Here is a 141,458-nt window from a genome sequence, read left to right as displayed (position 1 = left end):
AGAGTGTCAGGTCTGGCTTTTGATTACATTTGCTGTTCTGGCTGTTTGCATCAGCTTATTTTTAATTGCTGGTTGCTGTGTTACTGCGGCTTCAATGTGATTTCCCACAAACCAGGATTTCACCTAAAAGGCTTTTTAGCCAGGTGAAGGAGAAGGAATGGAACTACACAATTTTAAGGAAATATGCTTTCAGTAATTAAAGACAAATTAGGTATAATTTGTGTGTATGTAAAGGAGATGTTAAATAATATAAATCTAAACCGTCTGAACCCATGTGTATAATAAGAAAGGCAGAGAGCAAGGCTTTAGAGTGCTGGGAACTGCAGATAGACATGATACACATGTATATATACGAAATATACAAGATAACACATGTATATATACCAAATGTATTTGAGCACATACATGATGGCACTTCAGAAATCTCTGCTACTTTTTATTCTTTTATGTTGCCTTAAATGCAGCTTCACGTTGTAACTGTGCACAGAGTGGGTCATATTGAAATATTGATAAATAAGACTAGAACATTGAGAATATTGCTTTGAATCCCTGTTGCTTGTGATGGCTTTTAAAACCTGTCTAAAGACAGCAAAACAAAAAATTCTCCATTGCATCAGTATGTCTGCTTATATTCTCTCCAGCAGAGTTTTCAGGAGTGACAGGAATTACAGCAGCAATTGTCAGAAAGGTAAAAACAATACTCAGATCCCAGGCAGTCACAAGAATGATGCAAACCCAGGAAACCACTTTTGTTCAGCTTCTAGTTTTCATCTATCTATCTTTTGATTTTCAAAATCCACCCCCTCACCCTTCCAAGTTTTGCATCCCATTTCATATTGTCAGCCCCCCAGGAGATTTTTTTCATGCCATTTCCTATTGTTGGCCCCCCAGGAAATGCGGAGGGAGGCCAATGTTATTCTGCAGGTGTTTCACACCTCTGCCTGCTTCTGGATCTCCAGATCAGTCCCAGCTCTGCCTTTTCCCAGCGAATCAGGTCTGCTGTGTCCCTTCCCACGCACAGCTTTCTGTCCTTTGGGTGCATTACTCCCTCCACAGCAAGGGCTGCAATGAGGAGGAACATGAAAAGTGACCCCAGACAATGTCAGGAGCAGGGAAGGGCAGGAGTGACCTGGCCCTAGGTTCTGTTTTCCTCTCCTCTTTTTGTAGGAAAGTTCCCAGCTGGGATGCTCCCAAAGGAATGCCTGCCTCTCACCAAGCTGAGTTTACCCCCAGGTAGGTCTGATCCATTCCAGAGGGCAAAAGCTTCTCACATGGCAAGCCCTGACTAGGCCACTCACAAAACAAGGCAGTAAATCATCAGCATTTACAGCAGGGCTGTCATCCCTGGGCAAGGACGCCGTGGATCACAAACCGCCCTGCTGGAATCACAAAGCACCGTTTGAATCCAGGGACTGAGCAAGCACAGCAACCTCCGAAATGTCAGTATCGCTGTTTCTACCAGCAGAAATAAGAAATGCTTACAAGAACAAAAGCTAAATAAGGGATGTTAAAAATAATTGAATTGACTGAAGAATGCAGCCAGATGAGGAATGAAGACACAGCACACATGACTCAAAGCTGATGGAAACAAATTAGTCAAAGGAATACTTGCCAGTGGTATTCACCCAGCTCTTGGCCAGCTAGCTCAGGATTTTGTTCTGTTTGGCAAGATTGGAGTGTTTCTGTAAACGTGATCCCTCAGAAGTGTCCAGCTGGTTCCTGGACACGAGCTGCTCTCACAGCTCAGATCCATCCTGCACCAGGTCTGTCCAAGGGTGATGAGCACAGCAGGGCACAGCTGCTCCCGCCAGGATGGGGCACGTTCTGCCCATCTCAGCCATCTCACAAGCCAGACCAAGCTCCTTGGTCACACACATGGCCACAGAGGGCTGGATTGGCCTCTGCCACCCCATAAATGTAGAAACCAACAGAAACCCTCCTGTTTCCTATAAGAAATCCAGTCTTCATGAAGGCAAGGGAATACTGGGAGTCAGTTTATAAACTCCAGTCACAGAAGGTAAAGAACAAAACCCCATAATTGCCATCACTGAAATATCTTAAGGCTTTGAACCCAAGCAAAATGTGATGAAGCAGGCCCTTCCATTGGGAATAGGGGCTGGCTGCCCACATTTCAGCCCTGCCTTGGCTGCAGCACTGTGGGCAAGAGCAAGTCCTGACACACGTCTCATTCCCGCGGCTGTTTTGCTCTCCTGCTGCCAGCAGGTCCAGGCATGGGTTGTTGCTTTGTGTACACAGGGTGGTATTGATGGAAACAAACACTCAAGCCTTGTGGGACGAGTTCTTCGGGTGGCTTATGGGAAGGTGCTTGGGATTTTCCCTGTTCCTCTTCCTGCTCGTTGTTGGAGCTGACTCTCGGTGTCCTCAGCAGGATTCACCCGAGTGTCACTGCATCCCAGAAACACTGGGACAGTGCCTGCTGCAGCCCAGGGGCGCCTTGTGACACTCACTGTTGTTTATCCAGACATGGCTGATTTAGCAACTTAAACCAGATGCCCAAGAAACACGGCTTTCTCTTTCATCCTCTCAGGATTCCTCTCACTGTAATTCTTCTCTCTGGAATTTCCGCAGATTTAATTTTTCCTTCCCCAAATGCAACCTTTTGCATAATGACATTAAATAATTACATTATTTGTACCTTTAAATTGTTTTGCTATAAATTCCAGCCCCTAGTTTTAGTAGTTTACGCTGACATGGCTCAAAGACAGAGGGACACCCAGGGACATCAGGGGACACCCAGGGACACCAAAGGGTACCAAGGGACACCCAGGGGTACCAAGGGGCACCCAGGGACACCCAGGGGTACCCAGGGATACCCAGGGACACCCAGGGGTACCAAGGGGCACCCAGGGACACCCAGGGACACCCAGGGACATCAGGGGACACCCAGGGACACCAAAGGGTACCCAGGGGTACCAAGGGGCACCCAGGGACACCCAGGGACACCCAGGGGTACCCAGGGACACCCAGGGATACCAAAGGGTACCAAGGGACACCCAGGGGTACCAAGGGGCACCCAGGGACACCCAGGGGTACCCAGGGGTACACAGGGACTCCACAAGCTGGATGATATTTGATATGCCAATAGAATATTTTTTTTCAAATAGAGCCCTTAGAGAATACACAGACTGAAACACTTCAAATGGCTTTTTAAATGTTCCTACAGGGTCTTCCATATCTCCTGCACTGCAGTCATTTTCAGTTATTAAATTATTCCTAATCATATACACACAGTTCTTTGCTGATAATATTTGTTCACTGGGAGTTACTTTGGAGTCCTGGTATGACATCATATATTACAGTTTAAGAGACAATAGACCATGCTTTTTTCCTTTCTATTTTTTTAATGTGGACAAGAGATGTCTAAGGTCAGGTCCTCTAAGGAGAATTTGGCCTTTAATGTTTTTGTTTCAGACTCTGACTCCAATTATAGTTGTAGTTCCACCCAACTTGAGTATTTTTGTGTTTAAAAAAAGTTATGGGCTAAATTAATTTCTGGTTTAAATCAGTGTACATGCATTGGGATAAATTTGGTTCAGTGAAATAATGATGGCAAAGCAACAGAACCACATGATTTACTACGCTAAATACAAAGGCTGGATCTAACTGTTTCTCCCAATCCTTCTTTCTGGACATGTGAAAGTAAGGAAATAAACAGAGACCTGCCTGGCAGAAGAAATAGAGCTCTAACAGAGATGTCACATGCTAACTGCCAGGTGATTTTCACAGCCCTCGTCTCTGTTTTTTCTATTTGAAATGCATGTAAAGTATGGTTGTCTCTGCCTTAATCCCCAGCAGATTATGTTAAATTATCCATATTTCTAATAAGCAATATAAATAATTAGGCAACAGTACATGACAAGAAAATTACATTTTGAGCTACTGCTGACATGCCTTTGGTGGTGTTGGCAGAAGCACATTGTTGTGAAATGGGAGCAAGGCTGGAAAAGCCCAGTGAGAAGCACTGAGGGAGCACAGCAGGTTCAGGGCCAGGTGCTGCTGCTGCCAGGGTGCATCTCTGGGAGCCAGCCTGCCCCAAAACCCAGTGTGTATCTCATGCCCCAAAACCCAGTGTGCCTCTCTGGGAACCTGTCCCAAAACCCAGTGTGCATCTCCTGGGATCCTGTCCCAAAATCCAGTGTGCATCTCCTGGGATCCTGTCCCAAAATCCAGTGTGCATCTCATGGGAACCTGTCCCAAATCCAGTGTGCATCTCTGGGATCCTGTCCCAAACCCAGTGTGCATCTCATGGGAACCTGTCCCAAATCCAGTGTGCATCTCTGGGATCCTGTCCCAAATCCAGTGTGCATCTCCTGGGATCCTGTCCCAAAATCCAGTGTGCATCTCCTGCCCCAAAATCCAGTGTGCCTCTCTGGGAACCTGTCCCAAAATCCAGTGTGCATCTCTGGGATCCTGTCCCAAAACCCAGTGTGCATCTCATGGGAACCTGTCCCAAATCCAGTGTGCATCTCCTGGGATCCTGTCCCAAACCCAGTGTGCATCTCTGGGATCCTGTCCCAAAGCCGGTCCCATCAGAGCTGCCCTGGTGGCACAGGGGACAGGCAGGACACAGCCACTCCTGTCACTGTCATTGCCCACTGCAGTGAGGTGGGGTGTAAATCCTGCAGGCTGCAGAGAACAATGGAGATGGGACAGGAGAGAGAGGTGTTTTCCTCTATCCTGGTTCTGCCTCAGAGTGCTAGAGCTGTGCCCTGTCCAGGGCTCCTGGAGTGGGCATCCACACACACAGTGCCTGCCCCAGAGAGCTCAACACTCTGCAGAGGGCATGGAATCTGAGACAGAAATGTAGAGCAAGCATTTGTTTCAGAAAGTTCTGTTCTGTTTTAAGCCACAAGGCCACATTGTGAATAAATAGTGAGGACAAGCCAAGGCCATCATTACATGAGTAAAAGTGTATAGAACTGGGTCCTTCTACTCGTGACCTTACGTAACATCACCACCTCCCCAAAAAAGCCTAAATTCCCAAACAAACAAAAAGAAAAAAATCAAAACCTAAAAGAAAAGTCGTAAGGAATATGAGCTCAAACGCTGCAGCTGCCAGTCAGCAGGGCAGGGGACATCACCCACGGATGGAGTCCTGCTTTCCATCCCCAGCAGCCCTGTGAGGGCTGGCTGCAGTGCTGCTCCATCCCCAGACTGTCACGGATGCTGTGACCCAAGCGTGGCCAGCAAACGTCCCAGCCCTCCCTGCCCCAGGCCCAGAGGGGATGCTGCAGCACAGAGGGTGTCTGAGAGATGGGACGTGGCATTTCGTGCTTCCCTCTGCCAGGAAAACATCTCTCTGAGGCTTTCAGAGCAGCAGCAAAGGCTTCACTCATCTTTTCGTGCACTGGTGTGTAAACCAGGCCAGAGGGACCAGCCGGGGCTGCCAGAGGGGCAGGATGCTCTGTCCTGGTGCCCGGGGAGGGGGAGCAGCCCCAGGGCCCCCCAGACCCTGGGGAGCAGCAGCACAGCCTGAGGCAGGGCTGGGCTCGTGTCCCTGCACATCTGCGTGCCCCAGACAGCGTCACAGCACACTCACAAACTGTGTCAGTGGTTTTGGGGAAAAACAAAAGCAAACCCTCCCCCGTGGAAGTGTTGGGGTGAACTGGCTGACACTCAAGGTCTCTTCCAACCCAAACTATTCTGTTTCTATGGAATTGCCTCATGCTAAGTGAAAGAACAGCTCAGGAACTGCAGTCCTGCCTGCAGCTGAGTATTTCACAAGCAAGCCCCTCTGACAGACACCTTCAGGCATCCAGGACTTGCCAGCTTGGTACTTTTGTCTGTTCCAAATAATCTCTTCCACTGAATGTGCCAAAACATATTCATCCCACAGCGATTAAAGAAGGCAGCAAAGACTTCAGGAGAACAGATTTGTTCCCTTTTCATCATTATCTGCTTCAAGACAGACCAAACAGACCAAGAATAAGATTGGCACGGAGGAAAGGGGTTCATAACACCAATTGTAAGTCCCTGGCTGCACTGGAGAAAAAGCTGAGGTGCTGTTGTTTCACAAAGGCAGAGCCAGTCACTGGCTCACCAAACACATGGACAGCCTCAGCCCCTGGTGGCAGGCTCTGGCTCCTGAGGAGACAGGTCCAAAAACCGCCCAGCAAAGAGCTGAATGGGAAGCTTTCCCATTTACCCTCCTCCTGAGAGGGGGTGAGAGCCAGGCCCGTCCCAGGGGCTCACCAACCATTCACCATCACTGCACCACACTATTCCCTGGCAGATCTCACTTTGCCCCCACCTCTTCCCACCTCCAACAAATTTCCTCTTCACAGAGAACACGGTAACACGCGTTTCCAGGAATTAATGATTTGTGTTAAACAAACAAGAGCATGCCACCGAAAATCTTATCAGAAGACCTGAAAAACGCCGTGCACATGTCAGACTGCTGCAGAGATCTGCCTGGATGTGCTGTGCTTTGGCACCAAGGGTGACCTTAGCAGTGGTGTGTGACACAGCCCTCTGGAACACTGCAAGCCTTGACTTTTGGCACACTGCTCACCTGAGTAGCCCTTGCCCAGCTTAAGGAGGGGCTGAGGGAGTGCACTTCATTCTGTTACAGCCAGCTGATTACTAAATCTTATTTCCCAAACCAAATAAAAACAAAAAGTTTCGTTTTCAAATCATTACCACAAGTGTCATGGCTTTCAAGCAAATTTCACTGAGCTTTTACTCTGATCATTGTGATTAGTGCTAAAGACCTTGACAGCCAGCCTGCAGCTGAGCTTGGGGAGAATCTAATCTAAACCCAGGATCTAGATCCTCACAGGCTTCGGTGATGTTCCACTACACTCAGGTGTATGTGAGGTTTCAATCTGTTTTTATGAACGCTCTCTGTGAACAACAGGTGGATTCAAACTGCGTTCCACAGTTCCTACCTTCATCCCGTTTTGGAAGGCGAGACATCTGTCAAACACCTTCATAAAGTCACTGTCAGTTTGAGGGTTTGTTTTTTGTTTAATCTGAGTCTGTGGTGAGGCTCAGGTCCAATGAATCCACAGCTTCCTCTGGCACTATCGAGCGCCTGTCAGCCCACAGCGCTCACAAATGGCATTTATTTACCTAGGAGGTGGCCCCAGAGGTTACATCAACACATGTTGTGCACACACGGCATAGATTGTGTGAACCTACGTCTCTGTGGTTATCTCTGGTGGAAGCTGACTCCTGGTATCACAAGCTGACACTGCCCCTCTCTAGTACAAGGTTCCTGTGTTGATACTGATGCTTTCAGATTTTATCCCACATAAACATTTAGATTCTGAACAGATGCCACCTCGAGATTTACAATTTGCATCAAAACAATACAAATGTGAAAGGTTTATCTATTGGTTTTCCAAAGCTTCACTCTTTAGTTTTATTTTTTTCAGGTTTTTGTAATGAATCCTTATGACCAGAGTATGAAAACACAGCCACATAAACAGCTGGAACTCAGTATTAGCTGTCACTAATTAAGTAAACAGAAATATTTGTAAACACAAGTGAGCAGTCTTGAAAAGCCAGCTCAGACCATCTGCTTATCTCATGTATCAGTCTCTCCTGGATAACGAAATCAACACTTTACTAAGTCAGTTAGCAAACCTACCAAGGACCTCCCAAACAAAACCCCACGAAAGGCAGCTGAAAGGCAGTTTTAATGGGACAGGAATAGCAGTCCAGCTCAGTTGCTTGCCTTTCCTGGTGGAGCCAGTCCTGAAGTACTTGCAAATGAGCTTTTGCCATTGAGCCTCCAAACCCAAAGATACCCATCCCTGAACGTTATTGAATCAATTTCTATTTTATTCATTTGTAGCATCTGAAGCATTTGTGCTTTCCCAGACTGGGCACCCTGGTTCACGTGCTGCCCTTGCCTGGCAGGGTGAGTGCACACAGGGTTCCTGGAGCTGACCAGCTCCTAAAGAGAATGTACACAATTGTCTCATTCTGGCCCTACAAGAGCTGTTCAATTAAGATTAATTTGGGCAATAACTGCCTGTTGGAGTAAAATTGATAAGTTACATACAAAAATGCTGTCCAGTCCATTATCAGGACTACTGAGCCAGTTGTACCCCAGCAGAAATCCTATGTTTACTCTGTGAAAATATTTTTCCTTTTAAAACTTCCATTGGAAAATATTTATTTGTGAACTGAAACAACTGAAACTGGAATAGACAAGGTTCCAAGCTGACCATAAAACTGTCTTTAATTAAGAAATTGGTTGAACTCCAAATCCAGGGCATGCTCTTTGCATCTGAGACAAGCAAGAGAAACAGTTTTAAAGCCACACGCCTCTTGTGACAGATAAGCATTTCACTAGAAAGAGCTAAGTGCTTCCTTCCTTTGTTCTAATTTCAAACCAGAGCAACACTAAAGAAACGACCTGATCAGTAGCTGCTGCACTGAGGTCATGATGAGAGGCTGTGCCTCCTTTCTGACCTGAAAAGATGTCACACATGTACCCTGCAGAGAGCAGGAAACTGCGTGAGTGCTTCCTGTGGCTTTGAGCCTCACATCGCATCGTGGCAATGGAGCCAAGTTGTCTTTGCATTATTTGGGGTTTTTTCCAGTCAGTGGCCTATTTTCTGTAACAGGGCACCTGAGCAGCTCTACGGAGCTCCTGCCCTGCAGGCAGAGGCACCATTACCAGTGCAGGGAGTGGCAGCAGGGGGACAGCAGAGGCCTGGAATTGAGTGTCACTGTCCCTGGCGTCCCCCGTGTCCCCGGGTGCTCAGACAGCCCTGGAAAGCTGATGCTGCCGTTCCACCACTGCTGCTGCTCCAAGGCAGCTCACCCAAGCCCGGGCATGCTCTGGGTTGGTGTAGACATACCCCCAGGGCTTGTTTGAACTGGGATCCCAGCCATGATTACAGCTGATAAAGTCCAAGCGCTCGCACGGATGTGCCCTGAAATGCTGCTGTGCTGGCTCCGGGGGCTGCAGAGCCCTGGCACACTCTGCCTGTGGGTACCCCCGGGGCCAGGCCAGGGCACACTCTGGGGCTGCTGGAGCCAGCTGGGCACAGACCGGGGCTGAACACGAGGGCTACAGTGGGAGCTCATTCTGAACAACCACCAACAAACAGTGCTCACAAACTGCTCGGATGCTTTCACTGGAAATAACCAAGTCATATCCTTGGCAAGGTCTGCTACGCTGCATTTTCTCATGTTCAGAATAAAATTGGAGAAGAACATCTCCATCTCATCCTTCCCTCTTTGCTCATAATTCAGTGAAAGAACACTCAAGATTCCACTCTCATATTATCCTTTGTTGCTACCTCCCTAAGCCCCCCATTCCCACCTCTCCAATTCTGTATTCCTTGTGTCTGAAGACAATTCCTACCTCACAGAGAAAGCAGGAATTCTCAGGCTGTGAATCCCACATCCCATCTAAGGATCATAATGTCCATTTAGTCAGTAAGTCCCTGAATGGAGGTGAACTCTCCCCTCCCTGCCAGCTACAAATTCAGCCCCTTTTCCCCTGTGCTGGCTCCCACACGTGGCCACTGCCAGCTGTGGGTTCAGGAGAAGAGCTGGAGGACTCTGTAGAAAATTCTCTGTAGAGGATTCTGTGTAGGAATCACATAACCCAAAAAGAATGTGATTTTACAATTTTATTTTTTTTTTTTTACCAGTGGGGGAAGAATTTACTGGCATCAAGATTTGAACCCAGATGTTTTCATCAGGCACAATTTTGTTTTCCTTTGCATTCAGTCATGACACTGAGTACAGCCTACAGTTGTGTTAGATTAATGCACTTGCAAACAGGCAGCATTCCTTACACATTTTCATTTAGTCTGCAATATGCATTTACTTAGTTCCAGCAACACAACAATTCGCTCTGGCACCAGCTCAGCTCAACGCTTCAAAAAGACTCAACTTTAGCTGATGGGGGATTTACAGCACAGCAATTTCTCCTGCCTTTCCCTTTATGCCAGCCCCACTGGTGACCACATACAGAGGCATACAGATGTGCTTACACATTCAAAGGTTTCTAAACTGGTTGGGTATTTAAAACCCAATAAAAATGAATCCTTGTTCCAAAATCCAGCAGCTGGCCAGACTTAAGAAGATCTGATACACCAGAAAAAGAGGCAGGCAGGAGGATTACCCTACAAAGCTAAACACAAACTCTCTCAGTCCTGAGAGAATAGACTTCAAATTCAATTTCCAAATGCACTCAGACTAATACATTCCCATAGAAAATCTTCTCAGGAACCCTTACTGAATAAGCATAAACCAACCAACTGAAAGACATTTAATGGCCAAACCCACTTAATTCACAAGTGTTGGGGAAAATATGTGCAAATACTTCATAGTTTTGCTTCAGCTAATAGAAAGTCAGGAAAAAATCTAAATAATTAAATATGTAAATAATTTTTTTCTTTTTTTTTTCCGCATAGAACAGCAGAAAATTGTATAGAATTCAAGGTGCCTGTAAGAAACATAAACCAGTGAAGGTAGCCAAGTGCAGGAAGCTGCTGCAGCTCCTGGAGAAAGCAAAGTTTACCCTCCCAAAGCTGTAAGCACAAGGTCACAGTGGATGTTGGGCCTTCTGCTGCAGTTTTCCTGCACTGTGTGAAACATTAAACAGGCCCCCAGAGAGGGATCAACAGAAAAACGGTTTTTATTGAGGAGCATGAAGATGAGTGGAGTTGATCATCACCCGTTTCTCTGTCTCCCACTGGGTCTGTATTGCGAGCAGCGAGTCAATTAGCGGGGTAATTAACAAAACCATTGGTGCAGAGCTCACCCTGCCAGTGTCAGGAGTGTCCTTGGAAGGATGAGATGGACAATAAAGCAAAAGCAATCCTCGTTTCAGACAGCTGGGAACTTGTCCACCCTTAGCCTGAATTACGCAGCTGGACTTTGCACATGGCACAATCCCAATTTTCCATCAGCTCTGCAGGAGGATGCTCCAGAGCAGGGACTGCTGCACCAGGACTCCCTGCAACTCCGGGGAGGATGGACCAGCTCTGGGTGCAGCACTGCTTGCGCTGCACCTTCGTGTCTCCAAGATCCCAGCGATGTGTGAACTGCTCTCGTGGCTTCCTCTAACTAGTTCCAACTAGTCTTTCATGAGAGAAAAAAATAGGCCTTAATAAATCTAGTGTTTGGGCAGAAAATAACTTCCCTCTTATTCAAGTTGTGCCCTGGCTGATTCCAGAACTGGTCTGTGCTTGTGCTAAATGCACTGAGAGCTAATAAAAACTGCCTTGGATTAGAAATAGGACTCTTTATTCAGCATTCCAAATGGAAACACTGAGATGGCTGAAGAGTTCATTTAGCATTTTGATGTTATTCAGAGGCATTATTTCCATTGCAGGCATTCATGAACTGGCAAAAGCCTCCATCCCAGGATCCTACTATAGTGTTTTCACTGCTGTTTCATCCATCCCAGCAAAAGTGATCTCTTCAATGCAAATACCCACAATGTATAGTGGAAATGGAAGTGTCACCATTTGGGGTGTGCTCAGCTGGATCATGGCCTGCTCCCCACCACGCTGGAACACCTGAAGTATTCCATGCCATGGGTAGAGAGTCAAGGGAGTTTCCTTGAATTTAGTCTAGAACTATTCTTTCATTTTCCATAAATGCAGATTTTTAGCACTATTTTTTCATTTTTTTAATGCTTATTGTAGCACCACCTCTGCCTGCAGACACTGAACACACCTGTAGACAATCTCAACATTTCATGGTAAATTTTCCAAGCAATCAAAGCAGCCCATTTCTCCTCTCATTTATAGTGTTGTAAATGGGGGTGGCTTCAAAGTAGCAGCTGAAGCAAGACATGTAGAAAGGCAGCAGAAGGGGCTGGAAAGCAATTCCTCACAATTTGTAACTGCTTGTAAACTAAGGACTTCTCAATTTATATGGTTTAGAGTGGAAATCTTTGTCTCAACTGAGAGCTCTGTCTCAAGTGACAGAAGCACGGCTTACAATTCCCCCATGGCAAAAAGCAACATAGAAATGGTGCTTTACCCCAGGGAATTTTATCAGTCAGAATGGATTTGTATTCACATAAATTAGAGCTCTGGTCCCACCCAGCTCTGTCAAACAGCTCCAATTTTCAGCTGTACACAGTGCAGTGTACACGGTGCAGTGACCCAGCTCGCCCTGCTTCAAGCAAAACTTTGAACAAGTTTTCAGTAAAGGCCCCCTCCAACCAGTATCTCTGTTAGTCTCCTAGATAAACAGCACACTGACATCTTGAAGAAAGCCCCAAATGCTCCTGTGTCAATAGAAAGAAATATTCATGTGTCAATACGCCACCCCCAAATCAGGTGGGCAGTGGGCGTGAAGCCTGATTTCAGTAAAACCTGTACAGTCTAAAAGCACGTGCTCTAAACTACTGGCATCTCCCATCTGTTCTGGGAGGCAGCTGCATTTTTCCCTCTCTCAAGGCTAGCTATGTTGTAAGTCCCATTACTTGCACTTTGCATAGGCAAAAGTCCCTATTACTACAATATTCCACAATTACCATAATGATATATGTGGGTATTTGAGCACTGTGAGCTCACTTTGCAGCAAACCTCAAAGCACGCAGCTGCTCTGCTCTGCACTGCGAGCGCTTGCTGTGTTTTCCAAAATCACTTGGGGCTCAGTCAAATCTGCCCAGCACAGCCCTGTGCTCATTATCTCATTATCATCCTACTTCTCAAACATGCCCTCCCTCCCAGCCCGGCCCTGCGCTATCTTCCCACACGGACACACCTCGCAGTGCCAGACAGAGCAGCCAAGCAAACAGTCATGCTGCCGAGCCCGGGCCCAGGGTACAGCGTGTGCAGCTCGGGCTGACAGCTGGCAGCCTCACTCGGACACGGCTGCTGGTAAGGATGAATGGTTTGTGCATTTCCTCAAAAACGCCGCGTCCCGTGAATCAGCACCTGAGAGGAACCGGTCTGGCAGCGATCCTGACACTGACTCCTCTCCTCGGCTTCTCCAGGAACATAATCCAGAGAGCTGTGGGGTTTTGCCATCAAGATCACAGGAATGCTCTGCTTGGGTACCTGTGGTGCTGATCTAACACAGAGTTCAGCTTTTCATTCTGCAGCATCAGAAGGGGTTGGGAGGTTGTAACACAGTTCAGGTGTCTGGTCTAATCTATAAAGGTCTCATGAATAAAATTAGTTCACAATTTTAACCACTGCAGAGCTCCAAAGCCAGAAGACTGGGTTTTTTTCATTCATAATTAAAATAATCAGTGCAGTCCTTGATAAAGCAAGTTCACAAGCATTTACCTTTCAGCGTTCATTTTTCTCAGGACAAACCTCAATATGCAGAGTTCACCTCAGTTCTACACAGCAGGAGGAGGTATAAGACAGGAATTGTTCCCTATCTCATTCATCACCTCATTATCAATGATATTTACATTTTTCAGTGGAGGTTGTTAAAGCAGGACATGTTAAATGCTTGGGCCTTTTGCAGGACCTGCCCAGCTAATTTTTGCATTTTGTTTGAGCACATAGGTATGTGAGGTTCATGTGGTGATAAGAAATGAATGTTACACTGAATGATCAAGGAAGGAAAGAATTCACCTTTGCGTGAGAGGAGGTGAAGCCGGGACACAGTGACAGAACCCAGGGTGGGGAAGCTGAATTCTCTGCTGGGTGTCCCAGAGAAGCTGAATTGCTCAGCTGGGTGTCCCAGAGAAGCTGAATTGCCCTGCTGGGTGTCCCAGAGAAGCTGAATTGCTCAGCTGGGTGTCCCAGAGAAGCTGAATTGCCCTGCTGGGTGTCCCTGGAGAAGCTGAATTCTCTGCTGGGTGTCCCAGAGAAGCTGAATTGCCCTGCTGGGTGTCCCAGAGAAGCTGAATTCTCTGCTGGGTGTCCCAGAGAAGCTGAATGGCTCAGCTGGGTGTCCCTGGAGAAGCTGAATTCTCTGCTGGGTGTCCCTGGAGAAGCTGAATTGCCCTGCTGGGTGTCCCTGGAGAAGCTGAATTCTCTGCTGGGTGTCCCTGGGCTCTGACTGGGTCCCTGCAGGACATGGGCACACTGGGATCCTTGGCTGCTCTGCTGGACAATGCCAGGCCCCACAGAGACTCTAGGACATTCTATCCAATCCTGATGTGAAGGTGTCCGAAGCTTCTGGCAGAAGGCACATCCAGAGCAATTTACCAGTCAGAACAGCCCAAGCTGTGTCTCCTCAGCCTGAGCCCCCCTTACATCGTTTCATTTCTGCAGCACCACCCTGGGGTGGTACAAAGTGGTTGTTCCTCCTTACCCTGCAGTGCCACAGGGAGGGAATGCTCCTGCACATGTACCTCAGGCAGCTCAGCCCCTCTGCAGTGAGGGGCAGGTGAGGTTTTGTACCTGTCCCTGCAGGAGGATTCTCTAGAGCTGATTTCCTGGGCTGTTGCACTACTCAGGACTCAATCTGCAAACCGCAGAGCGCTCACCAAGCAGCCATCAGTGCACACTGACACAGACTCTCATTCTGAACCTGGCAGCCTCGGTTTCATGGGGATTTTGCTAAATTTGTAAGAAAGGCATTTCAAAAACAGAAATAATGGTACAAATACTCATAAGGACTGTCCCACTGGCAGTGAGCAGCAAAAGGATAAATAATAACATGAGTATCTTTTACAAATACAAATAATGAGACAATGTAGAGTTAATGAATTCTCAGTCAGCTATCTCTCTTAAAACATGTTGCAAACACTTGAATTTCTTCTTTTCCCAGCTCTGCATTCTCTGAAGAATTTTATAATTTATTGTGCCAAGCCATATTTGGTATTTAGTGCCTCAAGAAGCTCGTGAAAAAAGATCTGTTTGTTACATGAAAATGAAAACATGTTGTGGTTTCACCTCAATTTCTTTCCTTCTCCCCTACTTCTAAAGAGAAGAGACAATTTTAAGAAGCAGGAAAAGTAAACAACTCGGATATAAAAAATATACAAACACAAATACAAACAAAAACAACTCATGAATTAGGAAAAAACTGGAACTTGTGCCTGGGGTAAAGCATGTAAAAAGTGGTGATTTATTCAAGGGCAGAATTTTGGCATTTTCTTTAGCTTCAAGTAAATAAATAAGACAAAGCAAAGTCTTTTCATCTGATTGTTTTACAGTGCCTGGGGCTATGTACGTTGGACACTGCAACTGTTTTCATTTAGGGATGAGTGAAGTGGTTCAATTAAAGCATGAGCAGCTCTGAACCTTTGCTATGAATAAATCAGAATATTTCTCGGAAGGTTCAAGGAAGTCCAGTTAATTGTCATTATTTAGCTCTTTGTAGTCATGTGTTGTGGCACTGCCTGGATTTAAAAGTGCCACCAAGTAGTCCAGCCCTATTATCAGCTGACCAAACCAGACTGAATTGGTTGGGCCAGCAGCATGGAAATTTGGGGGAACTAACCCAAATAAAACACAAAGTTTTGAGGCCCACCCATTACAGAATTCCCACATCCCCTACTGCTCCCTTCACTTCTGTGGGAAGAAGGAGCTGTGGAGCCTGTGAGGAGAGGGGCCCTGGAGCATTAAAGCCAGGGGCTGGGGCTGCAGCAGGGCCTCTGTGGAGGTGAGAGGTGGGAACAGGGGCATGAGGAGAGCTTGGAGGAGCCCCTAAGGGAGAAGCATGAATCCTTTCAAAGAAACATGTAAATACCTCCAAGAATACAGGCATTTTTCTGCAACGGGGCATTGTGCATCTCCTGGATGCCAAAATAGTTATAATTGTTATATCGCCTCCTACGGAGTGGAAGATTTAGAAGTGCACCTTTATATTCGTTGAAGAGTAGCAGCAATCAGCAAAATTAATTTAGAAGTGTGAATTCTTTCTCAGTCTGGATTACAGTGTCTTTAAATTATGGAACAGTAAAACATTTATTGCAATCGTCAGAGTGCACAGATGTGTTCAATGCTGTTCTTTACTGTGTGCCATGAAGAACTCTGAGTACCACAGACAGCCCGAAATTCATCAGTTCCTGGTTTTGCACATCAGAAGGGCCCAGCTGGCATGTTATGCCCCAGCATCCATCCGTGTAGCTTCCATATGTGAATTCCCTTCTCCCTTATAAATTCAAGGCTGTGCTCTGTTCTCCTGCCAAACCTAGGCAGTAGCTAACTTCTGAGGATGCTCTAAACGTTCCATTTACTGTTTCTGTGCAAACAGCTGCTGAAGAGCTCCAGATACTGAAACTGAAGGCAAGCAGGTACAGTATTGTCACAGGAAGATTATTTCTTCCATGCAAGGGTGGGCATTGGAGAGGACATGGAACCTGACTGCAATGACTAAAACTGCATACAGACAATGGTGGTGAATCCTGACTGGAATTTTGATAATTTCGATCCCTCGATTTTGCAAATGTACAGGTAACAGAAGTGTATTGTCATGCAGAGATAAGGAGGTTATTTTAAAAAGAAATGCATTGTTACTAGGTTAGCTCACAGGAATGTTTACAATTTGGAATGGGTGCTCTGTTTCAGTTTCTGAGCACTGGACAGTAACTATTCCAGGCTCAGGCTTCTTCCACTTACTATATTTAGAATTTAGCAGAATTCACTTTGCACTGAATCACATTTTTCTTCCTTGATGCTTCTCCTGACTATTCCCAGTCCTGAACCTGAAGTCTATGACATTTTTCCCGAATTGCTGTCCGTGCTGTGAGTCCCCACTGAAGCTCCTGGCAGTGCTGTTAAGCAGCACTGATAAATGTCCATTACCCAGCTGACTGAGCACCGCAGAGGATTCCTGGCTCCGAAAGAGGCAGCTCCAGTGTGAGCTCAAAACTCCATTCATTCACTGCCTCCTTCCCAGCAGCATTCCTTGGCCTGCAGCCAGATGCCATTTGACGTCACGGCTCTAACCAGGAACATAATGTGCTGGCGCTGGGACAGCAGCTCCACCATGGAAAAAAACAGCAGCAAGTAGAAACTTATCACCCTGCCTGGGAAGAGGGAGTTTACAGAACGAGGCTGAGGGCAAATCAGCAGAAAATTCAATGAACTATGTCAGGTCCAATATTTGGCTTTTGCTTTTCCGCACAGCACCTTCTTAGGTTACTACTCCAAAGCACCAATCTTATTAACACAGACAGCACACAGCAAAAAGATGTCATAAAATACTTTATACTTTCCATTCTGCTCTTTGCAGCACTTGCTGAAGTGCTCCAAAAGGTCTGTTCATTCTTGCTTTTTATTTCAAATTATTTGAAACACAATGATCCAAAGATTTATTTTTTGGTCTGCGATTGATTTGTGTTTTAAAAAAATCTCTGTTCTGTTTATTTGAGTTAAATATTAAACAGGTCTTTAAGTAGAGACTTTGTAGTGTTAGTACACAAAACTCAGAAGGTGGTTTAAGGACAGAAAAACAATCTTGAGAGTCTCTTCATAACCATAATTGAGGTGCTGGGTAAAAAACAAAGACCACCAAGCTTCCAAACTAACTACTAAGCACAGAAATAAAATCATAATAAATATTAAAAGGACTAGGAAGTATTTGAATAGCAACAAGTGCAATAGGTATTGCTGATATGAATTTGGAATGCCTGATTGACAACCACCAGAGTTCCATCCCCAATACCCACAGCTGTAGCATTGCAGCCACTGACTTACAGAAGTTTATAGGAGAAATTTCTGAACTGTCTATGAATGTTAGATAGTCTATCATGGAATTAATTTTGGAAACAAATGTATATGTCAGTAATTTAGAATGTAATTCCCAATAAAATCTTCTGCAGATGTCCATCACCTTCCTGACTGTTGGAGTTCTTGGGCTCTTCACAGAAAATGCTGAGTTTCAACCACTCTGGAGTTTGAGGCTGCTCAGCAATTGCCACCAGACAGCTCTCTGCACCCCAGTGCCTCTTCAAGGAGGCAGGCAGGAAGGACAGCTTGGGAAATGAGCTGGGCGCTTCCTGCCTCAGTGTGAGCCTGAACGAGACTCAAGAATATCTCATTACATTCCAGAAGCCAATTTCAGCAATTCCTTCTGGCCCAGGTCATCAGACTCACAGCCTCAGTAAGTGGAGTGTCCAAACCCCGTTTCAGCTGAATATACCCAGTCATCAGGGACATATGAAGAGAAAAGAGTTCACAAACATTACGTTTCACTGAAATCTGGAACTACTTAAGCTGAAATGAGACAAATCTGGACAATAGCATCCCCACTCTTCACAGAAAAATGCCCTGCCCTGCTCCATGGAGAGCTTAACTGGGGTGCCCATGTCTATAAACCTCTCATGCCTTGCTTATCTCACTATCCCACTACCTGCTAATCAGCAGCAGCAATGCAGGCACAGTTAATAATGACAACTGATAAACCTGAGCACTCTGAAATACCACGGGCAGTGTCCATAGTGAACTGCAAGCTACACCTACCCACATCTGTACACGGATTAATGAAAGGGAATTTTTGTCAAGTCACATTATCATTGAAAGATAATCTTGGCTTCATGTTCATTTGAGTTAAAACCCCGACATGGAGAAAATATTACCTATCCATTTGACATTATTTCATAATGACTAAATTAGAAGTTATTTTCCTTTTCTAATCTCATAATATTTAAACCATAATTGTAACATTATTTTTTCATCCCTTTTGTGAATTGTTCTTATTGAACAACTGCTCTTAGTTTGAGCAATAAAGAATATTTTCAAAGTAGCCACAGATTTATCTCTTAATTTGTAATGGATGCTCTGCTAGCTTCACATCTCACTGAGCCACTTCTCTTTGACCAAAGCTTCATTACTGAGCATTTACCACTCTTTGGTCAACATCAACTGCCCTCAGGCTCATACATTCATCCTTCTCCTATGCCTGGCTTTGCATCGATAAAAGCTGCTTCACAAAAGTGAAAAAAAAATCATTTAAAAAAATCTGACAATTATTCAATTCAACATTTTCCATACTTTTAAGCTCTAATGCAAAATTTTGATCTCATCTCAGCTGGATTTTGCCTGCCAACAGTTTGGATTTTCTCTAATCCCTAAAAAACTGCTGTATTGCAAAAACAATTAGTTGGATGCCTCTTGTGAAATCATTAATTTGACAAGTTCTGTGATATTTTTTGAATAACTTATTTAATGGATTTCCTCCTCTTCATTATTTCCTTGGGATCAATGGCTTATGTGCAGAATGTGCAAGCCTAAACACAAACAAGCTCCAACTGTCTTATTGTCCCCGCACAGAGCTTTGGTTTTGGGTGTGCAGAGCCCCACCTATTCCAGGCAGGGACAGGGTGCCAGGGCTGCGGGCCACGAGGTGGATCGTGCGCCCCGTGGCTCTGCTCATCTGGGCAGCACATGCAGGACAGCAGGGCACAAACACTCCCCACAGAGGAGGAGTGAAACCAAAATGCACAGCGAGACTGGAAAAGGCTGGGAGCCACTGGGTGCAGCCACTGCCAGAACCACCCGAGGCTGGACAGGAACAAACACCTGAGAAATATCCTCAGGTATCAAAATCTGGCTGTGTCCCAAACTGCAACAACTAAAGATCTTCCAAATCTTTTCCAGGAGGAGAACACGAGCACGTAACCCTTGTAAAGGCAGACAAACCTCAGAGAGCCAATTCTCTGAGACACTTCTGGGAGGCACAAGGCAAAGCTGGGGCCGCCAGCACTGACCACTGCACCTCTCTCACGTTCTCTTCCTTTGGCTACAAATTCCATCTGAGGCTCAGATGTCTTTTGCAAAAAGCACACAGCCACAAGTGTTTTCTCTCCCAGAAACAGCACTTTTAGACAAAGGATGCTTTGCTAAAACATTCCCAAGCAGTGCTCAATCCCTGCTCTTCCAAGCTCAGCTACATATTTCTATTTCAGACAAGGAATGTAAACCTTGAACCCCAGACTATTGTGATTCACTGAAGTGTTACATGGTGGAATGAGTTTCAGAGATGCTGCTTCACTGAAAAATGGCAATTTCCTGTGGAGACACCGCCTTTTCCTGCACTTCAAACTATGCTCTGGCAGCAGAGATTTTTCACTTCATAAAACAAGATGTTCTAATTGAAAACATTGAAAATGCTTTGCTGTAGCAGAAATGAAGTCCCTTGTTTCAAAGTCTTTGTGGGAAAAAATCCCAAACTACTACAACAACTAAAAAGCTAAAATTTCCCTGAAACCAACTGTAAAATAGTATAGAAATTATCCTGTTGGGAACAGATCCTCTGTGGATAAAAGTGGTTTCTGTTTTTTTAAGGACCTTAGTCCTTAAAATACATATTAGTTTTGGTTGCCACACACACCTGCTCCCTGAGAGGTCACTGTGACCCGCTCATATTGATCTACATGCAGATAGGAGTGAAATGTTGATATTTTGTAAGTGTTCCATGTTTTCACTGACAACATTTTTCATAGGAACCAGAATAAATCGGTTTGGTTAAATTTTTCTCCTATTTTATCAGCTACAAAAGAGAGAGTCATTCCTGTTGGAAGGGTTTTCTTTATAAAGAAAATCTTGTGATTCAATTCTTGATCGGGAGCACTCAGAGAGGATTCATATGTGGTGTGCCTGATGCCACAGACAGAGAAAGGAACTGATCTTTAAGGACACTAAACTGGCACAATCATTCTTGGTGTTTCCCTTGGAACAGAGCAGCTCTGAAAGCCACTGGTGACAGGTTAGCAGAGAACACAAGCCCTTACATTCAATAGACAAGGTGTTAATAGGCTGCAAGAGAAATTACAGGTGAAATACAACCATCTCCATTTCCATTCAGAGTTAAGGTAGCTGGATGTCTGGGCTGAGAACACCTGATCCAGGTGGGAGGGTAGCAGAGAGCAGATAACTCATCTCAACCATCAGTGCACACTGAGAAGGGGTTTGGTTTGGGGTTTTTTAGTACTTTAAAATATTAACAAAGACCTGAAAACTCTGTTTCTGTTTCACACGTTTCAGAAGGCATTTCCAGGCTGTGCAGAACCAGATAACTGTCACTGAATAATGACACAGTTGTTTTCTAATTTATACTGACAATTGCTTCACCTACCGGGCAGGTCAGAGAGAGCACCAGCAGCTCTCCACCACCACAATTATGGATTGTGCAATTTCGTTTTCATTTGAGAAAACAACGGACAGCCCCAAGAGGATTTCAGGAGAGCCAACGTGGGTTAAACCATCCCCTCCCCAGCCCCACCACCCTGCCCATTCTCCACCCCAACGCCTCCTCCTGCACACGCACAGCTTCTCCCTTCTGTTTATTTTTTGTTTAAAACACTCTGAGCAGAAATTGACTTTGGCTGCTTCTGCTGAACTCTGAAGTGTTTGAGCAGATAAGATTCAGATAACCCATCAGCAGAAAGTTTCATAGGCCCCTCTTTGGGCAGGTGGTCACCAGGGCCAGCCGTGCACTGAAGTTTCTTTGCCCTGCAGAAGGACTTTTCTGTCCCATTTACTTTTCAAACTGGGCCAGACTTTTTTACTGTATCTCACTTGTACAAAATGTTTCAGCTGAAAGATACTTGTTTATGTACAGTGCAGGGGGAATACAATGTGTAAATCTCCCTGCTGCCATCCCAAATGTGGTGGCAGTTTCACAAGCAGTTTTACTGAGCCCCTCGGACCCAGCAAAAGGGAGTTGATCTGAGCTCCCCTTCCATTATGGGAAATAAATAAGGAGTGACAAAACTCTCACTGTAAAAGCACTAAGATGTGCCTCCAGAAATAACTGCTCTTTAGAGGACAGTATAAAAATAGTCACACTTGCTTCGAGGAAGTATTGGTTAAAATGGATAAGATTTTTTTTCCTATCACTGTTTTTCCAAAAGACTTACCTGAAATGAGAAGGCTTTTGTTCTCCTCCTAGACAAAAAGGAATTCAGGCTGTTCTTTCCACACAAGATATTTGTTGTAACTACACTCTTACTTATGGATGGCATGGATAATAATAATAATAATAATAATAATAATAATAATAATAATAATAATAATAATAATAATAATTATTATTATTATTATTATTATTATTATTATTATTATTATTATTATTATTATTATTATTATTATTATTACAAATAACAACATTTTATAACACTAGAAATATTGTTTATGTGCCATGTGGTTTACTGTACTAGAGACCTCATCTAGCTTAAAACTAATCCAGAAGAAAACTCTTTTTTTTTTTTTTTTTGTGGGGTGTGGTTTTTGGTGGTGGTGTTTTTTGGGGGAGTTTGGTATTTTTTAAAGTAGCATTGTTCCCACCTCCATTCCCCAGTGCAGCTGCATAAACCCTGGGGCTGGCAGAGCTGCAGGGCTGGGATACCACAGAAACCAGCAGCAGGTGGCAGAGGAGGTGAGGCTCGGTCAGCCTTGCTGCCACACTCTTTGCCTTGGGTACCCAGCCTCAAAGCAGCCAGCAAATCACAAATAGAGCTCACTTTGCTCCAAGCCAAGGCTGCTGGCAGCCAGGGATTGGGAGCAGACTGCAAACCCTGCAGGAATCCCAGGTAAAGCCGCAGCAGCTGCTTGCCCTGCCTGCCATGCTGCGCTCACAGTGCCACCAAGGACACCCCGTCTCAGTAAAAACCTGTGCTGTGACAGTAACCACAGAGCTAATGCTCCCCTGCATTTGTGAAACCAGTAGTCACAACTTTGAATGAAATGCAGACAGTGAACATTTGCGTCTTCAGTGTGAGGGGGAGAATATTTCTGCTTGCCAGACTAGAGATGTGCAGAGGGGAGCACTCACCGTTCTGCAGCCCTGGAAGCGGAGGTGAAAGTGATTCCAGACTCAGGGATGCTGCATCTGCTGCAAGGAAAAGGATCATTTAAGGAAAGGGCTGCTGAAAACATTCTCTCACTAATCTAAAACACTGCATAAAGCACAAAACAGTGGCTGAAAGCCCGGGGATAAATTACCTTACAATCAAACACACACACATCTCTCCTGACACCAGAGAGTCCATCACACCTGAGTCCCTCATGACAGAACCAGCTGCATTTGGAAATCTTTATTTAGAAAACTAAACAATCTAGCAAGATTTCAACACAGACCCCCTAAAGCATAATGCTGTGAAACCAAAGCCAGCTCTGCAAGTGTAATTGTACTCCATTATCACATTAGCCATAAAAAAGTCTTCCCAATCCTTACTACTTGACTTAAAAATCCTGTGTACGAGTAAAATCCAAGCTGTGCTCACCACGAGCAGTAAGGACTGGAGTGCCACCCAACGGTGAGACAGTCATTAACAGCTCTGATTAAAGATTTCTGCCTCTACCTGCTCCTGCCACAGCAGGGAACGAACCACCCTGCAAACCCATGGGGGCTCTGAAAGATCCGAACAGCAGGAGCTGCCCAGGCACACACACACGAGTTATTTTCCTTTAACAGAGGCAGTAGCAGAGTTTTTGGTGTCCTAGTCCTGTTTACAGCGTTTGAGTTCCATTTCATCCCATCCCATGCAGAACTTGTTTCCCCAAAGCCAAAGCCTGAGAACTGGCAGAGCAGCGAGCCCTGGGCAGTCACACACCCTGCCACTCCACAGTGATTCTGTGCATTCGTGTATTCACAACTTTCTCCATAAGTTACTTGGAGCTGCAGAGGATGAAGAGAGGCTATGAAATGTAGGATTGTGCTGGGACAAGCACCTGCCTTTTCCATGAAGTAGAAATAACACAATCCTACCCTTTCCCCTGGATTCTCATTGACATTTCAAGGGCCAGACTCTAGTGGACAATTTGAAAACCAAAACCTCTGAATCAGACTATTCTGGGATGAAAAAACAGTGTGCCTTAAGTTGCACAGGTTGGAATTATTTTGGGGAGGGACTGCCTTCTTCTGTGCAAAGTGCAAGAAGGGTTGTGTCCTGAGACCACAGATCATTTTTATTTACCTAATCCTCCTTTATTATATGGATCTAAGTCACCAGTAATACTTTTAATCTCTTCTGTGTTTTTTTTCCCTGCAATACTTAGCAGATTTTGCAACTTTTAGTATTTTGTAAGGTAGATCATAAATTTCATAAAGGCTGTTAGGAAATTTTTTCTGCTATGCATTTGTGTGTGGAGGCACAATTTGAGGATTAAATATGTATTAAAAGGTGAACATGTTTGTAGGGCACAGATGTCTGATCCAAGTGGCTGTTTCCAGCCCATATTCTTGGCTGGAATATATTTCAGACCTTCAACTCTACTGGGACAGGTATCCAAAACCGTGGAGCCAGTTGTGCTCAATTCAGCACCGGGTTAAACCCCCTTTGGCTTCAGGTGAAGTTATAAATCCAGAGATTAATTTACCCTTTTCCCATTGCAAGCCAGGACTGGAAATGTCATGAAAACAGATGTAACAATTCCAATCCACACATTCCTATTACCTTGCCTATTCTATCTCAACCATCAATAAATTGTATTGTAAGATGTTTAGGGTTTTTGGTTTTTTGGTGGTTTTTTTTTTTTTTTTTTTTTTTTAATTTGTACTGCTTCCTACTAAGAAGGGAGTAGTTCAGAAGCCACCAAAGAAACCTTACAAAACAAGCCAAGGTATGCCAGGGCCAATTTTGCCTATAGAAGCATTTCAGGCTGAAATATTTGGCCACTGGCAAAGTACATATTCACAATGAGGAATGGAAAGGAACAGTGTAAAAGCTGGCACGAGGAGGAGCCGTGCCGTTCCCGCCTGGCCCCGGCGCTGGGCAGGGCTGGATTCCAGCTCGCCGCGTTCCCGCAGCACAGCGATGGAGCAGTGACACCCAGCGGCTCCTGCCATCGCTGCGGGACTGCGGCATGCGGGATTGCGGGCTGCGGGATTGCGGGATCGGGGAATTGCGGGATTGCGAGATGCGGGATTGCGGGATTGCGGGGTGCAGGATTGCGGGATTGCGAGATGCGGGATTGCGGGATCGGGGAATTGCGGGACTGTGGGGTGCGGGATTGCGGGATTGTGGGATGCGGGATTGCGGGATTGCGGGGTGCGGGATGCGGGATGGCGGGATCGGGGAATTGCGGGATTGCGGGATGCAGGATTGCGGGGTGCGGGGTGCGGGATTGCGGGATCGCGGGGTGCGGCTGCCGCGGGGGCTTCTGCCGGGGCTCCCCACCGGAGCTCTGCCGGGACAGCAGCCCGGCTGCGGGCTGGGGAGGGGCCCGGACCGCGCACACCTGATGGAGCCGGGACCGCACAAAACTGAAGGACCTGGGGCAGCACACGCCTGAGGGATCCAGACTCACGCACACCTGAGAAACCCCGGGCCGCGCATACCTGAGGGGCCCGGGCCCGCGCACATCTGTGTAACCCCTCAGCCCTCACATACCTCTGTAACCCCCGTCCGCGCTCACCTGATGGAGCCGGGCCCGCGCACACCTGAGGGAGCCGGGCTCGCGCTCACCTGATGGAGCCGGGCTCGCGCTCACCTGAGGGAGCCGGGCTCGCGCTCACCTGATGGAGCCGGGCCCGCGCACACCTGAGGGAGCCGGGCTCGCGCTCACCTGAGGGAGCCGGGCTCGCGCTCACCTGATGGAGCCCGGCTCGCGCTCACCTGATGGAGCCGGGCCCGCGCACACCTGAGGGAGCCGGGCTCGCGCTCACCTGATGGAGCCGGGCTCGCGCTCACCTGATGGAGCCCGGCTCGCGCTCACCTGTGTAACCCCCGTCTGCGCACACCTGATGGACCCCAGCCCGCACACACCTGTGTAACCCCCAACCCTCACGTACCTGAGGGTCCCTCCCCCGCCCCTATCCTCACACACACCTGAGGGCCCCCCCCAGCTCTCACACACCTGATGGGCCCCTCCAGCTCTCAACACCTGAGGTACCACGGGCCCGACGTGGCTCGCCGATCGACTCCCGGCCCGGCGTTGAGTCCCAGCCCGGTCTCTGATGTCGCATCTCTTTGTCCTCACTCTCATCTCTGCTCACCTGCCCCTGGCAGGTCTGTCCCAGCCAAATCCCGCTGCCCAGCTGTCCCCGCTGCCGAGGCACGCTGTCCCGCTGCCCTCATTGCCGAGGGACGCTGCCCGGCTGTCCCCGCTGCCGTGTGGCACTGGCACTGCCCCGCTGTGCCTGCTGCCCGCTCCTGTCCCGCTCCTGTCCCGCTCCCCACACGGACGCTGAGGCCACACGGGCCCCTCACAGCTGCTGCCGCCCCCACGCTGATCAGGCAGCAAAGGGTGCAGCTGACCAGGCTGACCAACCCTGAACACGCCAGCGTCCCCTCCAGGACTGGGTACCTGAACAGTGTGGGCACGAGGTGCCAAGGAGATAAAGCTTTCATGCCAGAGCATATCCACAAAGCTGGGGAAGGGTCCAGAGTGTCCTGTGAGGGGGCTGAGGGAGCTGGAAAGGTCTGGAGCCCCAGGAGGGGCTGAGGGAGCTGGGAAGGGCCTGAACCTGGATCAAAGGAGGCTCGGGGGGAATTTCTGGCTCTGCACAGCTCCTGCCAGGAGGGCACAGCCGGGGTGTCGGGCTCTGCTCCAGGGAACAGGCACAGGAGCAGAGGGAAGAGCCTCAGGCTGGGCCAGGGCAGCTCAGGGTGGGCACAGCAGGAATTTCCCCATGGAAAGGGGGCTCAGGCACTGGAACTGCCCAGGGAGGGTTGGAGTGCCCATGCTGGAGGTGTCCCAGGAATTCCTGGAGGTGGCACTCAGAGCTCTGGGCTGGGAACAAGGTGGGGATGGGCACAGCTTACATTTGATGGTCTTGGAGGGATTTTCCAATACAATTAATTCTATGATTTGGCATAAATTTGTATCTGCATATTGTGAGGGTCTCAGTTTTCTAGTCCTGGATATCGTTGCATGTAAAGGGAAAGCCAGAATTCCATAGCACATCCATCAATTTGCTGTGTTTCGCCAAAACGAGAGTCACAACGTGTGCCACTCTGGAAATTGCTTCTTACTTCTTTTATATGGGCATACACAGATAAAAGCAAATATTTATGAAGTAGTCCATCTGCTCAAAAATTTCCAATTATTTAGTAAAATCATTTCTTGAACCAGATGGACACATTTAAAATGTTACTTGCCAGACATATTGCCAATGTAATGGACAGAGATTTATGAAGAAATGTGATACACTAATTTTTTAGGTTACTCTGTGAAATTTCCAACCGAGTATCAATTTGTTTGTGATACATGACTTGGGATATCTATGTCTGTCTGGTTGGAATACCTCCATTTCAAATTCAGCACTATGGATGAGGGCTCTCTGAGACGCGTAGGCTACAATTCCATTTGGAAATGAATGGCCTTATGGAAAAGCTGAGGTAGACCGGCAGGTTTGCCTCCTCGGACAGGGCTATAGCACCTGGGCAGCAATGGCCATTCCGGAGCAGGAATGCAAGAGAACAGATGATCAAATACCATGCGGAGCTTGTCCATTTCCTTACATCAAAAGGAGAAACTGACAGGACTGATTTCATTCTGCAGACCGCGTTAAGAGCGGAAGCCCTCTCCATCTGTCTGCAGCAGGAGCAATGTGCTGCCGGAGGCTCCCGAGCCCGCGGAGCCGCATCCCAGCCGGGTGCCCGGCCAGACCCGGCCCCGCGGTCCCCCCGCGGTCCCCCCGCGGTCCCCTCGGTGCCCGTGCCCGCAGGAGCGTGCCAGCCCCGCGGGCCGTCCTGCCGCGACAGCGCGTGACCCGAGCCGACCCGAGCCGCTGCTGGCGGCCGGCGCAGCCCGGCCCGGGGACAGAATGGCCCCGCTCCGCCGCGTCCTCGCCATCGCCGCCGCCCCGCGGCCCCTCCGCCGGGCCGGGGCCGCCGTTCCCGGGGCCGGGCCGGGGCCGCGGGGGCCGAGGGGCGCCCCGGGCCCGCCCCGCTCGCAGCCGGCGGCGGCCTCGGGCCCGCGGGCTCGGGGAAGGCCCGGGCGGAGCGCGCTGCCCCCGGCGCGGCCCCCGCAGCCCCCCGGGCCGTGGGGCGGGCCCGGCCCCGCTCCCGCCGCCCCGGACGTCGCGTCGCCGGGGCGGGTGCGCAGTTCCGGCGGCAGCGGGAGGGCGGGGGCCGGGCAGAGCCGCCGCGGCCTCGGCAGCAGCTGCAGCCGGAGCGGCGCGGGGGGCCGGGCCCCCGCCATGGAGATCGAGAAGGAGTTCCAGCGGCTGGACCAGGCCGCCAGCTGGCCCGCCATCTACCAGGTGAGGGGCAGCGCCCGCCGGCTGTGCCCGGCCCGGCGGCAGCGCTCCCTCCCTCCCTCCCTCCCTGCCTGCCGTGCCTCCCTCCCGCTGCCCGAGATGCCGCCGCTGCTGCCCGGCCCCGGGGCCAGCCCTGCCCTGCCCTGCCCTGCCCTGCCCGGGCACCGCCGCCCCGCTCGCTCCCCGCTCTCTCCCCGCTCCAGGGGCACCGGGAGCTGCCCCCGCTCCCCGGGCAGGGGCAGCCCCGCTCGGCAATGCTCGCCCGGAGCACGGGCAGCCCCGCTCGGGCACATCTCAGCCCTGGAGCCCCGCGGGGCCATCGGGCCGCAGCGCTGCCCGAGCTGCCCCTCCCGGACCGGGGCAGCCCCTCCGCCAGATTTGTCTTTGGGTTCGAACAGAGGAGCAGCGAGGGGGGCATCAGATGCGTTTGGCTTTTCAGTCACCTTAATCATAGAACAGCGCCTGAAGCAGCGAATTAGCAATGCTTGTGCAGCTAGCTGGTACTGGGTATTTATTGTGTCATCTACTGCATTTAGATTTTTTTGCGATATTTAAAACAACCCTGTTGCAAACGTGAATGCTTGCAACAGTGTTTGCCTTCTGGATCCAGCTTCACGTACAAGCCACAGAAGTTAGTGCTTTTACCTTTAAAAGTTCTTCACACCTTTATCTAAAATGAAGTTTAAGAGAAGCTGAAATACATGAATGACTGGGCGGATGTGTTCAGTCAGATCAGGCAGCGTTGCTGTAACATCCATTTGAATGTTTAAGCTGGTATATTGCATAAATGAATGACTTGAAGTTCACGTTTGCAACACAGACGTTGAGCTTCGCTTCTTTCATTGTGAATTTCTCTGGCAATAGACCATTGAGAGAAAGAGGTGTGTAAAAGTGAAATAAATGGACTTCAGTTTCAGAATCGCAGCAGGCAAGTATTAACATCAGTAGCTTGCCGGGTGAAAATCTTCAGTTGCCTGGCATTTAGAGAATAAGCACGACATGTTGTGCCTGCTTTTGGGAAGGTCCATTTCCTACATTTCCCTTCCCTGCCGAGTGTCAGTGCGTGCTGACTGTATCAGTTGAAAGTCATGTGGATATATGACGTTATGTTTTTGCTGAACTGTTCTGGATGATTTGGTGTGTTGCGGGCTTAGTGCTCAGGAAATGATTTTGAGTAATAGAGCTTTGTAATTGAAGCGGTACATTTCTACAGGTACAATTTAATTACAGAAGTGAAATATCTAAGTAGAATGAGAGAATGGCCCATTTTCAATGACGGATCAGCATTCAGTAATATTTTTGTCCTGCTCTCTTTGAATGATATGACTCAGTGGCCTGCTCAAACTGTGGCACAGCATGAGCTTTGATTGAGCACTAAAATTCAATTTAAAAAAGGACTAAAGTGATTCTTTGATTTGCATCCAACTATTGACAAGCACAGGGGGTGGGTCTTTCACTTGGTTTTTTTCCCCTGATTGATTAGTAAATATGTGCATCTATGTCATGAAATTCAGTTTCTCAACTGCATCCTGCTTTTAAATAAGCTGTTGGAAATGGCATCTTGGCAGGTCAGGTACATCTGGAAGGACAAGGTAAGCTGTGCTTTTGTTGTCTGAGTTGTCACATTAACAAAGCAGTTTTCCTACAAGGCTGATTTTTGCTTGAACAATGCAGTAGGCAGAGCAGTGCATGTGGTTGGTGCAGAAAAACATCTTCCCCCAGGGTAATTGTACCACAGATTCTGGTACCTCAGTGTCATGACTGTACCTGCTGAAATGCATAAACGTTCCCCAGTGCTGCAGGTGAAGCATCCTGCAGCCAGCCCGTGTTCCTTGTCCCAGTCTGTTATCTCCAGATACAGCCCAGCATCTCCAGGAGGAACCAGCAGCACACAGGGAGGAGTGGCTACGGGAGACGTGTCTGGGTGCCCCATGACTTGCAAGGGTTAAAATTGTCCACGCTGCTTTTTTTTGGATGAGCGGAAGCTGTGTTCAGCTATGATAGTACAGTTGTGAAGGAATAGAATTTAGATTGCCTTCTTTTTTCAGCAGAAGTAATCACAGGATGGGGACACAAACATTTCAAAATGCAGACCTTGTTTAGGTGATTTTGTGATGATCATGTCTTGGGCACTGCACAATGTGGAGCCATTCTCTGTACTGCTGGTCAGAACAGGATGAACAGTGATGAACTTCTTTGTGTTTTCTTACTCTGTTTTTTTTTTTTTTTTTTTTTTTTTAATGTTTATTTAGTTTTTAATACCTATTTCTATCCCTTACTTTCCTGTAGATTTACTTGTTACAAGAACTGTGAGCTGTGAGATCCTGTGGAGGTTGTTCAGGGACCCAAGTGAGAAAAATTGCTGAGGTTCTGGCTGTTGCTTGTATTTTAGAGAAACATAAGCATAAGAAAGGCACATTCAAATCAAAATCCTCTTCCATGAAACAGTGAGTTAGAGGAATGTGAGCTTTACCATGTACTAACTGTGGTAAAGGTGTGCAACAGAAAACAAATGCTTAAGGGTAAGTGAATTATATGCACCCTACAGAAATATCATTAGAAGTATCTATTGGAATGAGAAGCATTCACTCTGGAGATGTCACAACAAAAACCCATACCCCAAAGCTAAGGAAAGCGCAGGTTAGGCTTTTAAAGCAGGGAAGAAAAGTAAATATTTGTCCAGAATATCAAAACAACTCTGGGTTGTCATTTGCTCACAGTGAGTGCAGTGTCAGATTTTCATAGTAATTTTACATGCAGAAGTCTTTCAGAACTTTAGGAGATATTTTAGTTTCTAACTTCTTACACAGGGTGATAGAATGAGATTTTATCTTAAAAACACATCCCTCAAGTACAGGTAGAGTTGCTTCTTGTGTTTATATAAACCAGATATGTTGACTTTAGCATGTTGGCCAATGATGTTAACTTTGATGTGCTTATCAGGAGCAGTAAAAATACCTCTGAATTATTTACTGATGTGCCATTCAACTGGGGGATCAGTTCACTATGGATGGAGGCAGAGCTGTCATTTGGGGATAGCTCATGCAGAGTTTTCCATGTGAAGGTAGCAGAATGAAACTAAAATGAGCATTATTTTCTAGTTTTTATAGTTAGTGGAATCTATAATAAGAACTGGATATAGTTGAGATTTTCCAGCATGTTTGGAAGTGAGTATCCTGAAAACAGAACTACCTATCTCTGGAAAGCTGAAGTGTGGTTGGAGTTGGGTTTTAGGCCTGTAAATAACTGTTCTCAGTTTCTTTATTAATTTTTGAGGGTCTTTTAACCAAATATTAACATGAACATTAGTTTTTCAAACCTCTCTAAGCTAAACTAAAATACTACAAATTATGAAAATTAATGAACTTCATTCAGATTGCGGGAGGAAGATAGAAAGATATCATGGATATTTTGGATATCCCTCTGTCAAGACAGAAAATGCATGGGAAGTTTTTTAGGTATTCACTGTCTCTGGAAAAATATTTGTAGAATATTTTCTTATGTAGATGGGTTTTGATGCTGAAAGTAAACTGTGAAATGGTTGACCCTGAAGAATTGTAACAGTGTGGCTGTGTTGTGTATTTAAAGTCGGTGGACAGGAAGCTCTACAAGGGCTGTTGGTTTATAAGCTGCAGCAAGAGTGCAGGCTGCAGTCTGAGAGCATTTGGGTTACTCCTGTGCTTGGGTGCTAAGCAGCAGATAAATTGTGGCACGAACATGACTTCTTATAAATGCATCTTTGTGCTTTATTCTGCCAGTTCTAGCTGCAGGTCTCTGCATGCAGCGCCTTGCCACTGCTTGATTTGTGCTCTGTTGATTCATTTGAGGCTGAGCATAATTGGCTCTGGTTGTGGAAAGCTGGTTTTAGACTCGGGGCTGCAGGGATTCTCTGTTCCTTCAATCAGCTGAAGATATGCCATGTTTTCCTGCGCTGTACAGTCTTCCTACACGTGGGCAGGGTTGGTGATGGAGAAACAAAGTGTCTGTGGCTCACAGAGTCAGGATCCTGCCTGGAAAGCAGAGTTGCTGTTCAGCTGCAGGGGCTGGCGCCTCTGTGCCCCTGGGGCTGGCACCTCTGTGCCCCTGGGGCTGGCACCTCTGTGCCCCTGGGGCTGGCACCTCTGTGCCCCTGGGGATGGCACCTCTGTGCCCTGGGGCTGGCACCTCTGTGCCCCTGGGGCTGGCACCTCTGTGCCCCTGGGGATGGCGCCTCTGTGCCCCTGGGGATGGCACCTCTGTGCCCTGGGGCTGGCACCTCTGTGCCCCTGGGGATGGCACCTCTGTGCCCCTGGGGCTGGCACCTCTGTGCCCCTGGGGCTGGCACCTCTGTGCCCCTGGGGATGGCGCCTCTGTGCCCCTGGGGATGGCACCTCTGTGCCCTGGGGCTGGCACCTCTGTGCCCCTGGGGATGGCACCTCTGTGCCCCTGGGGCTGGCACCTCTGTGCCCCTGGGGATGGCGCCTCTGTGCCCCTGGGGATGGCACCTCTGTGCCCTGGGGCTGGCACCTCTGTGCCCCTGGGGATGGCACCTCTGTGCCCCTGGGGCTGGCACCTCTGTGCCCCTGGGGCTGGCACCTCTGTGCCCCTGGGGATGGCGCCTCTGTGCCCCTGGGGATGGCGCCTCTGTGCCCCTGGGGCTGGCACCTCTGTGCCCCTGGGGCTGGCACCTCTGTGCCCCTGGGGATGGCGCCTCTGTGCCCCTGGGGGTGGCGCCTCTGTGCCCCTGGGGCTGGCGCCTCTGTGCCCCTGGGGCTGGCACCTCTGTGCCCCTGGGGATGGCGCCTCTGTGCCCCTGGGGATGGCGCCTCTGTGCCCCTGGGGATGGCGCCTCTGTGCCCCTGGGGCTGGCACCTCTGTGCCCCTGGGGCTGGCGCCTCTGTGCCCCTGGGGATGGCACCTCTGTGCCCCTGGGGGTGGCACCTCTGTGCCCCTGGGGATGGCGCCTCTGTGCCCCTGGGGGTGGCGCCTCTGTGCCCCTGGGGATGGCGCCTCTGTGCCCCTGGGGATGGCACCTCTGTGCCCCTGGGGTTGGCGCCTCTGTGCCCCTGGGGCTGGCGCCTCTGTGCCCTGGGGCTGGCGCCTCTGTGCCCCTGGGGCTGGCTCAGGGCGCTCTGCAGCCTGGCCTGGCTGTTACTGCTGCCTCTTTCAGAGCAGCACCAGTTGTGTCTGCTGCTGGCAGATCTGAGGTTGGCTAAGTCCCCTTATATAAAGCCACCTGAGCCACTTACTCTTGCTTTTGCTACACAGTTTAAAATCTAAATACTTGAACTCAGAGCTTTTCTGTGATAGTCTTGCTTGTCACAGAGCATGGAGAAATGGAGCCTGTTATGGTTATCATTTGCTAAAAATTTAGAAATCGTACTCACCTGCTTCTGAGCATTTTTGGTGTTAGTGTGTTCTTCCACACGGTCCTGTGGCCTTTTCTGTGTGCTGGAAGCACAGATGTATGGAAGAAAACTGTTAAGGAGAAAGCAGTGTTGGTCACATGCCAAATGATGGTAAATTTCAAATAGAAATAGCCCTTGTAAGCAGAGAATAAAATATGGTAGTGGTAGACCAAATATTTTTCAAACTAAAATAACTTTCTAAATGTACTGGGTAGGTTTGAAATAACAGTTCATCCTATAGTTAACTCAACATTAAAATGAAATGTTTTCCTGTAATACTTGCTTTGCAAATGGACTTTGTCCAAAGGTTCTCTTTAGTTGAATCTTCAAAAGATGTGGCTTCCACTGAAATATCACTGCTACTTTCTTGTAGACTTGAGAATTACCAGGTTTTAGATCAGTGTCCCTTGCATGACCCAGGTATCCGTTTGGGTTGTGATTTAGCCTCATTAAATACCTGGGGATACTCAGTGACTCCTGACCAGTGATTGCTTCTCTGCACGGTTCATAATGAGCACAGACTTGGTCTGATCCCTGAGCTGGCGTGTTTGCAGTGCTTACCACTGAGGTTTTCTGGGGTTTTCTAGTCATTGGTCAGCTTGTTTGACGTTGATTTGCAGAAGAGGTGGTTTTTCCTCCCTGCTGCCAGGAGACATGCCCTTGCTGGTTTGACTGGGAGAGGCACTTTGATAGAGCATCCAAACGCCTTTGTGTGTTCACTTTGTAGATGGTGTACTACAAATGCCAGTTCATTTTCTACCATGCCCTGTGAGTTCAGATGTGCTTTTTCTCTCACCCACGCAGAATACAGCAAAGATTCAACAGCTTGCCTGTCATATTATACCAAGAAAAACTGGTAAAAGCGATTCTTGGAAATGCATGTGATTCTGCTAATAGTGATAGCTGATCTACTTTCAAATTGGGTTGCATTTTCTGCATTTGAGAAAGCAAGTTCATAGAACAGTAGAAAAAATTACATCCTGGTTGGGAAGGAAAATGAGCAGGCATAATATGAAACTTCTAGAAATCTTATTCTATTTTTTCTTACGTTTAATTCTGTATACTTTGCATGTGAACAGTTATCTCTGCTCTTGGTTGTTGTGGATGCTTTAGGAAGTTGTAGTTCAGGGGTCAAAAGTCACCTTCAGCACTGAGGGTGAAGAGATCAGTGATGAAGATTTACCTGTTTCACTAATGATGAAGAGATCATTTAATCAGATTTACACTGTTCTGTGCAGACTTTTTCTTCTCCTTAGACGGTTAAAACAGTTTCTACATCAATAGAAATAGAAAATAAAGCAAGAATACAGCAAGTTTTGCATTCTGCCAGTTTAGGCAGTTACAGAAAAACTTCTGTGGAGCACAGGGGTGAGTGTGGAGCTGGGCAGACCTTGCTGCAGGCAGAGGAAACCCTCCCCTCTGGGCTGACAGCTCGCTGTACTTCATGGACTAAAATAATTCTAGTTCAAAATGCTACTCCATAGTACTATTCTGAACCTCAAGCAGCTATTGTATTTGTGATCTGTCAGGTCCTTTTGCTCATATCTGAAGTTCTCAGAATTTTATGCTGCTTCTGTCAAGTACTTGATTCTGTCAAGTACTTGATGCTGAGAGCCATCCTACAAAAGACACTCTGTTTTTCAGATTCTTTGGATTTATATGGAACAAGTGTTCTGCACATGAAGAGGAATGTTCTCATAACCTTCTTCCCCTGTGCACAGTTCAATGAGAATTGCTTGTTTATACCATCCCTGATCCCACAGTAACAGGTTACAGTAACATAAACAGCGTGACCTTTTAATGCGATGGCAGGAAGTAAAATGTGAAATCTATTTTAAAAATGCATCTTTGACTAAGGAAGAGTATACTTCCTTTTTCTGACAGGAAAAATAACCCATGTTCGTTCAGAAGATCTCAATTCCATTTTGCTGTGTGTGGCCTATTTTTTCCAGTCTTCTGTACAGTCATTGCAGCTGCTGGAAGTAGGACTAAACCTCTGCCATCCTCACGTGGAATTATATCTCCTTTGTTAACATTTGCACAACCATCAGTGACTAAAGACGGGGCTACAGGAAAAACACAACTCTGACACAAGCAAGAGGTTTTAGTAAGAGGGACTTCTTTTGGAAAGAAGGAAAGGGTGGGTCATAGGAGCAAGAACTGGAAAAATACTACATAGCTTCTTCAACAGCTAAAATACATATTGACACATTAGACAGAATTTCCCCATATTTCTGGAAGTGGAAGAGATATGGGGAATTCTACCCAGTAATGGAGTGGGGGTGCACAGCTACCCAGCTCTGGAAAATGGTTTTGTTTTCTTCCTTAAGAGTTTAATTAAATTGGAAATCAACAGTCACTTCTTTCTCAAACTTCTGCCAGTGGAGGATTTTCACAGTAAATCGCAGTCGCTACCTAGAACTTTGTGGTCTGCGGGGTGTCATGAGCAAGAATCGTGTTTCAGCCTGTACTTTTCTTCATTCCCAGTATTGAAACTTTCTTAGAACTGGCCTCAGGTGTTTCATGAGCAGAGCAGATGTGCCCTGGTGCTGTTTCATAGGGAGTGTGTGCAGGACAGTGTGTGCTGGGAAGCAAGAAACCCCTTCCTCTGATCCCTGCCCATCCCCTGAGCTGGGGTGGCATCAGCAGGGCACTAAAGTGGCAGGGCTGGGCTTGGTGTGAGCGCTGGGGCAGTGCTCTTTGGCACTGAGCAGCCTTACCTGCCTGCCTCATTAATGATTTCCCTTTGGAAATCGCTCCCTTTGCCTTCTGCTCTCCAGCAGTCCCTGATAAGTGACACAGCTCGAGAGATAAACCAGGGAGCGTGTGGCACCCTGGGAGCAGCAGGGCACAGCAGCTGCTGGCTGGGCAGTGCTGGTGGGGACAGGGGAGCTCTGATCACCTGGAGGGGCAAAGCCCACGGTGCCCAGCCCTGCTCTGGAGCAGGGCTCAGGAGCAGGGCTGCTTTCAGGGGCCCTCGGCTTCTGCAGCTTCTCTGCCCTGTGTCCATCAGACTCGTCTGGTGCTCAGCAGAGGCAAGGGATTGGAGCAGGGGGTTGAAAATATGTGAAATCTTTAGAGCTGTGAGTTGCTGGATTTATTAGCCCACGTGAGAGCATTAGTAGAGAGTCTAATCTTACCAGTCTTTTTAGAGCCTGTCAGGAAGCAGACGGAGCAGAAAGGTTTCATGGAAACGACTGACTTACGTCTTATCTGTCATTGATTTTGTGTTTTAATTTGTGTAAAGCTGACCGTCAGGAGTCTCCACTGGGAGCCAAGCCCGTCAGACAAGGCTTTGCTTGGTCGCCCACACAGTGCAGTGTGCAGGATACTGCTCTGTGGCTGACTGGCTGACAGCAGGAAATTCCTTGTGTGCTGCTCTGCCTGCTAAGTTCTGTACCACATGGAATTTGGGGTGCTAAAACTGTTATGTGCTTCTTATCTTGTAAAAATAGCTAAATAAGTTAATATTGCTACCCAGTTAGGAACAAGCATTCAAACATTTATTGCTTTCATGTAATAACATCTACATCTTTTGGGTTTTCTTGTTCCAGAGTCTTTGCTAACAATGTTTTCTGCGTATTAAACTCTCTCTCTCTACAGGCAAAATTGTCTTGAAATACTTACAGAAGAATAGTATAATTTAAAAACGCTTTGCTCTCAGCAGTGTTGATATTAAAGGAGGCATTTGTGTGTGATTCTGATCGTTGATAACCTTTATTTGTGGATTAGTGCTCAGAAGCCTTTGGTGTAGCTGTCTTTTGGAAGTGGGGAGTGGAAAGAGTTGTGATAGACGTGAAGGGTTTATTTAAAGATATTTACTGCATTTTTCAGTATTATTTTTTTCTGTAAGTGTTCCAGATCTGTTCCACAGTTGCAAATGAGGATTTGAGGTAGACATCAAGTGATAAAGCATGTTTAGTCACAGCTGATAACTGGCTTTGGCTGGCAGGAAGTGGAACACGATGAGCAAGAGTCTGGTGGAGCCTGGGGTGTGGTGGGTTCAGTGCAGCCCTGTCTGGGCTGGCCAGGAGTGCTGGAAGCAATGGCAGTCATGAGTTTCCAGAGAGGACACTGCCACTACCAGAGGCAGACGTGGTGAGGGTTGCTTGGCTGTGCTAAATCAGCTGGTTTAGTTCTCAGAATTAATTCTTTTTAACTAGCACGATGAGCAGATGTATGAAGTGGCAAAACTGTTTATCTCATCTGATGCTCACAACTGACTCTCACTGCAGTCTGTGGCATTAGCATGGGGAGCATTCAGCAGTCCTTTGAAGGCCTGGCTTGTCAAGTTTTGCAGTCTTTTTCATGTGCTGGAGTGCAGAGTGTGAATCTGGCCTGCATTAGGATGTCTGTGAACATTTATCTTGATTATGTGATGTCCCTGTTTAACACTGACATTTGTTTTTATAAACTCTCAGTTGCTTTCAGATGAGAAGATGTCCTGTACAGCTGGGCATGAAAGCTCTCTGTGCCTGTAGTGACAGTTAAAACATCCTCTAATAACACAGGATTGGTCCTGTCAGTGTCTTGAAGCATTGCTTGGAGAAATAAAAGTACTGAATACATTTTAGCTTGTAAGGTCTGGCTGGTTTGGGGTGGTGATTGACCCCAGACTGTGTTTGGGCCATGGACTGGGAGCTGAGCAGCTCAGAATGCTCTAAGGTTTAATATTAACCTAGCTTACTTAGATTGCTTTCCTAAACACAAATTAGACAGTCATGTGGAAAAGCTGGAGTACCCTAATTCTGCTTTATCTAACATCTGTTTTCAGCAGTACTGTTTGTTCTCAGCAGGTTTTTGTGTGCATTGCAGTAGCTTGGCAACCTGTAGGTTGCACCATTCACCGAATTCAGTATAGTTTTAATCATCACTACGATTTTCCTTTCCAGATTTGAATATTCTAAGTACAGTGGAGTGGGCATCTGTAATTATAACTGCAGCCCCACGTTAAACAGATCCCAGCTGAAAGAAGCTGTTCGTGCAAATTTGTAATCCAACAAGTTCCTTCAATTGCTGTCCTAAAGTCTTTCTTAAGAAAAGATACTTAAAACTTCTTTCTGGAAACGGCAGTTCAGCAGTGCAGCTACTTAGGGTTCCCAAAGAGGGGTTTGGGCCGTGTGCTGGAACCAAAGCTGCTGGAAGCGGGGCTGCCTCTGCTGTAGGAGCAGAGCTCCAGTCTGACCTTTCCCTGCATGCAGAGGCACGAACCTGCATTGTGCAATCCTGGTAATTGTACATTCTCTTTAAACTCTTGGAATCTTGTTAGGTTGGAAATGATAAAAAGCTTTTAGTAGCAGTGTAATGAGCATGCTTTGGCAGAATGAATCCGTAGTTCCGTTGCCTGTCTGTTTACTAATGGCCAGCATGGTGAAACATTTTTGTGCCATAGATTAGAACTTGCTGGAGTGTGGTCTTATACCCTTAATTGTAGGGAACAGATAGAATGCAGACCCACTTACATCATGGATCTGGTGCCTGTGTAACATATGCTTCATAATTTTGAATGCATGGGGTTCCTTGATACTAAATAAATTCAGTTTTCCCCCTCATACATCTGACTTAAAGTCTGCCTCTCAAGAGTAGAGCAATGCATGGTACAAACAGCTTCAAGGAAATGAAGTTTGCCACTGAAGAAGATGTAGATAATGATATTTTTTTTAATAGGTAAGGCAGAGTTCACAATTTCCTATATAAAAATTCCTCCACTCTCTTTCTGGTGTGTTTTAGTACTTCTACATACAACCTTATATCTTGGAGAATTTTTATGGAATTAGTAGAAAGTTGGAAATATGGCTCTTGCTTGTCCCACAGCATTCTAAATAGAAAAATAACACTAACATGCTCTGAACATGTGCCCCACTGTAGTAATGCTGTGACTATTTCATTAACCTGTGCATATACATTAGAAAATCCAGTTTAGCTTTTAGATTCACATTGCAGTACCCAGTGTGAATGAAATTATTACTCAGAGGAACACCCCTTAGCTACGAGGGAAGAGAAATCTGCCTCATATTCTGACTTTGCTTTGTGTTTCAAAATAATGAAGGATTTATTTGTGTTAGAAGCTTTCTTTCTCATCTGAAGCAGCTGGGAACTGGAGCTTGTCTTGCCTTTCAAGGCAGGCTCTTCTGAATGCTCCAGGTGGAGGCGAGTTGGCCTTTACCTTATCAAATGAGAATATTTGCCTTTATAAATGAAACACTTCAGAAAGAGCAGTGGGAAGTCTATCAAGTCTGGATATTCTGTAGCATCTGGTGTGGTAACAGCATTGTGCTGTGAAGGCCAATTTAGTAGGAGAGGGGAAAAAATCTTTGGGGCTCTTACAATATGCAAACTAATTAGAGGTTACAGTGAACACAGCTGTTTCTGGCCAAGCTGACTAAGCTAGGAATTCAAATTACTATTTTTAGCCATCTTACAAGGTCTCTAGTTTTCAAGGATTCCCATGTTATTACTTCTAAAAATTATATTGTTGTGCGTTTATCGCCCTGACAATAAGCATTTTTAGTGAAACCAATCCCTTACTTTTTAAATCAAACAAAGTGTTTGCAGTTCTGTGAGATATTGTGAAGATAGTGTCAAAATCACATTCTGAACTAGTTTCTTTTTTCTAATAAGCTTTGTTTGGAACTTTCTGCAAAGATTACTGGATAAGAAAAAGCATTCCTCAAAATCTGAATGTACTGAATAGACCTACTTCATGCATAAATTTGTTCCTTTAAAAAAAAAATCAGTCTAACATAGCATATGGCAAGCTGGTGTCTAAAACTGCTTCAACTGGCTGTTCTTTCTAAATGCATATATAACTCATTCAACTCCAGATAAGTATTAAAGAAAAACCATTGTAATTCCTGTTGTCTTCTGTGAACGCCAATAGCTTGCTTATTCTATCCTATAAATTACAATAGATAAAATCTGAGTTTAGTTTTAGTCAGTGTTAGGGGTAGAAAATGAGGCTTACAAATTTACTCTGTTTTCACAAAATCCTGTTTCCATGATGGAAAGAGACTCTCAAACCAAGAAAATAGAAATGAGGCAAACTCCAGAAGTTCTGATTCCTAGGTAGGAATCCTTTTGTTTCTGGCTTTGTGTCATCATGGAAAATACAGAAATACGCCACTGAGAGTAAATCTAGAAGTGCTTTTGTATTTACAAGGAGTTTCTTGCCGGGAATACAAGAGGAATGCAGGATTCCCTGAATGGTGCTCCCTTCCAGGGCCAGTTCTTTTTTCCACAGTGCTCATGATGGGGTAGGGGAGCTCATCTAAAACTTTCTTCCCCTGCCTCCAGGAACCAGGGAAGAAAAAGCATTCCTACAAAGAGCCTAAACAAATAGCCCAGAGAAATGCCCTCCCTGCTGAAAGGAGAGCTCCAGAGCTGGCCCAGCACAGCCAAGGCTGGGCTTCTGAAATGGAAGTGAGACGCTAAGTTAGAAACTGGGAGTTGGGGCATCCCAGCTGGGAATGAACCCTCTGGGAGAGCACGAGCAGCATCCCTTGGGGCAGCCAAGAGGTGCTGCCTGTCCTTGCTGGGGCTGCCTTGGGGCACCACTCCTCAGGGAGGACACCAGGGCTGCGTGGGAGAGAGTGTGGAGATCAAAATCCCTGCTCTAGAATGAGGTCTCATTCTCACTGAAACCCTGTCGTGTTTCAGCAGTCCAAGAAGGCAGAGATGTTTATTTTGGAATGTAATGACAACAACAAAATTGACATTAGGGTTTTCAAAGGACAATAGCAGTGATGTGAAAAAATGTGTGGTATTTTGCTTTGTAAACTCTAGAAGTATGTTTTTGTAGCTCTGAGTCTCTGATGAGCAAAGGATTATGTGTGTGCACGTTCTCACAACCAGCCCATGTTTTCCCTCTGCAGCAAATGCTGATGGTGTGTTACCAGCATAACAAAAAGGAATTGATGATAAGTCTTGGAGTGTAACTAAGTCTCCTGCTTCCCCTATTACTCACTGCCTTGCCTGTGGTTTTGGGAGGTGTTGTAAGGTGCCAAGTCAAGCTGTTGAATTTGTAAAGAGCTTGATAAGTAAATATGGGAAGTGTGGAGCTCTTTGACAACTCAGATTTTTTGTTTTGAGGCATGTGTGGTTCTGTAAGGCCTCTCTGACACTGGTGAAGGTTTTGCTCTGACTCTGTCTCTGTGTAGACGTCTCTGATTCCACCTAGTTTGTAATACTTATTTTGAGCACCCACCAGAATTTCTGAGCCTGGATTATTTCCTGTTTTCAAGTAGTAATGTAAACTTCTTTGGTCTTCATTACTGGTAACCCCTTTAATGTAGTCAGTGGCACCTTTCAGGAGAGGTGTGTGTTTTCTTGTTGGAGCCCCCTCACCTCTCTGCGACAGAAACAGTGCTGCAGAACGGACTGAGAAGTGTCAGAGGCATTGTCCTAAATGTTTGCTAAATCCAGGGTTAGAAATCCTTGTGATCTTATTCAGGGAATCACATGCCTTCCAGGGAACTGTCCCGGTGCTAAAGTATGGGTATAAAACCAAACTGAAAAAAAAACCCAACATCACCACTAGGAGACCATTTAAAAACCTTCTCTTTTTCTGACTTGTTAGGATTGCCTTGAGGATTAGAACTGCAGAATGTCCCAAAGCTTGACAAATAATTTATCTCTACTGGATAAGCAAAAATGATGGATTTAGGAGAGATAATAACTGTAGTAGCTGGAAGTTTTAGACACACCACAGGTGCTGCTCAGGTCTTGTGTATTTGTAGGTGCTGTACCTGTCCCTGAGGGAGTCACATCCTTACTCCTGACTAAACTCCCTGGTGCTTCATGGCTGCTCCCCAATTAGTTTCAATTAGGGACGAAAGGGAAAGCGGATGAGTTGGTGAGGCTGCGTTCCCAGGAAGGTGTGGCTGGCGTTTGGGAGTGCTTTGGGAACACTTGTGTTCTCCTCAGCTCTGTCCCAGCAGAGGCAGTCGGGGTTCAGCAGTGGGCTCTGTGTGGCAGCCCGGGCAGGGAGCAGGATCGTGTGGCAGCTGCAGTGTCTGGGGATCACCCTGTGCTGGGACCTGTTCTGGTATTTTAGCAAATTCTGCAAGTCACAGATGAGCAGATGTCACTACTGCACTTGTCTCGTTATCTGTTACTGTGACCAGTATTTTTAAGATACCAGTTGGTAACCTAGACGTGTTAAAGTTGTGTAATCTCCAAAAGGATTAAAAATAATGCTGTGGTGGTTCTGTTTCTATGTGAGTTTAAACTGCTGATGAGACAACTACACAAATGTTGCCATTTCTTTTTTGAAAAATAAATTGAGCATTGGCAATCTTATTCTGTTTCTTTAAAATATTTGTCCTGAGTGAAATGACTGCGGTGTTTGTTGAGCAGCTAAAGTGCTGTGCTGTTTGTTTGGCTTTTAGTCAACACACTTTCCAGGAAAAGGTGAAAGGACACAAACACCACAGACCAGTTTCGGTTGTAGCTCGATGCATGTGAAGTGCACGTCTTAATCTAAACTGAAGGCTTTTTTTAAAAACCTTCATTGAGGCTTAGTAAGAAGAGTGGAACATCTAGGGCTGGTTGCTTTCAAACTCACTTGTGATATTACTCATGGAGTGCACAGAGCTCGTTCTGAGTGTGTGCTCCTGCTCCTTGCAGTGGGGCTGGCACAGGTCATTAGATGAGTGTGTTAATGATCTTCCCAACTGATTTAGGGGCCTTCAGCTGTGGCAGTAGATCCAGTCCTAAGCAATGTCCTGGAATCTCTTGAGGCAGAAGGTGATAATGTCCTTCTCTGCTGGGACAGTACCTGGTTCTGCAGAGGCCTTTCAGGTTCCTCCTCAGCTGCAGGTGACACCAGATAATTCTGCAAATCTGTATTCTTTCAGTGGGCAGTGTGCAGCGTGCCCAACTGAATAGAAGAGCAGGATATGTTCAGAGCCAGGAGTCTTGGAGCAGATGCATACACTGGGATCAAAAATGGGAGAAAAGGAAAAAGAATCTGTAAAAATCTGTTCCGCTTTTAACTGGTAAGACCTTGAATGTGTTACCTGGTGAGGAAGCAAGAATTGCATTTGATCTTATTTACTTATTAATCAAATTAGTTCATTTATCTTAAGATTACATGGTGCTAATGGATTACACAAGATTTGGGGAATGGTGATAATGGATGATGCAAGATTTGGGGGAGATAGTACAGTCTTGTTTTCTTAACATTAACTGAGGTTATCAGCACAGTATCTCTGAAAGAGAGTAGAGGGCTCTGAGTGAGTATGGGTAAAAATTCCATGATAAATCATTCCATGGTTCCTATTTCATGAAGCCAGAAATCCCCTTGAGAAACTGTAAGCTATCTGCAGTGGGGGCATTTCTTATCCTTTTGTTTCCAATTTGAAACGTGCTATTTGCAGCTTGTCTAAGTTCTAGGAAATGCCTTGGTTATGCAGCACATGGAAAGGTGTGAGAAGTGTTTCTTATCCCTCCCTTAGTTCTAGCATTTGCTGGGTTCATGTCTTTTTTTTTCTCATCTGAAGCCTCCAAAGCCTTGGGTTTTGTTTGTGTTTTTTTGGTGGTAGCTCTGTAAAAGCTATAATGCTCTTAGACGGCTTGGGAGATGTCAGAATGAAAATATTAGGTATCTAGGAAAGCAGGACTGTTTATAACCACAGTTGTCAGTCTGTGAAGCCTGGAATGCCCTATGGGCCAGCAATGATACATTTTTAAACTCACACAAAACCATACTGCAAACAAATTAAGGTCTGGATTTGCTAGGCAGACTAAATTCCTTTAGGACTTATGTGGAAATCTGGTCTGTGGGATGCACCAGTCTATTTGAGATGAGGTTAAACCAGAACTCTCTGTAGAGACCCCTGATGTTTGGGCAAATGAAGGTGTGGATCTCATTGCAGTGGTTACTTTTCTTACAGAAGAAGAGCAACTGAGTTAGAACCTCTTGACACTTTAATGAGAGTGTGGTTTATTTCCTGGCACTGACTTCGTTTGATGATACAGACAGCAAAGCTTTGCTTTTGCACAGCAGCTGTCAAGAAAAAGCCATTTCACATTCTCAAACGTCTCTATCCTTCCAGTAATGTCCAAGATGCACTTCTGGAGCAGATTGAGTATCTGGGAGGAAAAATAGAGATGGATGTGGAGAAGAAGAGGGGAACTTGAGTTGTTTTCTTACACTGACACTCCATTCAGTTGTTTCCTGTTTTGGCAGTGAGTACATGGCTACAAAACAGCAGAAGTAGAATGTTCCTGCCAGCAGCTCTGAACTTCTTCTGTTATGGGTCATAAATTTCAAGGACAAACTATATTTTGAACTTACTGAAATTTGAGAAGTCTCATGTAATTCTTTAAACTGATACTAGAGTTTAGCTCTTTGATTTCCCTGTGTGTGTTGCAACGCTCATAAGAACCAGAACTGAAAAATCAGTTTTTACCCATTGGAGATGACACTGAGGCAATCTGAGAATCTGAGCAGCTGGGCTGTGCAGTGTTGCTGTGGTTTACTGACAGCAGTGCCCTCCTTCTGGGAACGTGCAAGATAAATGCCCTGGTAAAGTGTGGAAGTGGCACAAATCCGTGGCTTTGTCCCTTCTGGAAGCGCTGCCAGGCCCTGAGAGGCACTCAGGTGTCAGAGTGAGCGCCCACAGTGTGCAGCTATCTCCCTGGGGAAGCGGCTGCAGTGAGGGACTGCAGGGTTTGCTGTCAGGAGCCTCTCCAGCGAGGCGTGTTGGAGCTGGTCAGTGCAGAGAGACAGTCTGGAATACCTGCTAGCTGTGATAAATACGGCCCTGGGAAAAATGAGCCCACTTTGCCACGTGTTGATATGATTTAATGTGGCAGCCGCGGCCAGTTTACATTCTGCTGGGGGTTATTTCCGTGCTGCCAGCAGCTGACTGGTGTCAAACCCTCTGATGGTCACGGCCGGCTCGTGGTGCCTGGGCACTGCTGAACTAGCAGGGGCCTTTCTAGGAAACCGTGTTGCAAGTGTGGGATTTCTTATTTATTTCTTTATTCTGACCTCCTGTAAAAGTGGTGTTGAACTTTAAACAAGCCTGTCCTTTCCTCTCTGTGCTGCTCAACCTCAGGAAGAAGCTTCACATAGCAGGCAATTGGTTTCTTTTTATTTTTGAGGGAGATTAGTAAGCAAATCAACACTACCATATCTTAGTTGAAAGCAAAATTAGGAGACCAGATAAAATGTTTTTAAAGGGTATTAAAATCCACATTTATTTCACTTAGCTGGCTAAAGTTCTGCAGGTGCTTGTTAAGATTTATGTTGTGTGATGCAGCTGTCTGTTCATTTATCTGATCTTTAGATGACGTTCCTCTTATCTACGAGTTACATCCTCATTTCTTGTTCTTGCCCAAATACCCTGATGTAAAGCTTAATATAGGATAAGAAATCAAATCTTCCTTGTCAAGGTGGGCTACCTGAGCAGTTGTGTGCTTTATATCTTCATGAAGTTCTTTTGTTGGGGAGTGAGTTCAGGGCCTCAGGTTGCCCTCTCCCATCTGAATCTGAAGACCTTTTCCCATTTGTGTAAAGTAGGTGTTTGTTATGAATCTCTTGGTACTTGCTGGTTTTCTCGTGCTCTTCTCTCCAACTCTTTGCAACCTCATTGGATTGTAGGGGTATTTCCATTCTGAAACCAGCCTGAGTGACATCATGGGGAAAGAGCACCTTCCACTTTATTGTAACTTTTACTCTTCCACCTTTTCCAGCAGTATCATGTCATCATTTTCTTCAGTGGCAGCTTCAAGAGGAAACCTGTATTTTAGCTAAGATTACTTTTTTATGTAAGTCTTTATATATAATTTTCGTGAAGTGCTGTCCTTAGTGTGAGTGCCTCAGTAGATGGATTAGGAGCAATTCTGTAGCCCCTGATAAGATCTTGGCATTTGCTGCTTCCCCGTAGGAGCAGAACTGCTAAAATGACAGTAAATTGTTATCTCTGAGTGTGATCTGCTCCAGGCTTTATGGTGCAATTAGATAGTGTGATCAAATTGAGCCCTGCTGCAAGGCTCCCTGGGAGTGGGTCTGGTGAAGCTGAAGACATTGAGACTGCACCTTTAGTGTTGTTCTAAACACTGATACACAAATCTGCACAGTGTGCTTGAATGGCTGATGGCATGGCCACTCTTCCTGTGGTCTTACAGAATATTTACTTGGAGATTTTGAGGTGCATCTTCTCTTTCTGAATCTCCTGCTGGCATCTGAGCAGGATGGGGAAAGTGAAGCCCCATGTGCTGCTGTGCATAGAGCTCAGGAAGTTCCCGTTTGAAGAACAGGGCTTCAGCAGACTTCCCCTTTCCACCCCAAAGTATTGGGGGGACAGGGCTTAAAACCAGGAGATGAGTGCAATGAGGTGACTCATGCTCCAAACCCAAAGCATTTGACTTGGGAAAACTGACTTCAGTTCTAGCCCTTCCTCTTTAAAGTTTTATATTGCACGACCTTTTAAATGAAATGTCAAGCTTCCTTTTCGACAGGCAGGATCTCTGCAGTGTGACTGGGTGTGATTCAAGAAGGTGTTTTGTAACTTCATGAATCCCTGCCTTCATCTGCTACCTTCAGTTCTCGTGACATCTTGTGGCCTCAAGTTCCTCAGAGCACAAGAATTCCCTGCTGTGAATGAGTCTGATTTCTCCAGCGTGGGGACCTTGTGGTAGTGTTTGAGCATGTTCTGAGCCTACCCTACCAGCAGTTAGGTGGTGTCAGTAGTGATGTGGCTCCAGCAGTGTGTCACAAGGCCCCTGACGTGGCCACACAGCTCCTGTGGGCACTGGGCTGTTTCTCTCCAGCCATGTTCTCTGTTGAAGGCAATTGCATTTCCACCGCAGTCAGCTTCATATCCTGGAAGTGACCTTGGATGATAAATTTTCCTTGGTCACTTTAGATGTTCTAGCAACTTCCATATCCAAAAAAAAAACCCCAACCAAAACTCCAAACCACTTTCCCCCTGCTGCTGAGGAGACTGTGCCCTGTGTGATGTGCAGGCATGCCTGCTCTCCAGGATTTTCCATTTTCCCATGTTCCTCACGCTCAGCAGTGGAGTGCTGGCTGCTGGCTGCCTTTCCACACCAGGCAGAGCTTGCCTGTTGCCATGCTTCCATCCCTCTTTTGTTACCATCCCACCCCCAGCCCGTGGTTTTTCCTGTTTCTTGAAACATGCTCCAGAAATACACGGCTGGTTTTAAATAGTCTGTGACTTGTTTCTTTCCATTTTCTCTGTGCCTGTGGGAGTTCAGCATCTCTAGAACTCCGTTATTCTCCAAGTACCTTTAGGCACTGTGGCATCTTGAAAAAGATCTGATATTTTCTGGTGAGGTAATAGCCAGCTCTCTATTCCCTGCACAATTAATTGCCACTTTCCGTTCCTGATGTTGGTATTGGAATCTGTGGAACTCCTGGGGACTGGCAGTAGTTTGTGTGTGTACATACATGTGGATGCTTCAGTGTAGAATCTTTGTATTAGAGTTCCTTTGTATAATTCCAATTTGTAAAGAAGCATTTGATTTATTTAGTTTTAAGAGAGGGGACAGGTTTTTTTCAAATCTGTTAATGCTGTGAAATGAAACTGTGTATTAGTGCTGCTGCTAAAATAGCCCAGTATTTACAGGAAAACTCCTTAGGGATCTTGGCTTGGTTTGCATTTTGATGCTTTTATAATATGAATCCTGTGGGGGGAAGTTGTGTTGGTTTTGGGTGTTGGGGATTTTCAACACACATTTGGGAAATGTGGTTAGTGATCTAGAAAACCATTTTTCCTAGTTCCCTGGTTTTTTTCTCTTGTTAATCCTGTACAGTAAGTATGGAAGAATAAATCCCTGCAAAGCACAAAGTCGCTAACTTAGTGTCAGAGACAAATTTGTGAAAACACCCATTTTAGCTGCCTCGTGTTTGAGATATTAGACTGTGGCAGTCCAGATCATGTTCTCCAGACTGCATTCTTCATGAGCAGAAATACTGGCAGCCATGTGTTCAGTTATAAAAAGCTGGCAGCTGATGTCAGCCCTTATTTCAGGTTTGGAATACTGTGCTAATTTTTGGCAGGTTTATGTAAATCAGAACTCTTCTTCTGACATGTAGCATTCAGGGTAAATTGGTACATACCTGAATAATGCAGCACAAGAGATAAACAGGTAATGTGCTGCAGCAGATGGCCCACTTGAAAAAGTCTTGATTCTTTGTATGCAGAACTGTGCTTACACAGTGTTTATTTACAATGTGAAATTCTGTTTCAGCAAATTGGGACTAATGTCCAAGGATAGCAGAATTCTTTTTATTTTAACTTCTGAGATGGTCTCAGATAGCTGAGCTACTATATGCACCTGAAGAAACCTATCTGAGAGAGCCCTGGTGATCTGTTTGAGGCGCTGCATCTGTTTTAGCTGAGCACAGCTGACTTCTGCCCCTGCAGCTCTGTGACCTGGTGCTGATAACTCAGGATATTGGTGAAAGGGGTCTTAGACAAATCACTCTGTGTGTGTGTGATGCCAAGGGGGGCAGACAAGTTCTTTTCTATCACAGTGAATGTTTTCACCGTGCTGAGTCAGAAGCAGGGTTGATATTTCCACTGATGCTGCAAAGAAGGGCTTAAAGCAGTTTATGTGGAATTGCTTTGGGGCAGAGACCCTGCTCCTTCAGGAGCTGAAAGGCATCATGTCTGGTGAATGCTGTGCTGCTTTATTATGCAAACTAATAGTATTTTAATAAATAATGTTAGTGTTGCATTCTGAGAAATTTAAACTCGATTCTTAATTGGAGGCCCAAAGTGCTTTCTGTCCAGAATTCCCTCACATGAAGATGTGAAGTCAGATGGTATTGGCCTTAAAATATCCAATGGTATGAAATTAGATGGATTCATACGTAACAGGGTTTGCTTGTTTTTTTTTTTTTGTTGCAGGACATAAGGCATGAAGCCAGTGATTTTCCATGTAAAGTGGCCAAACATCCCAGAAACAAAAATAGAAATAGGTACAGAGATGTCAGCCCCTGTAAGTACACTTTCTTTTCCATTGTTTATAAGACTGTTGACTTCTAATGACTTTTCACAGCTAAATGTTCATTGTAAGGACAAGATTCTGTTAGGTGGATAAGCACCAGGACAACTCTTTGTTATTATATTTATTTATTGGTGAGACTGGTGTCACAGGATGCTTTTATATCCACAGGGTTATACAAGAGCAGCACACAGCAGAGTCTGAATTTGTGGGCAGAAATCTGAAGAGGGGAACTTGCTTTACCATTGAGAATGGTGGCTGCAGTAGCATTTCTGAGGCTGCAGGGGTGGTTCCTGTGCAGCTCCCACCCAGCAGAGCTCCTGCCAGGCAGCACAGGTGGCAGCAGTGCCCCTCTGGGAGCTGGGTGGCACAGAACTCTGCCAGAGACAGGGCTGAGCTCCTTGGAGCACAGCAGGAGCTCAGGTGATGGGCAGGTGCCCAGCTGCTGTCCCCGGGCAGGTGCCCAGCTGCTGTGCCAGGGCAGGTGCCCAGCTGCGGTGCCAGGGCAGGTGCCCATCTGCTGTGCCAGGGCAGGTGCCCAGCTGTGTCCCCGGGCAGGTGCCCATCTGCTGTGCCAGGGCAGATCCCCAGCTGTGCCAGGGCAGGTGCCCAGCTGTGTCCCCGGGCAGGTGCCCATCTGCTGTGCCAGGGCAGATCCCCAGCTGTGCCAGGGCAGGTGCCCAGCTGTGTCCCCGGGCAGGTGCCCATCTGCTGTGCCAGGGCAGATCCCCAGCTGTGCCAGGGCAGGTGCCCAGCTGTGTCCCCGGGCAGGTGCCCATCTGCTGTGCCAGGGCAGATCCCCAGCTGTGCCAGGGCAGGTGCCCAGCTGTGTCCCAGGCCAGAGTGCTGCTCTGGGGCGCAGAACTTCTGCCTTGGTGCTTAAAGCTCCTGAAGCCTTTGGGGCAGTTAACCAGAACAGTAATGCTTTACTGTAATTGCTTTACTAAGCAGTTCTAATGTTTGAGGTTGTGAGTAACAAATTCCTTCTTGCCTTTAAATAATACTGTTATCAGTCTGTTTGCTTTCTTGCAAAATGTGGGAACTCGTGTGTGTATTGAGTTTTTTTAGTTGGTGGTTTGGTTTCTTTAGTCCCAAGTTGAGCAAGTGACTAACAAAAGAGCAAATAATTTACATTTGCTGTATTACTTGAATTTTGATCATTTTTTCTGTACATGAAAAAGTGGTCAGGTTGGGAACAGTAGCTAAATACCTATAAGAATAAAAGGTCTCTGTCCTGTTTGCCCAATATATGTTTGGACAAACCTTTAACAACCTTGAACAAGCTGTATTTGAATGTTTAAGCTGGGAAGATAAGCAGTTGTGTAATTAGATTTATTTAAAAGCAGCAAGTTGCTACCTGAATGGACAGGTCAGTGTGCTCTGGTTTGCAGATTGCAGTGGGGATGATTTCAGGTGCCTCACCTTGCAGTGTGCCCCTGGGAGTGAAGTGGGAGCTGCTCCCTGCTCCGAGGGGCTGTGCCAGTGGGCACTGCCCAGCCCAGCTCAGTGTGTGACCCCCCTGCTGATGAGGATGTGCCTGCACTGTTCCATGCTCATTAACCTGTGTTTTCTAATTGTGCTGCAGTTGATCACAGTCGAATTAAGCTAAACCAAGGTGACAATGACTATATCAATGCTAGTTTGATAAAAATGGAAGAGGCCCAAAGGAGCTACATCCTTACCCAGGTAATTGCTAGCAGTGCGTAATAAAAATATTATGGTGGCTGGAGTTGTTTTTCATGGATTTTCTGTTTGTTTTCTTTATTGTAAAGCTACTTAAGTGCATACAAACAAACATTTATGTGTGTATAAAAGTGACTGCTTTTCCCTGAATCTGTCAATTGCCCACCTACCTGTATAACAAATTTAAAAGTACCCACATGCCCTGTTGTCTTATTCTGAGAGCCAGCAACTGTGCCAGGCTTCTTGTTTGTGCTAAATGTTCATTTCCCTGGAGACTGTCCTGATCTCTAATCTTGGCTCTTTTTTTACCCCTTCCTCCCATGCTTTAGATAAAGGTAGGCTGGGATTAATATTTTCAAGTGACAGCTCTTCCTTCCTGTTTCTAAAGAACAGAGATAAATCTTCTCAGGAAGAAATGGGCAGAGCAGTGTGCAGTGTGAAAATGTTCCTTTGAGCACAGCTCCCATGCCCTGCCTCAGGATGGGGGTGGATCACAGGGGTGAGCTCTGGGGGGAATAGTCAGAGGTGCTGTGACTGATCCTGGTTACTGGTAACTGGTTACTGTCCTGATGCACATTTAATGGCTTTATTGAAATCTAATCATTCTTTCTGAGGAGCTGCTGTTCTGTTTGAGCACAGGAGTGGATCGAACCCAAGCTTCAGAGCAATAGCTTCAGAGTAGAAAATAGCCAAGGAACATAGCAGAAGTAGGAAGTTATAAGGAAATCTACTTTGGGAATAGATAGTCTTTAAAAGGAGTCACTGTTTCATTCAGTCGCAAGGCAGATCTGTGAAGATTGTGGAAAACCATATAATTTGTTACTGATTTTGCATCTTTTCAGTCTTTTGGAAGTTTTAGTCAAGTAATTTTCAAGTATCATGCATAAGGATGAGGGATTGCAGAGTAGTTTGACACAGATGTTATTTTTGCTTTCAATCAATGGGGTTTATTTCCCCATGACCTTTGTATATCTTTCCTAAGAAAATGCAGCACTTTTCACTCCCAGTTCTGTTCTCACAATGAGACTGTCTCTCTTCCTCTTATGTACGGGGGGAAAAGATTAACCATGCTTTCATGGGTAAATTCATAACATGGAACTTCAAGCTGTCTCACTGCATTTTTTTACAGTTTTAAATGAGAAGTTGCTTGTTACTTGTTTGAATCTATTGCCTTGTGCAGGGACTGTTACTGGGGAAGAATGCCCTGACATTTACAGAAAATAATGCTTATTTCTGGTGATTCTGTCTCTGCAGGGACCTTTGCCAAATACTTGTGGTCACTTTTGGGAGATGGTTTGGGAACAGAAAAGCCGTGGTGTTGTCATGTTGAACAGAGTGATGGAAAAGGGATCCGTAAGTACTCACCCAGTTCTAGCTATGTGTTCAGCACATTTATGGTTTTCTGTAATAAAAAACCCAAGTAAAACCAACCCAAGGAATGGGATGGGATGACTGCAAGTAGTTTTGTCTAAGAAATTGTACCTGGAATTGAATACTTGGTGAACTGATCCTGCTGCAGTAAGAAAATCGCTGGGTTTGTAATTGTGGGGCTTAATTTCTTGTGAATTTGGCTAAAATGAAACACAAACACACTGTGACTCCACACAAATGGAAGTCTCTGCTGTTCACCAGGGGCTCTGCAGTTGTTCTCGGTGTGCACAGACTGCACCTCTCAGGGCTCTGCAGTGTGCAGTGGCTTTGCAGTAGAGAAAGCTCTGGGGCTCCAGGTCTCCATCACACACTGAGCCCCGAGGCACACTGTCCCCTCCAGTGTCACTGTTGTACACAATGAAGTATAATCCTGTGCAAAGACGTTTTGGAGGAGGGCAGTGAGGGTGTTGGGTATCCACCAGTGATAACTGGGTGGTACATGCTTTTGCATCATCAGGAAAGCATTCCCAATAATCAGGAAAATTCTTGGGCAGTGAGCTGTGCTTTAATAAACTGCAGTCTGGAATTTTCAGTGTTTTGCTGGGTTTTGTACTACAAGTGAAATTTAATCTTCAAAAGAGATGCGGTAACCAAATTTTACAATAGTTTCTTCCTTTCCAACCATTCCTGCTCTGTCTCTGCACTGCTCTAGTTTTGAACAAAACAAATTACTGTGATCCCTTAGGGCAGTGCTTACCCTCCTCAGCAAACAGCAGTGGGAGACTTAGAGTGGAGCACGACAAAATATTGTTTGCAGACACACTGTAGAGAAATTAGACACTAAGGCAATTGCTATAACTTTTATAAATCCAGACAGAAAGTGCAGAGAATTATAGCTGCATCCTATACCATGATAAACAAGAGGATGTATTTTCAAAATAAATTAGAATTAGTTTGAGCAAAAGCACTCTGAGTCTGCCTGTGAAGAAAATGCTGCAGGGCTTTTCTGTTTATTGAAATGCTGTCTGAAATCACCTTAGTCTTGAGCCTGCTGTTGGTTTAGCGTCGTTCTACCACTTTTGGTTTGGCCACATTGTTTGCCCTTTAACAAAAGAGGCCTGAGCCACGTGCAGAGACTGGGAGAGGGGAGGGGAGGGTCAGGGGTGATCCTGATCCCAGGGCAGAGGATGCGCCAGTTCTCCCAGGCACAGGATCCCACATTTCAGTGTCAGGAGCTTGGGTGCAGACTTTCCTTTTCGTGCTGCTGATGAGTATTTCAGTCCCAGGTTTTTCCTGCACACTTGAAAATGTGCTGCTTTCCCGTTTGGTTGGCTCATTAAAGTCCCTGGCATGCAGCAGTCTCTGCAGAGCTCATCTCTCTGGGAAACCTTAATAAGAAAATTGCAATTCAGTCAGGAGTGGGTAATGACATTTATATGTCTCCTACTTGTTTTAGGTAAAGTGTGCACAGTACTGGCCACGGAAGGAAGAGAAAGAAATGTTTTTTGAAGATACAAACTTGAAACTAACCTTGATATCTGAAGATATCAAATCCTACTACACAGTACGACAGCTGGAATTGGAAAACCTGACCGTGAGTACCAGCTCTCATCCAGTCCTTGTTCTCCTTGGGGTGAGATTCACATCCTCACCAACAAGGGCTGGAAATTGGTGGTCATGAATTGTCCCGGATTGATGATCCTGCATGAGATGGTGTGGAAATGGAACTCTTGGGTATTTATGAGACGTTCCTGGGGACCCTCCAGGCAGTTTCATGTGTCAGCCATACCCAGAGTGACACAAGCTTTTGAACTGTACTGAAATAACCAAACCTGAAACGAGTAAATTCCCTTTGCTCCCAGTGGAGCCCTTCCCAACAACAGACCATTACCTGTAATGAGTTTCTTGGCCGTGCAGTTATAAGAGCTCCCTCAGACTGGTGAAACTTTGGAATTCAGTCAGCTGTTCCCAGTCCTGACTGGTGTACCCAACCCCTGTTTCTGCAGAGCCAGGAAACTCGAGAGATTCTGCACTTTCACTACACCACCTGGCCCGACTTTGGGGTGCCGGAGTCGCCGGCGTCGTTCCTGAATTTCCTGTTCAAGGTGCGGGAGTCGGGCTCACTGAGCCCCGGGCACGGCCCCGTCGTGGTGCACTGCAGCGCGGGCATCGGCAGGTCGGGCACCTTCTGCCTGGTGGACACCTGCCTGCTGCTGGTAAGGCACTCTGCAGGGCCTCTGCTCTCTCTGCTCTCTCTGCTCTGCTCTCTCTGCTCTCTCTGCTCTGCTCTCTCTGCTCGCTCTGCTCTGCTCTCTCTGCTCTGCTCTGCTCTGCTCTGCTCTCTCTGCTCTGCTCGCTCTGCTCTGCTCTCTCTGCTCTGCTCTGCTCTCTCTGCTCTCTCTGCTCTGCTCTGCTCTGCTCTGCTCTCTCTGCTCTGCTCTGCTCTCTCTGCTCTCTCTGCTCTGCTCTGCTCTCTCTGCTCTGCTCTGCTCTCTCTGCTCTGCTCTGCTCTGCTCTGCTCTCTCTGCTCTGCTCTGCTCTCTCTGCTCTCTCTGCTCTGCTCTGCTCTCTCTGCTCTCTCTGCTCTCTCTGCTCTGCTCTGCTCTCTCTGCTCTGCTCTGCTCTCTCTGCTCTGCTCTGCTCTCTCTGCTCTCTCTGCTCTGCTCTGCTCTCTCTGCTCTCTCTGCTCTGCTCTGCTCTCTCTGCTCTGCTCTGCTCTGCTCTGCTCTCTCTGCTCTGCTCGCTCTGCTCTGCTCTCTCTGCTCTGCTCTGCTCTCTCTGCTCTCTCTGCTCTGCTCTGCTCTGCTCTCTCTGCTCTGCTCTCTCTGCTCTGCTCTGCTCTCTCTGCTCTGCTCTCTCTGCTCTGCTCTGCTCTCTCTGCTCTCTCTGCTCTGCTCTGCTCTGCTCTCTCTGCTCTGCTCTGCTCTCTCTGCTCTGCTCTGCTCTCTCTGCTCTCTCTGCTCTCTCTGCTCTGCTCTGCTCTGCTCTCTCTGCTCTGCTCTGCTCTCTCTGCTCTGCTCTGCTCTGCTCTCTCTGCTCTGCTCTCTCTGCTCTGCTCTCTCTGCTCTCTCTGCTCTCTCTGCTCTGCTCTGCTCTGCTCTGCTCTCTCTGCTCTCTCTGCTCTCTCTGCTCTGCTCTGCTCTCTCTGCTCTGCTCTGCTCTCTCTGCTCTGCTCGCTGCGCAGGGCAGCCCAGGGGTGGCTGGAAAGGAGCTGGGGCTGGGGAGGATTCCTGTTATCTACCATTGCTTTACTCCGCTGTTCCACGAGTGCATTCCAAGGCAGGTCTGGTTCCTGAGTGGCCATTCTGAGTCTGGGGAAGGGAGGTCTCCAGTTTTCAGAGTGATTCACAAAGACAGGCTTTGCCTTCAGGGAAAGCAGCATATTTGAGGCCCAGTGTTTTCCCCTCAGTGTTTTTGGAGACCCGGTAATGAGCTGCTGATAGCAGTTGTGTGTGAGTTTGTTCATTCTGTAGTGTGGAGGGTGGTATGAAGGCCCTACCACAGAATGAGTCACTAGTGACCCTCCTCAGAGCAGAAAACATGTTTCACATTTCTATCTGCAGATGGACAAACGGAAAGATCCTTCTTCCGTGGACGTCAAGCAGGTTCTCCTGGAGATGAGGAAGTACAGGATGGGGCTCATCCAGACTGCAGACCAGCTCCGCTTCTCCTACCTAGCTGTTATTGAAGGGGCAAAATTCATCATGGGAGATGCTTCAGTGCAAGTGAGTGCTCCTGGCAGCTCCAGAGAACTGCAGCAAGTGGGTGGGAGGAACAGGATGGGAAGGAGCCTCAAATTTGGTGCTTGCTTCAGCTTCAGTACATGGTTATATTATGGGGTTTTTAGGTACAGTGCTTTACAATCTGTCACGACCTAAAGTGCTGTATTTTATTTATTTCCAAAAGTACCTCTTACGTAGCAGGTGTCTCCTGTGCTTTCCTGCACAGTGACTGGGGTGGAGCTGCTGCATCAGCCTCCCCTGGAATTTCAGACAGTACAAGTTTCCTAATATGCCTGAAGTTTAAGTGCCATGATTAAATTCATCAGGGTTTTTTATGGTAAGCAGAGCTCTAGAAAAATAGATTTTATTTTGTGCTTGAGTTTTTTAGAAGCAGATTCGAATTTCTTGCTTTTATGGCCAATATGTTTTGTGTAGTGGATGTAACTTGGATTTGGGGTTTTTGTGTCTGGTTTTTCTTTCTTTTTTTGCAATGCAAATGAAGAACCATTGTAAGAATTAATTAAAAGGTGGAGTGTAAAGATTCTGCCATGGCAAAGTTTAAAGTTAGAGCAGCTTGGAAGAGAAAAGCTTACCAGGTTTGTCCTTCCCTGAAGGAGCAGTGGAAGGAGCTCTCCAACGAGGACCTGGAGCCACCCCCTGAGCACACCCCCCCACCTCCCAGGCCCCCGAAGAGAACCTCAGAGATGCACAACGGGAGGATGCACGAGCACCCCGAGCTCCTGGGCAAGCCCCAGGCAGTGGAGGAGGAGATCAGGAGCTCGCTCAGCAGCGTGGAGGAGGCAGCTCCAGACAGCAGGGCCCGCTCGGCTGCGGCCCCCGGCACAGACAGGTAAGGCACAAAGCACCCACTGCCCCTGACAGCTCTGCACACAGAGCCACAGGCAGGGAGTGGCAGAGGGGAGGAGATGCTCACTTCCACCCTGAGATGCACTTTGGGGGTTAGGGCTGAGCGAGCAGCCACATTCTGTCCCTTTCTGGCTTTCTGGGCTGGTGCTCAAGTTTAGAACTTTGGTGTTCCCGTGACCCGGCTGGGGGTGTGAGCTGGGTTCCTTCACTGCCTGAATTGGTGCAGATTTGTGATGAGCAGTGAAAGCAGGTGGTGGTTAAAGCTTATTCTTTAAAGGGCACAGAGTCCTCCCAAGCTCTTCCTAACCCTCTGTGGAGCAGCCAGATGTGTCCTAACCGGAGACAGGCTGTGCTTTGGTGGCTGCTGCAGCTCCAGGAGCTTTCCAGCTCTGTGGTGTTCCCTGCCCTTGGAGCACCTGCATGGCTTCTCTCCTGCAGCACGGACTGTTCATTGCCAGCCAGCCCTGAGTGTCCCTCCCTCTGTCCTCAGCACTAGTCACGACACTGAAGCCCGGAGGAGAGCGGTGGGGGACAACCCGCGGCTCGCGCCCCGCAAGGAGGAGTCGGTGAAGGAGAGCTCGGAGGAGGAGGATGAGAGCGTGGTGGCCACTTGGAAGCCCTTCCTCGTGAATATCTGCATGTTCACGTTCCTGACGGCGGGAGCTTACCTGTGCTACAGGGTGTGTTTCCACTGAGGCGGCAGGAGCGCCGCTCGCGCCCGGCTCCGCGGAGCCCCGCCAGGCAGGGCAGCCTCGGCTCAGAGCAGGTAGATTTAGGGGAAAGGCCAGAACTTTGGCTAGGGCTTCATGAGAGAATCGATGCACTAGGGTTTTATCCAGCCCTGTGGTCCCAAGAACATAATATTGTAATCTCAGGGCCTTGAAATATTCAGGAGTAAGCAGAGAAAATGCCAAATAGTCTATTTTCCTTTTTTGTTTTCTTTTTTTTTTTTTTAACTAAATAATAGAATTACAACACATTGTTGTTTTTAGACTTTTTTAAAAAGCCAGTTCATTTTCTTTTGTTTCAAAAAAACTAGGCACAAGTGAAACTTGCTTGTACTCTCCAAGTGTTGTAACCAAATACATGACTTACATTGACAAGTTCCCAAAAAAAAGAAAAAGAAACCCACATACCTGAAGAATGTAAACTTTTGGAAGGGGAGGTGTGTTTGTGGTTGGTTTTTGGCTTGTTTTCTGTCTTTTTTAAAATTTGCTTCATCTTTAAAGACTGAGTTGTGGGCAGTGCCTGTGGTATTGATATATTTAATCTTGCCATAACTGTTCTTAAAGAGCTGATTGTTTTATTTGTGTTGATAGAACCAGGCTTCTGCATTTGCTCAGGGTATCCCAACACGTCCAGCTCTTTGATTTTTTTTCTTTTTTTTTTTTCCTTTACTAAGTGTATCTCCTCATTGACTTTTGTTGCACTCTACTTGCACATATGCCTCTTTACATTGCACCATCCTTTCTAAAGCTGTTTTTACTTTTATATTCTGGGTTGGGAGAGGTCGAGGGGAGGGAGAGAAACAGGAAAGGGAAATTCAACCAAACCATGTCCACCAGCAGTGGGGCCATGCCCGTGGCCCGTGGAAGGACCAGTCCTTAAACCTCAGCATTTGGAATGTAAAATGCAGTTTCACTCTGCAGCTGCCCCCTCGGGCCCAGCGTGGCTCTGGGCAGGGAGGCTCTGGGCAGAGCCAGAGCAATCCCTGCTGGGGTAGCCTCCCCTGGGCAGGAGCAGCCAGCAGAGCCATGCTGGGCTCTGAGCAGCCCCTGGGCTGTGCTGGCAGTGCTGGTGTGTCCTGCTTTGCTGCCAGCAGGGTCCTGGCCCTGGCAGCCCCGTGGGCTCCCACAGCAGCCAGGCTCGGGGGCTGAGTGCTGCTGGGGAGGCTTGGTGTGTGGGGAGGCAGCATTGCACCAGTGCTGTTCCTCGGGGCAATACCAAATTATTCATAGTTTCAACAGTAATAGCAAAGGTTTCTTTGCTTGTGTCATGGTGCAGAGGACAGGAGCAAAGTCACTCCTGGGAGCTGCAGTGATTGAACTGCCCCATGACAGCTGATGTGCAGCAGTGTTACTGATTTGTTTTATTTCTAAAGTCGTTCTAGCTCTATAGCACTTAACCACCCTGAGTGCAGCCCTCGCTGTGGAGGAGCCCAGGGGAGCCCCTCCACTCCCTATTTATTTTGGCCAAGCTGGCTGTAGGTGTAGCTCTTCCTTCAGTGGGTGAGTAGGTGAGGGGTGGGTGGGGTGGGAGTTACTCTAGTCTGTGTTTTGTTAAGCTTGCATCAAGGGCTTTTCAAGAGTACAATAATAAATCCTCAGGTAGTACTGGGACTCAATCCTTTACCTGTGAGACTGTTGGTCAGACCAGTACTTGAAAGGAGGAATGTTGTAATCAGTCAATATTTAGTTATATTATTGGAAACAGGAAAAATGAGTATAGAAAAATGGTAATATATAATGGCTCATCTGTGTATTTAAGATACATTCTGTGATTGCTTTGTCCCCACTGTTCTCTGCAGCGTGGGCAGGCCCCTGCCCTGAGGCACCATTTGTACCCCTTTGTACTCAAGTGCATGTGAAGTCTGCGGTGTCCCGATGAAACACCACCTGCTTGAAAGGTGACAGAACTTATATTCCTGCTTCCTGATGTGCCCAAATGATATTTGCATGACCTGATCCTTAGTGGCTGTGGTTCAGAGGGTGTTGCTGAGTGTCTGTTCAGCACTGGACCGTTGGTGTTTATCAGAGCCCGTGTACTCGCCTAATCCTTGGCATGACTTCCCGTGGGATCCCGTGTGCTCCGTGTGCCCGGTGGTAGCATGTTCCTTTCAGCTGAGTGAGTGTAGTACAGACATTCCAGAGAGCTCAGGCAGCCCTTCCACACCTCCCCTGGGCCTGGGGCACCTGGGCAAAGAAACAAACCCACCCCAGCTCTGGCCACCTTCCCAAGAGGGAATATTTTAAATGCTAGGTATGGCCAGGAAAGAAAGGATCCTTCCTTTGAATAGAGAGTTATTCAATTGCAAATGATTCTACCCAAACAGTTCCTGCAGATGCCAGAGGAGCTTTGAGCATCCTGTTGGTGCCTGTTTCTTTCCTGTGTTCCAGGCCCAGCTCTGACCCTGGCTGGGACACAGAGAGTGTGCCCAGGGCCCAGGGAGGTGTGGGCAGGGCTGGCCACGCTGAGCTGTGCCCATTTTGTTTGCTGTCCTGTACTGTCTGTGGTAGTTGGGGGGTGTATATACCGTAGCACAGTGGGGTGTTGGGTAACCTGTTCTTGGAAATGGACAAACATCCATGTTAGACTCGTTAGAAAGTTAGTGAGCTGCTCTGCTATCTGCCTTAAGCAAATATTTACTCATCAGGTCTTTCTTTTTTACAGATTGCCATAGAATAAACTTTTATAAAAAAATATGTAAAAACTCAACAAAAAAGCTGAATGTTTTGGTATAATACAGTTTCAGGTATCTTGTCTTTTGTGTAAGCCGCTGCTGGGCCTCCCAGGTTAGAGTACAACTGTACAGTTTTTCAATCTCCCATACAAGTTTTCAGTTCTCATTTTAGTTGTAACAATAAAACTCTTTTTTTAAAGAACTCACTTGAATGTGTCCTTGCTTCAGGGCTGGATCCATGGGCTTCTGTCATGTGCACATAAGGGGTTGGGGAGTAGGTTTGTAGAGTAAAGGGATTTAAATGTTGCTGTAAGAACTTTGTGGAGGCATGCTCCAGTAAAAGATTAGAGGATCCCCATCCCTCCCTGCCACCTCCATTCCCCTCTTCTGGTCTTTCACACTGAGCAGTTAAAGTTTAAGGGTAAGAAGTGCAGGAACTGAAGCACCCTGGTTGGTCTCTGCAGGAGCTGAAACGTTTGCAGCTGCAGCCTGCACATCCTGGTGTTTGAATTCCAGTACTTACCTTTGGTTTACATTTTTAGGGTTCACCAAAGTGGAGCAGGACAGGGCCCTGGCCCTTGGGGGTTTAGTGCCTCTTACCTTCCCCAGGGCTGCAAACACAGCAGTAGGAAACACTCCCAGGAACTTGTCTCAAATGGTTTATTAGAACTTTAGAAAACAGTATGAAATCCAACAAATAAATACCAAATAGAAAAGTTTCATGTGTATGTATATATATATAAAAACATGTACACACAATCCCAACCCCCTTTCAAGTATTGCACCTGAAGCCAGGCTGCTCCCCATGGGCACCCTGCCAGCCAGGGCTGGGGGATGAGCAGGAGAGCTCTCGGTCTGTGACTGAGCCCAGAGTTTTACAAGAGCAAACCTGTCTGTCCCTCAGTGAGAGCTGCCCGTGGCAAATGCAGTGGGCACACACAGCTCCCACAGAGCCTGCCTGGCCCTGCTGGCCTGGCTGAGCTGCAGCAATTGCACACTGACTCAGGGCTGCCAGGTTCTCCTTCTGCAGCTGAATGGCCCCAGCAGTGGTGCTGGATTTGTGCTACTGACAGGGCAGCTGGTCTGGGACAGTGATCATTTCTCTCCTTGGAGAATGCCAAATCAATAAACCACTTCCTGGGAAAATGGATCATATTGGACAGAGTTGGAGCAGGGGCAGCTAATTCCAGCAAGATGGAGATTTGAACTCCAGTGAAGACCTGGATCCACATTCTGAGAGATCCCAGTTTTCATTTGTCCAGCACTTGGTATTTCCTCATGTGCAGAGAGACTGAGAAAATGCATTCCAGGCTGCATCACGGCAATGACAAACTGTCCCCTCTGGAAATAAACCTGTGCTGGGGCAGGAGATGGCAGGGACAGGACAGAACAGAAGGAAACCAGACAGAACCAAAGCCTCAGTACCCGTGGGGCTGTGAGGACAGAGGGATCCAGCTCTCTAAAACACGGTGATTTCAATCTCGGCCTCCTGAGCAGTTTCTCTCAGCTCACAGCAGATCCTGTCCATCTTCTCAAAGGCTTGTCGGCCCCGTTCCCCTGGGGAGAGAAAACAGCTGAGGGACAGGCAGGGCACCTGAGGAACCTCTGGGGACACTCCTGTCATTCAGCCTTGCTTGGAAGGAAGGACTCAAGGGTGACAAACATCCCTCAGGGAATAGTTCTCTAAAACCTGCTGGAGCCACCATGGAAAATCAGGCCTCCTCAATGGTTTCCATGAGTAACAGTTTGGGGTGTCACAGCTGGAAAACCTGTCTCACGTGGGCCTGAGTGTTCTGTGGGGCAGGGGTGGAGATGCCAGAACTGAGCCTGGCTCAAAATGGGCTCTGGAAGAACACAACAGGGAAGTGGGTGTCTCTGCATGGCCTGGCCATGCTCTGGCAGCATTCCAGCTGTTGGGCCCCCAGGAAAAGCACAAATGCTGGGCAGGAGGAGGTGGGGAGCACTGACATTTTATCAGGTCCCCTCCACTGTCAATCACTTGTCACTTGGATTCCAGTGAAGGAACAGGTAATGAACCAGCATCACAGTGTCAGTCCTTATCCACGACCTTTCCAAAAGGTTCAGTGGTTCCTAGAGCACCTAATCCTTCAGGATCTCCTTGGTCTGGTTCTATAAATTTCATCAGGGCCCCTTGGCCGTTATGTGTGATGTAAAGTTTATCTTCATGGTATGAAACAGCTGTCCATGAAATATTCCTGTTGTCCTGGATGTGTTTAGGCTGAACTTGAGGCCCCTCCTGGTCCTGCACTATTTCACATCCCTCTTTGAGACCATTTTAAAGCTGTACAAAAGCCTTACCAAAGGACAGCGTGGTTTCCCTGGCTGCATTCCTGACTTCCTCTGTTTCAGACTGGCACAGGTGGGCAACCTGCTCAATGCTCTCCACAGCCTGTTGGAAGAAAGCAGAATTTGCCTAAGCAGCTTTTCAGCAGTTTGGTGGACATTTCTACAAAGCAAACACAGACACAAACTCCCATCTCCTCTGACATCCAAATTCCACCAGGACCTTTCTCTTCCCCAGCATACTGGCTTGCAGTTACACTTCCTGATGAGATCTCACCTTTGTTACCTTCTCTCCTGTTTTAGGGCATCAGAAAGTGTCAAAGTTCCAGGGTACAGGTCATGGTTGTGGGACCATTAAATCAGTACCAGCCAACAAGGACCTTCACTGAAAGGGTTAAATCGACCCTGATTTGCTGTTGTGTGGGTACCTGTTTGCAGGCATTGGTTCCCTGTTTGTGTGCAAACCTATTACAGCAGCTTAGGGCTCTTGGAAATGTTTAAATCTGTGCTGTTTCTTATAATAGCAATGCAAATATTAGTTTTGTTTTCTGACTTTAGTGAGCTGTTAAAAATATCCCCTGATTTAACTTCAGGTTTCTACAGTTAAGTGTTCAGAACTGACTGATACAGAAATGTTGCTGGTTTATGCCCGTGCTGGATGTCCCCAGTGGGACACTGCCCTTCAGCTCGGAGCATCCCAGGAGCTCCCACATCCCGTGCTGTGCCTGGCAGGTCGGGCACTGCCACCGCTCCCTGTCCTGGCAATGATGGCGTTCACAGCCGGAGCCGTGGCAGGCACAGCTGCTGGTTCCCGGCTGCAGTGAGCCCTCCCCGCTAAACCCAGCCCAGGGTTTGAGCCCGGCCTTGGGCAGGGCCCGAGCGCTCACCCTGAGGTTCTTGAGAGCCAGACACGCAGCCTGCTGCAGCCTGGAGTCACAGCCGGACAGAGCGTCGGTGTAAAACAGCACGGCCTGGGGCACAGCGCAGCAAATAAAACAGAGTCAATTTAATACCCACACAGCAAATAAAACACAGAGTCCATTTGATACCCAACCCAATGGCAGGAGAGGGGTTACCCGTGAAATGAACCAAGGCAGAGACACTGGAGCGCCGCTGCCTTGGGGGCTCGGTCCCGGCCAAAACACGGCCAGGAAAGGGGTGCGGGCCTGGGGAAGCTCCCACTGGCCCCAAAGTCTTCACTGTCTCCCCGTTCCCCGGTGTCCCCACCGTTCCTCACTGTCTCCCCGTTCCCCGGTGTCCCCACCGTTCCTCACTGTCTCCCCGTTCCCCGGTGTCCCCACCGTTCCTCACTGTCTCCCCGTTCCCCGCTGGCCCCAAAGTCTTCGCTGTCCCCCCAGTCCAGGGCGCCCCACGTTCCTCTCGGTGCCCCCGCATTCCCCGCACTCACCCGGGCCCGGAGGGTGCCGCTGCCGCCGGCCCGGGCCAGGCAGGCCGTGGCCGCTTTGCCCACCCGGTGGTTCTCGTCCAGCTGCAGCAGCCCCAGCAGGCGCAGCGTCCGCGGCAGCGGCTGCAGCCGGCTCAGCCTCTTCCCCTTCAGCCTCTTCAGCGTCTTCAGCCGGCCGGGGCACTGCAGCTCCTCGATCAGCATCACTGCCGGAGGGAGCGGAGAGAGCGGCACTCGCTGGGGAAACGCCTCCGCCAGGGACACAAACCCCGGGACACACGCAGACCCCGGGACACACGCAGACCCCGGGACACACGCAGACCCCGGGACACACGCAGACCCCGGGACACACGCAGACCCCGGGACACACGCAGACCCCGGGACACACGCAGACCCCGGGACACACGCAGACCCCGGGACACACGCAGACCCCGGGACACACGCATAAACACTGGCTGGACCCGGGACACACACAGACCCAGGACACACAGCCCTCCACACGAGTCCTCTGCATCAGCACATGCCTGAAGATGCAGTCAATACCAGGACTATTTTTAAATAATTCTTTCCTAGTACAGAGAAAGCTGTGGAGTACTTTCACGTGTTGGACAACACTCCAGCGAGGCACTGGCTACCTCAGGCTACGAAATGCAGGTCAGAAACCTCTGCAATTTTATTGTTCTTTTCTGTGAATGAGTCCAGCTACAGCAGTGACCCAAGCCACAGACCGTGCTCAGTCCTTGGGTGCAGCTGGAGGCTGCTCCTGACTCTGTGCCTGCTATGGCTTTGGAATATCCCAGAACTATTTTCAGGGCACTCGAGATAAGCCCATCCTTCACGGGGGGTTTGTTTGCACATGCTCACATGCGGGAGTCGAGCACGCTTTTCCTGTTCTGATTAAACTACACGGTCATAAGGGCAGTAAGAACGGAAACAAGCTGTCAGTGCAGGGGCTGGGCTGTTTCCTGCTCCGGAGCTGCATCGGGAGCCTGCCCTGCAGGAGGAGCCAAGCGCTGCCTTTATTTACCTTCCTTGGCCAGCTTGGCCAGGTGCTTCTCCAGGCTGCCGATGCGGTGCCGCTCCAGGTACCGATAGAACTGGAACAGAGTCACCGGCTCCGCTTGCAGAGGGCAGGAGGGCAGCAGCCCATCGCAGGTGAGGATCTGCTCCAGCAGCCTCTGCAGCACTGCGGGGAGAAGGGAGCAGGACAGACACAAAACAGCAGGTGGGTTACCTGGCAGCTGCTGGAAGCAAGCGAGAGCTTTGGGGTTGGGGTTTTTAAATGCACAGGGACAATTTAAGGTTTGGGTTTGGGGTTTTTAAATGCACAGGGACAATTTCCAGCACTGCACTGCACTGAAATGAAGGCCCACGGGGTACCTGTCTCCAGGTGGCTGGGGTACTTCTCCTTCACTTTGAGCATCATTGTGTATTTCAGAGCGTGACGGAACCTTTCTGCCGAGGTCACCAAGATGCTGCTGCCAGGCTCTGCAAGATCACTCCAGATTTTCAGATATTGCTTCTTCTTTTTAGCCTTCTGAATAACTGAAACCCAACATTTTAAAAAGTCAGCGAGCTCTAGCAGCTTTGGGATTTTACACGAGGAATTCGGCAGCAGATGGCCTATCTGGATTGGGGTAGCACTAACTTGTATTTGTATTAGAGATGGTTTTCTTAAAAATTAGACATTTGCTGCCCAGATGTTCACAGCTGCAAGCACTGAGGTCCTGAACTGCCATCAGCAGCTCCTATCTCCTATTGCTCCCTTTATCTCTGAGTCAGTTCCAGAAGAACATTCTAGAAGTTTGAGTGGCTGCCCTTCTGTCAGCCAAGGAGGTGCCACTGCCAAGGGTTTTTGGGATGCTGCCTCTGTTCCTTGCCCAGGGCAGAGCTCTGCCCTTGGCTCTCAGGCTCTTCACAAGAGCACGTGCAGCTCTTCAGGAGCCCTGTGGCTCCTCATGTGGACCCTCATTTGGTGGCTCCTCATGTGGACCCTCATTTGGTGGCTCCTCACGTGGACCCTCATTTGGTGGCTCCTCACTCGGGCCCTCCATCCCTCCCTTTCACCTCCAGGCATGGAGCTCCTGCCCGTCAGCCCCCCTCACTCTGCACCAGCCCTGCTCAGGAACAGCTCATTCTCACAGCTCCAGAATAAAATCTGGCACCAAATGCTTCCAACTAAAATTTGCATTCTTGCTGCTGCATTTACCAAGATGAGAACAAAAGTCTCCCAAGCCTCTCATTGTGCTTTAGCATTTTGTCACATCCAACAGCCAATGGAAGAGTTTAGTAGTGGGAAGACCTGAGACAAAATTCTGTGCCCACCAAACTGTTCTGGCAAGTGGGCACAGAATTTGGGCTGTTTGCTTATCCAAAGGAAAAGCACAGATGTAAAAGGGGATTTTATTAAGGCTGCTCTGCTGCTGTTTGACCATCTACAACAGCCCTGTTTAAAACATACCAGTTCAGCTACTCTGAGACCAACTGTTCCAAATTTTTTCCTTCTGTGTAGAAGAAAGAATGACCCAAAGAATGAGCCCTGGTTTAATGATGAGCCGGTTTAACGATGCCCATGTTTGCAAGGAATTTAGAAGGAAAGCCCTGGGCCTGGGGAGGCTCCAGCAGAACCCCAGGGGTGCAGCTCTCCCATCTCTGCATGCCTGGGGAAGGGCAGGCACTCACTTTTCTCTGCAGACAGATCCACGACATCCCCCAGGACTCGTGTCTGCTCTGACACTTCTTCCAAAATGCTCTCCTGGACCACCTGGGCTACGTTTGGGGTCCTCAGTTTCTGAAAGGCAACAGACATAACTCGGGAGCTGAAACAAGGGCAGGAGGAAGCTCCAGATAAATGAGGATTTATTCCTCAGAATCCAGCTTTTAAGACACGTGAGAAACCCCCTCTGCTCTCAGAAGGCCCCTTGCCCACCAGACACCCGCTCCCTGTTGCAGCAGTTTTCATTCATTAAACACGGCCCAAGCCAAGCCAAGCCTGTGTGTTTGCAGCCTGCTTTGGGCACAGAGCTGCTGCTCAGAGCTTCAGCAAAACCCAGAGGCTGAGAGGAGCAGCAGAGTTTTGCACGGCCCTTTCTGTGTGAACACATGTGTACCCAGCATTAATGCACCCAATTTCCATTCTGAGTCTCTCTCTGTTATCAAACATCCAATTCTGCTGTAATCAGAACCAGCAGTGGCAGTGGGAGCCCAGGCTGCTCTGTACCTGCAGGAGAGCTTTGCACAGCCTCAGGTGTGTTAGCAGCAGCACGTCCAGGTTCTCATCCCCCGTGGTTACATCCTGGGCTTCTGGCCTGGTGTCACAGCCCAGGGGCTGCAGCACGTTGTCAGTGTATGTGCTGCTGAGAGCAGGGGGAGAGAGAGTTACAGAGCTCATCACAACAGAACTGAAACGGACAGCCTCAACAGGAGCTGTGAAAGAAACCAGGTGGCACTGAACAGAAACCAGCATTTTCTTTAACTATTTCTATTTATTACTCTCTCCAAAACAGGGTCAGGCATTTCTGTGCTGGCTCTGACACCACAGCTGTTTCCCAGCCCTGTGAGGCTGCTGTGGGACCCTTTGCCTGTCCCACGAGGAGCAGCACGTACCTGACACTGCCTGTCCTCACACTCCCAAACAGGGAGAGCTCGTCTGCACTGCAGTCGTTGTTCAGGAAATCAAAACTCTCCAGCACTGTCTCCACCAAACTCTCCATGGAGGAGTGTTTGTGAAGTGTCTTCAGCTGTTGATGAAACAGAAAAAGAAATACTGTTATTTGTAGTTGGCCAGCCATTTTGCAGTTGTTCTTTGCTGGTTTGGGAATGATTCCTAATAATAAATCACTTTGCTTTTCTGATTTCATCCTTAACACATCAGGGAAGTCTGCTCTTGGTGCACCTCTCTGACCCCAAAATAATGTGCTAGTTAAAGCCAAAACATGTTTCAATATTTTAATCTCTGTGGATTCTTTATCTCCATGCCTGCCAAGGCTGGTGAGAGCTGATATTCTCTGCATCCTCAGTCACTTACAGAGTTTTCACTCGTTCCCTGTTTCTGAGCTCAAAGCAGCAGCCTTGGGGGCCGTGACATCCCAGCACGGCACCCAAGAGCTCCATATCAACACTGAATTTCATGGAGCCGCTACCTTTGTCCTTTGTCCCCCTTGGAAAGGCTGCTCTGAGGGTGCTTGGTTTGGGTTTAAATGCTGTTTTTCCAGGGGTTTCACTGGAGCAAGAGGCCAGGGCAGTTGTGCTACCATCAGTTGTGACTCCAGCCTGGATCCCTCCCCAGCCCAGCTCCAAACACGCAGTTCAGCCCCTGCCAGCCGGGCAGGAGAGGGACGGGGGCACGGACCGGGCAGGAGAAGGGGCACGGGCACGGACTGGGCAGGAGAAGGGGCACGGGCACGGACTGGGCAGGAGAAGGGGCACGGGCACGGACTGGCCTTTCTGAGCTGCTGCGGTCACCTTGGGCCACGCTGAACTCGAAAAGCACCAAGTTCCAAGGCAGCCCAAACGCCAAGGGTCGGACACCAGCCCGGGCTCTGCCCAGCCCAGAGCTGTCACCGGGGCTGCCTTTGCTCGGCCGCTCCGTGCCCGCTGCTCTCCCCTGTGCTCCCCCGGTCCCCGCAGTGCCCCGGCTCTCCCCGGCCCCAGCGCCCGTACCTTGAGGCGGTCCCGCAGGGCGCACACCTGTCCCTGCAGCCTGGCCAGCGGCGCTCGGCCCTCCTCCTGCTCCTCCTCCTCCTGCCGCCGCCGCAGCAGGGCCAGCAGCTCCTGCAGGCTCCTGTCCATGGCCCTCGCTCGGGGCTCGCTCGCCGCGCTCCAGCTCCTCTGGCTGAGGTTCTCCTGCTCTGCCAGGCGGCCCCGGGCCGGCCCGAAGGAATCTGCCCTGCCCTTGCGACGGGGGGGAAAACTGGAGGGGCTCCTGGGGAATCCATCCCCGCACGGGGTCTTCTTCAGGATGTCCAGAGTGCTGTGGTCCGGGAGGGGATGCTGCAGCTCTTCTGCTCCAGCCTCTCGGATGATCGCCGGCGGCAGCACCCTGTGGTCCAGGGCTGGCGTTGTGCTTCTGGATTCTGCCCCTTTCTGATCCTCAGAGCTGAACGAGTCCCCCTCGCTCGTCTCCGCGGGGTTGTGGGCCTTGTTCCTCCCAGGGACATCGAAATCACAGGCAGCCAAGTAGCTCAGGATGCTGGGAGGCCGGGCTTCCTCCCCCCCATCCCCCGGGCTCTGCCTCTGCTGCAAAAGAGACTGCAAGGAGATGCCCAGGTGAGCCTGGAGATGCTGCAAAGCCCGAGGTCCCACCTGGGAGAGGGGACTCTGCTCTCCTGGCTCCCAGCTGAGTTCCCAGCACAGAGGCATGCTGCAGACAGCCCACCCCTGCCACCCCAGCTGCTGAGCAGAGTCCTGGTGAGGGCTTTCAAAACTGTTTTACAGGATCTAAACTAGAGCTCCAAAGAATAGGGGTTAAAAGAAAAAATTAACAAAGCCCCAAAATAAACTGCAAAGGTGGCAGAGTGCTGTTTTCACATTTCTGAGTGTGCCCCTGGACAGCCTGATCCAGCCCAAAGCCCAAGCTGTGCTGAGCCCTTTGCTCTCCCCATGCACTCACCAGGTAATACCTCTCTCTGAAGCTGGGGGTGTTTGGGGGGGTCCAGTTGTACAAGGAGCTCTTCCTGCTGCCCACGGAAAACTTGGCAGTGCTTCCAGGGGACAGAAACAGGTTCTCTGTGTCAAAGGGGCTGCAGCAGAGACAAAGGCCCGAGTGTCAGTGAGAGCAAGCACAGAGGTGTTGGTAGGATTTGAACAGGGATGCTCAGTCAGCAACACACAGAATAAAATGAAACAGAAACTGCCTCTCTAGCCAGAACCTTTGATTGCTCCAGCAGAGAAAGACACAGGCAAAAGGGCTGTGGTTTGTACACGGATTTCTCAACACCCCTTGGACAGGAACCCGAGCCAGAGCCTTTGGAAGAGGAGCCCAAAGCAGGAGAGCTCTGCCCTCCTGACACCAGGGCTGGGCAGTGACAGCCACAGGGGAAGGAAACCCAGCACATGTAATAAGGGAGAGCTGCCAGCCTCCCTCCTGAGAGCACACACCACCTGGAAAAACCAATAAAAGCCCTCGTTATCCTGCAGCTATTAATAAGCAATTCCTTGGCTGGCAGAGACCTGTGCAGTGCTGCTGGGCAGGGTCTGTGCCTCACACAGGCAGGGATGAGCCACTCACAGCCCCAGAGCAATCTGCCTGTGCGCTGCAGGGTTTGTCTAGGGCTGCTCCAAAGGCTCCCAATTACCCACTGCACCTCAGCCATTGCTGCCTCAGCTCCTTCCCAAAGCAGTCCAAGGAGACTCACAGGAACCCTGGGACGCAGCTCAGCCAGCCAGGAGACAGAAAACACATTTCAAGTTAAGGACAGTTTGGTTTCTATACGTGTTACTTTTTGCTGCCTACCAAGATGCCTTGTGGCACCAAAAGAAAGTCTGCTTTCCCACTTGAGTACTGGCATTTTGAAAGCAGTGAACTGTTTGCAGCAAACCTGCAGCCTCAGTGACTGAGTACAACAACCAAAGAGCTGCATAAAATCAGCTGAATTCAGCTGTTCATTGCAGGACATGCAAGTGATAACGAGGGCTAATCACTTGCAGGGAAATGAATTTCTGCTCTCTAGCAGAAGCTGAAAGCAGAGCCCCAGCCCTGTCTGGCTCCTCGAGCTGCACAGGGACAGAGCATCCTGCAGGCAGCACTGCTCCCTGAGCACAGGGAGTGCCTGGAGCTCCAAGGCACTGTCCCCAAGCTGGGCTCCATCCAGGCACTGTCCCCAAATTGGGCTCTATCAAGGCAGTGTCCCCCAGCTGGGCTCCATCACCCCACTCCCAGAGCTCAGGAACAGCATCTGCACTGACTCATGGGCAGAAATAAATCGGGTTTCTGACAGCAAGAGCCTTTTAGCCAAGGCCTGCTGTGTTTACTAATGAAAGCAAATTACTCCTACCCATGGCATTCTCAACAAAAGTCACAGGGATCCATTCCTCAGATTCTTCATTTTCAGCTTTTAATACAGTGATGCAGTAATGCAAAATGACACTTCTGGGAGAGGAATGAGAACAAACAAAATCTGCTCTGCCCCTTTGACATTTCCTAAAAGCCCCCAGCCAAACGCAGCCCCTCAGCTGGCTCCAGAGCAGCAGCAGCCCCTGGTCCTGCAGGAGGGACTGAGAGCAGAGCAGAGGGACGGACAGCAGCAATGGGCTCTGCTCTGGAGCTTCTCTTATCTCTGGGCACGATCCATCACCCCCTCCACATTTCCCCGGCAAACGAACCCTCTCGCAGGGACAGCTCCATGGCTCCATCCGTGCCAGCCCTGTGACACACAGAGCCAGCAGGGACGTTCCAGGGCCATCAGAGCAGGCAGGGATGCAGGGGGCTCTCCCCAGACCCAGACTGCACCGTGAGGCAGCCCAGGGCTGGGGGCTGTCACACTGCAGACTCTGCCAGCAGACCATTGTCTTTAATTGTCACTGGCTCTTCCTCAGTTTGTTTAGTCACTTCCTGCAATCACCATACAAAACCTCTGCATAGGTAGAAACTATGCGGGAATGTCGTTGTTTAACCTTAAATTTGGAGCGAGGACTTTGATGGGGTGGGGGTGGCTGTGGCTGGGCTGAGAGGGAGAGTGGCTCCACATTTCCTGTCCACATTTCCCAGCCAACATCCACATGCCTGCACAGCATTATCCAGCAACAGCTTTGCAGGACTGAAAAACTCTATAAAGAAAAAAAAATAAAAATCTAAAGTGACCCACAAGTCTGGTCATCTTTGCTGACCCCATTCTGTGCCCCAATCATTCCCTCCTGTGCAGCCCCTCCATGGACTCAATGCCCCCAGAGCAGAAGTGTGGACAGAATTCCCTGCCTGAATCCCACTGCTCACACCCCAAAAAGGCCAATTCCAGTCAAGTGGACTGAACTTGCTGCTGATAATGAGATTTTTCTTTCCCCCATCAATCCTTGGGGAAATGCCCCTGGCATTCAGCAGGGAGGGGCTGTTGGGCCTCACCCACCCTTCCCAGCCCAACAAGAGCCATCTCCAGGTTGCCCAGCCCAGCTCAGCCCCAATGAGGGCAGAGATGCTCCAAGGGATCACTGCCTGAAGGCCCTGCAGGAGGAACTGGAACTGCCTCCCCACCTAAATCTGCATCTGTGAGAGCAGCACTGGCAGTGGGAATCCATCCCAAAATCAAAGCCAAACCTTCCTCTTTACTCTCCCTTTATTTTTTGTCCCCTGCTCCAGGAGCCCCTGTGAGCCAGCCCTGCTCAGGGCAGAGCCACCAGGGTGCCCCTGGATCCCAGAGCAGGGCACTGCTGGGGCTCTGAAAGGAGAATACAGCTCTCTTTATCCTGCATGTGAGACACAGAGCTCAGACTGCTGTTTGGGTTGGCAAAAAACCCAAAGCCTTTCGCCAAACTGGCCAACAAAGGCGTTCTGCAAGGGCCCAGGCTCATTCACACTCCTCATGGCACCATCTATAAAGGAGCTGAAGGCACTTTTGTTTGAGCCCAGAAGACCAGAGGCCTATTTAAAGAAAATGTACATTTAGAAGCAGAAGAGAGAGCTACATTTGGATCCCTCACAAAGCAGGTCTAGACTGAAAAATTGCCTCTCAGGGAACTTTGGGCAAATCAGATGGATTTGTTTAGTTATTCTTAAATCAGAGGGAAAAGCAGCTGTTGTTATGAGTGCTCTATCTCTGAAACAGAAACACCCTGAGTTATCACACACAGCCTCTCTTCTGTAAACAGCCCCAGCAGCAGACTGCCAGAGGAGAGGCAGCTCTGCACTGCAGAATGCACTTGGTGGGACCCCAGCACATGCACAGACAGACACAGCAGAGACAGAGCCGGGCCCTCAGGCTCTGAGAGGTGCCAGGGGATTAATCCCAAGGACAATGAACTGGCTCCCAGGGACAATGGGTCACCAGCAGCCCTCCCAGCTCAGCTGCCCCAGCCCCGTGGGATGCTGTGGGAGGCTGTCCCACATCCCAGGGACTGCTCCTGCCAGCCCCAAGCTGCACCCTGAGCTGGGCACAGCAAACGGGGAGAGCCAGCAGCACTGCATGGGAGCTCTGCCCCAAATTCCATGTGCTGAGGAGATCCAGGTTGGGAGGAGCTGTGCCACAGCCCAGAACAGGAGGGGATTCTCCCATCCAGCCCTTTGTAAGGACAGCTTGTGGGCATGGTGAATTCTGGAGTTCTGGACAGGAAAGGGGGCATGCTCTGCAGTGTGAATGAGGGACTCTGCCCGTCAGTGCCACTGCTGGGGCCACAAGGAGAGAGCAGAAGGGATTCCTTCCAGACTATGAACCCCATATACTGCCAGATTTCGGGAGGGAAAAGCACCATCAACAGGGGCAGGCAAAGCCCTGCCAGGAGAGCTGAGGTGGCACAAAGGAAGAGCTGGGAGCCCACGGGAGCAGCTCCTGTGCCCTGCCCTGCCCAGGGCTGGCTGTGAGGGGCAGGGGCTCAGACAGAAAGGGGAGCACGATGCTGAATGCAGCAGGGACACCCCTGGGGCCCTGCCCTGCTCCCCAGGGTGGGGCTGCACTCACTTCCAGAGCACCTCCAGGCGCAGCTTGATGGTGCCCAGCTCCGTGATGTCCACCACGATGGCCTGGGGCTTGGGGCTGAAGAAGCTGCTGCTGTCACACGTCACCACCCCCACCAGGATGGTGGCCAGGCCCCGCAGCTCTGTCACCTGCAGGGACACAAACACAGCCAGCTCCAGCTCAGCAGGCAGCCCTGAGCCACGGCACGGAGAGGAGAGCAGCCCAGGCACACCTGCTGTGGGCACTGCAACCCACCTGGCACAGCCCTGTGCCAAAGCTGAGAGCCACTGTCCCCATTGCAACCCACCTGGCACAGCTCTGTGCCACTGTCCCCACTGCAAACCCACCTGGCACAGCCCTGTGCCAAAGCTGAGAGCCACTGTCCCCATTGCAACCCACCTGGCACAGCCCTGTGCCACTGTCCCCACTGCAACCCCACCTGGCACAGCCCTGTGCCAAAGCTGAGAGCCACTGTCCCCATTGCAAACCCACCTGGCACAGCCCTGTGCCACTGTCCCCATTGCAAACCCACCTGGCACAGCCCTGTGCCACTGTCCCCACGAGGGACACTGACAGGAGCTGGGGACACACACAGGAGCTGTGCAGCTTTTAGTGATTTCAAACGTGCTCTTTGAATCATGGAGCACTGAGTGGCAAGAGCAGGAGGTGAGGAGGACATTTGTCAGTGACTTTCATCAGCAAACAAAAATCCCTGAACACAACCACGTATCCCAGAGCATGGGAAAGCAGATGGACTGATACAGGTGCTAGTGCCAAAGGAAAATCAGAATTAATGGCCCTTCAGCATGGATTAAGTGCCATTTTTTACATAGATAGAAAAAGAAAACTATGTAAGAATGTTGAGAAGCCCTTGGTAGCCTAGGAGGGAAGTAGCAGAAGACCTGTTAACCCACAGCTTCCAATCCAACCATTATACACCACACCTTGATTTCAAACTTCTCATGCAGATTGGGGATAAAAATCTTCTCTTCCTCGTCCCATGTCTGGCTGTCATCAGTCTCAATTTTGCCTCTGAGCCTCCATTTCTGGCGCCCCAGTCTCACAAACACCTGGAAACCAGAGAGGAGAGAGGATCAGCACGTTCCAGAGCATCCCTTCAGCCCCCAGGAGCAGAGCCATCCCTTGCCCGCTGCACAGAGCAGAAAATGGAGCCAGAATGGGGCAGCAGGTTTAACCCTGAAAAGCACCCAAGGCACTGGGGAAGAGCCCAGGGAGACCCTGGCTGCATTCACCTTGTGCCAAGCTGCAGGCAGCCCCTGGTGTCTGATCCCAGGGCAGCTCTGAGGCCAAGCCCTGGCACTGGGGTTTGGTGGGCGACCCCTGGCATCGCTTAAAGGCTCCCATAGCACCCAGATCACATCGTTTAAAGGCTCCCATAGCGCCCAGATCACATCGCTTAAAGGCTCCCATAGCACCCAGATCACATCGTTTGAAGGCTCCCATAGCACCCAGATCACATCGTTTGAAGGCTCCCATAGCACCCAGATCACATCGTTTAAAGGCTCCCATAGCGCCCAGATCACACCCAGCCCCTCTGTGCCTGCCCAGGGCACAGTGAGTGGTGTGCCAATGCTCTGCTCTCCTCGCAGCAGAGCCTGGCCTCTCACAGCCTGCTCCTGCTCTCCCTCCACCCTTCCCAGCCCTGCCCCTGCCTCTCCCTGCAGGGAAAAGCACAAAAAGCACAAAAGCTGTGTACTGCACCTCGTACTGGTCTCCTGGGCAGAGTCGAGCAAAGCCCACCAGCCCTGGAAAGAGAAGGAGAATCCCAGAGTTTGCAGAGCTCTACAAAGCCCCCAGCAGCTCTGCAATAATCCAAGTGACCCTCTGGGGAACAGCCCCTCTTGTCCCCAGCCCTGGGCAGGAGCTGCACCACCAGCCCAGCACACTCTTAAAAGGGGGAAAAAAGCATTTAATTGAGCTGGAACAGAAAGCTTGTCAGCTTTGTATTCCAATATAAGACACCATGGCAGATGTGTTCGATGGCACTGGAGCAACTCCAGAATCCTATCCAAGGTTTCTCAGCGGGTCAGACTGCTGCCCAGAAACCCCAAGCAATGAATCAGTGCAATCCCAAATCAGTGAGAGAGGGAAGGAGAAGGGACCCCACCTTTCATCTTCACATGGAACTCCCCCAGGTGCACCTCCAGAGCACCCTCGATGAAGCACATGTCCTGCAAGAGAGGCTGCACAGTCACCAGCTCTGCAGGGCAGCTGCTGCCCCACACATGCTATTGCTTCTAAAGGACTTCATTTCTTTTTTTTTTTTTTCAGAGGACACACAAACATTTTCACCAGTAAAGGCAGATAAAAATAAAGTGAATGGATTGGTACAACAGAAAATCTTCCACAGAAGAGTGGAACTCCTTGAGCTCAGCACTGTCAGCTACCCTCCATTACTGGTTTTGTAAAACTAGCACAGCTTATTCCTTCAGTTCTCATCCCACACTTCCATGGAAGCCATAAGAGACCCCAGCACCAAGGGGCTTTCACACAACGTGCAATGTATTTTCCACACAATGTATTTCATTCCCACCCACTGGGTTTTTAACCCCCACCATTATCAAAAGGCAGCAGCAGCAGCCCCCAGCACGGGTCTGTGGGGGAGCAGGCAGGTCCTGGCTGTGGGTGGGAAGGATCTCCTACCTCTGTGCACTCCTGCACGTTCCTGTAGAGCTCCACCAGGCTCTCCCTGGAGGCTTTGGTGGCAGGGGACAGCGAGAAGGCCTGTTTCATGTTGGTGGCCCCGTCCCGCAGCCTGCACTGGATGCAGTAAGCTTCATAGAGCTCCTCTACCTTTGGGACAGGGGAGAGAAGGCACTGGAGTTACCCTGGCACGGCTTTGGGAAGGAACTTCAGCAGTGTTTATGGCAAAAACCCAACAACCAACGCCAACCCCTCTGTCAGAGCTCTGCCAACAACCAACCCAACCCCAGCAACCAACCATCAACCAACCCCAACAACCAACCCAACCATCAACCCCAGCAACCAACCCAACCCCAACCATCAGCAACCAACCCAACCATCAACCCCAACTCCTCTGTCAGAGCTCTGCAGGATGCTGCAGCTCCTGCATTTTAGTTTGCTCCTCCATATCCTGTGCTCTTTCCAGAACACAACCAGCCCTGCTTTATCCAGAGCAGAAGACAGGAAGCAGAGTAACCCTTTGCTGACAGGAATCCCAGAGCAGAGCCCAGGTCCCTGCAGTGCTGCCTGTGCCACAGGGGAGTCTCTGGCAGCCCTGGCAGGCAGCACCCACAGAAATGCCCCTGGGAAGGGGGAGAACATGCCAGGCTTCCCAGAGCGGCATTTGCTGAACAAACTGGCAGAAAATGCACACTGGTTTCACAGGAAAACTCAGGTTGGGCCGTGCCCAACATTCAGCCTGAATAGAGCCATTCAGGAAAATAAATAAATAAATATAAATCCCCTCCTGCTGCTAAGAGAGCGGCTACAGCCCTCAGCAAGCCCCCAGCACTCTCCCCTTCAGCTGAACTGCAATCAGAGCGTTTTCCACATAGATAAATCCCTTACAAAGCAGTGGGAGCCCTACAGCACACTGCATAAACCCTCACCTTGCTGATGTGAAACTCCAATTTCCTGATGTATCTCTCCACAGAGCGGATTTGCTTTTCAGGAGGACAGAGACAGAAAGAGATGTAAGAAGTTATTTCCCAAATGAGACATTTGGTAACACAGCAGACAAAAATCAGAGAGAAAATCACCCATTTCTCCTCTATTTACAGCATTCCATCCCATTCCCAACAGCCTTACCTTGTCCAGGTCGTAGTAGAAAGCCTGAAAGAGAAATGGCACAGGCTGAGGAGGAGAGCACTGGATTTGTGCCACTACTGAGACTCTCGAAGGCACTGCAAGAGTCACCAGGAGCATCCTAATTGACATTAAATTAATATTACAAGCACTGATCAGGGAGCAGAAACAAGCAGATACAGCCCAGTAAAGAAACATGACCTGAAGGGCACTGCTGGGTACTGAAACTGAGAAATTTCAAGGTAAATTCTCACAGCTGGGACTGCCTTGCTTGGGACATTTCTGATCGTGCTGCTTTGAGGATCCCACCTCAGTGCTTTAACTGGACAGCCCTGGGACTCCCAGCTGGGAGAAAACACCTACTCTGTGATCTTTGTTTCAGTATTTCACATTGAAAGCACCTTACCAATCTAGAGTTCCTTTTTGTGTCCTTGTGCCGCCCAGAGAGATAATCCAGCTCAGCCTGGTGTGCCTCCAGGTATTCACTGGGGAGAGAGGAAGCCACGTCAGACCCTGGGCATTCATTGGGGATTCTCTGGGGAGCTGCTGCAGCAGGACATTACAGGTGATGGAGGAGGAGAATACCAAATTCCAACACACAAATCACACATGTCCCTCTCAGCTTTCCCTGACTGCTCCTGCCTGACCCTTCCCTCTGAGGCAGCAGAAAGGTTCATCTGCTCACAGGTCCAGCAGCAGAAAGGTCCATCTGCTCATGGATCCATCAGCAGAAAGATCCATCTGCTCACAGGTTATCAGCAGAAAGGTTCACCTGCCCACAGTGCCCGAGGAGGATGAGGAGGAGCCCCCAGGCAGCCCCAGCTCAGAGGCAGAGCCTCTCCACACGGAGCCCTCCAAGCCCATCTCACAAACCCTGCCCAGGTGAGGGGGCAGATGCTGCCCAGGGCTCCAGCAAACAGAGCTGAGGGCTGTGTTAAGGCAATTCCTTAATCCCTGTTCCAGGATGAGGTGCATTTTGCAAGGTGTGAAGCCCTGGGTGCCAGCTGGCCTCTCCAGAGCTGCTTGCATGCAAGGTTTGTGCCTTTGGACTCTCCACGGGGCCTGAAACCTTTTCAGCTGGGGCTCCTCCAACTCTGCTTTTAATGCAGAGCAGACTTGGGTAACTTTTTCCTCCAGTGCTTAAAAGGGACCAGAATCACCTGGTAAACACTGCATTCTTAGACACAGTCTCTGAGCAGTCCAAATAACTTCATTTGAGACAGCTCCACTTCCTCACACTCGCTTTGATGCATTTCACTTTCTCCCTGTTCCAAATCCAGGTCCCCCAGGACATCCCACACCTCAGCACTCAGCTGAGCTCCCAACACCTGCCCAGAACAGCCCAGGGCAGGAGCCAAGGCTGGAGGCACAAAAGCACAAACTCACCTTTCAGAAAAGCTTCATCACTTTTAGCTTTAGCATGTTAGAATTAGCAGCTTGCTGGAATGGCAGCCAGATGGTTAACAGAATAAAGAGGTATTTTCTAGAGCTATAAAGAAGCAGGCACGTAAAATATGCTCTGCACTGAAAGCTCCAGTCCCTCCAGCACCGAGTGGACTCAGCCTGCATTTGCTTAAAGCTTGGCCCCTGCTCTGCTATTTGATCCAGTTGTTTTCTGTGGGTTCCTCCAGTCAATTAGTCACCAGTCATGCTGGCAGCACTGAGCATGTGGCACTCGCTGCAGGACTGGGAACACATCCTGACCCACTTTATAGCCTCTCCTCCCCAGGCTCAGATAAATTCTCAGCTCTGCAAAAACATTTGGTTCCTTGTTTCTTTTAAATCTAAATCCTCTATAAGTCATTGGTGGGTATTTTTAGGGGGAAGACTTCATAGCCTTTTATTGGACCCAAAACGTGACACATCTGACTTTATAAAGTGTTACTACATGCATTTGATGTTCTCTGCTTAAGAAAACAAACCACGGCCAAAATGAGCACAGTAGCAGAATGTGGAGGACAGCAGCACCACACTGCAGGGCTGCCAGGAGCTCCAGGGCTCACAAACCAGGGCAAGGTGTTTTATCTTCTGATAGCAGCTGCAGGCTGGACGTGAAGCTCCTGTGGTAACCGACCCAGAACATTCTGGGGAATCAAAAATCTGAAGTTTGCATGTGAACCTGCTTAGACCTTTGCCTTACGAGGCACCCAGACATCACAGAGTTATTTTGAACTTCAGAGTTTAATTCTATTAAGAGGCAGAAGAAAAAATAAAGAAAAAACCAAAAGACCCATCCTGACACCCTGCTAGAAGAGCTGACTCTGTAATCAGTTCAGCAATTAGCACCAGGAGAACAGAAGTGCTTGGTGAGCCAGCCTCCCTCCCCACTCTGCCTTTGCAGGGCACACCCTCACTTCCAGACTGGGTTTTAAATCAGCTTTTTGAGCTAAAGCAAACTGCCCACGGTTCCCTTGCAGAAGCTTTGTGCCATCACTGCCCAGCTCTGGCTGTCCCGTGCCCACCCTCAGCTGCTCCCAGGGGATGGGCAGCGTCACCGTCCCCACAATAACCAGGAGCTGACACAGCACAGAGCCCTGGGCTTGCCAGGGGACGGAGAGGGAGTGAAATCCATTTCCCAGGGCCCCAGGAGCGGGGCAGTGACCACAGGGGAGCCCCGGGGGACAGAGCACAGAGCCACGCACACTTCAGCAGGGAGGGCAAAGCACAGTATTGAAAAAGTCCTTACTTAAGTCCTTTCTTCAAAGCTTCAAAAATTTTCTTCACCTGCAGTGGCTTTGGGTCCCAGACGAGAGCCCCCTTCTGCAGGGAGCTGTAGGCCTTGGGGGGCTTCAGGGACACCCTGGACCTCACGGAGCTCCTGCTCAGGGACTTGCTGTGGGGGAGAAGGAAATCAGGAGAGGGGCAGAGCCCAGAGACGCTGAGGCACACAGTGCAGGTGCAGCTCTACAATCCCAAACACACTCAGAACCTGCCGGTTCCTGGGCACTGGGAGCGCCTGGCGGGAGGAGAATGCCCAGAGCTGGCTGTGTGTGCCCACCAGGGCAGGGCAGGGCTGGGCACAGCCTGGCCCACCCAGGGCAGCCCTGCTGAGCAGTGCAGCCCCTGACCCACTGTGCAGGCCAGGAAACAAACCTGGGGCTGCTCAAGGTCTGGGGCACAGCTCCCCTAAGGAGCCTCCAGCAGCTGCTGCTCCCTGCCCTGCACTCACCATCCCTCCACACCACGGCTCAGAGCACACTCAGCTTCCAAAAGCCAGGCCCACACTGCACACAAGATATAGTTATCAAGGGTTTTTTTCAGCATCTAACACCTAAGCTAATTACTTTTAATAGCAACTGCAAAATCAAAATTCAATATTGTTTCTATGAGAAGTCCCTCACTTTTTTATTACAGACATTTTTGTGCCACTCTAAGGAGTTGGAACACCTTGAATCATCAGTAAGAAACACCTTTAAAGCAGAAAATGAGCTCTCTGCAAATAATTCCTGTCTGGCTTCCCTCTCTCTAAATCCTCCCCTAAGTCTGGGCTATTTTTACATTGGTTTGTTAACAATCCCTGTAAGTAAAGCCTCTAAAATAACATTACCTGCAGAGGTTTCCCATCTCCCAGGGCAGGCCACACCAGCCAGTGGCTCTCTGAAAAGCTTTCTACCTTCTCTGCAATTTCCACCCCAAATTCCACTCACCTGGGGGAATGATGAACCCATCAGGCTCAGCAGTTACCCCTGGCTGCTTTCAGTTCAGGCAGATTATTGTGCTGCTGATTAAAGCCAGGCCCAGCACACCTGAGAGCTGTCTCCAGTCCTATTAGAGAAACCCCTGAGTACCTGCTTTAATTATCCTTGTCCTAAATTTCCACTTAACTCCAGTTTTTAACAGCTGTTCTGCCAAAGATCTGATAAACCAGGGGTTGCCAAGCATTGCTGGATGCTTCATTTCTTCACACCACTGATTATCTTGGTTTTTTATAATGCCTTAATGGAAAGTATTAATTAACCAAACCATTTGGAGCTCAGGTTACCTACAACAAGGAACATAACTGCTAAATGAGAACCTTACATTAATATCACTTCTCTTTACTATGATAATGTGTCTTTAGGAATTCCATGCAAAGTGAGACTGTTTGAACAGGAATAACACTGGAAAGGGCAGTCTGACCAATAAGAGCAGCTGAGAGTCTCCTAGAATGCTCATTGCTTAAGATTCTTTCATGCTAAGAAGAAATAGCATCTAATTCCAAGCTCTAGAGTACTCCAATTAGCAAGATACCAAATAGAAGAGACAAGACAACTCTGTTTTGAAATTAAAAGCTCAAATTAAAATTAATTTTGAAATTAAAAACCCAAATACTCCTGGGTTTTGTTTCTTTGTGGGATTTGCCTGCAGATTTTTGGAGTGCAGCCCCTAAGCTCTGGGGGTGACTTCCCTGGTACAGCAGCTCAGTCCTGCACTCAGGGCTGGGATTTCCCTCTCCCCCTTCCCTCAGCACCCCCCAGTCCCTGCAGCCCAGCTGAGCACTGATGTTAATCCCATTTCCATGCATTTCACACGAAAGTGGAGGAGCTGACATGGCCTGGAGGGCCAGTAGCTCAAGGCTGGATGTTCCCATGCTGCTTTCCCTTGTGAACCTGGTAATTTCAGGATCAGATTTCCCACTTTACAGATAACAGCAATAACATTTACTTCCTGTGGAGACCGTGGTGGGGAAACACAAAATCGAGTCTGGCTGGGAGACCCAAGGGGAAGCTGCTGAAGGGAAGCAGAAGCACATTCAGGATGTGCAGAGGAATGTCCACGTGGGGCTGATTTGTGCTCACCCTCGGGCAGACCTTGCTCAGGGCCCTGCCAGCTCCTGCTTTTCTGTACAGTCTGACATTGTACAGTCTGACAGAGCTTTGCTATACAATCTGACAGAGCTTTCTCCAGCTCTTAGCTGTTGGTGTGATTTTAGATATCCAATCTTTGCTAGGGGTAACAGTAATTTTCACTTTCACCAACAAATTCATTTATTCAAATTGAAGACTCCCCAGATGCATCACAATCACACAGGGATTTCAGTTTTTGCTGATATTTTACCATGCTGTGTTTACCCAAAAGTTGAATTCAGTCATGTGGTTCTCTGAAAGGATATTTCATTACCTGGGTCAGGTATTTTACTGACACACAACAGGATGGTTTTTGAGCACAGTACACTTCCCACTACTTCTGTATGGTGCTGCTAAATGACTTCCTTTGTTGTTACTCTAGCATGCACTGGCACTCAGAGATTGTATTAATTTTCCATTTCTAGGTCACATCTTCTAAAAGCACTCAGGATCTACAGGGATTTACAGGGATTGCTAAATTCACAAAGAGCACAGGATTTTTAGTGGAAAGGCTGCATTACTCCTGCCCAAGGAGTTATGGAAAGCAGAGTGGGACCCTCAGTGCGGGATGGTGCAGCAGCCCCAGCTGTCCCCGTGTCCCTCAGCCCAGCGGGTGCAGTGCCAGCAGCAGGGCTCTGTCCCTGTCCCCGTGTCCCAGCTCTGTCCCCGTGTCCCTCAGCCCAGCGGGTGCAGTGCCAGCAGCAGGGCTCTGTCCCTGTCCCCGTGTCACTCACCCCAGTTTCCTGCTGTGTCACTCACCCCAGTTTCCTGCTCTGCACGGTGCTGAAGCCGGTGAAGGAGCAGCTCCTGCTGATGCCACCCCCATCCCCAGGGGACACGAAGGTGAGCTTCACTGACATGGCTCCCACTCAGCGAGCCTGCTGCCTCCTGCAACAAAACACAAAACCACAAAAACGCATCAGGCCCAAGCCCCTTGCCTTGGCTCTCGTGCTGCTGCAAGCGCTGAGCTGCAGGGAAGTGGAAAGTCAAAACAACACACGGCAGAATAAATTGGGAAAAAAGGCTTGTCTGCAATTCACGTTTCCTGTGTTGCCATCCACGGTACAATTAATAAAGGATTGAACGGTCTAAAATGAAATCTCTCGTGCCCTCTTCAATTTCTGATTGATTTTACAAACTCACCGTGCAAAAGCCAGAATAGCCTCCATTCAGAGGCTCTCTGAATTTCTGACTCTTTAAAACCCCTGTAATTGTCCCGGTGCTGCAGGAGTGGGGCCAGCCCGTGCATTTCCAAACCAGGGTGGATGCCAGAACCACACTCAGGCTGCAGACCCAGCTGGGTCCCAAAAGCAGCTCCCTGCCTCTGTGCAGAGCCCCCTGCACTCAGTGCTGGGATTGGCTGCGTGGTGCTTCAGCCCAAGGCAGAATTCTGGTTCCAACAGTAAATTCCAGGTTCATGCTCCTCCTCTGGCAGGGCTTCCCTTGGATTGCTCTCTTGTTTTCCATCAGTCAAACTCCTCTGCTTTGTGGAGAATTGTGTTTTCTGCCATATGTCTGCAGAATCCAAGGCCCAATATAAGTAACAGACACATCCTTCAAAGCAGCTGTAGAAAATCACCCAGACAGTTCATATACAGAAAATTTCCCTTCCTTTCCCCCTCAGGCTGGTGTAATGTAAACACCCCGAGTGAGTAAATCTGGGTATAACAAAAAGCTGGAGGATGTGTTTGGAGGGAGAAGGACAAACTCCAAGGAGGACTCTGAATGCTGCACGCAGAGGTTTGTCCCATGTCACAGGATGTGCTCTGGAGGGATCAGGATCCATCACTCATCATCCAACACCGGGTCCATCAGAGAGGGTTGTGGGGAGCAGCTCTGCCCTTGTGTGCCCTGATCCCTGTGCCATGGCTGCATCAGGCTCCATCACTCACCATCCAACACTGAGTTCTGGGGAGCAGCTCTGTCCTTGTGTGCCTCAGAGCCTCAGGAGGATCCACAGAAATCTGTCACACGGAATTCAGGTGCCTCTCCCCACCCTGAATCAAACCACACAGCTCTTCTGTTGCCTTGCTTTGAGAAGATCCCCCTTACACCCTCCATCAGAGCTCAGACTTGCATCAGATCCCAGCTGAAGTTTCACAACATTTTCCGTGCTTCCCTCTGGATCTGAGATGTTTGTAGGCCTGTGAACTGTCACCCCATCAAAAGGATCATTAGCCTGAAGAAAGCATGCAACTTACTGAAAAATGGAATTGCATAACAAGCTGCTAAAGGAAGAAATAAAGGGAATAGCCTTGTGGTTATTGACCACATCCCTCATCAAGGCTAAGCCAGATTCCCAGGATCTATGAACTAAACTCAGTTCATGGCTGTAAGGGAGGAGGAAAGTGCAGGAGCAGCTGCTCTGGAGCCACCATGGCTCTGAAAGCCTTTGGAGCACAGAGATATGGAGCAAACACAACCAGGCAGACCCCTGGCAGGGAACAGAATGGGGACAATCATGAGAAAACTCCTGAAGTAAAATCTGTGGCACTGAGCTCTGGATGTGAAGGACTGTGGGAAATGTAGAGACCCCAAAACTCTGAAATTGCCCAAATTGCCCAAATTGCCCGGAGCTGACCGCGTGTGTGTATATCCCAGTGCCACTCTGCACTCCCAGGAGCTGCACCGTGCAATGCAGCACAAGGCAGAGGTGCCCTGGCCCCCACATGGCACGGCCAAGGTCCTGTCAGCCCCTCTGGGGTCATTCTGTGACTGCCCAAAGCTCAGTCCCCACTGCCTGCCCTGCTCTAAGGCACTGCCCCTCCCAGCAGAGCCCTCCAGCACAGCTCCCACTCCTGAGAATGAGGAGAATTAAATAAAGCACCATGCAAGGGTTATCACCTCAAAACCATGCCAGCAAAGCCAGTGCCTCTCAATACACACTTACACACGGATTTTTTGTGGTCACCTAGAAATCTCACAGCTCATTTCACACTCCTGAGCAGAGCACCATAAGGTGGATGTCAATAAAAGATTTTATTTGTAGGGAAGACTTATAAATGCAGTTGTTTAAACAGAGGCTTTGCTAGCTGGAGTGTCTGTATAAAAGTGCTGAGCTACACAAGTGCCCCTGAGAAGAAGCATCTGGACCCATCTCAGACCGTGCCCTCCCTTTAGGGCAGAAATAAATCAGAAAAGGGCCCTGACAAAGCTCAGCTCAAATCTGCCTCCAACCTGGAACCTCTGCTGTGCAGGCCAGAGGGTCCAGGTCCCATAGAACAGAGGCACTTCCTCCCTTTCATGCTCCCCAGGAGCAGAGGGTGGATGGGGCAGAGAGCCAGGGATGCACAGCAGGGCACAGGACAGGAGGTATGCCAGGGACAGCTGGAGCCCAAACTGCTGCAGAGGCCACGGGGTCTGGGCAAGGTGAGCTGGGAGCCCTGGGCACCCTCCCACTGCCAGGGACTCTGACTGGGGGCTGTCATTCATGGCATCTGTGCAATTCGGGGCTCAGCAATGGATCTCTCAGCCAAAACTGGATTTTCCAGATTCAATGGGCAGGTTTGTTTGGGCCTGGCTCAGTGCTCTGTTTGCCATGGCAGATCCTGGTGTGCCAGCTCTGGTGTGACCCAGGCAGGCTGGGGCTCCCTGGGCAGCCAGGACACACAGACAGGACACACAGACAGGACACACAGGACACACAGACAGGACACACACACAGGACACACAGACAGGACACACAGACAGGACACAGACACAGACAGGACACACAGGACACACACACAGGACACACACACAGGACACACAGCCAGGACACACAGACAGGACACACAGCCAGGACACACAGGACACACAGACAGGACACACACACAGGACACACAGACAGGACACACAGACAAGACACACAGGACACACACACAGGACACACACACAGGACACACAGACAGGACACACAGACAGGACACAGACACAGACAGGACACACAGGACACACAGACAGGACACAGAGGACACACAGACAGGACACACAGACAGGACACACAGGACACACACACAGGACACACACACAGGACACACAGCCAGGACACACAGACAGGACACACAGCCAGGACACACAGGACACACAGACAGGACACACACACAGGACACACAGACAGGACACACAGACAAGACACACAGGACACACACACAGGACACACACACAGGACACACAGACAGGACACACAGACAGGACACAGACACAGACAGGACACACAGGACACACAGACAGGACACAGAGGACACACAGACAGGACACACAGACAGGACACACAGGACACACAGACAGGACACACAGACAGGACACACAGGACACACAGCCAGGACACAGAGGACACACAGACAGGACACACAGCCAGGACACACAGGACACACACACAGGACACACACACAGGACACACAGCCAGGACACAGAGGACACACAGACAGGACACACACACAGGACACACACACAGGACACACAGACAGGACACAGAGGACACACAGACAGGACACACAGGACACACATACAGGACACACATGCAGGACACACAGCCAGGACACACAGACAGGACACACAGGACACACAGACTGCACCTCCTGCTCCTCCCTCGAGCCCAACGACCCTCACCTTCCACAAACTGCATCATGCTGTCTGTTTGTGCTTATGGATAAACTTTTCCAGCCCTACTCTCATCTTTAATTGTTTCTGGGCACAATGGTTTAACAATTGCATGAGGAAAATATGAGTCACCACTTGCAAAACGTTTCTGCTCGTGTTTTGGGCTTTAAGTGAGCGGCCATGATTTGGTGTCAGCCTCTCAGAGAGTCCCCTGGGTGAGCTCCAGTCTGTGATGCTCCAGCTGGCAGTGGGCAGTGGGCAGTGGGCAGGGGACACTTTCTCCTGGCTCTTTCTGCACAAACTGCCCCAGCTCTGCTGCCCTGGCAGCCTGGGCAGCCTCCAGAGCTCCCCGTGGGCACCCTGCTCTTCCCTGGCACGACAAAAGCCAGCCTGAAATCAAATTATTGTCTCTGTAGAAAATAACAATATCAATGTACAATAACACTATCGATATACAATAACACTATTGATATACAATAACCATACCAATGTACAATAACAATATCAATATACAACAACAATACAGATATACAATAACCATATCAATAACAATTCCTACAGACGCCAGCTGTTCCTGGCTCCAGAGGCTGAGGCTCGCCTGTGTGCCTGGGGACACCTTTTGTGATTGTGACAATTTGCCTCCCACTGCCTGCTCAAACCTTCTCCTCCTGCTTTTAGGCCCCTGTTATTTTTGTGCATAATTTCATTTGTAAATATTGCACTCGCTTTGCTTGGAAGGACAAGAGAGCAATTTTATCTTTGAGCGGTGGGAAGCAAACAGAGTTGATTTCATTCTGTACTATCACAACATGATGGTTAATTCAGAATGTGGGGAGCCCAACAGTTTATTGGAGGGGCTGGAGCCTTCCTGCTGCAATCTGGGCTCACGTTGGTGCCCATCAGGAGAGCACAGCAGAGCACATGGGTTTGTTGCAGAGCTGCCACCTGGAATTGATGCCTTTTACATCATGGTTTTATGAAATTCACTCCATGGCAGCCACACAAAGGGGACACTGGGCTGTGCTGGTTCTGCACCACCTCTGCTGGAACCCAGCTTGGACTGCCCAGAGCCAAAATCAGCAGAGATTGAGTGCATGGACATTGAGGGCCTTCAGAGACCTTCCCTGACTCCAGGGATGGGCTGTGATTCCAAATAACCCTCAGCTGTTTCAAAAAAGGCCACTCAAAGCTGCTAGGTTCCCATTCTGCTCCCCTGAATTTGTTATAAATCCTAACAGAAGAACAGCTTTGCTGCTGGAATTGCATCAGGATCAGGGTTTAGCTGGAAGGAACACACACTGCAATGGGTGAAAACACAGCCCCAGCGTGATTACACCAAAAGCTTTAGCTCTGAGACTGACTTTGCAAGCTGGGCTGTGCTTGCCTGCATCACACTGATGTAATCACAGTTATTTCCCGTCTTGCTTGTTTCAAACCACAGGGACAGAGCATTTACCTGCCCCTCCTGGGTGCTATCACAGCTGACAATGGCGTTTCTCTTTTGTGATTCTGACAAAGGGAAAATCAGATTTCCACCCTGGAACAGAACCCTGTGAGAGCCTCAGGGTGCTCCAGGCCTGACCCCTGAGGGTTCTGTGGTTCCAGTGCTGCCTTGGACGTGGCACTGCTGGGCATGTGAGGAGCCCAGAGCAGGGGTGGGAGGCGAGAGGGGCTGAGCAGCCCCGGGGTGTGATGGAGCAGCACTCAGTGACCCCTGGGCTGAATCCCCTGGGAAAATACGCCCAGAGTTCAGCCCCTGCTCCCCAGCATTCCTCAGCAGAACCACTGACCCCGGGAGCAATGTCTGCTGTGCTGCATAAACATTCCACATTTATCACTCAGACCCCTTACACTTCAAGTGGTTTTGTTCAGCTGTTGGACAAACATTCTATTTATACCGCTATGGGCAGAACTAAGAAAAAGTTATCCTTCAAAAGAAGCTAAATCATTTGAATTGGGGAGACACACAGCACCCTTGGGACAGGAGGGAACCAGCAGCTTCCACCCATTCAGCAGGATCTCTGCTGGGTTGAGACTGAGCAATATGAGCAATTACAGAACAGTTCTACTCTAGATGGAAGTTTTGTTCCCCTGTGCAGCTGCTCATGTTCCACAGAACTTCTTGACCTGAGCCTGTTTAACTCAGACCATGAGTTGGGCCCTTTAGTCTGCACCAAACTTACATCTGTCAGGTCCTGTTTGGAAAATATCAAATGATTCAGGAACACAATCCCCACTCTCATGGGCACTTCAGGCTCTTGAGAGCCTGTTCAATTGATTTTTAATAAGAGCTTATTTAACCCAGAGCCTGCATTGTTTAGAAAGACAGGACTTCACTGTGTAACTAGTTTTGGTACTTCTGCAAATTTCACCTATGCAGATCCAGCTCTTGAAGATACATTTAAATACTTGTTTAAATACTTTCCTCCTAGCCATACTTGAGCCATTGAAAGAGATCAGATAAAGAGCTTTGATCCAAGTTATTGCTTTGCTCATCAGGCCCTCCCACAGCTCCCTGCCAGCTGCTGGAAATGGCATTCTGGAGCCCAGCAATGAATTTCAATATCACAGGCAGAGCTCTCAGACAGCTCGTCCCATGCTGGAGGTCAGGTCCATGGCCCCATTTTGGGGGCTCTTTGAACACAGGACTCAAATTTCAAGTGCAGGGTGAGCAGCTTTTCAGGGCTGCACCCCAAATGTTCCTGTGTTTGCAATCACTTTCCATCCCAGCCCTCAGCTCCAGGTTCTGCTCTCAGTGTGCACATCCAGAGGAATTAATCAGCCATTTGTTCCAGATTCCCAGCAGAATGCAGCAGCAGGACTTGGCCTGCCCCAGGTACTGACCTGGCAATGGTTTTCCAAGGCACGGTGGCCTCTGGGTGCCTCCAGCAGCAGCTGCCAGGGAGCCCTGGGGCAGCTCAGCATGGCTCACCCATGGGCAGTGCCTTTTCCTCATGGAAATGGGGTCCTGGGGGGTCCCAGCTGGCAGGGAGCCCCAGTGTGGGGCTCAGGAAAGCTGCAGGGAGTGCTCAAAACCCAGAGCTGTGAATCACAGCATCTGGTGCTTCTGAAATCACAGCATCTGGTGCTTCTGGGTGGGCCAAACCCAGTGTCATTCACCTGTCTGACCAGGAGCACTGTCCCTTTACAGGAACTGAACCACCCAGCCCATTCCTGTGGCTAACATGGTTTATTCCCATAAATGTTACCAAGATCATCTTGTGCCACAGAAATAAAGAAGTTGTAAGTTAGGATCAGCATCCCAAAGAACACTGGAAACAGAGGAATAGTATATAGAATTTCGTAGAAGAGATAAATAGAAGGGACAAAAGGTTTATGCTTTAAAGCCAAATATTTGCTGGTGGGAAAACCCAAGAGTCTGAATGGATGTGGGTATATCTGTATTTTCCCTTCACTTCTTACCAGTTCCTAATGCACATGCTCTGACATTCATGGCCCACATTTCTTACACTGTTACTCTCTGCTTTTATTTGGTTTGGGCTTGTTTTTAATGAGGTGAACTTTGCACAGCCCAGCTCCAGCTCCTATAAAATCTGAAATGGCCAGATTTGGTGGTTTTTCTGTGGAGAGAAAAAAACCCCCATGCTAACCACAGTGCTGTGCTTGGAACCAGATGTTCACCCCCTTAAACTGAGCTAATGAGGACAGAGGATGGTCAGGAAAACTGTCTGGGTCCTGCCCGTGGACTTATGGAAAGAGTGCTGCAAAGGCTGCTGGTTCAACAGATGGGAAAGGGAGGAGGATGGGAATTCCAGGAGGAAAATCTGCAGTGCTGCACTTGCACACACAGCCCTGCTCAGCCCAAAACCATTTCCACACCCCTTAGCCCACACAAGACCCCAGGTGGAGCGGGATCCCCAGGGATGGAGCTGCTCTGACCCTGCTGGATCCATCACAGGCCCCAGGGATGGATTGGAGCTGCTCTGACCCTGCTGAGCCCAGCACAGATCCCAGGGCTGGATGGAGCTGCTCTGACCCTGCTGGATCCATCACAGACCCCAGGGATGGAGCTGCTCTGACCCTGCTGGATCCATCACAGGCCCCAGGGATGGATTGGGGCTGCTCTGACCCTGCTGAGCCCAGCACAGATCCCAGGGCTGGATGGAGCTGCTCTGACCCTGCTGGATCCATCACAGACCCCAGGGATGGAGCTGCTCTGACCCTGCTGAGCCCAGCACAGACCCCAGGGATGGATGGAGCTGCTCTGACCCTGCTGGATCCATCACAGACCCCAGGGATGGATTGGAGCTGCTCTGACCCTGGTGGATCCATCACAGACCCCAGGGATGGATGGAGCTGCTCTGACCCTGCTGGATCCATCACAGACCCCAGGGATGGATTGGGGCTGCTCTGACCCTGCTGGATCCATCACAGACCCCAGGGATGGATGGAGCTGCTCTGACCCTGCTGGATCCATCACAGGCCCCAGGGATGGATTGGAGCTGCTCTGACCCTGCTGGATCCATCACAGATCCCAGGGATGGATGGAGCTGCTCTGACCCTGCTGGATCCATCACAGATCCCAGGGCTGGATGGAGCTGCTCTGACCCTGCTGGATCCATCACAGGCCCCAGGGATGGATTGGAGCTGCTCTGACCCTGCTGGATCCATCACAGACCCCAGGGCTGGCTCTGCTCCCCTTTGCATTCAGCAGCTCCAAAGGGTCCCCAAACTGCTCCTCCCAAGACTTCTGTAAAACCTGAAGCACACCAATTCTTGAGGATCAGACCCTGTGAAAACCATAACTTCTGCTAGGAATCCGACTGAACAAGAGCATTTGTAAACTAACTTTGCCCACCAGTGTGTGTTTGAAATATCCAGAGTCCCCTGCTGCCGGCTCAGAAAGAGATAAGGTTTTAGGGCCATCCCTTCTCTGCCCTCAGAAACACTGGGAGCATTGCCATCACTTCAGAGATGATCAACGAGACCTTGGAGGTCATGGCTTGGCACTCAGGCTGGAAAAATGCATAAGTGTGGCTTTTTTTCTTTTTTAGAAAAGCTGCATCAGATTCTCCCTCTGGTGCCAAGCCTAAGCTCCTTTAAAGCAATGATTCCTGATTTGTTTTCATGTGCTCCCCACCAGTCCTTTCCCTGCAGTGTGGAGCAGGTCCCTTTCACTGAAGGAATCTTCTGCTGAATAAAGTCTTGTGAGACACAGTCATTACATGCAGAGGAAACTGGGTTTAGTGGGGCCCTGGTTCCCCTGGGAACTCCCATAATATAAATTATTAATAATAAAAATAAATATTGGCTAGCTTGAACTTCTCTTCATTCCCTTGGAGCTTATTTTTGTGATGGAATTAGCTAAATAAAGCCCACTTGAAAGAATGTTTAATTGCAAACTATCCAAGGAAAACAAAATGGAACTAATTGGTTCTTAGATATTAAACATTCAAAAGGAGATGGCTTTGGAAACAGCTGAAAGGCTGATGTGCATTAGGATACAAATGGTGCAGAAGGCAGCTGAGGAAAATGCAGTCTAAACTGGACTACATTTACTCTTAAACCAGATATTCAAGTTTAGTCAGTCTGGCCCTGCCTAGAAGAAAGCTTTGGATTGTTTCAAGCCTAAACAGAATCACAGCAGCACTCTGGAAAGTCATAAAATCAGAGGGGGCAAACTTGTGTACTGACTTCTGGGCATCGTTTGCCCAGGAAACCCTAAAGAACCCTAAAAAACCCTAAAAACCCTAAAGAACCCTAAAGAACCCTAAAAACCCAGACCTCCAGGGCTTGCTGCTTCCTGCAGTGCCCCCGAGAGCTGCTCCAGCCTGAGGACATCCTAGCAGGGGCAGGTCCATGGGGCTTTTCTAAAGCAGCTCTTTTCCTGCTGGGGGGGCTCCCAAAGCCCTCTGACAGCCCATCTCCAGAGCAGGGTGGCTGTGCCTCCACCTGGCTGAGACCTTCCCTGGCCTCCCCACACCCTGCCCCAGCCCTTGTGCCACCGTGTTTAATTCAGGTGTTCCAGCACAAGGGAAATGGGAGAACTCCCTCCTCAGGCTCATCAGAAGTTAAAGAGCTGCCACTCTTATTTCAGAGGCGTTTCCAGCAGGACTAGGAAGTGATGGCTCCAACGCGACTGGAATTTGCAAACAACAAAAATCCCTCAGCATTGAAAGGGAGCAAGAGCAGGTAAGTCATAACAAGAATCATACAGTAAAGGCAATTTTAAGCACCAATGAGTGGCAGAAGAACATTTCTCTGGAGGAGCAGTGTGCAGTGGATCGGGCTGGCGCTCCGCCTCTGAAGGGACGCTGTCTCACCAGAACATGTTTACCCTCCCACTTATCAATGGGTGACAGTGGGGAGGCCTCTGCCAGAGATAACAAATTCCTGGAAATGTCAGGGCCCCCAGAACACCCAGCCCAGGCACGCAGAGCTGCTCCTGGAAGAAAAGGGCACACACAACTGGAAGTGCTAAGCAGGAGCTGCTCAGCAGGATCAGCCAAGATCAAACCACTTCAACATTTAGGCCAAAAGCTAATGCAGTTTAAGGTCCCTTGAAATGTTATGAAAACCATCAACAAACACGGCAAGAGTCACTCATGAAAATGCATTTCAGCTTCATGCACAAAAAATCACTCAGCTCTGTCTCAGACTTCTTCAAAGACTGTGAATCCGATTGTTTGTTCCCTGAGGACCCAGGGCTTTCACTGCAGCTACACATCTGCTTAGTGTTTCCTATTCTTCAGCACCACAAGGAGTTTTTCTTAGACCTTGGATGGTTCACTCAGCATCTGCGGGCCAGGGATCTCCTGCAGCCCACTGGAGATGCTCTGCAGAGCTGAGGGCAGTGCCCGGGGCAGGGATCCTGCTGGCACCCTTGGGTTCTGTTCCAGATTCAGAAATGGCCATTGAGGTGGAGAACACACTGACAGGAGATGCCAGCAATGCCCTAATGCAGAACCAGGGCTGAATCCAGCCCGACCCCATTACAGCTGCAGGGGCGGGCAGTGCTCTCCCTGTCCTGACAGAAACTAGAGCTCTGCTCTGTGTGGCTTGGCTTCCTCAGGACAGATACTTTACAGGAAGATACAGTTTTACTGTACTGTAAACATCATTTGACAATTACAGGTCAAAGTATCCTCACTTATTGCTTTAAGTGAAACTAAAAGTAGTCAAATTCATACACACACACACAGGGAAAAGATTCATCATGTGTGAATCACCACAGCTCTGGGGAACACAGCACAGAAATCATGTCTGGAGTGGAGACCTTACCAGAAGATGCAGTGTGTTTTCTCATCCAGAGCCTTCTCCTGCAGAGCATGCTCTCCTTACAATTGTGGTTTTTTTTCTTGAAGAACCAGAGCTCAAGCAATTTTGAGATACTTTGCATTGCTACTTAAATGTTTTGCACTTCTGCTGTTTGTTTGCAGGCAGCTGGGACGCCCCAACTCATTTTCTAAGGCTATTTAAATTCTTCTTTCTTTGTTAACAAATTATGTTGTTGCACAACACATTGGCATGTGAACCCTTCAGAAAAAGGGAGAGGCACAACTGGCCCCAGTGGAATTAGGAAGGAGCTCCAGTGACCTCAGCAGAGTTACACAAAGGGCAGCTCTATTATCCCCGTGCTGGCTGAAGGAACATTTCTGTGTGTCACCTTCCAGGGCAGTGTCTGGGGCTCCATTTCACACAACAGGGACACCTTTCCATCCATCTGGGCATTTGGTGCTGCGCTAACAGCCCTAAGAAATGCGCAGTTGCATTTGCAACAGACTTACTAACACTGTGTGTTACTGCAGGACTCAAACCCAGGCATTTCCACACATGATCCACCCGATGAAAATGCTCCTCTCTTCTCTGCCATTCCAAAAAACCAGGTCACTAACTGTTATAAAACAATTGCCTTCAAAACTCCAGCAAAGGCCCTGAACTTTCTGTGCAGACCAAGTCTCAGCCACATGCCCTGGGCTGCATTGGGAATATCCCTTTGGAAAACCCCAGCCTGCTGTTTTAACTTTACAGAGCTCAGCAAACAAAATCCTTCCCTGCAATCTGGAGAAATCTTCTAAACTCTGTCTGTGAAATTTCAGTTACATAATGGAAACATCTCGGAAATCCAGTGCCCAGGGAAAGGGGAGGTTATGGAGGTGGTGTTTGTTCTGCACCACTAAAAGTACAAACCTATTCACACCAACAGTAAAGCAGAAACATTCAGATTTTAAAGCACACTGAGGCCTTGGAATTGCCTCCCTGTTTATCTGTTCAGGCCCAGTATTGGAAAATTATATTTCCCTCTTCAAGTCTGTAGCCATTTCAATAATAAAACAGAGGTTATGTAAGTGCAGAGAATTATGGAACAGTGTAAGTGGAAAGTACATAGTTTTAAATTTATTTGAATAGCTCAAATACAGCTGAACTGACATTATTCACACTTTCCAGTCTTAGTCAATACTGGATTGAAACCAAGCACAAGACATTTCAGGCCCAAAGGAGGTTTTTAAGAAAATTACAAGTACCTATATTTCCAGTTTACAATGCCTGTCTGGGAAAGCTCCGCTGCCTAAGGGAACAGCAAGCTGCCTTCTCATGGGATCAAACAGCAGAGATGTGAACTAATTAAGGGCACCTTTGGATCAGCCTGTAAACACAGGGCAGGTTCCACCCCAAAGAGCAGAAACTGGATGCAAATAGCTGAGGTGTCCCAGGCGAGCAGGGCTGCAGAGCCACATTTCCCTCTGCAAACTCATTTCTAACCTGGGCAGACACCAGCTGCAGGCCCAGCTCTGCATTCCTCCCACACCCAGGGCTGGAGCTGTGCCTGCACAAGGAATGCAGCACAGAAATGAGTTCCTTATCGGCCTGGCAGATCTTGTTGGGTGATGTGATGTGGTGCCTGCGGGGCTGCCAGGGTTCCAGTGTGGGACATGGCATGCAGCCTAGCTCCAGAGCTCCAGACTGCGATCCAGGGCACTTGGAATAAGGCTAAACTGCCTTCTAAAGCATAAGAAACTGCTTCTGATTCAGGGATACCTGGATATATCTCTGTTGCAAAGAATTTTCATCAAAGGAAAAGTGAAGATCCCAGGTTTGTACAAGAATGAGTAAAAATGGGAATAAATTGTGCATGTCCAGACTCAGGGGCATTTGAAAGTCTGGCTATAAGAAAATAGATTTAATCATCATAACTCTTCCAGAGGGGAACACTAAACACAGAAATAAGGACAGGAGGTTTCTCAGGACAGCCCTCTGTGTCCATTCCCTCCAAATCAAGGGCAGCACCATGCACACAACTGCATATAGCAAATCTTTCCATCACTCCAAAGAGAGCCAAACTCCACCTTGGCTGTGGGTGAGATAAACCAGTTATGGCTCTTTCAGCTCCACACCAGCAGTATTTCACATTGTGCAAGGACAAAGACCTCCCAAATGCATGAAGCACAAAGAGCTGTGGAAACAAGCTCTTGATGTCTGCATTGTGGCTTTTGGAAATGTTGCCAGGGCTGGGACCCTCCTGGATGTTCCTCTCATTACTGTCCCCAAACAGAATGCAAACCTGCAGGATAAGGATGCTGTGCTGTGGTCAGGAACGGCAAAAGGACATGTTAAGGTAATTCACACTGCATTTTGTTCAGAGAAATATTTTCATAACAGCTGAGAAAAGAGTGTGTTGAATAGAGCATCTGCTGGTTTGAGAAAAAGAAATGCTAGCTAAAATCAAGGCCTTTGGCTACTTTAAGGCTTCCTAGGCAAGATTAAATCAAAATATTTCCTGTAAACATTCCCTCTTTTCATCAGCATGTCAGTTGTAGTAAGGAGAATGTGATCCTAATTCTCAGCATCCAAATCTGGGACAACTATAAAGTCAAATGTTTTCTTACTTTCACAGAAACAACTGTGACTGGAAACATTTTCCAAAGCATGTTGCAAGTGGAGGTAAGTAAATCAGCTAGCAAACAGCACATTTTTAAAGGAAAAAAGTTTCTAAAAATGAATCAGGATTTAATAAAAAATGTCTCTGAGGTACGTAAGTCATGCCCATAATAGAATATTTTTCAATTTTCAACCCTGTATAGAGAATTTTAAACCAATAGCAGATGTAGGAAACAAAAGCAAAATTGTCCCTTATTCTCTGCTGTGCACACACACACAGATAGAAACAGGGAAACCAAGGAGAGGCTCTCAAACATTTTCCACAAGAAAGACAATTTGCTCACAATTCCTTCTCCCTTTAAATTGTTTCTGTGGCAACACATCTGGTGCTGCAGTTCTGGGCCAGAACATGAACTCCACTGCAAGAAGAAAGTGATGTTGTTGTTCTGCCTGCAGGACGTGAGCAGAGAGGGGTCTGTGAGCAGAGAGGGGTCTGTGAGCAGAGAGGGGTCTGTGAGCAGAGGGGTCTGTGGAGGTTTATGCACAGCTCCAAACTGCAAGTCTTAAAGCATTTCGACAATGGTCAGAGGAAGCTCTCATGGTAAACACAGTCTACAAGCCAGTGTTTTTTTTAATAAAATGATGAGTGCTTTGCTGCTGCTGTTCCTGCTGTGTGAATAAATCAATTATCCAGCCGAGAGGAAAAGGTTCATTCCCTAATCATAAACATAACTCTCCCTATGCAATGGAGCAAGGCTGACGTTGATCTCTTATCTCCAGCCCTGCACAAACACTGCTGGATCATCACCACCATTCACACCTGACCTGTCAGCGCCCAAACCCCCTCAGGCGTCTGTAAAACTCAACTGCCCAGGATGAGCAGCTACTCCTCACAGAATCACAGAATCACTAAAATTGGAAATCCCTCCCAGAACACCGAATCCAAGCTGTGCCCTGTCCCCAGCCAGAGCACTCAATACCACCCCCAGGAATTCCTGGGACACCTCCAGGGATGGGCACTGCAACCCTCCCTGGGCAGTTCCAGTGCCTGAGCACCCTTCCACTGAAAAAACTCTTCCCAAAACATGCAGCCCTGAGCTCTTCAAGCTCTTGAGGACCAATAGACTTTACATTATGGAAATAAGGGAAGGGGATTTTTGCTACTTCATCAAGCAGATCACGGATGGATTCACGGAAAGAACATGAGCAATAAAATGTCACTGACACAGTTACTGTCCCAATAATAGTTGCATATGTTCTCCATAAAATAGTTTTTATTATTTAATTTGAAACAGCTAAATTCACATCTAGAGCAGTTACATATAAATTGTTTGCTAACTACACTTAGGGTATTTCTGTATTAATGACAAGATCATCTCAGCCTTCTGATCTTCTCAATTACTGGTGATTAAATGCCTTGTCTGTCTGAAAACCAAGTTTTTGCCCTGAAAAGTTGAACTGAATAAAAACGATAGTTTTCAGGCATTCTGTCTTTGAAGACATACTGGTTTAAAGCAGTCTGTCCTCAGGGAGAATAAACTGGCAGCAGAAATGGAAAAGTTGAAAAAAGTGGATAAGACCTGGTATTTCATAAATATGTATGTCCCTGTTGTGCTTCTGCAGGCAGCATCCAGGGCTGGAACTGCAGCCAGGCCCCGAGCACCTGTAGCCATTAAAGGCTGGCTGATGTCCTCTGCACAACTGGCTGTCCAGAATTCTGGATTGTCACCAGCAATCACCTCCCAAAACCCAGTGCTGGCCAGCAACAGCCTGGATAATTCAGCCTGCTCCCTCAGCCTTTTGGCTAAGATCAAGTGTGCAGATTCAAATAATATTAAACCTACTATTTTACACAAATGATCTCCTTCTATTCCAGTCTTTCTATTTATTTCATCCAAATGGAACAGATTAATAACCCTTCAGGGTCAGTTCCCCCTCCCTTCCCTTATCTTGGATAACTTTCTGTACCCAAACCTCTGCCTTGTCCTGGTGCTCTGTGACCCCACATTGTCACTCCTCAGAGCCCTGAGGGACACATGAGGATCACAACTTTCCCCTCCACTCAGACTGAGCCTGGTTTCCCTCTCTAGAGTGGCTCTGGTCCATCTCTCAGACTCTTTATGAGACATTGCAAAGGAGCATTTGTGCAGGAATCAATCAGCTTGCAAGGGAATAAAGTGGCACTGGTGGATGTGTGCTGCAGGATCCCAGCTCCCTGCCTGAGTGCTCCACAGGAACCCAGGGCTGGGGAGAACACTGTGCAGCAGCCGTGCAGCTGCTCCTTGTCCTGGCAGAAGGAAACCATCCCATCTTCCCCCGTCCCTTGGGGAATCCATTACACAACTCCATCCTGGGCTCCCTCCCCGCAGCCAGAGCACCCCGCAGCTCCTCCAGCACGGAGCCCCGGCCCAGGATGAGCCCTGCCAGCTCGGGGGAGCCCTGCCACTGCCCCAGAGGGATCCAGGCTCTGACTGAAGGGGAATGCTGCCAGGTTAATGTGCACACCAGTCACGCGTGTTCATCTCACACGTTTCTCTCCAGACCTGGGGCACAAAGAGGCTGGGCTGCCCCTCCACGACAGCTCCAGCCCATTCCGGCAGGGTTTGTGCAGCTTTTCCTGTGTGCTGCACGTGGTGCTTGTGTCAGTCACTGTGCAGGAGCCAGAGCAGCAGCAGGGAAGGGATGAACTGAGTGACACAGGAATACAACAGGGAGGAGATCCTCACTGCACTCCTTCAGCCACAGCATCTTTGCTGAGCCTCTCCATCCAACATGCAATATTCCCTCAGACATATATTGCACTGTTTACTACTCTTGCAAATGATCTTCCTCTGCTTTTATTGGTTTTAATTAAGGGCTCTCAAAAAATAAAAGTAAAGCACCTCATCAATAGGTGTGGCTCCCATTTTGCAGCTGTGAAAACACAGGTAAGGACAGATTAACTCTTGATCCCACCAAAGGAAATGACTGAATCAGGAGTTTGAGTACTGGTGCTGGTTCAATACTCAAGAAATGGCTCCAGAAACATACAACCTTATTTTTCAAACTCCTTCAAGTTTCTTTGGTTGATTAACAACTCTACTCCATATGGCCCAACTTATTTAAAACACTTTTTAACAGGGGAAATTAAACTCTGTCTGAATCAAAATGCAACTGGGCTGTGACCCAAAACCTCAACTTGTATTTACACGAATAAGCAATAAAAAAAAAAAAAAAAAAAAAAAAAAGAAGGCAAATAAAATGTAAGTCGTTGCACAGACAAAGAAAGTTAACTAAAATACAGCCAGAAAATATACCCAGCTCATGCAACAACACCTCCAAAAGGCAAGCTCTATGGGATGGCATGAACCTCATCCTGCTCCTCGCAGAGTCCCACCTGCCCCGACCAGGTGCTGTCCTGCCGGGAGTTCCTTCACCCGGATAAAAAACTACCGAGCCTCTCTGCGCGGCGGCAGCTCTGCAGGAACGCGGGCATCCTCTGGGGCTCGCCCACTGACAGCCCAGGTGACCGCATCCCCCCAGAGGTGACCGCATCCCCCGCAGGTGACCGCGTCCCCGCAGGTGACCCATCCCTGTTCAGGTGACCGCGTCCCCGCAGGTGACCCATCCCTGTTCAGGTGACCCATCCCTGTTCAGGTGACCCATCCCGGCTCCGGTGTCCGTGTCCCCCCAGCCGGTGTCCCCTGCCGGCACCGCACTCTCCCCCGCGGGCAGTGCGGGTGCCCCGCGCCCCCCGCGCCCTCTCCGTGCCCAGCTGTGCCCAGCTGTGCCCAGCTGTGCCCTACCTGTGTGCCCCCTGCGCTGGGGCGGCGGGCGCGCAGCGCGGCTCGGCTCCGCTGCCGTGGCGGCTGTCGCGGCTGTCGCGGCTGTCGCGGCTGTCGCGGCCGGTGCGGAGGGCCCGGACAGCCGCCCTTATCGCCGCTTATCGCCCTTATCGCCGCCCAGCCGGGCTGCGCTTCCAGGAAGCCGCGGCTCCGGAGGCTCGCTGGCCGCTGGATGCCGAGCGCTCCGCGCCGCTCGCTGCTCCCCTTCGCTCCCCTCCCTCCGTCCCTCCCCCGCTCCCCCTCCGACCCCCCTGGCGCTGGCAGGGGGGCTGGGAACGCGCCCGCGGCTCCGGCTCATGCCGAGCGGGCGGTCACGGCCCCGACCCTCTGCGGCTCATTGGGAGCATCCCGGGCGCCCTCTCGCTCCTGGAGCTGCGGCTGCCGCAGGGCAGCCCGGACCGGGACCCTCCCTGCGGCCCGGTGACACCCCCGGTCCCGTTCCCCAGCGGGACACCCTCCCTGCGGCCCGGTGACACCCCCTGCCCGGACCGGGACCCTCCCTGCGGCCCGGTGACACCCCCGGTCCCGTTCCCCGGCGGGACACCCTCCCTGCGGCCCGGTGACACCCCCTGCCCCCGGCCGGACACCCTCCCTGCAGCCCGGTGACACCCCCGGTCCCCGCGGCCCGGTAACGCCCCCACCCCCCTGACCCCGGACCGGGACCCTCCCTGCAGCCCGGTAACGCCCCCGCTCCCCTGCCCCAGCTCTCACCCCCTCTGCTCGGGCCGCTTCTGCCGTGCCCGGATCCCGCCTGTCCCACCTTCCTCTGCCATTGCTCCCTCCTCCTCTGCCTCACCCCACACTGCCTCCTCACCGTCCTCTAAAGGTTCCCTCCTCTTCCAGCCCTCGGTCATACAACGCTCATCATCATCATCATCATCATCACCATCATCATCATCATCTTAATCTTTCTCTCATTGCCTCCTGCCTTCCCCATCCCGCCCTTCCACAGCTTTGCTGCACTGGGAGATGTCATTTGCTCCCTTTGATTCTCTGCTGAGCAATCCTGCTCGAGTCCTTCCTGCTGCACCCACTGCTGACCTCCTGCTCAGGTGCTGCTCCTCGGGCACGATCTCCCCTCTGCCGGCCCTCGAGAGCCCTTCCAGGCAGTCCTAGTGTGAGGAGGTGAAGCTGCCATGTGGAAGCAGCCTGGCATCTCCCTGCTCCTCGTCTCACCCCATGAGACTCACACCTCTCCCCTGAACAATGTCTGGCCAGGCCTTTAGCAAACACCCCACACAAACCTGTCCCTGCCTGGGCACAGCTCCTTGGCTGCCTCTGTGCCTCATCCATTTTCCATTTTCCATTTTCCCCTGGTTCCTAGCAGCACTTCCCCGTGCTGACTGACGGACAGCACAGGCAGCCAGACACTCCCCATGGGCAAAATGAGCTGAGTGCACAGAATTTGGCCATGCCCTTACCATAAGTTCATTAGTAATGGTGTTTTCTTCCCTTTGCATCATCCAGCACACACATCCTGAAACTCACCCCACTGCAGGAGGCTGAAACACAAAGTGAAGCTCCCAAAGCTCCAGCTGATCAGAGATCCCATAGCAGAGCCTCTCAGGGCAGGGTTACTGCTTCCCTTCCCAGTTCTTTATGCAGTTGGTCAGGATTTGTATCTTCCTGTGCACATGTTTAAAGGAAAGTCTGGAAGGGGGCAGAGGAAGATCTCTTGCACAGCTGAACATGCTTGTGAGGAGAGGCATGAGGGAACTGGCACACATGAAAGTGAGAGCAAAACCAGATGGAATTGCCTGAGCCAACGATTCGAGCACCCTGGGTTTTATTTGTGTCAGAAAGAACTGTGCTGAGATGCAAGCAAAAGTGGGTTTCACACCAGGTCTTCAAAATGCTTGGGGCTTGGAGCCCTGCAAAGGGCAGTGATGGAACACCACGGGTGTCACAGCTGGGGCAAAGCAAGGAGATGCAATCCATGGCTCTGTACAGGTGAGTACCTGACAGTACAGTCATCGTAACTCTATGAACTCTGGGCTTGATTTTCCTGGCATTTGAGGGGTTATGGTCACACCCACGGAGTGCCTGGAGAACCCTGCCCAGCAAATGCCACTGCAGCTGTCCTGGAGAACCCTGCCCAGCAAATGCCACTGCAGCTGTCCTGGTGCCCGTGGGGTGTTCCAGGCTGCCGAGGCACACAGGCACTGCTGGGGCTGTCCTGCAGCCCAGGACAGTGCTGGAACACTGCTGGCCCTGCAGCAGGGCCCTTTCCCCAGTGCTGGCCCCACAGCAGGGCAGAGCACACTGGGACAAGCTGAAATCAGCTGGATTTGTGGGAGGACATTTGTCACAACACCAAATCTCTGCAGGAGCCCTGTGCAACCAGTTGCCCAAAGAGCCATTGCTGTTAATGTCATTTCCTCCTAACCATGAGCCTCTGAACAAAATCCACAGAGCAGCCCCTCAGCAAACACCAAGGACTACGGTTCCCTCACTCCTGGTGCAGATGTCCCCGTTTACTTCAGCTGAGGAATGGCTTTATGTGTTTTTATTCCAGTTTACTTTTTATGATCTTCATTTGCTGTGTCTTCATCTGGTGTGTTTATGTGGCTGGTGCTTGGTTTTCATTATTTTTAACTGCATTTCAGATCATTTGCTCTACGGTTTTGTTCACATTCTCCTTTTCCACGAAATTCTAATAAAACACTTGGCTACAGATTTCCCAAATTGAATACTGATGTTTAGTGCAGCTAATTATGCAGCAGGGTTCAAAGTGAGTTCTATAATGTAACAATTTACATATTCCTGAAAACAATGGACACAAACCTACAAATTATTGCTACAAGCTAGTTTCACATTCTTCTGGAATTTCCTTTAGAAATACATATGTTTAGTATTCTCACGCATATGAAAAGCAGTAAATACGGCATTGCTGGCACCATTATAATATTTACAGTGAGAAAATAAAACACACTCTGATGTGTCTCAGACCTAAAGGGACATTAAAAAATGCCAGTATGTTTCCTCAGAGATCTCAGCGTGCTTCAGAAAACTGCTTCCCAAATTCAGCCACTCAACATCCATCACTGTAAGCCAACAAAATACAAAGATAATTTTACAGCAAAGCATTCACCGTGGCTTCAACAACATTAAACATTCAGTGCTTCAGCATCACCAGTGTTCTGGCATAACCAGATTAATCATAACTTTATTGTTTAAATCCTGAATAAAGTTAGTTTTGTTTGTTTTCTAAATGGACAGATTACAGGCAGCCAACCAGCAGAGCAGCCCAGCCTCCTCAAGAAGATCCAGACTAAACTGACTTTTAGAAAGGCTGCTGTAAACCAGAGCTCTGTTTATAAAAGCAAGACCTAAAACTCAGTAGCTGGGCCCGTTGCTGTGATCCTTTGCACCAGGCTGACTTGCAGGGACAATGATTCTTGCTGCTCCTAATGCAAGCAATATGTATGCCAACATTTGCCTGTGGCTCTACCCCACCCCATTGTAGTTTGTATTTTTTTAAATTTTAGAATGTTACTTACATCTTCATAATGATCTGCACAGAAGTGGATTCTCTCTCAGCCCACTGATACATTGACCAGGCACTTTCATTGCTGTAGCACAACAAACTGCAGAGCATGTTCCAGCAAACCATCCCTGCACAGAGCATTTGCTCTGAGCCTCTGAGGGGGGGTTATTGTGAGCTGGAACTGTGAATACACATCCCAGCTCCAAGCACATGATTATTTTTCCCTCTTTGTGCATCTATCACTACTGGAGTTTTTAGTTCCTGGTATTATAGCTCAGGAGGGAAGCTAACAGACCTGCCAACAGAAGCAAAGAGCATCTTCTAAAACCTCAACACAACTGGGACAGTGGCTGAACTCACAGGATTCAGTATTTCCAAATGTGACATGCATGGAAAATTGGAATTACTTTTCAAGTCTCCTTGGCTTGTACTTTTGTAGTTTTACTTAAGACCACTGCCCCAGCACTATCTGGTTAATAAACAGGGGCGAGTGTGTTGCACTAATGTGTATATATCTGACTGTTTTCTCTCAGGGGTCTCACAGGGATGTTGGCTTGTTTGTGTATGGACACATAAAACACTGAGACAAAAAAGCCTAAATTAATCTGATCATCTAATTACAGTAAAAGTTTCATATTTCCCTAAAAAAATTTGTTCCTTATAGTTGTTTTACATTTTTCCAAAGTGTTGATAACTTCATCATATGATTACAACAAGAAGTCTCCAACAAATCAAAGAAATCAAACGGGTGTGCAGCATCCCTGGGAACGCTGTCCCATCCCTGGAAGTGTCCCCGGCCAGCTGGGATGGGGCTTGGAGCAGCCTAGGATAGCAGAATTTGTCCGTGGCACGGGGTGGAATGGGATGAGCTTTAAGGTCCCTTGCAGCTCGAGCATTCTGTGATTTTGTGAGTCACATTTCAAAGCACGGTGACAGTAATGTGACACGGCCAATACAAACACAGGTAAGGCTGTGGGAGCGGTTAATGTCCTGGGCAGCCTGGTGCACCAAGGCCGCTGCTGTAATTAATTAACGGTGTAAATAATTGAGGTGCAATTAATGGTGTAATTAATGGTGCGATGAACGGACGCCGCTCGGGCGGCAGCAGCCCCGGTGACGGGCACGGCGCGGGCACGGCGCCCTCTGGCGGCGGCGGCTGCCGCTGCACCGCGGGGCGGACGGGGGCGACAGTCGCGACAGTCGCGACAGCGGCGACCCCGCGCCACGGACACGGCCAGGCCGCAGCGATTCCCTTCCCAGTGTCCGATGCTCTTCTCAAGCACTGCGGCGCTGCCAGCTCCTGCTCTGTGAGCGCTCCTGCCTGACTCCTGTGCCATCCGATAACAATTCAGCATCAACAAACAATGCCTCATTACTTCATAAAAGTTATCATTATTTTTGCTATCATTATATATGCAGGAATCATTGGCAAAGTGCATTCACTGTCTCAGTGAGGCACAGCAGCAGTCCAAACTCACAAAGGGAGGCCAGAATATCACCCCGTGCTCACCCAGCGCACCTGGGGGACAGGGACACCTCACAGCACGGGCCACTCCAGCGGGGACACCAGGCACTAGAACAGGAGCTGGTGCTCATAAAACTGGGGAGTCTACAAAGCCTGCAGCAGTAATTCTGAGGTCTATCAATCACCATTCATGTAGAAATGTTCCTTTGTGGCAAAAGGTACCAGTGTTCCTTATTCAGTGCTGGCACAGAAGTGCCACTTATGTCACATTTACTGGGTGACAGTCACTGGCAGAGGGCAGAGCTTTCTTCACAAGTAGCCATAATATGTTTTCCAGATAAGCATAACAGCAAAGGCTTTATTCCTTTGATTTGCCCTCCCCCCCCCCCCCCCCCCCCCCAAATTCTTGACCAGGAATGCCCAGTGAATAGTGGAAAACCAAGCAGGAAATGTTCACGAATTCTTCTGTGTAAAGAACCCCTGAAGTGTCACCCATGGAGCTGGACAGCTCAGCACCAGCGTGGCTCCTCTGAGCTCTCCGGGCAGGGGAGTTAAATCATTAAACCCCACACGAGAATTAAATCATTAAACCCCACACGAGTGCAAGTGTGAGGTGTCAGCTGGGCTCAAACTGCCCTGTTTAAATAAGGGGGAATTCCAGAGGAATTCAGAGTCATTGGACACAAATGGATTACTAGATGGAGGGGAAGAAAAAGCTTTAAAAGTTTTTCATTATTTTAGTTAGAAACCTCAGAGAATTTAAATTAACGTATCAGTATTGGCTTTTGACTTGCTAGGAAAGTATTTTCAAGAAAACCTCATGAGTTTATTGCTGGACCTAGTTTATAACTGGATTTATAACACACCTGAAACAAATGTTTCTTTCACAGGCAGCATGGCATGAAAACAACCTTTCCCATAAAGGCAGACAAAACAAAAGTACAAAACTAAAGAAAACTCCCCAACGCCAGGAAACTAAAATATTTTATTGGAAAAGATCTCATATATGAGCTTTAAAAACAATCAATTCATTTTGTCACAGACAGGTAAGTAAATATTGCATCAAAGTAACAATTAAAGGTTCCTGGAAGAGGAGTGGGGAAGAAAAAACTGCTGCTAGTTGTCCTGACAGGAAAGAAGAAAGCAAAGGCAGAAACAGAGCAGAAAAACTCATTACTAACCCAACTATTGTTCCCCCCCTCAATAAAATCAAATTTTAAAAACTCAAAAAACAAATAAACTAAAAACCCACCCCAAAATAAAATCCTATAGCTGTCACAATTTCAGGGTAAGCAATAAGTTTTTTATTACACGAGTGCTATTTAAATACTCCTGTTATTATAAATGAGCTGCGTTGCCATGCCCTGAGCCTTGCTCCTGTGTTTGTGTGGAGCTGTTGGTATGGAGGGTGCTCCATGGAGATCAGTTGTACAAAGCTCCCCTGCTCAGATTCTCCCTCTCTGGGGCAGCATCTGTGAACTCACAGCTTCTGCCTCAGGATCAGCCCCACCAGCAGAAAGGTATTCAGTGTATTTCCCTGCATTCATGGGCACTTCTGCAATATTTCTGCATTTGTGAACCTCAGATGCCTTCATGGCAGCACTGGTTTATCTGCATCCTTCACTTACCAAGGAGAGGGCAAAAGCAATTTGAGGTCATGCTGGGCCCTAATTTTCTGAAAACGGAGTATCCAAGTGTATACACTGCTGTTGAAAATGCTTCTTTGTAGGGAAATGTAACTGGGACACAAGATTAAAGTATCAAAATTGCAGAAGGTATCAGAGCCTGTAAGTACAGAATTTATTTTTTAAAGAAAGCAGGATCTTATTATCATTTTAAAAATAAAGCTTCTCTTTTTCCCTTTTAGTTTTCTCTCCCCATCAGAAAAACTCTCCAGTCTCTCATCAACTCCAAGACAAGATCAGATTACAATCTCGGACATCTAACAATCACTCCTGTGAGCTGGCATTGACAGTGTAAATAAAGACTACTTTATGTTAAATATGAAGTCAGCATAAGCCCTGAACTATGCAATAAAAGATTAGGTGGATCATCAATAACAGTCAATCTATGCTGACAGAAATTTTCTGTGCTTTGTACTTGGAAGTACCCTCTGAACTCCCAGCAGGGCTGTATGGAATACAACAATTAAAATGTGGGAAATCTGGGACAGGGAAGCAGCATCATGGCACAATCTCAGTATACTGCATGGTGGACCTAAGTGATGGAATTTCTACACCAAAACAAACAAAGAAAAAATAAAGGCCTCCCAAAAAAGTTCCCCCAGCTGCTCAGAGATCAGGAAACCCAACCTGTCTTTCAACTTCACAGAAACAGAATGTGCCATGAATAGCTTGATCAGGTCTGAATCACAGGTTGTACAGAACTTGTGACTAAAATAGCTCTTTAAGCTTACCTTGCAGCAGGCACAGAGAGCCTGCCTCCCTCCCCACCTTTATCTGAGATCAAATTGTTTATCACATTCCTTCCCCATACGTCAGCTCCTTGTGATGAAAGCCAGCTAGTGATTAATACATTTTATGAGGTTGGTTCCAGTGACTTGAAATGAATTAGCCCTGACTCCTCAGGCTCGCTCCCACACCCACTGCCTGGCACTCCAGCCACGCTAGGAATGCACAATAGAAAACAAATTATCTTAGGCGATACCTCATAAATCTATAGCAGTAAAATTAACTGCACAGCGGCTCCAAGCAGAAATCAGCTTCAGGAGGTTCTTCCTCCCTTTCTCCAGGAGAAAAGAGCCAACCCAACAGCTTTAAAGCCCCAGACAAATCACTGTTCCCTTGTCTCTTGCACTCTTCTCCGTGCTCAGTTCATTAAACAGAGCTGTAGAAGACAGATATGGAAAGCAGTCCAAACTCTTTTCAATGTTATAATTACAAAGTGACAGAATAAGAGGTTTTATCCTGGTCTTGCTCTCATAGCTGTAATCTGCCTTCTACTGCACCAGGATCACAGATTCTATCAGAATTTACAGGCTGAATTTTCCATGTGTCCTTCTGCAGTGTAAAACCAAAACACGCTGGAAAAGGGATGAGAAGACTTGAAACAGCCTAGACACCGTCTGGCAGCAAACTATACTTAACTATTAACAATATCCTCTGTGCTAATTACAGCTTGTCTTGGCTCGAGTGAGAGCTGCAATTCCTTTGCCTTTGGCGTGATGGGAGGAAGATCAACTGTACAAAAATCAGCACCGACTTAGGAGTGATTCAGCACTGGATGCTTTTTATTTAATTACTGATTACCAAGTGAGCCTTGAGAAGTGACTAGACACCCGCGGCGTGCCTCAGGTGCGAGGCATTGTTTGAGCTCCCATCACCGCCATCCGCACAGATCTACATGATGAAACCTCACACTGCGTTCTCCTCTACCAGATTTATGGATGATGGAGAGACCTGTAATTCAAAGGTCTGTTGACATAATGAGATTAATGTACATGCTTTCTTCTTGTCCATACACGTGACAAGTCTTTTTCTTTCAGACAGTTTACAATCTCTGGGATTTGTACCTTTGTCAGGGTAGCTTAACTGGCCTTTAAATGAAATTGATCTGTCTCAGAATTAATACAATAAGGAAGGTTAGCTCTGACGTTAGCAGATCCCGCAATTTTATTTGTGACTAAAATGGAAACAAGCTCCATGAACACCTTTACAGGTGGACACAGAGCCACATCCTGAGAGGAAGACTTCCACTTTTGGCCTGACCAAGGTTTATTTATGCAATGTGCAAACATCAACCAACACTGGTGTGCTCTGCGTGTTACATCCGTGAGACCCCGAGATCCCTGAATCACAGAACTTGGGCTGGAAGGGATCTTTGTCCGGAGATGGCTCAGCCAAGCCCCAAGCTCGGTGTCTGAGGGGTCGGAGCCTCCAGGGCAGCCCGATCGGGGGCTGCGGCGCTGTGAGGGGCGGAGGGCCGGGGGATGGCGGCTCCTCAGGGCTGTGGGGTTGGGGTTAGAGCTGGCTCCCCGGGGCTGTGGGACGGTTAGGGTTAGGGCTGGCTCCGCGGGGCTGTGGGAAGGATAGGGTTCTGGGCTGTGGAGGACCCGGAGCTCGGCATGGAGGCTCCTGCGGGCCGCGGGACAATGCGGAGCCGCGGGATGGCGGCTCCCCGGGGCGGGAGGTGCCTGAGGAGGCAGCGGGAGCCGATCCCCGCTCCAGCCCCGTGCGGTACACCGGCTGCGGAGGCAGGGCCCGCACCGGCTGCAGGACAGAAGCAGAAAGCCCGCAGAAAGCCCGCAGAAAGCCCGCACAAAGCCCGCACAAAGCCCGCACAAAGCCCGCACCGCTCCCACGCCGCCGCCTCCATCTTGCGCAGCGGCCGCAGGTGCGCGGCCCCGCCCGTGCGCGGCCCCGCGGAGGCGGCGCAGGCGCGCGAGGGCCCCGCCCCGGTCCCGGCAGGTGCCGGAGCCGCGCGGCCCCGCCCCGGCCCGGGCGCGCTGAGGGCGGAGGCGGCGGAGCGGCCGCGGGTGCCGGGGCTCTTGGCTGGGCTGGGCCGCGCCGCTGCCCGTCCCGCCGCGCTCCGGCGGACACAGGAGCCAGAGCGGCGGACGCAGCGACCGCGCGAGGCATGAACCGGGCTCAGCGCGGGGCCGCGGGCAGCCGCGGCCTGGGCACCATGGAGGTGAAGAGCAAGGTGGGAGCCGCCGCCTGAGGGCCGCGGGCGCGGGGGAAGGAGCGGGCCGGCCCTGCGGGGCCGTCGGGCCGCGGTGTCGCTGCGGGGACAGGACGGGGCCAGGGACGGCGTCAGCTGCTGACTCACCTGCCCAGGGGCCGCCGGGGCACGGCCCGCGGGGCCTGAGCGCTCCGCAGGCTCCCGGGCTCGGGCGGGCGGGCCCCGGCGCTCCCTCCCCACCTGTCCCCGCGGCCGCCCCGCCGGAGGTGGTGGGATCGCTTGCTGGGTGCGCTGTCTGCGGGGAAAAAATATAAATGGCATTTATGTGGTTTAAAAGAAAACAGGTAAGTGGAGTTGGCCCCTGAGTTTATGGTGGGACTAAAAGACCTACCGACAAATTTGTGCTGTGGGGAAAGTGTGGGATCACTGGGCCAAGGAGGTGCTTAGAGACATACTTGGGGAGTGGACTACATGATCTCCAGAGGTCCCTTCCAGCCCTAAAAGTTCTGTGATAATTGGCAAGCCTCAAGACCCTCTCTTTGTCCGAATTGCAGTGAGTGCGTTTGTTAGTGACTGTTTCTGTAGTTACCTTTTTTCCCCAATGATTATGTCTTTCTGTAGCTTTTTGTGCGGTACAGCGTAGGCTCACAGTAGAGGTAGAGGTGAGCTCTGACTAGCTTATCCGAAAGTGGAGTTTGCCTTCTCTTGGAGGCCCCGGGAGACTTTTACCCTGGCAGTGCTGCAGGAGTGTGTACCTGTGTGTTCCCGCAGGGATCACCCATGTCAGGTGCTCACAGCGTTGCCCAGCTCTGTCAGTTCTCCCATGCGTGTATCCACTTCTCTTCTATTTTTAATTTTCTTTTTTTTTTTTTTTTTTGATGATTAGACAAAGTTTTTCTGGTAAAACTTAGATATTCTGAGAGAAATTAGATTTTTTTTTTATTCTGCTTTATGTTTGTAATAATTTCCAATTGTAAAACTGCTGGATGTACAGTATGAGGTGGAATGTCTCTATTAGTCAAAGAAGTGTTGAGTTAAAGTCCGTTTTTCATTGCCTAGGCGGATTGTATGTGCATCCACGTGGGAATGTGTTTTCCATTGGTGGCCACATGGCTTTCTTGGGTTGTTTTTGAAGTGGGGAGCAGCCTGTGTTCTGTCCCCTCCTTTGCTGCTAGTGAGGTGTTATAGCAGCAGTCAGGACTCATTAAGGATACAGCATCATAGTGCTGTAACTTCTGGAGAGTGTGGTGGGTGTCTCTATAGCCTCAATGAGGATGATTTCTTTTAAAGTGTTCAATTTCCATGTGCCCTAAATCAGCAAGATACAGAAGTATCTGGTAGCTGTTATTTCAAATACCAGTTAAGTTAGTACTGTGATGGTGAAGTCTATTATTTATGCTCTTACAATGTTGAGAATGATCAGTATGATGTGCTTACAAACCCAAATCACTTGTTTCCTCAGCCCTGCTGTTTCCCCGCTGTGTGTTTTCCTTGATTTAAAATCTATCTAGGGAATCAGCCGTGTGCTGTGTTCCTGGTGTTTGTGCAGAGAAATGTAGCCCTAATGAATAGGGATTGTCCCTCAAGTGCATATTATGGAGCAGGATTCAAGGCATTCCTAGAACTGCTTGTTACTAATGCATTATTTAACAGCACCTCAATTTAATATCGCAGAGGAGTCATCTTCCTTCTATGAAAATGAGCAGTTCTGGAGAGAAAGAAGAAACGCCTGTGTGGGAGGTGGAGGGAGCCATTCCTGCGGAGTGGCCTGGGCTGTGAAGGCTGCTCCATGATGTACAGCTCTTTATTTAGATATTCCAAATCAATAATTTGTGCCTCAGCTGACGAGGCTGGGCCAGCGCAGCCCAACCGTGGTTGCTGTTACATGAGCACAATCCTTTTGTTAGTTTAGTTTATTCAGTTTGGGTAACTGCTCTGAGCTCGCCCTGCCGATTCCCCATAGTACTTGAATTCCAGTCAGCCCGTTTTCTTGTCGGGGAAAATAAAACTTTATTCCCCAGACTAGAGTTCCTAGTGATGGTATGGAAACCCTAAAATAAGCGTCTAGTTGTCTATATGTTAAAATTCAAGTTTCCCCCTTTTCATGACTTGGAATACCATTTATTTCTGAGTAAAATCTTAATAACTGGTAAGCCAGAGAAGGTCACTGCAGCTCGTGTTCTGTCAGTGATGGGGACTTGCACAGAGCAGCTCTGTGCTGTGTTTCAGAGGACTTTAAAAAGGTGACCCATCAGTGTTAGGTGAGCATCCCGGGAGCCTTCCTGGTGAGCTGCCATGGCTCCCCTGCCTTCTCCCGGGGGAGTTACCGCGAGCAGCGCGGGCTTGTCAAGAGCTCAGGTGGCAAGGAGCCTTCTCTGCTTGGGTTACTCCTCTAGAACACCAAGCGCAGCCGTGTTTCACGGGATGGAGGGCAGCATCTGATGGAAAATACAGACATTTCGGGCATTCAAATAATGGAATTGCGCAGTTGGACTTGTCTTTTACCTGCTTTCTAATAGTATTGAGCAAACTGTGTTAGGACATACGAGTGGGTTAGGAGTATTTTGGTATTTGCACCAAATATCTATAAAATAACATGGAAAAAATAAAAATCACACGTTTGAAAATCTGGCCCTTTGCTTGCTGCGGTCAGATTCAGCATTTCTTCCAACCTGAGGGTGAGGTTGTTGGCTTTTTAAAACTTCCATTACTGAATTCTGTTTGAGCTATGTAATCCTTGAAAGCCGAGCAGTTCCGATGGCTGCCGTGCACGGGCAGCTCCTGCGGGGCTCACACCTCGCAGCTGGGGCAGGAGCGAGTGCTGCGCTGATGTCACGGCTGGGCCCTGCTGCTCTGACGTGCTGGGAGTTCCTCCTGTGGGCTGGGCTTTTGTTTGTAAGCAGGTACGAATCATCCCTTCTGCCTCATTAGTCAATGGCAGGGTAATTGCAGGTTTTTTAGAGCAGGAATGTTCCCAGATAGTTCCTTTATTTGAAGCTTTTGGAGGAAGGTGGGGTGTTGAAGGTGTAGCTTGTTTTGAGTTAGCACGGTGTTAACGTGCTAACAACGAGGTCCTTGTCTCCTGGTTTTCAGTGCTTTGTTTGTATGTGAGAGCTCCAAGGCTTTTATTCTCCAAAAGATTGTAATCGGGTGTGAGGTGAAGTGCACCTCCACCTCTCCTGTGTGTGAGATACACCAAAGTATGTGACACTGAGGCTCAAACATGCGCTCAGAGCATTTTGTTCCTGTGTGTTTCTGTTCTACTTAAAACTCAACTTGCTAAAGGAATTTAAAGTCTTTATTTTCACTGTAGGTCAGCAATAGTATTCATACAAAAAAACCAGCCAGCTGAGTTTTTTTGAATTATTAGCTTATTATCCTTTTAATTCGTATACAAGCTGTTCTGGTTTTTGTAACCTGGCTGCTGCTATCTCTGAATTCCTTTTGACATCTCTGGTATGTTGTGTATGTGCCTGATACGAAGGATTTAGAGTAATTTTTATCTAATATTCTGTTTGCTTTGGGTCCTGCCCTTATCAGGCAGAACACCAACATTTTGCTAGCTATGTGTGGTAAAAATCACAATTTGTCTAGTCTATATCAAATGCTCATCCTTTTCTTGGCACCCAGTTGAGTCTCTGCCTGCCCCCACTGTATCATTGCCTTAATAAGCAACGTGTTTTAATAAGTGTTTGCTTTAGAGATGATGTAGGAGACTGAGCCTCAGTGGATTTGTGAGCTGGGTTTTTTGTTGAATGATTATGTTGACTACAAGCAAATGCTACCCCTTAAAGTAATGTCAGTGATTAATTTTTTTTCCCCTATATTTTCTGAACCTTACCAGACTTGGAAAATCCAGGTTCTATATCCTGGATAGAACCCTGATTTAAAAGACTGTTGCAATCAAGATTTGAGCCTTGCTCATGCACACACAAATCTTCTGAATGCTCTTAAGGCAGTGGCTGTTGCCCCTGTTCTCTCTCTTTAGGCAGGAGCAGAGTGGAGCTGAGATCACTCCCCAGAGCCGGGCTGCACTGAAAAGCAGCAGCAGTCCATGTGGTCTGCACAGCCAAGGGGCATTTTCACTTCCTGCCCAAACAGCCGGGGGTGTGAGGGCTGCTCACCTTGCGTGGGTGACCCACGCTTGTGTAACAATCTCTGCACGCTGTTCTCGAGGGCACTGGTAGTTCTCGAACCGAATTCCAGGTGGGCACATACCACAGGGTGTTAATCACAGCCCTGCATGGAGTGCCACAGCCTCTGCTCTGTCCTTGCCCAGCGTGGTTTCTCCATGAGTGTGTGAGTACCTGCAGCCATCCCTGCACCGGTTTGTCACTGAGTGCCACAGCAGTGCAGCCTCTGCTCTGTCCTTGCCCAGCGTGGTTTCTCCATGAGCCTGTGAGAACCTGCAGCCATCCCTGCACCGGTTTGTCACCCGAGTGCTCCCGTTAAATGGAGCAGTGAAACAGCCTTGGCATGCTCAAAGGTACATGTTTCACCTGGTACAAAACTAGTTATTACTTTGGGGAAAAAAAACAGCTGTTTTCACTGACTGTTTTATACCATGTCAAAATTGTTTGTTGTAGTTTTTAGTGCGCTTTTAATTCCATAATGTTTCTGGTTTAACATAAAATAATTGTTGCTTCCATATTAATGATGTAAGATATGTTTTGTCGTAGTTTGGGGCTGAATTTCGACGATTTTCTCTGGAGAGATCCAAACCTGGCAAGTTTGAGGAGTTCTATGGATTACTGCAGCACGTGCACAAGATCCCAAACGTTGATGTTCTGGTGGGATACACGGACATTCACGGAGACCTGCTGCCTATCAATAATGATGACAATTATCACAAAGCAGTTTCTACAGCCAATCCTCTCCTCAGGATTTTCATTCAGAGAAAAGGTAAGAGCACTGGAAGAATGTGAATCATCTGTTCATCCAGATGCAGTGTGATGTATGGAGGAAAAAACCCTTCAGTCCTATTTCTTCATGTCAAATTCCGTAATAATTATGAGTCATGAAAAGTATTCACAACTTGTCTCTCTTGCAAGAGCTTCCTCAGGCAACCTATTTATACTTTGTGATGTTTTGCTTCTATTTAGTTGAGTTAAAGTCAAGTTAAATCTCCAGCAAATGCTTCTTTCTAGTTTTATGTATGCAAATGAAAATAAACTTTTAACCTCTAAGCTTTTCTGCTCTGTATGTTGGATACTTTTCACTTAAAATTCCAATCTTGATCAGACAAGAAGACAGACCATTACAGGATGGAAAGTAATATTAAAAATGTTATTACATGAAGTATTAAATGCAGTATTAAAATATAAATTCAAGACTAACTTTGTAATATGCTACTCTTATCACACTTTCCTGATAAAACATGAAGTTTTCAGTTGACAAGTTTATATCAGTTAGCAAACCTCAGGAGTGAGGGCTGCTTGCTTTGATGGTTTGCCTTTAAAAATACTGTGTCTGCTCTGGTTGTGTGTTCCTGCTGTCTGCTTTTGTTCATGAAGGGAAGAAAATCCAATCAGAAGTTTGTATTTGTTCATGTGGTGTTGTTCCTCGTTGTTGTGAAGACAGGCATCTTTTCCCTAGAAAATGCTTGGGCATCAGAACCTGCTCTCCACTCCCACTCCAAAAAGTGAACAACTCCTCAAGGGCCTGACACAAACCCAATATTCATAACCAGTGTGGCTGCTTGGCAGCTGCTGAGTGCTGGCAAAGTGTTTGTGTTGAGAGTACAGACTGGTAAGGCCTGTGTTCTCAGTGCTGAAGTGCCAGAGGCATGAAGCATTTGCTCTAGCAGAACCTGGAGAGAGACAAGGCCTATGACTCCATCTAATCCCCTACAGTAGCCATATGACAGGAAGGGATAAGCCACTTGTCAGCCTGGGATTATTGAGTTTATATTTTAACACCATATGGTTTTAGATTGTTCCTACTGTTGCTGTTCCTGGTGTTGCATTTATCATGAATCTTTGGTTTCCTACAATCCTTTACCTTGATTTGATCCAGGTGGATTATTTGTTACTACTCTGGTGCCAGGAGTTGATATAATGCACAAAAGTAGAAGATGACGATTCAGTTTTAGTTTATCAGAACAAGAATTGATGAGTAGGAAAAGCTGTGTAGGAATACCAGGTGTCACTGCCTTCCCTTGGACACGAGAGCCTTCTGCCCCTGGAGTTTCAGGGAATGAGGAGCCCGGGCTGGCACCCCAGTCCCCACTGCACTGTGCTGGGAGTTAGTTGTGATCACACTGATCACATCTGCTGATGAAATTGAGGCTTTGCCTTCGCTGACATCTTTGCATACAGGGTAGGTGTTTGTTTGGAAAATACAGAAACAACTTTATTCTGTATTTTATTTGTGATGGTTTACCTGTTACCAAGGCTGGATTGGTGGAGTTAGGGGTGGTTCATATTTTGTGCAGTGTGATTTAAGTGTCCTTAATTCACAGATTGCAGCAGCCTTACTGGCTCTGCCTATGGAATGGAAAAGAAATGCCTTAGCAAATACCTGCAATTGATGGGGCTGCTTTGATCTGGGCTGGTTTGGAACTATAATAAGTGACACAAGTTACTTTTCCACCTGCAAGGCTACTTGTGGCTTTCATGCATTCTCTTAAATCAGCCAAAAAGTTTTTGTGGGTTTTGTAATGGAACCTTGACTTCTTTTGTATTTCAAGCAGCAGTAGTTGGGAATTTGGGATCTTTGAAAAAAAGCCACTGTGGGGAAAGAGAGAAAGTGTTTTGATTCTTTATAATGTATTTTTATCATACCGTCTTAACTATTTAGAAACTTCAAGTAATTTGTGCAAAGCCAACTTGAGGTATGAGCAGACTGCAGTGAAATCTGATGTAAATAGTATTAACTTCTTAGTATATTGCATCCCAGGAACACCTTGAGGGGTTGAAATGGGAGCTGCAGGACGGTTTTGCTTCTACTAATAAGCAATGGTTGTGATAATGGGACTCCAAAATTTGGGAAGAGTTATGCCAGAGTAGCGGCTCTTCTCTCTCCTGTTTGATTTTGTTTCCTCATTTCTGAAAGCTTTGTTTGTCCTGAACATTTATGTGGCTTGGTTGATGTGGTAAAAAACTTAGAGATCCTGTAATGAAATCACAATTTATTCCTCTTAGGTTCCTCTAATTGTATTTCACAAAATTCCTTTAAAATACTTTATAAACTGCTCCAGTGCTAAAATCCAAACTGGGGCTTGATGTTGCACAAGTCAGGATTGGCTATCAGTTTGCAGAAAACATTCCTCTCTGGAATTTCATTCTGCAGTTTAACAGATTAACAGGTACTGTTGACATCTGGTATTTAAAGGTTAAACTGATGTATTGTGATTAAATCCAGATGTATGGGAGTCACTCTGTCTGTGAGAAAAACCCTTCTGAAGAGAAAATGGAGGGGAACAGTCTGCATAGGCTGAAGGGCAGCTTGATGTGGGGAGCTTTGCATTGTAAATACGAGAACAGCAGAGATAACAGGAGATACATTTCATTATAATGTCCTTAACAGTCCCTGGAAGGATTCTAAATTACAATATCCAACTCCTGCAAGTTGTGCACGGATGTGGCTGTATTTAGAGAGAAGTGGATTCTTTGGTTAATCCACTTGTGCCTCTCGAGAGACACTTGGTCACTGAGAAGCTTTACTTTGCTGAGAAGTAAGAGCAGTTGGCTTTTTAAACAGCTCTTTCTGGACTGGCCTAGCTGTTCTGAGGCCTCTTCCTAAAAACACAGCTTGGTTTCCTAAAACCATATTTTGTTCTGTTTCATTACTAAATAGGAGGAGATTTGTTGGGTCATATTTAAAGAATGCTAAATTGCATTTCTGTTCAAATACACTAACTACTTGGGGGCTTTGAAAATTTAATTCTTAACGGGTAACTCTACATTGATTTGCAAACGGGTCAGAAAATATTTCAAAAATCTGTCTTCAATAACATTAAATTGAAACCAGATTTGGCATTTGTGGGCTTTTGTTTTCAATTCCATGTAATAAGTCTGTACAGATTGGTGCCACCTTGAGCTTGAAACTGCTGGGGGGAGAAATCCTTCCTGCCCCGTGTGGACGTTCTCCTTCACACTATCTGTAGTTAACACCTTGTCCTTTGGCTTTAGGCCAAAATATTTTTGCCGGGGCTTTAAACTGATTAGTGAGGTGCCAGAACAAAGATGCCTTTGTACTTGAGAGTATTGCTTTAGAAAACTTGTTTAGCAGTGAAGAGAGGTTACCCAGAGTGTGCTGTTCTGCTCAGATTTGGGGAGATGAGTTTATTAACCTTCCACTATTTTTTCCTCACAAATTCTCTAACCTTAACTGTTTATCTTAAGATTCATGCTAGTTCTGAATTATTTAACTATCAAGAGCAGTTATAATGAAAAAAACCTTTCCGTCTGGTTTGTCAGAGTTTCTTAAATGTTTTGACATCTGGCTTGCAGTTTTGGGATGCTTTTACTTCAGCCATGTGTCCTGTAACTTAAGAAAGTTACTAAAAACAAAACCACCAGCTCAATTTAAGACTTCTGATTTGTCTTCTGAAAGGACTTTTTAAAGTTCCATTCTTTTCTAAGAAATGTTTTTCTACTCTAAGTTTTTGTTTAAAAAGTCCTTTGGAATCTGTTATTTGCATACAGAGATTTACATAATATTTCTTTCAAAGCCAGTCCTGTTGCAGCTGATCTTTGTGCTTCTCTGCTAACTGGAAAAATTTGATTTGGACAGAAGTTACCAGCTGATAGTTGTGGAAGGCAGGCTGGGAGGTGGTTTCTGTGAAGGAAGTTGGGAACAGTTCTAAATCCAACTTGAGTAAAGAGCACAAACTGTCTTTGATCATTTACAGGACATGATAGACCTACTTGGATGTAATAAATTTGTTTGTATATCTAGCTCATGCCAGACTTCCTGCAGGGTGTGTGTCCTGCCATGAAGGTGAAGCCTTCTAGCCACTGTGGCAAGCTGGGATCATTGAATGCTTTACATATTTGATGTGATAGAATAGGTGAAATACCACAGAGTGAGTCTGGTTCTCTGACTTTGTGCACTTTGACATTAAGGAGAAAACCCCATCAATTGCACACCTTTCAATGTTGCAGTGACCTGGGAGAGCACTCATGGCAGAATCAGTCCTGACAGAGCTTTGCTGTCCTGTTTTCTCGTGCCTTTTTCTAAACCAGCAGCTGTACTAAGAGCAGCAGGAGCCGAGTGCTTCGGGGGCACCAGTGTGCTGGGCCCTGTGTCCTGGAGCTGCCATCAGCAGCCTGCACTTAGCACCAGTGAGTGCCTGGTATTTAAAGTAAGACCTGTCTAGGATCGCATTTCACAATTGTCCTTTCCAGCTTGTTTTGTAAACAATTGTAGTTCTAAATAAAAAAAAGAGAAGTTATCGCACCTCATTGAATTGCAAAAATCCTTTCAATGAAACACCAGATGCCTAACTGGGAACTGGTTGGATGGGTTGTCAGGGGAGATAAGGGCAAAACCTCTCTCACTTTTCCCTTTGATCATAATTTTTTAGCGAACATAAAAAGAATTGTTCCATGTTGTCTGAAAAGGCAGTATGTTGTCAGCAGTGGATGGAGTGCAGGGTGTAACCAGCTGATCATAGTCAGTCAGACATTCCAAAGGGCCTTCTACAGGGAAAAGGCTGAGTTTGCATTTCTGTAGGTGTTTCACTGCAGACACTGCTCACCTGTTAAAATGCTTTGCCTGGAGAGATTGAATTGTTTTTTAATGCACCAGCTCTTCACCACAGCTGACCTAACACCCTTAGACACGTGACTATCAGATTTTAGGCTGTTTCTAAAGCCTTTGTGCTTGATGTTAAGATCTAATGTTATATTAATTAAACCTTGAATTACAAAGTAGCTGAGATTGCTACAGAAGTGCCTTCAGGCTATAGTAGAGCTGTGTGAATTAGGTATCTTCAAAAATAACTCCTGATTGTGTGAGTTAAATTGTTGAACAACTTTATCTATAAACATCAGTGCAAAAGATGCTCTGTGTTTAGCAAACAGCTAAGCAAGAGCTTTGCCTTCCTTATGGTGTAATTATTTTTTTAAACAAAGGAAATAAAAAAGAAATGTAAATGAGGCCATCATCAGGACACATTTTTCTAAAACATGTTGATGAACTATTGTGTACACACAAGCCAGGAGTTGACAGTAAATCCATTTGAGGTTTTTTTTTTGTGGGCTAATTTAAATTTGTTTCTTTTCTTCTTGTCCTTTATCTTTTAGAATACCAGGTCCAAGACTGCCTTCCTAGAGCAGCCAAAGCACTGTTGTTGTTTTCAGCAGCCCCAAAGGCTGGGAAGGGAAGGGAGGAGTTGGTGTTACATGCTGCAGTAGTGTTAGCCTGTTGCTCTAGGTGTACTTTCTCTGGTCTATTTTGACCATCTGAGGAGTCCAAATGGAACTGGTTCATGTCTGTATGTCCCAGCCTCAGAAGCAAATGCACTCATTGATTTCCTCAGCAGCTGGCAGCTGTCCTGAAATGCCACCAGGGCAGCATTGCCACAGTCAGCCAGTCCACAGACTGAATGTATAACCATTCTTCCACTTTCTTGGCTGTACCAATGACATCTGAATGGGATAATACAAAGAAATCCCAACTTCTCTGGGTCCTGGGGTTAGTGCAGTCCAGTTCTGCATGATTATTGGGGTTTTCCCCTGCAGAACAAAGATGTGTGTAGTCTGAGTGATTACACTCAATTTACGAGCATAAATCAGAGGAAGTTCAGATCGGAATGTACTTAGGTTGATTCTTTTTGGTGACTTATTGCATATTAAAAAGAAAAATGGAGCCTTTGGTAAATAAGCATTTCAGAAATCAGTATTGCTTCTGCAGAACACGTTTTCTTGTCCCTTACAAGTAGTTGTAGGACTAATATGTTTTCTTTTGGATTTTTTTTAAGCTCTAAGCCATTTGCCTATTCCTGTATCAAGTTGTGGCAGTTACAGCATTGCTTGCATGAACAGTTTTGCTTGAAGTATTTGTGTGCGAGGTCTCTTTGTTTCTGCTCCACAGCCATTTTACCTACATGGTGTGGGGGCAGGGAAGAGTGCAGAATGGAATAAGCTTTCTGGAGTTTGAATCCAGGTCACTTGGCTGGCTCCCAGTAACTAGGCAATAATAGGCACGCTGGCTGCTTTCCCTTTTTCATTCTTTCTTTTCCAATGATCTGAAACCTGAGGAGAGAAAACTAGCAAGTGGAATTACTCTGAATAAAATTAAAATGTTTCTAGGAATGTACTCACTCTTTCCATTCTACCCTTTCTCAGGCAGCTGTAGTTCTTTGTGTCTGCTGCTGCTAACTGGTTTTAATTTCTTTTGTGCACACTCTTTCCTTCAGTAGTAGAAAACCAAAAGTGTTCCAACTTTGTGTTTCATAACATTAAAGCTTTTGTTTCCTGAGCTGAGAGGAATTCTTCTGCGATAGTAAGGCTGACACCTTGTAGATGAGCTGTCTGCCTGTGCTGAGCTAACATGGGAGCAGTGTGACCTGGCTGTCTGCAGGCTCTAATCCCCGTGTGCTCTGTCTTACAGAGGATGCCGACTACAGTGCCTTTGGGACGGATACCATGACGAGGAAGAAGAACGTCTTATCCAACGTGCTACGTCCAGACAACCACAAGAAGAAGCCCCACATTGTGATCAGCATGCCCCAGGACTTCAGGCCCGTGTCCTCCATCATAGACGTGGATATCCTGCCCGAGACCCACCGCAGGGTGCGGCTCTACAAGTACGGCACCGACAAACCGCTGGGCTTCTACATCCGCGACGGCTCCAGCGTCAGGGTCACCCCGCACGGGCTGGAGAAGGTGCCCGGCATTTTCATATCCAGGCTGGTGCCCGGGGGGCTGGCGCAGAGCACGGGCCTGCTGGCTGTCAACGATGAGGTGCTGGAGGTCAATGGCATAGAGGTGTCGGGAAAAAGCCTCGATCAAGTTACAGACATGATGATTGCCAACAGCCGCAACCTGATCATCACGGTCAGGCCCGCCAACCAGAGGAACAACGTCGTGAGGAACAGTCGGACTTCGGGCAGCTCCGGCCAGTCCACCGAGTCCAGCCTCCCCAGCAGCACTCCAAACATCCTGGGCAGTCTGCTGCAAGGAGAAGAGGAGAGCGATGAGGAGGACATTATTATTGAAGACAGTGGCGAGCCGCAGCAGATCCCAAAAGCTACGCCTGCCAGCGAAAGCATAGAATCCTTATCACAAATTGAACTCCTCCACGAGTCCACACAAAATGGATTCCTTCCTTCCAGTGAGATGAACTTGAATCACTCGACAGGCAGCATTAGCATGGAGTACGAGGCCCCAGAGCCAGGGCCTAAGTCCTTAGAAGAAGATGGAACTATAATAACACTATGAAATGACATCGGTGTACTTTGTATAAGTAAGGATGCCATACATGTTTTAATTGGGCTTAATATGTAACACACTTTATACCTCTCCATCTACCAAGCACTGCAGTTAGATTAAAAGGAAGGAAAAATGTAAAATCAAGAAATTCAAAATTACATAAGTTAACTAACTTCATTAATTCTGCACTTCAATGTAAATAATTCACAAAGCTGGACAATAATTGATAAATAGCTGAAATTGAATGATGAAAATTTAAATTGAAAATGAAGGATAGCTAAGAGATGGCTGTGAGCTTTCTTTTAAAGGTACTTGATTTTTATTATTTTTTTAAGCTGTATACTACTGGTTCCATAGAAGTAAACTTCCTTACGTGTGTAGCTGACTGTCTCACGGGCTGTGGTTTCACATTCCTCTGGAGGGCTGCTTACCTGTGATGGAGCTGCCCCAGCCACCTCACTCCTGTCCTGGCTGCTGCTCCCCTGGCAGCTGTGCATGGCTCTGGGCAAGAGGGAGCTGGTAGAGGGACTAGAAGTGGACTGGGAAGAGGTGGGGTGACTGGTCTGGCCCTGGTGACACAGGGACAGCAGGGCTCTGTGGGCAGTGGGGCTTTGGAGGTCACTGTCCCTTATTGAGTGAATGTGCAACCACAGGCGTGTTAGTCAGGCACCATTACTGGTTTTAATGGCCAGGCTTACTTTTAATGACTGATTTTGAAATTCAGATGTGAAAGTCTTAACACTAATGCGTCACAGACCTGTTCTCATTCTAGTTTGCAATATTTAAGGATACCATTGGATTTAGTTATTAATCCCAGTAAATTACAAACAAATCAAATGTAAACTTAATGCTATGGAAATAGCATAATGCAATCTCTGTTACACTTGCAGTCCTAGTAGAAACTGTAATGATTTCTACTAGCAAAGGTTTGTTGGAATGAGTCTGGATTATATACAAGTGACTTTCTTCAAACTTGAACAAGTTAGATCAGTCTTGTTAAATCCCTGAATTTAAAAAAGTTTTAAATCAGAATGAGGCTTTAGTACACCTTGTTTGAGCCATGTGATATTAACTTATTCATTCCTAGGAACTGCTCTGTAAATGCAGATTGTTGTGTGCCCCTGGCTGGGTGTTGTGGATGTTAGTGTTGCTCTGTGTGAAAACACTGATGACAAGTCCTGATGCTGCAAAGCAAAGGTGTGTGTGTGTAACCACTGCACTCACTGGGACAGCTGCAGGAGAGGCTTCCAGCATTGCTTTTATCCTTCCCCTTTTTGTATCTCCCGCTTTACCCCTTTGGCCCTTGGTTCCCAACCTGGCCCCCCTCTGGGAACAGAAGCTGTGGCAGGAAAATGAGCTGGGACCAGTAGGACTGGGGAGAAGGATCTCTCTCCCCAGGGATGCCATGGCCTCTGGCAGGAGGAGGAGGGTGCTGCCAGTTCTGTCCTTGGTCCTGTGCTCCCCAGAGCAGCAGTCAGGTGCTTGGGAGTGTGTTCCACCCTCTGCAAAGGTGTGATGAGTGGGAAGGGAGACTGACCCTTTTCTTTTTTTCCCCTCAGTCTATTTGAGGAAAATCTACCTCTGGTAACTTTACTAACAGGAGACCAACTCAACTGTAAGTTAATGGTAGGGCATCTGTAGAAGTCGTCACAGACTGTCAGAGCCTAAACCTGTGTTTGTTTCAGGTTTTTGTGATGATGCAAACACTGCTGCAGAAACAAATCCCTGCTGAGTGATGTTACAAAGTGCACATTGGAAATGAGTATCTGATGAGCAGTTTTCTCAAACCTCCAATGCCATTGGAGTCCAAGATGGCAAGAGAGGCATTCATCCCCCTTAGGATTTATAGAGAATAGGCACAGCAGGCAGTGGTACTCTGCAGGTGAGGGGCTCTTTGTTACACTTATTTATGATTTCTTGGTGTGTGTGGAGAGCCCTGGAATCTCTTACAAGAGCAAGATCTTTCAAGTGTTTTACTTGTTTTGCTAATAATTATTGAAAAGGAAGTAACTACATCCCCCTAGTGTGAAATGAGAAAAAGGAATGTTCATTCTGCAACATGGAGACTTTACCTGTGCATGTTTTCTCTCAGTGCTGCTCTACACTTCCTTTCTTTACGGAAGATTGTTTACTTTGAAAATATCTTCATTTTCCTTTGTCAAAAGACTTTCCTTCCTGTATGAAATCACCAGTGGAGGGTGAGACTCATTATTCTGCTAGTTTGCACTTCTGTGCCTTTGGTTTACTTGAATGTATTGTGAATAATCAAAGGAATAAAGGCACTTGGATGGGGGAGAAGAGAGGTCCAGAGGTACGGAGAACGAACTGGTAGTGCACTTCATGCAGGTGTGATGTTTTCATTCCATGCAAGTCCCCTCTGGGGCTGATGTGGCCCGTGAGGATTTTGGAGCTCAGATCACAGCTGGAAGGATGGAGTTGCCTGGGAGGGCTGGGTCTGGCCAGGAGCCTGGGCAGCTGCCAGCCCCGAGGCACGTGCGTGGGCAGTCTGAGTAATATTGATGCCAGTATTAAGGACTTGTGGACATTTAACTGAGGTCCTGCTCTAAACTGCATGAGACTTCATCTCTTGGGACCTTTCCTGCAAACTGAGTAATCTAAACATGAGATAATGTTCTTTTTGACGTAGATTGTGCTCTGTTTCACAGAAATTTGGTGACATGTAGTAAAACTAAGCATTTGGGACTTGATAAAAAAAGAATAAAACTGAAGAATGTGTATTTACAGTTATAATGACAGACTGCACAGCATGTAGTTGCTTAACGCTGCAGTTACCATAAAGTTTCTAAAGTTCTTCCATATCTTATTAATACCTACACTGTTAATTACAAAAGATTTTTAAATTGCTACTTTGGGATGATCAATGGTTGATTATGAGTGGCTAAATTTAATTTTATATATAAATGATACTGGGCTTCAGTATAGGGTTTTTTAAAATATGCTGATATTGTTAGCCTTTCATTCACTACCTCCTAAATTTTTAACATCTATACTGTTTTCTCCCTGGAAGACAATACTTAGAGGCTTGACTGTTTTATATAGATTTTGTCTATAGCTAAGAAAAGGAGAAAGAATTCCAGAAGTGATAGTGAGGATGCTGCGCATGATTGACAATATTACGCTGCTATTGATGTAATCTGTGTATTAAGTATCCTGTGTGTGTAAATTGTATTTTCAATCCAGATTTTATAAATTAATTTATGAAATACCCAAATTATTTCACAATGGAATGAAAAACTAAAATTCCTTTGACTAGTGTTATATGTTGTGTACATGCATGGAGGGGGACAAGTGGTTCCTCCCTGGTGGTTGGGAGATCCAAGTGCACCTTAATAGGAAGAACAAATTCTTAATAGAATTAAGATGCATTTACTTTAAAGTTCTGCTGTGGTACTGGAGAAGTCAAGCCTAACTGTGAATCATATGTTTTTTTCCACACCTGAATTAAATTTAGGATAATGTTCTCACAAGCTGTCTTTAACATGTGTATTTTTGTGAATATTATGTATTTTCTAATTAAATTTTACTTGCAATGTGATTTTTACATGAATGAACTTGTTTAAAATGTCAAATATCAGTATTTTTCTTACAACTTTAATGTATAATGTACATTGGTATCTCACCGAATGAAGATTGATTTTACAAAAATCAAGCTAGATGTAGTTGTATATTAGTCTTATATTTTTACAGACCAAAATAATAAATGGATATAGAAATGAAATGCTTTTTTCTCAGTTACTTTGTCAGATAAAATGAGGAAGAATGTGTCCTTTTTCTCAAGTGTGACAATAGCTGGGCTTGCTATTTGTCTTGTGGCCAGGGGAGCAGGCAGTGTTTTCCTGGCAGTGCTCTCTGTGTGTCTGTCCTGCCCGTGAATCAGAGTTTGTGCCCCTGGGCAGTGCCAGCCGTGTGCCCCTCGGTGCTGCTGCTCTCTGTGCTGTGCCTGCTCCTGCAGCAGGGACCCTTCCTCGAGGGCTGCTCCTGGCACAGCCTCAGGTCCCTGCTGCTGTCACCTGGGTCAGCTGCTGCTGGGGATGCTGTCCCTGCTGCTGTGAGTATCTCTGCTAGTGTCCATGGGACAGCTTGAGCTCAAACCCACTTCACTTACAACTGTTTGCTCCTGCCCTGGCAGCCCTAGTAAACATTTACCCAGGGAGGAGAGACTGGGGCTGTGCTCAGCCCTCTGCCTGTGCCTTTTGTTCCTGCTGCTTTGGGGCTGAGCACAGAGTTCTGCCTGCACCTCCCTGTGCCTGTGGGACCGGATTGTTTGTGTGCTCAGGGCTCTCCATCCCTGCAGACGGAGCCCTGGCAGGGCTGGGATCAGCACAGACTCAGTGCAGCCCAGAGAACCCAGGCTGCTGCCCGGGGCATGAGCACGAGGGGCTTGGCGCTGGGGCAGGGCTGCTCTCTGCACAGGAGCCTGGGAGGAATGCTGGAGCAGAGTGCCATTGCTGGCATGGCGTGAGCTCTGCAGCGCATCCTGTGCCCCGTTCCCTGGCTCGGCAGGGCCTGGGCTCACCCGCTGAGGAGCTGTCCTCGGGAGTGGCTGTCAGAGGATGGAGCGAGCCTGGTGGGGCTGGGAGTGAGGCTCAGTGCGCTCGCACAGCTCAGCAGTGCTGCTTCTGCAGAGCGCTCGGACCCATGGCAGTTTTCTTAAACTTACTTCAAGGAAGACTAACTTTCCCTACTGCTGCCTCCTTGAGGAAGGAATGCAGCTGTTGACTGCATCTGTCCTTTAAACCCTGGAGCATTTCACTTTTCTCAAGGTGATGAGCTCTTAAGGCATTAGGACTTGGGTTATTTTATGGAATTGAAAATTCATGTATGCTTACAGATACTGTATTTTCATAAGTAATCAAGTGGAAGTCCTACTCTCCCTAGTATACCAAGAGGAGAAAGATTTAGACTAGTGCTAAATACTCCTTTGAAGTTTTTTGTTATCCTCAAATTACCTGTGGCATTATACATACTTTCCAAAAGTCTTCTGACTATGTGTTCCTTGCAGTACAAGTGTCACACTCAGATACTGGCATGTAGTTGGACATGGTAATGCTAGAGAGGAAAAATCAGCTTTAAGGTGGCTTCATAAATGGCTTCCAGTGCTAACACAAGGGAAGATGTGCTGGATGGTAACAATATTCTTGGATGCTGTAGAAACATGCAATAAATGGCACGGCTGGTCCTTGGGGAGGCGAGACTGCAGCTGAGATGTAGGAATTCAGACTGCTTGTGCAGCTCTGACAGATCACTTGTGTACTTTTCCTCTCACACACGAGACAAATCTGTCTCTGGGGCCTTGATGTCGTGTGCTTGATTTAAAAGTGCTTTAGGGCCATGAAGCACAAAGCGATTAAAGAAGTGCTGTGCTGTTAAACCTGCAGTTCTACACCCAGTTCAGAAGTGTTGCTAATATCATTTCCTCTCTTTCCAATTAACATTCCTTTCTATTGAACACTATTTTATTACCTGATAGCATAAGGAAATACCTTGCATTTCATCAGCGAGAGACTTGTTTCAGGCTCTGGGGTGCTATGATTAAGTAGGTATAAGAGTGTATTTACTGTCCCCACATCAGACCGTGGTTCTTGTCCTGTGAGTGCTCCTGTGAGCACCTGGCAGTGCCCAGGTACTGATAATGGCTTTTTTGTAATCACCAATGGAATGGCAGCGCTCAGAGCTGAGGAACAGAGAGCAGCAGCTGATGTGGAAGCAGCCAGAGAAGGAAGGGACACCACGCAGTGCAGGGCTCATGCTTACAGCACACAAAGCTGGTGTGCATCACAGTCTGTCCTGTCTAAACCAGGGCTGGAAGTGGCCTAATAGCCACAGCTGCAAGAGAAAATGGAGAAAAAAATAAAGAGCAGGGAGCAAATAAATTAACCAATAAAGGAGGTGAGTCCCAAACACTGCAGAAAGGAATAGATAATGCTGCAATGGCCACAAGTTTGTGTGCTCCATGAAGCTGTATGAGCTGGTCAAAGATCCTATCTCTAACTGCAAGCCTGGGCCCTTTCGACCTCAGAGCTGTAGCAGTAAATTCTAGACATGAGAAGAGTATTCTTGTGAGACACTGGAATTTCTCAAGACTTTTTGCTTTTTTTGCCTTTTGTTTCTTGGCTATTGTTCTGGATATTTTGTACCCAATAATTTTTTTTTTTTAAAGTGAGATTCTCTTTTCTTTTGGAGGGCAGAAATGATTTGAAATTCTGAAAAAGCTGGGGAGAATGAGTTGAATATAGAAACATAGATTTCTCTGACTATGAACGCTGCATGTCATTACATAAAATGCTTGGTGTTGTATTTCTGAAATTTAAAAACCTAATTGCTTAAATCTTGTGAAAACCTTGTTACTTAGTCTGCTATTCATACTTTCTGTCCTGTGCAGCAAAATGAGAAGAGTAGATATATTTTTGCAAACTCATGAGATTATAAGTGAGCTAAAACTTAAAAAAACTACTTGCAAAAAAACCCGTTTGAGTTTTATTAAACATTGAGATGCTGTTAACTGTCTTTCAAATATGCTTCAGGTGTCAATCCGTGGATCTCTGTGGTGTAGAAAGGGAGGGGGCAAGGACAGGACCTGGTGGTGAGCCGGGCACGTCCCTGACCCCAAATCCTTTCCATACCCACGGACGGGGACGGAGAAACTCCGAGCGCCCTGGGGCTCCCTGTTCCCCTGCACCCCTTTAATTTCCCGGCGACTGAAGCCGGAGCCGAGCCCGCCCCGCTCCCGCTCCCGCTCCCGCTCCCGCTCCCGCCCCGCTCCCGCTCCCGCTCCCGCCCCGCTCCCGCTCCCGCCGCCGCTCCCGCCCGCTCCGCCGGGACCGAGCTCGGCGCGCTGGGCTCAGCCGGGCCCGGAGCGCACCGGGAGCGCGGGGGGGCACCGGGAGAGCGCGGGATGGACCGGGAGCGCTCGGGAGGCACCGGGAGCGCGCGGGGGGCTCCGGGAGCGCTCGGGAGGCACCGGGAGCGCTCGGGATGCACCGGGAGCGCGCGGGAGGCACCGGGAGCGCGCGGGGGGCACCGGGAGCGCGCGGGAGGCACCGGGAGCGCTCGGGATGGACCGGGAGCGCGCGGGGGGCACCGGGAGCGCTCGGGAGGCACCGGGAGCGCTCGGGATGGACCGGGAGCGCTCGGGATGGACCGGGAGCGCTCGGGGGGCACCGGGAGCGCGCGGGGGGCACCGGGAGCGCGCGGGGGGCACCGGGAGCGCGCGGGGGGCACCGGGAGCGCGCGGGATGCACCGGGAGCGCGCGGGGGGCACCGGGAGCGCTCGGGATGGACCGGGGGCGCGCGGGGGGCGGGGGGCACCGGGAGCGCGCGGGATGGACCGGGAGCGCGCGGGATGGACCGGGAGCGCGCGGGGGGCACCGGGAGCGCGCGGGGGGCACCGGGAGCGCGCGGGGGGCACCGGGAGCGCTCGGGAGGCACCGGGAGCGCGCGGGATGGACCGGGAGCGCGCGGGATGCACCGGGAGCGCTCGGGATGGACCGGGGGCGCTCGGGGGGCACCGGGAGCGCTCGGGATGGACCGGGAGCGCGCGGGATGGACCGAGAACGCTCAGGAGGCACCGGGAGCGCTCGGGGGGCACCGGGAGCGCTCGGGGGGCACCGGGAGCGCGCGGGATGGACCGGGAGCGCTCGGGATGGACCGGGAGCGCGCGGGATGGACCGGGGGCGCTCGGGATGCACCGGGAGCGCTCGGGAGGCACCGGGAGCGCGCGGGATGGACCGGGAGCGCTCGGGAGGCACCGGGAGCGCGCGGGATGGACCGGTAAGGAACAGGGACCCCCGAGGGCACAGACCGAGGTTCTGAAGTTGCCCTTGTAGGCTGAGACCCTTCCCCACCACCACCAAAGGACAGAGGAAGGCTCCAAAGCCCAGGTGGGAGCACCTGGGAGCGCTCCCTTTGTGACCTGCAGGAAGCTGATATCCCATCTGAGCCTGGTGGTGATGTACAGTTGGTAATGTTCTTTTGGGGCAGTTTATTTAAAATTTTCTCTTGTCATGACAAAAGGTGTTTCTAAACCAACCTTTTAAATAGCTTCCCCTCACACCCTTCCTTCCTTTTGACAGTAAAATGTTGACGTGATTTATTTCTGTCTCCAAGGAAAAAAAAAAACCGGAAACTTGTTCAGTTTCATTATTCAGAGAATTTTTTCCCATGCCTCTTCCTTGATATCGTCTTTGCATGTGTTTGTCAATGATTTGCGATAATCAGACCACTTACACGTATCCACATCTTGGGATCTTTGTTTTGGTTTTGTGTTCAGTGTTTTCAAGGTGATGACACAATGCTTGGTCCAGGATACCCACATCATTTTCATGTGGTTGAACCACGGGCAGTGTTTGTCTTACTTCTGTCAACTACACATCTGCAGTGGGCAAGACACAAATCTCGTTAATGTTTACATTTGCAAAAAATGAATACTGAATTTTCAAGCTTGATTAAGATGATGTTGCAAAGTGAACTACTTAGTAGGGAACAAGTTTCATTTAAGTATTAGTTCATGTCAGCTGGAGTCCATTGGTTTAGACAAGCACCACTTGTACTGGTGTTAAATAAGAAATAAAGAAGACACAAACAGCTTTCTAGTATAGTGCTGTACAAGTGAGTGCCTGTTAGTTCTGGTGAGAAATACAGAAATAATTTATGTTCTTTGCTCCTTGGAAGTCCTTCTGCTCCCTTCAGACTCTTCAGCTGAAATTAAACACCTGCTTTACTGCTGACCTCTCTTGATCCTCGCACATCTCGGTAGCCTGCCCCAAGCAGCCGTGGAATTTGGGTGTTTTCCTGCTTGAGAATTGATCACAGCTTTTGTGGCTGCATCTTCTTGAGTGTCTCTTTGGTCCTACGCCTTAGAAATGGGAATTTCGGCTCCTTTTCACAGAGAGTTGCCTTACGGTTGTGTTTTTCACATTTTCAGTTGGGAATGGCACTTTCCCCTAGCGCACGGCTTCTGCCGCCCATGCCAATGTTTAATTTCGTGCAGCAGTCGGATGCAGGATGTTTAATGAGCAGCTGTGGCAGGTGAAGCCGCGCTCCGATGAGCTCTGTACGGTGCAAGGCTTGACCTGGCAGAAGTTCTCGCGCCTGTGCCGCAGGACACGGCTGTGCCTGATGTGAGTGTCCCTGGGCAGGGCTGGCACAGGCTCTGTGGGGGTGTCCCCGCCGTTCCCCTCGCTCTGTCCCCTCTGTTTGTCCCCTCGCTCTGTCCCCTCGCTCTGTCCCCTCGCTCTGTCCCCTCGCTCTGTCCCCTCGCTCTGTCCCGCTTTGGCCGGGCCAGGCCCCGCTCTGGGCCCGGGCCGGGCCCTCAGGGCCCTCAGGCGCCATCTCGGCCGCGGGCGGCGCTGCGGGGCCGCCACCGCCAGGGGGCGCCGGGGCGCTCGCGGGGCCGCCTGAGGGCCGAGGGGAGCGGGCGGGCCGGGCCCGAGCAAACCCCGGCAAAAAGCCCTGAAAACACCCTGAAACACGGCTAAAACAGCCCTGCAAACACCCCTAAAACAGCCCTAACGCACCCCGGCACAGCTGTTTGATTTGCTACTGCAGAGCACTTAGAGCACTAAAAAAGCACTTGATCTGCGTCGATCTACTCCTTCTGGTAAGAAAAATACCATAAAATCTTACTAGGAGTAATTATATATTATGTTGTTCTGTTTATACTCAACTGTTAAAAACACAGCTACCTAAAATAAGCAAAGACACAAATGAGTCACGTTTTTCACAAAATGTGGCTCATTTTGTGTCTTTGTTTGTTTTTTAGGAGGTGAAAAGGTACAAGAGTACCTGTTGGAGTAAAATGTAAATGTACAAGTAAATCAGTGAAATGTACAAGTACTGATGGAGTTTATAAAGCTTGATCCATGGATCAAATGACCTTCAGCAGTCATTTAAGCTTTATTTGAGATTCTAGATTAAATACCTGAAAGTGCCAAAAAAAAATTCCCTGCACTATTAGCCCAGTCCAGGGCAAAGAGGGGCTCTCAGGACAATAATGACTGTTCAGTGTGGCTGGTGCACACTGATTTCATCCTCAGCTGTCGGGCTCCAGTGAATCTTCAGGAAAACACAGTTTATATAGAGTAAAGAATTCAGTAAAGAATTGTAACTTGGCCAAATTCGGTCATATTTTCCTGGAAATGGGAAAATATGTCCCAGATGAGGGTAGTTTTCTGCCAATTTGAAATCCCTGCTGTAGCTTATGAAGGCATCAGGGCTTTTCAAAAGAGCTAAACAACACGTACTTTTCCTTAATTTCATTATCTGAATTGATTTGGTTTTATTGCCTAAAACTTTCCAAAGTTGTTAAACCTGCAGCAAATACCCCATCTGGAAAAAGGATCCAAGCTGGAGGTTCTGCAGGGCTGGGCTGCCCATGCAAACACTGTTGTGTAACTGGGACACCAGTAAGAACACGAAGGCCAGGCTGGAAACACAGAAACTTCCTTGAGTTGGGCTTGAACAAGCTTTTATTTTTTTTTTTTAAGAAAAATGTTGAAATTTTGCATAATGGTGTAGTCGTGCTTGCAAGCACCTTGGAATGATGACATTGGTGAGGAAAAGAGAAAGGGATCTAATCCATGGGAGAAAACTGATTTATCAGGATTTACTCTCTGTGTCTGGAACATCCAAGGTGGGCTGAACAGAAGGGACCTTGTACTAAATATAAATTACAAACATGGCTGGGTAAGGCTGCTGGGTTGTAGGAATAAAACACCTCCAGGGGGAGCAGAACGGGGGAAGGAGCCTTCTCTTGAGAAGTTTGCGGCTCTGTGGCAGAAAAGCTTTTCTGCTGTAAAGCTTGAACTCCCTATTGCAGAAACTGTAATTTCAGACATGTCTCTTCAAAGATGTTATCTGTGCCCTGGCTGAATGGGCTGCAGCAGCCTTAGAGAAAGGACAGTAAATCTGTTTTAGAGAACTTCAGCATGTGGAGTTTAGAGAAACCACTCATACCTGCTGATGGAAGAAAGCTGGACATCAGCAACTCTTGCTGTTTTCAGCTTGTAATAGCTGCTGTGTTCTTAGAACTGGAAATGTTCTTTCAATGGCATTGGCTTGTCAATCTTGTCAAATATTTATTTAAAGAGTATTTTTTAACCCTTGTATACTTGCAGACTTGTAAAACATAACTTCAAAAAAAAAAAATCTCAGGCTGTTGGTATGAAGAAAAAGTGCACATTTATTAGATTATTTTTTAGAGGCAATTTACTGTCTTTTTTGCCATATAAATATTATAATCAGTAGACCAGCAGCTGCTCCTCTGAGGTTTGCTCTCTGGTCCTGGCTGAGGTGCTGGCTGATGGTTTCTCCTGGCCCCTGGAGCTGATTCTCAGAAATGGCAGTGGGAAACCGAGGGTGGGATATGGAACATTCTCTGTGCTCCTCTGCTGGCTCAGCTGAGCCCAGGAAGGAGCAGGAGCTGTTGCTGGGTCTGACTGGAGCACCTGGGGCAGAGACCAGGGCTCAGCTGGGTCCCCTGGGCTGGTGGCATCCCACACTGCTGCTGCATCTGCATAGAGTGACCTGAGACCCCTTCTCTGGCAGGACAGAGCTCAGGAGCTCGGGTTCTGCTTCATGTAGAGGACAGGCAGCTGTGTCTTATCAGCAATAAATCACTGGGGTAAGAAATCTTCCCTATTGGAGACTTTGCACTTTTTAACTTCTGCAGATCATCCTTCAAACGGAACTCGAGGGAGGTGTCAGCCTCACTCTTTGCTGTATATTAACAGTTTCTCTTCTGAAGACTCCAGAGCAGCACATATTGCAATTTCTGTAATTCTTTGCCACTGACAATGTGTGATCACATGTATGTCACACCACTTTTTGTGTCCTAATTTACCTCACAAGACAATATTTGGTGTTTTCAAAGTGCTGTGAGATTTTTCTGACAGTCTTGAAGAAAAATATTTGTTAAATTATTACTAAACCATACCAGATGGGAAAGATGAGAGGAGGGAAAATAGAGCAGAATATTTCAAAACTGGGGGTGTACTATGTTCATATTTTAAACTCATTAATTTTCAAGTGCTGAGTACTACAGGCCATTTTTTTAGTAATGGGGAACACAAAAAGAAATCTAGTACATGCTTAAATATGTAATGATAAGAATTTTAGGGGGATGTTTATTTTATTTTACCTGCTTGATGTTCATCCAGTTCCATTGTGACCTGGACTGGTGCATTAACTGGTTTGAGAGCCCTCCTGGCTGGGCATTGAGAAATAAAACAGTTTAAGGTGGGAACATGCAAGGGAAGATGCAGAAGGCCCAGCAGTGACTGCAGCTGTCACAGCGCTGCACAGTGACAATCTGCACTTTCCAAGTGGACAAGAACATAAAATACAGAAGTACTGCCTGTCCCACCTGAGTGGGTTGTGTTGGGCTGCACTCCCAGCAGTGTAAAAAGGCTTTGCAGCAGATGTGTCCTTGTCACCCTGTCACCCTGCCAGGCAGGACAGCACGGGCACAGCCATCAGCGTTTGTGCAGCTCAGGAGTTACACAGGGGACACTGCAGAGCCACTGCTCCAGAGACAGCACCTGGGGCACAGCTCCTGGGTAAACAGGTGCCGCTTGTTGGGGACAATCAGCTTTTAATTGAGCCATCATGCTGTTATGGCACCAGGGAAAAATGGTCTCATTTATGTGCAACAAAGACGTTTAAATAACAATCCAGATTCCTTTTTTTAGTCAGTGCTAAGATTGGCTTCTGACTTCCTGTTCTCTAATGGGAGGGATTAGGCCCTTTATGTTTTGAAAGATACGGAGCCAATTCTTGTTACAAAATTCCAGTACTGAGATCAAATGAATGAGCAAAAACAACTAGAAAAAACTTGATTTGTCAGAGAGGCACCTTCATTAGTGCTCTGTCTCTTTTCTGTCATAGGAGTTGTTTTTAAGCTATAATTGGATCGCACTGACAAAAGCTTCTGGCTACATATGTAAAGATTTGTAAAATGCTGCCTTTCTGTAAGCCGGGCTGATCTGTGCCAGAAAATAAGAACCAGAGCTCCTCCCCCGTGTCAGTGCCAGGGACTGTTGGTTAGTTCAGCTTGAAATGCACTCTGCAGCACACGGGTGTTGGCTCTGACGCTTGCTCTTGAAAAGCAGGAAAAATCTTCCTTGGGCAGCGTTTTACATAACACTGCCCTGTGCAGAGTTAAAGAGAATTCCTTACAGAGCAGGTACTGCTGGTGCCAGTCACTGGCAGGAATTGTCTCCTCACCCCAGACCCTGTGCTGCTCTCAGGGATGCAGGAACAGAGTGGAAGTGTTTGCATGTCCCTGCAGCAGAGCTGCTCACACCGATGGAAGTGTTTGTGTGTCCCTGCAGCAGAGCTGCTCACACTGCTGGAAGTGTTTGCATGTTCCACTGCAGCAGAGCTGCTGCTCACACTGCTGGAAGTGTTTGCGTGTTCCACTGCAGCAGAGCTGCTGCTCACACCGATGGAAGTGTTTGTGTGTCCCTGCGGCAGAGCTGCTCACACCGATGGAAGTGTTTGTGTGTCCCTGCAGCAGAGCTGCTCACACCAATGGAAGTGTTTGTGTGTCCCTGCAGCAGAGCTGCTCACACCGATGGAAGTGTTTGTGTGTCCCTGCAGCAGAGCTGCTCACACCAATGGAAGTGTTTGTGTGTCCCTGCGGCAGAGCTGCTCACACCGATGGAAGTGTTTGTGTGTCCCTGCAGCAGAGCTGCTCACACCGATGGAAGTGTTTGCGTGTTCCACTGCAGCTCTGCAGGCCTGGCTGCTGGGCCAGGGGGTGGCTGCAGCTGCAGCAGCAGCAGCTTTGCTGTCTGTATTTGCATTTCTGCCTGCAGTGCAGGCTCAGTGCCACATTTACACCGTCAGACAGGGCTGGGTGTGCTCAGTGTTACACAACAGCGTGTGTGAAACACTTATGGGTCAGGGCTCCTCTTCACAAACCTGGGCTGGAACTTTGTTACAGGTGTGCCATTTATGCATCTGCTGTTAAGAGAAAATAACCACATTTCCCAAATATTAGAATTGGCTTACCAGGGAAGGCTGACTGTTTCCTGTTTCAGGGTTTCTTTGGTTATACTGTGCTCTTCCAGCCACACATTCTATTCCAGCTGAGATGAGGAAACATCCTGCAGATTGGATGATGTTAGGGTTAAACATTTCAAATGGATTTTAGTACACCGAGAATTTCTGCTCTTGCCAGCCATAGTTGTGGTGAGCGTGTTGGGAACTTTGTTTTGCCATATTTCTGTGGATTATTGACTCCAAGCACGTTATGCTCCTCTCCTCACTGCTGTAACCATGTAATAGATACTTTTGGAACAGCATCCCATCAGAGGAATGTCTGAGGAAATTGTGGTCTCAGTGTGACAAAAGCAAAAGTCTCTGTGTTTATTCTGTTCCTATTTTTATTTCTGCACAGAAAAAAAAAAGCTATAAATTTATTATCTGTTTACAAACATTTTATTTTATAAAAACAAGTTCATAATTTATACTCAGGATTCAATTGGGGTTGAAAATCACTGCAGCTGTCTTCATGCAAGCTGTTCTGTCTCTGAGCTTCCAGTTTAATATATGCAGTCTGCCACATTAATTCTTGAAGTGGCTCTTAAGTGGAAAGCTGTAAAAGGGGTGATCTTGGACAAAGATGCTTTTGAAAATAGGAGACACTCATCTTTGGTTCCTGGTGTCTCAAGTAAATAAGCCATTTTATAGTAGCCTTCAGAATCATGAAAGGTGCTCATAAAACCTCTGCAACTTTTTGTAGTACAGGGAAAGCTAGTCATAAAGTGGATTCAAGTCTCTGGAAAAGGGCCTTGAGGAAGACAGGGAGTAATACTCAGCCATATGTGTTTCATTAACAGGGGAATGAGTGAAGCGTTGGAAAGGCAAAGTGGATTCAAGAAACACCTGGGCTCCTTCGTGCAGAGGACAGAGCTGAACTGGCAGTAAAAGGGTGAAGGGTCTGGAACCAGGTGTTTGTGGCATGAGTATGTCCTGCTAAAGCCCTTTTTTCCAGCTGCGTGTGACTTTTGGGGCACAGAATTGATCTTTCTTAGTTTCCCAGGGAATCAGAAGGGGTTTGTACTGTAAATCTCATTTTTGAAAAGAATGAATTTAACCCATGCCTGTTTCCCAAAATGGAGCACATTCCATCACTGCTCCCGTGGCTTTGGGCACTCTGGGCTGATGTCGTGGTGTTCCGGGGAAGGGGCTTTGCTGCGCAGCAGTGGCAGAAGAATGTGCATCCCTCCGCGCATCCCCGTGCTCACCCGCGCCTCCCTCTGCATGCCTGAGCATCTCTGAGCATTCCCCGCGCATCCATGCGCTCACCCGAGCATCCCTGAACATCCCTGAACATTCCCGGAGCATCCCCGTGCATTCCTGAGCATCCCCGTGCATCCCGGAGCATCCCCGTGCATCCCGGAGCATCCCCGTGCATTCCTGAGCATCCCCGCACTCCGCCAGTCCCCCCCGGTCCCTCGCTGTCCGCTCCCGGCCGGGCTCCGGCTGCTTCTCCCGGTCCCCCCGTGGCCATTGCCAGGCAGCAGCGCTGGGTTCTATGGCACCGTTTGACTCCGGTGCGCTGAGCGGTGACAGAGCGAGGGCTGGAAGGAAAATCCAAACGAGCCCGAGCTGATGGCTCGGTGAGCTCGGGTTGTCCCCTCGCTCTCTAAGCAGCCTTTGCCCAGCAGTCCCATTTTGTCTCGGGTTATCCCCTCGCTCTCCAAGCAGCCTTTGCCCAGCAGTCCCATTTTGTCCTGCGCTACAGACGCAGCCGAGCAGATGGCGAGTGTGAGCGCACGGACTGCGGCGCTGCCGGAGCAGGAGGGGGCTGGCGCTGCCTCACGGTTTCCAGGAGTGTTTACAAGTTAATGGACTTGATCCACTCGAAATAACCCATGGTATGTGCTGGGTTCAGCGGTCAAGAGGTCCTTTAGGAGTAATCGAAGAAAGCGGGAGGTTTTTAGACACTCAGCTTGTGGGGGCTTTTTCCTATCACTGATTTTAGCACACTTGTCTTTAATAGGAAACTGCAAAGAAAGGCAGAAGGAACAACAGTGGGTAACAATATGCAGCCTTCACCTGAAGGCACCAACAAGAAGGATGGAAAGGGATGTTTAAAAGGGCCTGGAGTGACAGGACAAGGAGCAATGGCTGGAGAGCAGTGTTAGACGGGATGTTGGGAAAAAATTCTTTGCTGTGAGTGTGGTGATGCCCTGGCACACGTTGCCCATAGAAGCTGTGGCTGCCCCTGGGTCCCTGGAAGTGTCCAAGGCCAGGTTGGACAGGGCTTGGAGCAGCCTGGGACAGTGGTAATGTTAGGGTTTGTGTGAAATGTTCCTCACTTCCATAGCAATTTATTCAAACAGGACTGGAGGCCAGGTGCGTGGGGAAAGGGAAGGGCAGAGTACTAACCCACCTTTGATTAGAAATGTAAGGTCACAACTGCTGGGAAAGGCCTAAGGACTTGCTCTGAATGTGCACAAGTGTGTCTTTAATACCCAAACGCTGATTTCTGTACCCTGTAGGAAGGCTTTTGTCTGAGTAAAGCGTGGTCCTTGGGATGGGGCTGTGGGCACAGCAGGGCCTGGGGGCACGGCGGCTCCTGGGGGAAGGTGTGGGTCTGTGGTGTGGTTATGGGGCAGTGAGCGCAGGGCTACACGGTGTAGTAACACTGTGGTTACAATAGGGGTACACTGTGTGGTTACACCGTGGTTGCACTCTGGTTACACCCTGATTACACTGCGGTTACACCATGCGGTTACACCGCAGTTACACGGTGCGGTTACACTGCGGTTACACTCTGGTTACATGGTGAAGTCACACCGTGGTTACACCGTGGTTACACTGGTTGCGCTCTGGTTACACGGTGTGGTTACACTGTGGTTCCACTCTGGTTGCACTCTGGTTGTATGGTGCAGTTACACCGTGGTTACACTGTGGTTCCACTCTGGTTGCACTCTGGTTATATGGTGAGTTACACCGTGGTTACACTGTGGTTCCACCGTGGTTCCACTCTGGTTACACGGTGTGGTTACACTGTGCTTCCACCCCGGTTCCCCCCCGTTCCCCCGCTCCCTCGGCCGCGCTCGGCCCCGCGGTGCGCGCCCCCGCTGCCGGCAGCTCGGAGCGGAGCCTCCCCAGCCCGGCCCTGGCTGGGCTCCGGGGCTGGGTGACATCACTGGCAGCCAATCGGGAGCTGCCCCAGGGCACAGTTTAAAGCTCTTTCATCATATATTTATAGTCAGTGCGGATATTTCGGGCTCCGGCGGCGCTCGCTCTGTCGCAGGCTCCGTGTGTCGGTGTGGCTGGGGAAGGGAGGGACAGCCGGGTGTGAGCGACGGCTGTGCCCGGCTGGGCCCCGAGCGCCGCGGGTCCGGCTCTGCCGGGACGGGTTTCACGCTTGGGGCGGGCGGGGTCTCCCTGCTGGGCTGTGCCGGCCCGGGAACGCTGCAGCGATTGCCCGGTGTGTGCCAGGAGGTGTGTGTGTCTGTCCGTGTGTCCGTGTGTCCGTGTGTCCGAGTGCAGCCGGCCCGGGCTGGCCGGGGCTCCCTCCCCTCGCTGCCCCGGCCGGGTTTGGGGGCGCCCAAAGGCCCCCCAGCCCTGCTGTGCCCTGCTGTGCCCTGCTGTGCCCTGCTGTGCCCGCTGACACAGCTGAGGGAGAGCTGTTCCCTGTGAGCGTCTCTCCCAGGAAAGTCTGGGTAACCCGAGCAGAGCCCCCAGCATTCCTGCTGAACTCTTTCCTTTCCTGAGTGCCCTCTGCCGCAGGACTTTGTGGGACTGCAAAACTGTTCTCATTTCCAGCCCATAAGAGATAACATTATTTCTTTTTACAAAAGAAATAGGCTTGTATCAGGGAAGGGACCGTCTGGGATGTTCTCCCCCCACCTGAGCACTGTGGCTGTGCTCTTGTCAGGTGCTAAAAGTCACATATTCAAATGTGTTCCATGATGGGCCTGCAAAGTGCAGAAGTGGCCCCTTCATCCTCTTGGGATCTCAAATATTTCACATGCTCCTGAGCTAAGAGGCTTGGGAAGAAACCTTTCAGGTGCTGTCCGTATCTCTAGCAGGCTCCTCAGCCTTCACTAAGGATTTAGAAAACGAGGCAAACCATGAGGTGAGAAAGGCTGCTGGCATGGCTATTTTGAGATCACAAAAGGGAATGGCTGCAGAGAGACCTTGCAACATGGAGAGACTGAGAGGAAAACCGGCCGAAACGAGGTGTCAATGAATTGTGATGCAGCTGGGGCTGATAAGAGGGAGCCGCACGTGAGTGAGGTGTTGGTCTGTGAACCAGCATTTTTCATTAAAGAAAGGGATCGTGTAATTCAGATGGCCTCAGGAAAACCTTCAGCTCACAGGTCAGTTACAGGCAAGAAAGAATTGAAAGTTAGGAGCTATTAGGAAAAATATGAAGACAGAAAATCAAAACCATCTTCTGTCCCTCTCTGCATCTGTGGTTTCATCTTTGACTGAGTCCTGATCCTGTTGCAGCAGGACTGGAAAAGGCTTCTGGAGCAGGAGTTGGGATCCACATCCCTTTGGAAAACAGCTGAGCAGATTTTGGTCTTCTCTTTACCACACTGAACAGGAATCTGGTAGAGTTTATGGAATTTGAAATTGCACGAGACAGTAAGTAGGAATTGTCAAGGAATGATCTCCAAATAAACTAAGGGAGGGTTTTGGACATGCGATGCATCACTGAGGTTTGGAACTCACCGTTGCAGTTGTAACTGAAAGAAGATTTATAGATGTTAAAAATCATCAAAGTTGTTGAGCAAAGCTATTTTCTATTTCAAGGAACTCTTATGCTGCAGATTCCTACAGGTTAGGGCAGTATTTCAGGCAGGAGTGCTGCATACTTGCCCTGTTTCTATACTCTGAGCATCAG

At 48.4% G+C, this 141,458-nt stretch overlaps 3 protein-coding genes and 2 long non-coding RNA genes across 15 annotated transcripts; 3 read left to right on the top strand and 2 right to left on the bottom strand.

The window, feature by feature from the left end:
- Nucleotides 1-27,886: 27,886 nt before the first annotated feature.
- Nucleotides 27,887-58,410, top strand: PTPN1 (protein tyrosine phosphatase non-receptor type 1). The gene is made up of 9 exons (XM_063172659.1): nucleotides 27,887-28,011; nucleotides 49,280-49,370; nucleotides 50,962-51,062; nucleotides 52,314-52,412; nucleotides 53,887-54,024; nucleotides 54,437-54,646; nucleotides 55,994-56,155; nucleotides 56,767-57,002; nucleotides 57,510-58,410. Exons 1-9 carry the CDS (start codon nucleotides 27,949-27,951, stop codon nucleotides 57,712-57,714), a joined length of 1,305 nt encoding a protein of 434 aa, XP_063028729.1. The 5' UTR covers nucleotides 27,887-27,948; the 3' UTR covers nucleotides 57,715-58,410.
- A 2,655-nt stretch (nucleotides 58,411-61,065) lies between these two features.
- RIPOR3 (RIPOR family member 3) lies at nucleotides 61,066-100,603 on the bottom strand. Of its 11 annotated transcripts, none has more exons than XM_063172649.1 (22): nucleotides 100,555-100,603; nucleotides 83,108-83,236; nucleotides 80,209-80,355; nucleotides 77,929-78,007; nucleotides 77,526-77,549; nucleotides 77,327-77,380; nucleotides 76,398-76,547; nucleotides 75,862-75,925; nucleotides 75,456-75,499; nucleotides 74,678-74,803; nucleotides 73,737-73,882; nucleotides 69,740-69,869; nucleotides 68,791-69,378; nucleotides 67,735-67,868; nucleotides 67,349-67,484; nucleotides 66,811-66,919; nucleotides 65,509-65,673; nucleotides 65,156-65,314; nucleotides 64,132-64,334; nucleotides 63,611-63,694; nucleotides 62,739-62,829; nucleotides 61,066-61,976 (listed from the first exon to the last, which is right to left on the bottom strand). In XM_063172649.1, exons 2-22 carry the CDS (start codon nucleotides 83,206-83,208, stop codon nucleotides 61,879-61,881), a joined length of 2,832 nt encoding a protein of 943 aa, XP_063028719.1. In that variant the 5' UTR covers nucleotides 83,209-83,236; nucleotides 100,555-100,603; the 3' UTR covers nucleotides 61,066-61,878. The 11 variants fall into 11 exon arrangements, with proteins under 11 accessions (XP_063028719.1, XP_063028718.1, XP_063028721.1 ...); XM_063172648.1 differs by lacking the exon at nucleotides 100,555-100,603 and adding an exon at nucleotides 94,172-94,192; XM_063172651.1 differs by lacking the exon at nucleotides 100,555-100,603 and adding an exon at nucleotides 94,172-94,192 and having other exon boundaries at nucleotides 67,349-67,481.
- On the top strand, nucleotides 95,832-97,988 carry LOC134427108 (uncharacterized). The gene is made up of 3 exons (XR_010030097.1): nucleotides 95,832-96,506; nucleotides 96,786-96,832; nucleotides 97,550-97,988. It is a non-coding gene; the product is annotated as an uncharacterized LOC134427108 (long non-coding RNA).
- Nucleotides 99,591-100,251, bottom strand: LOC134426798 (uncharacterized). The gene is made up of 2 exons (XR_010030047.1): nucleotides 100,066-100,251; nucleotides 99,591-99,682 (listed from the first exon to the last, which is right to left on the bottom strand). It is a non-coding gene; the product is annotated as an uncharacterized LOC134426798 (long non-coding RNA).
- A 9,500-nt stretch (nucleotides 100,604-110,103) lies between the features above and the next one.
- On the top strand, nucleotides 110,104-126,305 carry PARD6B (par-6 family cell polarity regulator beta). The gene is made up of 3 exons (XM_063172646.1): nucleotides 110,104-110,207; nucleotides 114,866-115,088; nucleotides 121,746-126,305. Exons 1-3 carry the CDS (start codon nucleotides 110,142-110,144, stop codon nucleotides 122,573-122,575), a joined length of 1,119 nt encoding a protein of 372 aa, XP_063028716.1. The 5' UTR covers nucleotides 110,104-110,141; the 3' UTR covers nucleotides 122,576-126,305.
- Nucleotides 126,306-141,458: the final 15,153 nt, after the last annotated feature.

The sequence above is a fragment of the Melospiza melodia genome, chromosome 19 (assembly GCF_035770615.1).
Source record: "Melospiza melodia melodia isolate bMelMel2 chromosome 19, bMelMel2.pri, whole genome shotgun sequence".
Classification (NCBI taxonomy): Eukaryota; Metazoa; Chordata; class Aves; order Passeriformes; family Passerellidae; genus Melospiza; species Melospiza melodia.
Note: the sequence above shows the minus strand (reverse complement) of the source record. Positions and strands in the feature narration are given on the sequence as shown.

Excerpts from the sequence above, each read along its gene's own strand:
- RIPOR3 (XM_063172649.1), bottom strand. The coding sequence starts at position 83,208 with ATGTCAGTGAAGCTCACCTTCGTGTCCCCTGGGGATGGGGGTGGCATC. Across the intron at positions 77,381-77,525 it reads TCTACTACGACCTGGACAAG|CAAATCCGCTCTGTGGAGAG; the intron begins GTAAGGCTGTTG and ends CCTCCTGAAAAG. Across the intron at positions 64,335-65,155 it reads GGCCAAGCTGGCCAAGGAAG|TGATGCTGATCGAGGAGCTG; the intron begins GTAAATAAAGGC and ends TCCCTCCGGCAG.
- PTPN1 (XM_063172659.1), top strand. The coding sequence starts at position 27,949 with ATGGAGATCGAGAAGGAGTTCCAGCGGCTGGACCAGGCCGCCAGCTGG. Across the intron at positions 54,647-55,993 it reads TGGACACCTGCCTGCTGCTG|ATGGACAAACGGAAAGATCC; the intron begins GTAAGGCACTCT and ends TTCTATCTGCAG. Across the intron at positions 56,156-56,766 it reads TGGGAGATGCTTCAGTGCAA|GAGCAGTGGAAGGAGCTCTC; the intron begins GTGAGTGCTCCT and ends CCTTCCCTGAAG.
- PARD6B (XM_063172646.1), top strand. The coding sequence starts at position 110,142 with ATGAACCGGGCTCAGCGCGGGGCCGCGGGCAGCCGCGGCCTGGGCACC. Across the intron at positions 110,208-114,865 it reads CCATGGAGGTGAAGAGCAAG|TTTGGGGCTGAATTTCGACG; the intron begins GTGGGAGCCGCC and ends GTTTTGTCGTAG. Across the intron at positions 115,089-121,745 it reads GATTTTCATTCAGAGAAAAG|AGGATGCCGACTACAGTGCC; the intron begins GTAAGAGCACTG and ends TCTGTCTTACAG.